Source organism: Corvus moneduloides, chromosome 3, assembly GCF_009650955.1.
Source record: "Corvus moneduloides isolate bCorMon1 chromosome 3, bCorMon1.pri, whole genome shotgun sequence".
NCBI classification, from domain to species: Eukaryota; Metazoa; Chordata; class Aves; order Passeriformes; family Corvidae; genus Corvus; species Corvus moneduloides.
The window spans coordinates 94,098,358-94,220,253 of NC_045478.1; the positions used below are offsets into that span (position 1 = coordinate 94,098,358).

General features: G+C 41.4%; 1 protein-coding gene and 1 long non-coding RNA gene across 2 annotated transcripts; both read right to left on the bottom strand.

Moving 5' to 3' along the window:
* Positions 1-8,435: 8,435 nt before the first annotated feature.
* Positions 8,436-86,982, bottom strand: EPAS1 (endothelial PAS domain protein 1). Its single transcript, XM_032102807.1, has 16 exons — positions 86,699-86,982; positions 44,715-44,905; positions 34,379-34,530; positions 33,709-33,793; positions 33,099-33,217; positions 32,801-33,003; positions 23,643-23,749; positions 18,165-18,312; positions 17,221-17,429; positions 16,709-16,896; positions 15,720-15,830; positions 13,572-14,056; positions 12,332-12,455; positions 12,125-12,242; positions 11,409-11,588; positions 8,436-10,690 (listed from the first exon to the last, which is right to left on the bottom strand). The coding sequence occupies exons 1-16, from the start codon at positions 86,722-86,724 to the stop codon at positions 10,539-10,541; spliced, it is 2,598 nt and encodes an 865-aa protein (XP_031958698.1). The 5' UTR covers positions 86,725-86,982; the 3' UTR covers positions 8,436-10,538.
* Positions 86,983-113,449: 26,467 nt separating this feature from the next.
* Positions 113,450-118,596, bottom strand: LOC116441182. The gene is made up of 3 exons (XR_004238934.1): positions 117,697-118,596; positions 116,820-116,908; positions 113,450-115,116 (listed from the first exon to the last, which is right to left on the bottom strand). It is a non-coding gene; the product is annotated as an uncharacterized LOC116441182 (long non-coding RNA).
* Positions 118,597-121,896: the final 3,300 nt, after the last annotated feature.

Sequence of the window (121,896 nt, forward strand, 5' to 3'; positions counted from 1 at the left end):
GTTTAGATGGGCCAAGGAGCCAGGAAGTTCCCAGTCCCCAGGCAGGTCCTAGACATGTTGTACACAGGCATGTGGGGTATTGATGACTCCATGTGGGAGTGTGCTCAGCACAGCACAAATTCCCTGCTGCCTGCAGACAGGCATTTGCTCACTGGACTGTCTTAAGCCCCCCGCTTTGGAATATATAGAACATATTCGTGACCCTCCCAAAGAAGTTAATAAGATTTTACTTTCATTTAAGCATGCTCACAAAGCAGAAGGCACTGTGACTCCCTTACAGGAACATACAGCCTGAGCTCCTGCAAATTACAGGGGATGTTGTACTACAATGGCTTTCTGCCTTTAGGGTTTAGCAGAAAAACACTGTAATGCCTTTTTTTTTTTTTTTTTTTTTTATTACTTGCACACAGGAAATGAATAAGCAAAGAAAGACCATTATAACTGTGGTTTCAGAGGCTGTTCAGCTTGAAACAAAGGGATTTCTTCACATTCAACCTCATTAGTCTGATTAGTGGGCTTGTAAAATGAAGCATGAAAATGAAACATGACATAGACATGAATTGATTGTACTAAAATCTACACAAACTGCTGCTTGGAAATGAAAGGATGACAGACATCTTCTCTGAGCTGTCTAAAAAGTTAAGCTTTTAAAGTAGCTCATTTTTTAGAGCATGTAAATTACATTTCTGTAGCTTTTAAGAGGAGACACAAGAAGCTGAAAAATCCAAATGAGCCTGTCACGTGATTTTTTTTGGTTGGTTGCTTGGTTGATTGGTTGGTTGGCTTTTTTTTAATAGAGCAGAGAAACATGAAGATGTAATAAGTTATCAGTAGAAAGATATGTTGGGCAGGAACATGTTATAACTGTGTAGAAATGGATGATGGGCTACTTGTTGTTTCTATTAAAAAATCTGAGAGAATACTTGGCATTGTTTTCAGAAAGGACTCTTTGTATCTTCCTGACTTCTGCTTTCAAATACACTCTGTCCTGTTTCCTTGGTTATTGCAAAAATACCTGTTTGGATCTTGATGGGAGATCCTGAAGAGAGGTGATTTTCCTCTTTCAGCATTAGTTCAGTTACTGGCACTGTGTGGTACAGGTGCAGCAATCTCCTGTTTTTAGTGTAGCTGTACAGCTACAACATAGTAGCTTTAAAATTTGGGTTTGAATGCCTGGTTTTCTTAGCAGAGATTAGTCACACAAGCCCATATCTCTTTAAGTATGAACTGATGATTTCTGCATGCATCTCGTACTGTCAAAACTAGGTCTGTCCAACTGCAGTGTGTGTGCTGCACGTCACTGTGTGACTTCATGTCCTTTTTCTTCTGTAGCTCACTTAAAAAAAAAAGAACAAGTAATTTGAATGTACGTTTTGGTGTATTTCGAAGAAGTATTTTGAAATACTTCTTTCAAAGATGAGTCACACTAGTACAGTTGGGATCCCAGAACTGCCTTCGTAATTGTGGCGTCTACATTTCCAGTAAGAGCATCTGGAAGAGGATTTCTAAATGCTGTTGGACATTGTGGAAAAGTGAGCTGGAGATGTTCATTCAGGAGGAGAGTTTGCCATCTTGGTAGTGAGGAAAGGAAGGGTATGGCTGGGGATTCCTGCAAATTGGAGAGGTGTATGATCACTGTGTGATCATTGTGAGTGAGGGGCTGAGCACAAGTGTGACTGTAGTGCTGCTTTCAGCCCTAGCAAGTTGCTGTCTTGGTTTGTCTCACTGGGAAGAACAGGGTAGGACATTGGTGTAGGAGGTGTGCTAAGCTGTTGCCCTTTGGGCAGTGAAGCTTGGAGGTTTAGTGTGACAGTAGAATGTATGGGGTTTGGAAAGCTCCCTGGGGCAATTTCCTGTTAGGCAGCTTTTGCTGTGAATGGCGTTGCTCTGTAATGCGCAGCCACAAAGTATTTCCATGAACCATGGAAGTAATGCATTTCCAGGTGTATTTACCCCCTTGCTCCATATATAAGTGGATTGTGCATTACCGACATCAAACCTAAGTAGGTGGGTGTTGTAGAGGTGACCTGTGTTGGGGACAGCACATGAAATGTGCAGCTTCTTCAGCCACCACCCTTCTGGCCCATGACTCGAGGAGCAGCAGTGTCTGCTGGGCACAGCCACTACTGGTCATGCAGCGTGCTGGGTGCTCCCATGCCAGGATCAGGAGGGCCTATGGAGAGCATAAGCTCCTGCCACAGGCTGCAGAAGACCCGTTTTTCAGGGTCTTGTGAATGGTCACCCCTTAGCAACCACTTTGTAACGTAGGTTTTGTAGGTACGTGGGATTTATTTCCCAGACATGAGTCAGGACATGATTTTGCCTATAAGGATCAAAATACTCTTCGAGATGTTTCCATGGAAAGGGGGGACTATATGGGAAAAAGGGAAGGGGGAGGAAGGAGGATCACTTCCTCGAGCAGGTTTTGGGACAAGTGTTTTGAGTATGGCCATCATGGCAGTCTGCCATCCAGAGGCACCTGTTGTGGCTCTTGAGTGCTGGGCATGGGCACTTTTCACTCTGTTTATTATTTTCAGCATAGGTTTGTGGAATTTGTGTAATTTAGCTAAGTGTGTGTGTTTCTAATACAAACCTCAGTGCAAACAAACCCTGCCCAGCAAGGACTGTTGCAGAAAGAAGAATGAGAGTACTGTTGACTTGAATATTCCCTGTTCCCTGTCTTTCCAAGGAGTTCCAGATATTTCATGGGCTTCTGGTTCCTCTGCTGGTTACCCAGACAAGTGTTTTAGTGACTTTAAGATGATTTCTTCTTTGTTTTGAATGAAGGGAGGGAGAATGTGTAAGGGGGGATGTTGAAGAAGTCCCTCTAAAAATGAAAGTACAAGTTAAAGTGTTTGTTCAGTATATTAAGATACAATTGATGGTTAAAATAGCCAGGTTTATATCCACTTTTCAGAGTGCTTGGGTGGCTGTTTGCTGTCGATCTGGGGAAGGCAAAAAGGGGTGCTGGATAAAAGCGAACCCACCACGCAGTTTTTCAAGGTTTTGCCTGTCATTAAACAATCTCTTCTGCAGGAGAGAGGTTTTGAGAGGGAAGAGGGAAGTTCACCAAGAATTATTCAGTGTTGGTGTCACTTTCATCTTTGAGATTTCTGTGGTGATCAAAATGGCCCTGAAATAGATCATACTGCACACTCCAAAAACTGACTAAAGATTAAAATTGAAGTTGTGAGCAACAACCTGTGTTAGAAGGTGTAAATATGTTTTAAAAATAGCACCTCTGTAGTTGAGCAAGGCACAGGAAAACTCTTCATGATGTTTGCAGCTGAAGTTAGAATAAAGAAGAGCAACCTGCTTTCCTGGTAAACTTCCATTGGTTTGATTTCTGTGAACTCCTGGTGTGTTCTGGGGGCTGCAGTTAAGGACAGCACTATCTGTGTTAGCAGTAAAGCATAGACACAATTAGTATTGCCTGCTCTTCCAGGAAAAAGCCAATGGATGTCATGTGATGCATCTAAAAATGGATGGTGACGACACCCATTTTATGCTTCGTTTGATCCAGTGTAGAACCGTTGTGGTGCTGCTGTGTGGAGGAGAGGCTGAACTAAAATAATATGTATTTGTATGGATCATAAGGCTCATTATATGAGGCAACTTTTGTGGTTTGCCACTTAGAATTTTGCTCAACTTCTGCTACAAAATAATGCCAGGGAGCTGTGTGCTTTGGTCTGGGGGTTTGACAGTTGTGGGATTTTTGTAATTGTGCTTTCCCCTTCTATCTCAAATTTGGTGTTTACCAACATCTTGAGAAAAAAAGAGCATAATTTTCAAGCTGCTGGGTTTGTTTGATTTTTTTTCCCCCCCCACTAGAGAATATAAAATATAATTCAGTTGCATAAACAGTTGTAACTGGGAAAATGCATTCCTGCCCATGTCTTTAAAAATAGCTTTGTTCTGGAAAATTCTGCTGAATTGGCATTGTAATCACTTTCCTGTCACTCTCTCCAGTGGACATATGAGTGGGTTTTAGTTTTCCTGCGTGAGTCTTAACTTTGATTTTTCTGACTTACGGGTTATAACTAGACAGAGAGAGATACCCACAGATCACTCTCCTCTGGGGCACCCCAGGGTTCTCCAAATTCTGCGCAGCCAAACTCTGGAGTGAGCATATAAGGATTGTCCAGGGCTGAAAATACTGATGGATAAGTTGGATTTGGAAATCACACCCTTTGTGAGCTTGTTGGTGTCCGTCAAGTGCATAGCAGCATTTGGCAGCAGTCTAACAAGTGTATGCACCTCTCTCTGTCTCAGGCTTAACTCTTGTCCTGAACAAGCAAGTATTTGTATGGGAAGAAGGTTTGGGAAGCCACAAATATGGATTCTCTTCCCACTAGTGTTAGTTCTGTGGTGCTGATAAGACTAAAAGAGCAAACCCATCCTGCTCCTGTTATGGCTGGGAAATTGTTCTGGCTTTACAGACCAGAGTTCAGCCATCTGGGAAACTTGCTCAACTCTGCTCCGATTTCCAAAACTGCAGGATAAATTATGTGCACATCTGAAATTTGCTGGGATTTTTCTTGAAGCACTGTGTCAAGGGGCTGATAAAAGAGACACTACATTTTCTGTGAGCCAGCAGAACCTTTTTCATTCATACCCCACCACTGCTTTCCTGAATAGCGAATGGAAGTAGGCATGTAACAGCTGAGGAAAATGTATGAAATGACTCAGGGGTGGTGTTGCAGCTCTTGGGAGAATGCACTGACTTCTTGTGAGCTGGAGCATTAAATCTGCTTTCATGTCAGGCAAAGGATTGTGATCTGTTATGCCCTGTGGTTAGAGTGGGAATGGGGTTTGGACATTTTTAACACGAGCTCAACTCAAGAACCAGAGAAGCTGAGATTTGGGTGAAAAGGGCTGGGAGTCTGGCTGATAGTCATATCAAACAGGAAGCCAAGGCAAGGACATGATGAGAAAGAACCCACACTGCAACTCCCCAAATCCTCACAGAAAACTGCTGCCTGCAATGAGGGCTGTGTAGAGATGGGACAGATTGGAGCAGGTTTGTCAGGGAAGGTGAGCTGGGCAAGGGGAAGGCAGCATGAGGCAGAAAACAGAATAATGAAACCACAGACCTATGTAAGGACCAGGGGCTAATGGAAGGAATGGCATCAGGGTTGGAGAAAAGGACAGGAGTCAAGACTAAGTGATTGTCTGCAGTTGCTTGCTGCAGCTAAGAAACGTGTTCAGCTGTTGAGAGACGAGAGGACTTTCCATGTTTGATGGATGAACAAGCCATCAAGATGGTGGTGCCGTGCTGCTGTGGTTTATTTAGGACCTTTAGTCCTGGAACTGTGCACTGGAGGGTGACACCAATGAGCCTGGAGGAGGCAATGCTTGAGGTAGTTTTCCTCTGGTTTGCCTTTGCCAGTGCTGTGGGGAGACAGCTTCAGTCCCTAGAGCCAGTGCCAGTCCTTCAAAGATCAACAGCCAGACCCCAAATATTAAAATACGCCTGGTGGGGCAAAGTCACTCTGGTTTCTGGTGCCGGTGCCTTTGAGGATCTATCTTGCCAGCTTTGTCTGTAATTCCAAGACCTAAACACAGGCTTTTCAAGTGAGGAGTTTGGGGGATGATTTGGGATTTTTTTTTTTTTTTAAATAAAGCTAAAAGGAGTTGGGATTTTTGAGATGCAACCCAGGTGCAGTTAAGATGCAGGAATTTCCACATCAGATAGTGCACAAGGTGCGACACAGCTGCTGCTGCTTCCAGCGTGTCAAGGACTGGTGTTGGTTGGCTTGCAGTGTTGTAGTCCTTGCAAGCCAAGCTCATGCATGTGCTGCTGTTCCCTAATGAGACTTGCTAGCCACATTACTAACTGGGAGGAATGACTGAAGGGAATTAAGTAGCTTCTTGATTACAGGAATTTAGGACTTCTTCAAGGAAAATGTTCCATGTGAGACCTGTGGCACATCACAAGCTTCCAAAACTTCAGGCTGGCTTTCAGACAAACAACAGCATAAAAACAGTAGCTAAGGTTTTTCTCACTTTTGAAAAATTTTTGTTTATTTGAATGCATTTTTAATGCAAACACCCAAAACTGGGGTATGTCCCAATTACTGGAGCCTTCTGCTGGTGCTTTTGTTGTATCAGTTAACTAAGGAAACATCAATGAACTGAGCCTGGAGCAGCAAGAATCCACGCCTGCTCCCCCCCCCCGCTGCGGGCAAGGGTGGGCTCAGATGCAGCCCCAGGAACCCAAAAGGCAGCCTTTGTGCTGTGTTTTTGCTAAGGTTTGTGCTAAGGGAGCAGGACAGGGATGTGGGACAGACAGTGTCCTAATAAAATATTGTTAAGGACTTGCTTTTTTTCTTAGAAATTATTTCTTCCTCCCTTAGGAAGCCTATAATTAGGGTATGAGGGGGAAGAAAAAATAAGCTGTTTATTTAGAAGTAGCGGAATATTTCCAGTTCTCCACTGTACTTAAAAAAAAAATTAAAAAATATATACACACACACATGCATGTGGCATGTCTGTGAATAGCTTTATAAAGCTCCTCAGGTAGAAGTAACAGATGAAACCTTTACCACCTAGAACTGGAGCATCTGTGTGTTAGTTTTCCTGTACTCTGCATGCTGCTCCAAGTGAGTGTGATGAATCACGTAGTGTCTGCCGATCTCAGTATGGCTTAGGAGCCTGTGTCTCCAATGAAAAGACAGTTGGACTTTGTTATCCAAGTTTTCTGGGCTTTCTTGGTTTTTTATTAGTAATCACATGTATTTTGTTACAAGCATTTCTTTGATAGACATTATGAATCTTACCTGAGTGAAATCTGTGTTCTAGGAAAAATGGCTGCTTGATCATTTTAAAAAGACGATAGACTTGATAATCAGCCAGAGACTGAGACCAGCCCAAGTCATGAGAGCTTGGCAAAACAGGCCAATTTTTCAGCAGAATGTAATGAGTGTTGAATAACATTGTTAGGATCAGTGCTGTGCTGTTAGAGATACAAAGTCTGATGCCAAGAAATGGTGCTTTTAGGCAGTGAAAGATGATGTACGCTGAATTTTAAGCACTTCTGGCCTACTGGGAAGAAAAAAAAAATTAAAAGCTGCAATAAATCCCTGTTCAGCAGAACAAAACTCAGCTCTTAATACATAGGTTGCATTGTGTTTCTGACCAGGGTTTGGGTCTTTGGGCTATGTAAATTGTACTGTCAGAGTTTTGCTGTCCACGATTCTCATATATGTAAGGAAAAACCACTAAAACTCACTAACATGAGAAGTGTTTAGCTGTAGAGGGGGAAAGAAAAAAAGCAGCTCAAGGCACTACTAATATGTTCCTTCAGCTATTTGAACATGGGAATGGTGAATGCAGGACCACCTTAAGTATGAGAGTGTGAACAATCAGCTGTTTGGATACCCCAAAAAAAATTTCCTGACAGCAATATTTATATTAACAGTTAGCTATTACAATCTTTAAAAGGTAGAAGTTGATCTGAACAGATTAACCTCCATTTTAGAGATTGGTTTTTTTCCAATACTCAGTTGGATTAAGATCTGCTATACTGAGTTAGTCTTTGTCCAAACGTCCCCAAGACTAAGGGGATACTTTAAAAGGGAGAGTTTTGTATCGTTAGTTACAACAGACATAGAGGCAAGGATTTGGTTTCTACTCCTACTGAGTGTCCAATCTAAGAAAGGAGGTAATGATAGCCCACTTTTGCAGGCTCTTCACAGGATTTGCTGCTGTTTGAGCAGCTCGCTGGTGCCTGTGTGGGCACTGAATGTTTCAAAGGCAGTTATCAGAAGGGTCAAGCATTAACAGCTTTCACACAGCCCTGCAGTTGAAGTGCATGTTTGGAAATGAATTTCTTAATGTGTCTGTCCTCCTACTATGCAATTGGTGTAATTACACAGGAAAAAACTGGCATTTTCTATATGGAAAAGGATTCACCTGTTTAACAGCATTGGGATTATCGACTGTGAGGGTGAAGCACAGGCTTGGAAGGATTTGATGGGGAAAGCCCATTAATCATGGGTTTGTCAGGACTGCTAGAATATGATGGCTTCTGTTTCTCTACCAAAACTCAGGTTGGGAACTGTGGCAATTCAGCCTCTAAACTGTGATTTGGTAGTCTTAATTTTCCCTTTTTTTTTTTTTTTTGTAAGTGTAAGGGTAGCATTACAAAAGGCACCCTCAGCATGGAAGCAGCAGTCTGAGACACAGGACAAGTTTCAGAAGGGCAGTGGCCTTCAGGGCATTAATTCTTCATTTGAAGAAAGATGGGTAAACTCTACAAAGCAGTATGGACCTTTGGCAGGCTCATTCCGAGCTCTCAAATATGGGTGACATTTGATTGTTCTTTCAGTCTTCAAAGATCAGTGCAAACCTTTAATTTCTATAAATAATTTAATAAATACTTTTGTTTTACAATGATACAACAAATAACAAATTCATAGCAAATGAGTCACAAAGAATTTAGGATCAGTATACTTTAATAAGGTATCAGTGTCAAAATACATTTCCTTATCAAGTTAAGGTTCCCATACAGTTATAATATTGTCAATAAGAATTCAGCAATATAGATTATGAAATAATTATGATAAAAATATGATTAATATTAAGACATGGAATATTTTTTCAGAGTGTTTTAGTAAACTGTTAGGGTATAACATTTTTAATGCTGAAACTACACAAATAAGAAACAGAAGAGCAGTATTCAAGTGTCTTTAATCCTTGAAGCCTTAAGTCTGTGCTACTGCAAATTTGACAAATCTGGATGGCCAATTTTCATCACATTTTGATCCTTACAATAAATTTTTTCCACACAGTAAAAACTTCACTTTAGGAGTAGATTATTTTTGGTAATAAACTCTTGAAAGGTTGCCTACAATAGGGAGTATATTTTTTTTATATCATGTACCCATAACAAAAGGCCTTCAGCTTTTCTAGGTATGTGTGGTTAAGACTCGCTTAACACAGCGAACTCTGAAGTGCTCTATGAACCCAAGGCTCTCTCTATGCAAGTGTCAGTGCATGATAAAAAGCAATTTTATATACCAGGCTTCAGCAGACTCAGAAGTCTCAAAAATATTTTTGTTCTAAGTTTCTGGGCCAGAGTTTTACCTTTAGTACTTTGCCACTGTTTCATTTTCTTCAGTGAATCTACAGTGATTTATACCAGTGGAGGAAACAAGATGATACATCCCAACATAGATCTAAGTCTGTATTTTAAAGTCAGAACTGCTCATCTGCCTTTTACTTATATTTCCTGCTGTTTAGAGATGTTGTAACTTGAACTTTCAAAACCCTTTGAAAGGATTCAAAGCCCTATTTTTCAAGTACGTGTATGACAATTAATGATAGTTGGAAAGGAGCTCTGAAAATGTCTGGCTGCCTTTTAATGACTTTTTAGCTACTGATTAATGCAAGGCAAGTAAAAATGAGAGACCTCCCTGCTGGCTATTCATCTCACTATGCAGTCCCTAATTCTTTTTATCTAATTATAACTGAGTTAGCCTAATACACTGGGAAATACTACTTTGAGATTTGTTGATTCAATATTGCAATTATATTGCTAGCTAGCGTACAAAATGAAAAAGGGTAACATTAATCAGAGGTGTTAGTACTGGCCACTGCTCCGATTCCTGAAATATCAGCAACATCATAACAAATACTGCAAGTTTCTAGCAGAAACAGCTCTTAAAGTAGTTGTGTCATAGATATAGCAAAAGTACCAAGAGATGATTAACAACTGACCCAGAGAGAAATAATAATTAAAAAAAAAATCTGTTTTATGTAAAAAATAAAAGGCAACAACAAAGAACAAAACAAGAAACCTCAACACAAACAAAAACACAGGTCTAAATCCTCCACTGGGGCAAATCTGTAGGACTCCCTTGGCTGTAGAGCTAAGCCAGGTTAAGGCAGCTGAGAAAAAAAGCTTAAAACGTGCAACTTTCACAGATACCCACAAACATTGCATTTCACCATTCACATTTCTTTCAACAAAGTGTATAAAAATGAAGGATAGGGATGGGAGGCAGAAGGCTGGGATTTTTCCTTAGTATGCTTTTCCAAAAGTTATTGAAGTTACAATAAAATAAATGCTGGAAAACAGAAAGACTCAAAGGATTTTAATTTGGCAGATCAACAAAAAACTGTGGTTGGAGATCAAATTTGTTTCATTCATCTTTGGCAATAAAAATATATCTTTGCAGTACTGCAGCCAACGTATCACATGATGAGGCATTTATACCACAGCTTTTTAATAGCATGAAATTTGAAAAAAAAAAATTCAGAATATAAATTACAGGTAATGAGATAAGGGGAGGGTAATCAAACTCTCTAAACACCACTTTAATTGCAATAGAGAAAATACAGTAGATGTATTTCTTTAATATGAATAATAAAGTGAGTAACTTCAAAAGGCCACTATTTGGTAATGTGGACAGGTTCAATATCTAAGTAAAATCCTGTAAAAGTGTACTGGTATTAGAAATTGTCTACTTGCAAAAATATATTTAAAAACGGAAGCTGTTTTGAACAGTATAGGCCACGGAATATTGCGGGATCGCTCAGGTCGCCTGGTCCAGTGCTCGGAGCAGTTCGCTGCCCTGCAGCAGCATCGAGCTGCCCAACACAGGCACGTTCACCTCACAGTCATATCTCGTCAGCTCAGGCAACAAGTAGGGTTCAAAGGAGGGCCCCAGCAGGCGACTCGTCATACCTGGAACACAGCAGTGAAGCAAGTTATGGTGCTGAGACCAGAAAGGGCACTTTTTTCCTCCCACCTCTTCTGTTTACACCAGTTTCATTCTGTTTTTATGTCAATAAAACCACCAGTAGTTCCAGGTGTCAGAGCAAACCCATGCTCTGCCTTAAACTGCTGCAAGGGTGTCACACAAACAAGTGCAATTTTTCACCTCCACCCCAAATTCTGATTGCTCTGAGAAAAACTGTATTGGTGCAGATGAGGAAAGCTGTAGTAAAAGACATGGTCTCTGAATTGACACCCACTCCCCTCGTGTATTAAAAAGAACAGATACACGTCCCCTTTAATTACTTATTTCAACATTTAAAAGGCACATGTTAAGACTAAGCTACAAACTTCCGTATCAGTGTTTCAGCAGAGTTGTTTAGTACAATGCAATAATCAATTCTGTCACAAGACAAGAGTATGGCTGGAGGATGACAGGACCTCCAAGGTGAAAAGGTGTTAAGTTTAATTGAAATGAAGCATAAAAATACTTTTCTCATATACTACAAATGTAAACATTACAGTTTCATACTAAACCACACAACTAATTTTTTGTGCTATATTTGGATCTTGCTTTATTATCCTCCTCCATATTTTTGTGTGGTTTTTTTTTCAATCAAAATTTCCTTTTATTAGTATTGGAACAAAATACCAACATTTTCCAATTTCTGTGTTTGACAGCTCTTACCTGATGCTTTATGAGCTGGCTGGACACTGTAGTCCTGACAATGGGAGCTGTAAAACAGAGGGGGAAATGCTCCTGCTTTCAAATTCTCACCCAGACTTTCACAGGTGGGTTGATGCTGCTGCTGTTGCTGCAGTTGATTCATTGGTTGGCTCAGACCTCTCGAGTTACAGAAAAATTCATCTGTTATTTACATAGTAGGGAAAAAAAAGAAAGTTAAATGAAGCCATTGTAATAATTATAGTAGATTATACTGATCCAAAGCAAAGTGAACCTTGGTGTGGTGGTGTCACAGCATAGGAAAATCTGCATCTTATCACAAAGGAAGTCTAGAAACAGCCCCAGCTCTAGCAGTAGTATTGCAGTCAAGATATGCTTGTGTAAGGAAGCACAGTGCTGCAGAGCAGCAGTATCTGTTCTAGCTCTGTGATATTCACACCTTGGATCAGCAGGAGGTAAACACAGCTCCATTAAGCTGATTTCTGTTCCCTCCAAAGCAAGTGTGTGAACGTACATGAAGCCAACTAACTGGTATTTATCAAATGTACCTTTAAATTGTTCAGCTCTTAGTGATACAACTTGATCTTTAATTTTAGCTTAGTGTAATATTTACACAGCTTATTTACCTTTCCTTTTGAAAGAGCTTTTTTCCCTATTCAACTTGTCTTAAAACGGTGTTTCAATATGTAACATTGCAAAACCACTTTCTTTTGTCTTACCAGTAAGAACACTTGTGCTGAGAGACTTCTTTTCTGTAACCAAGGAACAGTTTTCCCCCTTGAGAAATTTCATTCTCTTCCACATTAAGTGAGATGGGTTAATGACAGATGGATCTCCCTAGAATGAGAAGGGAAGCAAAACAAACAATTACACTGATGACCGTGATGAGTCCAAAGTTGTTAAGGGGATGCATTCCTTATGATTACCCCACTCAGTTGTTGCAAAGCTTGTTCTTCATAATCCAGCTGTCGCTTCAGTTTCAAACTGTTGGACAGAGCAAGTCTTGCTGGGTTTACATCTATGCCTCGTTGTCCAAAAGCATCCAGGGGCCTGTGGAGAAGAGATCCTTGTGAGTGCCCAGGGAGGCAGATCGAAATCATCTTGTTCATATATACAGATTCTTCTTTCATTTAAAGACATTTAAGGTGTCTGAGATTTGTCAGTGGACGGATCTAAAACATCAAATGTTTGTATTTCCTTTTATTAGTCATCCCACCATCTTTAGAAACTTTTGACGTTTGGGATCAAAGACTTAGGAAAGTGTAGCATAAACAGCCCCTAGGGATCTCCAGGCAGACAGAAAAATGCTGTGGAAAAGAAAGTCATATAATTCTTAAGAATTAGATTTGAGAGCCATGCATGTCCCCTTGCTTTATGCACTAAGTATGAACACAGTTCATACTTTACACATTAAGTATGAACAAGCTGCTGACTGGGGACAAACCCTTTCTTTCCAGATGCGCATTCAGACACTGGTATTTCTGCCAACAAGAAATCCCAGGAAGCAAACTGCACAGCTTCACATTTTAAAATGACCATCGCTATTTTATGTACTTCCTGAACATGTCAGTGTGACCAACGCTGAAAACACAAGAGCTAGAGAGAAACTTCTAGTATGGGGCAACTTCTAGGACTACACCCTCTGATCTACATCTCATCACATACCATTCACATGTGTACGAAAGCAAACAAAAAGGTTGTAGAAAAAGAGCCTGCAATTTAAGTCTTGGCTGTAGTATCTACATATGCCAGCAATAATGTACTTTCATTCCTCCCTCTTCCCCATTTTCTGTTGTGCAGAAAATAAATGCAAGGTAAGAAGGTATGTGTGTGTCCCTGCTACTGCTGGACCAGTAAGTCTTTTTGGTACTGTTCTTAAATTGCATAAAGCTTTGCAAAATTACTGGTGTAATTTTAACTGGACCAGCAGGAAATTCATTTGCGTATCATTACAGGCAATGCAAAATTAGCCGACTTCTGCTTCCTCCAGACTCACTGCCACTGGGAGAGCACCACAATAATTTCCCCAGAGCTGCAGTCTGATGCCTATCACAACTAATTGTTTCAGCTGAATTGAGAAAAGTTTATTTTCAAGATTACGACCCTTCTCATTTCCCAGAATATTTTCTGGATAAATATACATAGTTATACCACAGAAACACGCACCTTTTTTTATATATGGGCACCCTCTGGGAAGTTATTGGTGGCCCCGAGGGGGAACTTGATAGGGATCCTGAGTATTTATCCATGAGTCTCCATTTTGCAGGAACATATTCTAATGGGGGATCAGGTGGCCACTGGATGTTTGGTCTTCCTCCCATCGAAGACAGGGGAGTGCTGGCTTGGTCATGGTGTGGTGGCAGTGATGACCTACTCATATTGTTGAAGAACACTGATGATAGGGACCCATGACCAGAGTTCATTTTTTCATTTGCTAGCTGTGGGCAATATTTCTCTGGGAGGAACTGATTCTGTGAAGTAGGAGTGAGGGGTTGGAAGATGGTACTCATGCTACTTAGACTCTGCTGGGTATTTTGTGCACTTTCAGAGAGAGGATGTTCTTCTTGGCAGATGGGGCTGAGCTGGAAATCTTCTCCATCCATAGGAATGTAAGGAGCCAAGGTTTCAAGGTCCAGTTCACTAAAGTCAGTCTGTGCAAAGATAAAGGAAGTTCATAAAGAAACTGTAAGTTAGTAACAGTTGTGGCAGTTAGTGTGATATGGAATACTAACAGATGCAAAGATGAAAAATCACTGTATGCCAAATTTACCTAATGAAACTGGCCAACTCCTGTTTAAAGACGTCTTAGTTCTGTGCTAGCATACATGCTCATATCATCAGCAGCAAAATTAAGACAACAAACCAAAGGAAGAAACCTCCCAGAGGAGCAATATTTGGTAAAGCAGCTTGCATGCAGCCTCCAGCATCACTGTGATCTGAAGTAGATATTGTTTCACTAAGCTTTGAATAACTTGTCTGCCAAGACTCTGCAACATGTGGCACATAGTTCAACCTCAGGCTTTTTCATGTTAAAATAGAAAATACAGCTTTCTCATAAACCAGCTACATAAAAAAAAAGGTGTCTAAAAATGCAAAAGTTGAAAAAATTTAGCCAGAAGGGTACTATCACACTGTATTCTTTTTTCCCTTGGAGGACTAGTCATACCCACAGTCACTTCTCTTGGCATTTGACCAGAGCTGAACAGAGGGGATAATCAATGTTGGTCCCCCAGTCAGCTCATAACACCTCTGCAGCACTTTTCTAACACTCGTTTTTCCCACCAAAGCAGCTGATGTGGTGGGACACACCTGAACAAGCAGATGCTGAATCTGACAATACTGAAGTTTGCACATGCCAAGTCTTGCACCAAGTTTCATCCTGATCCACACTTTTCTCCTATCTGTCCACTCTTTCTCTTGCTTTCATTTCTGTTTCTATGTCCAGCCTTAGCCAAAATTTCTTCAGAACATGGATTACAACCTACCTAAGCCTGTACATTGTGTTGGCAAATTTGGACCCCAGCACCCCAAACTTTCTGTAGGATTAATAGATGAAGATGAGTGTGAGGTCTGCGCTACCAATCAGTGATGCCTGTTCCTTTCTCTTAACTATAAAGTATAAGCTCTTCACAAAGGCATTTCAATTAAGTATCTAAAGTTACATAAGCTGAATCAGGCCCACACCTTTTACTCACTAGCTCACTTGCTGTAATGTTGCAACAGTGGGTTTATTTATTTATAGGAGAAATTTCTACACTTACACCATGATTAGAATGCGGGAGATGGAGACTGTGTGTTACTGTTGTGCACATAATACTCAAGTCTCTCTGAAAACCTTCAAGCGACAAAACAGGAAGAATATATCTTAAATGAGTTTTCATTTTGTAGTTAAAGGAGATATATGCTATGGGGGGCATTCCTCTCTCATTTGGTTGCTTTGCAAGAATCATTTATATTTTGTTCTAGAAAGGATGTTTACTCATTAGTCATTCGGCTGGATTTAAAAACAAATTGCTGCTGCTTATATTCCTTATCCAATCTACAGAAGGCTCCAAATTTTGAAAGCTCTCTGGTGATCCTTTCTTAGCAATGCCACCACAGCAACACTCTAAACCTCGTGCTTCAGAGAGTAAGGGACAGAGATTGACATGGCAGCTTTTGGAAATGCACTGTTTTGTTAACGTGCATCCAAGATTTGGTGTACATGATTTGGTTTACATGCTGTATCCCAATATCTGCACACAAAACATGCAGCTGTACTGTCTACCAGCAGGGGACTGATTTTGGTGGCTTTTGGAAGACAAAGTTCATTACCTGGGAGGTGCACTGACTTTTTGATTCGGTGTCCATGGCAAAAAGTTTTTCAATCACCTCGATCTTAAGATCTTCATTCACAGAACTGTAATAATCTCCTGGGCTGCTGGGCTGCATGGAAATAACAATTTGTTATAGGCAGGAAGACAACCACAGTACTGCCTCAGCATCATGACGTTTATACCACACTGTTATTCAGTAACAGATCTTTCCTACAAAAAGTGAATGACCAGACTGTATATTTAGTGTCCTCAGAATCCCAAACTGTCCATTTCTATCATAAGCTTTTTTCTGACACAAGATTGTCAATACAAAACATAGGCACCCATTACAGGAACCTATTTGTGCTCTTATTTTAAATGTTTTTTGGCAACTTAGACCAGGAGCAAGAAATGTGCACCATTAAATACTACTGTCAAGAAAGAAGGTACTTAGCAATACTTCCATGCTTTTCTTAAGACTGGGTGCCCTCTGGTAAGAGTGGCTCTAGCTCTTGGGGGCAGTGCCACGTAAGCATGTTCATTCCTTCAGTGGGAAACTCCAAGGAGCTGCTCTCAAAAGTCTGACTTGGCTAAGCTTCCTAAAAGCTGCAGCTTCTATTTAACAGAAAGAGGATGGGTCTGGGGCAATGCTCCCAGCAGCCACTGGCTTTTTATAAAGCCACTGGCTTTACACTGGCTTTTTATATAAGGCTAACTACGTGAAAGGTGGTAGCATGTTCTCCTACTAGTTGTTTTATCTGTTACAGTAATTACTGAGGGACAGCTGGGCAACAATGAGAACTGCAGTGTGAAGCCAGGATATTGTTCCCATTTGATAGTTTTGCTATTGATTCTTAAGGCATGATGCAATATAGGAAGGATAGAGATATGCTGGGCCTTGCTAATAAGGAGTGAGACAGGACCGTTAACACAAAAATGTCTACATATATTGATGGGATTTGCATCCAAAACATAACAGGCTTTTAATGTTTTTCAAGCTCTTCTTACCGTGGAACAGCTACTGTTGCTGCTTGCACTTGGAGTACTGCTGCCAGGTGCAATCTGAGGCATTGTAAAGGATGGTATTGTCAGTGTTTCACCTTGAGCAGGGTGGCTTTTCATTTCCACTGGCCATGCTTTGTTTGGTGTCAAAACAGCATTGGTGAAGGCAGGGGCTTCCTCAAACTTCTGTGTTCCTGGATGGAGTTTTAACAATATTAATGAATACTTTTATCTGGTGCAGTGTTATGATATAACTGCAGCTATTCATTAAAAGTAAACACTGCTCCTAGTTGCCATGACAATAAGTTGGCATAGACTTAATGCATGTTATTTAGTCAGCAAGAAAGCCTGATTCTGCTCTCATTCACGGAAATTTTCCACTGGTGTGAGCATGTGGGCTCTTTTAGCCATTACTCCCAATTTGTACACACGGCAAACAGACCTTGTCTATTAAGTTTCTAAATGTAGGCTCTCACGTGGTTCTTTGTCGCACAAAAATAATTTATACAAATACTAACCAAAATCCAGGGAAATAATGGCATCACCAGGTGTTGGTGCCAGCTGAGCAAGTTCCTCTGGTTCTTCCTTTAGCTTAGTAAACAAGAAGTCACTCTTCTCTGTCGCAGGGATGCCGCTGTCATAGGCAGTCTTCATTGTCAGCAGGTGAGGCTTGAAGAGTGATTCTGTTTGGTCCATGGAGAACACAACATCGTTCTTCTCAATTTCACTAAGAAGAAAATAGGTTTTAGGCATTTTGTACTGTAAAGATGAAAGATGTGGATAAAGTAGGCAGTACAAACTTTCTGAGGCTGGGGCTATAGGAGCATTTTGGCCTCTCGGTTGCACGCCAGGCTCTCGACAGGCGAGGCACAGTTCCAGCGTTGCTGAGCCACCACCATCTCAGATGACGCAGAGAGTGTGGTCAGGACTTCTGTGGGAATACTCGGGGCTTTGTTGCTCTGCTTTTTAAAGGGATGTAGTTGAGGCTGTAATGACTATTACTTAAATAAGTATTTCCTATTTTGGCCCCAACTAGGACCAAAAAAACTTGAGTTTTGCCAAATGAAGGCAAAACTTCTGATTGGTCCTGATTTTTGAGGCTGTAAACAGCTTCTCCTAGCAACATGAGATACAATTACTACGTAGTTTTATCTCTTGGTCACAGCATTAGAAAAACAAAACACATTAGCAGTTGTGTTACACAATAAAGTACTCGGTGCAGACCTTACACTGCATGAGCACAGCAGCCGCTCTACAGAGGAGAGGCTGTGGTGTATTTCAACAGCGCATATGTGAACAGGCATGCCACATTTTTCATTGATGTCTAACATCAGTAAACAAGACTGAACAAACATGACTAAGCTGATTTCAGAACAACAACGCTGAATAAATAGACCCTTGAAAAGCTCCTCCAAATACTGCGTTTCTCCGGCACACGAATGCACACGTGTTCTGAACCCACCTCAGCACGTAGTTGACGCAGACGATGCACTGGGGCTGTAGGTTTCGGGTGTTGTAAATCACAGTTCCTTGGGTCTCCAGCCATACGTATCCCCCGTGCTTGGCAAGCATACGGTACTGGCCCGTCACTACTTGACCTTTTGTACACACTGAGAAAAGGGGGCAGAGATATATAAATAATGCAGCAGGACAGGAACACACAACATGTAACACTTGTTTTAAATACACCCATTTCTGAGTTTTCATTATGCAGAAGTGCACTAAGGCATTTCTTAACAAGGATGTGCTTAACTCTGGGGAAATTCAGCCATTTTAAACATGAAAGGGGCTGTTCATTTGAGGCTTCTACTCAAGACTGAAAATTTGAGTTCCGGCATTTGAGTTCTTGAGATGGTCTGAATCTTCAGATCAGAATGTGGAATTTTAAAAATTTAATATAATATTCCAACTGCTCCCAAAATAATGCCTGCTGACTGCATGTTTCTTGAGTCCCTGTTGTACTGTACACGTCTCAGTTTGGGCTTCCAAATTGATCTGTAGAAAAGTGAATTTATTGAGGAAACTATTTTGGTTTTTAGGAATTATTAGGAAATTAAAAAATTAGGAATAGTTTCCTTATTTAGGTGATTGATAATATAAGAATCAGATGATTTAAAAGCTATATTCACTAAGAATTTTTTTAAAATTAAGATCTTGTGGTAGTAATATCACTCTTAAAAAAGTATAAAAATTAACAATAGTAAACAGGACTGCTTTGTCTAGACAAAAAAAAGCTGAACTACTGTATTTCTCCCTCTGGTTGAACTGTGTTGTTCCTGTGCAAGCTTGGAATTAGCAGCCTAGAAGAAACCAAGATCCATGTGACCAAATCAAATAATGTTTATTTAACTCTGTTTTTTGAACTGTCCTGTGTTTTTCAAGCAATAAATTGACAATAGTACAACTTGGGTTTAAAGCTTCTAAATGTTTGAACGGTGAAATCTGTAGCCCTGCTATCCCCCAATATTTTGCAGTATTTGCAGAGAATGAGTTTTCAGTGGGGAGCTTTGGACTTCTGAGATGTAAAGTTTTATGATGTCCTGTCTGTTGTAATTCAAAGTTGTCAGTGAAGAAAAAATAATGTCCATCAATGGCAATAAAATTAGAGCTGGAGTAGACAAGCAATACTCACACTAATAAGAGCTTGTACTTGTAAGCAGATATAGTCACACTGAGTAGCAGCAGAAGTGGGAACTGGCTGAACTAAACCTGACCACACATTGGCAACCTTTCCTTTTAAACAGCTTTTACATCCAAAAGAAGTATGCCATCAAACTAATGCCTTAGAAATAATGCAATTTGACTCAGGAGGACTGGGAAATTGATTCTGTAGTCTTTCTACAGAAAAATTCCTTGTGAATGTGGCCATTAACAGAAGCTATTTATTGTCAGCCTCTCCTACATCGCCACCATACAAATGTACAAATCCAGGCCTGTAAAATACAACAACTGTTTTGCAGATAATTGTTGCTGTGTTTATCCTTCTATTTCTGAAGTTTGTTTGTTTTCTTCCTAGGAGTATTTAATCATCCTTCATTTAATTTATTTAGACAAAGTAGAACATTACTTTTATTGATTAAATACTTCTGGTGGAACAAAATCAAAAGGCTTTCATTTCAAAGTGTTTTAGTGACTGGACTGTTCTGCTCTGATTGTGAAACATAATTACACTGCTTCCTAATCATCAGTTCATCAATAAGAGTCACAGTGTAGGCGCCTGTTACATTACAAAGAAGCTTTTTACTGCTTTAATCTTTTTTATTATTATTATTCAAAGCATGTCATGTTCTGATATAATAAAGTACAGCAGAATCCCTCCATGGGGTAATCTCATAAATTACTAATACACTTGTAACTGCTGACTTTGTCATCAATGCTACATTTAAGGTCCTGCCTTCAAAGTGAACTTCTCACTTCTCTCTTTATTTTTTAAAACTTTTTATAAAGTATACATTACCTGTATCTGTGCAGAACTAGTTACATGTCAATGAAATAGGCTCCAATTATATTCCTTACCTTTGTGTGGAGAGGGGGAAGGCAAGGATGAATTTAATAGAACACAAAACCATGATTCCCTTGCAAGGCTTGCTGAACTTCTGCTATGTACTACCAAGTGGCAGGTCCCAGGTGGTGACAGTCAGCTCCCCACTGAAGTCAGGAGCTAAATTCCCACTGGCTTTAATGGCAACAAGACCAGCTCTTAGTGGAAAGATTCTTAATTATAGATTATAGATTCTTAAATATAGATTATAGATTCTTAATTGCTGAATCAGAAAATACAGTTTTACAGTCAATCTGTTTTGTAGATTTATGTAACAAGACAGAAATTTGCATCTTGCTTGTGTAACATAAAACCCGGGGTATGTGAAGCACTGCCAAGCACACGCTCATCTTCCACGCGATAGTGACTAATTAAGGCTTCCGTGCTCGCTCTGCAGTTGTACTTCCAGCCATGAACACAGGCACTATTGTGGCTTGCTTGAGCGTGAGGCTATTTCACCTCAAGAAAAAAACCCCAACCCTGCAGTACAGTAAAGCTGCAAGAAGCATGATTTATCACTAAATTAGAAGGAAGGAAAGGGAAGGAGTTCTGCTTTGTGCAAGAGATTAATCTGAGGTTTTTCCTTCCAACTTTGGTCTCCTTCCTCTATTTCCCATACATCTTTACAACACTAACTGGTGGGCACTCAGAATTGATGACTGCATTACTGCAAGGAGATATACTCTATACGTAGCGTATTTCTAATAAAAATTATTGTTTAATAAATGCTGAACATGAATTTTGAGCTGGATTGAGGACGTGGCCAGGGAAAATGAGTAAGTTCTGTATAGCCACATGCTTGGAGGAACAAGTAAGGTCTGTATAAGCTCTATACCTGCTTGGTTACCCTGTGCATTACACAGCACCTCAATGGCACACAATGGAATCCAGGCATTTCCTGTTTGAAGGGTTTATGTGTGTTTTGTCAAGTTGCAGCTGGCTGTCACTTTGTCTTTGTGGTTGTTCTCCGACTTGGTAAGAAGCCTGATGGTCCCAGAAGACACAGGTACTATTTATCTTAGAAAAACTAAAGGGGTCAAATTTGCTGGTGATTTAAACTGATGGTTCTGTTGTGGGCAACGACATTTATCACAGCAATAGACTTTGGTCCTGTGCTTTGAACAGTAAAAAGATAATCCGTGCTGATCCTGTGCTATCATAAATCCTATGGAACAGTTTGATCCTAAACATTTATAACCTCTACGGTGCCTTGAGGACTTTTGCTGGTGCAACACCACCCCTCTAAGACTTACTCTTGCATTCATTCTGCTTCTTGATCAGACCTTGTACCCTGCAGCAAGTTTGCAAGACATGGCCCTTTTCAGTGGGCACAAATGGCATCTAGACACACACCCTGCACTTTGTGAGGTTAATTGAATTGCTGGAGTGAGGAGAAACATCTGTTAGTGCCTGGTCATGGTGAGTACTAGAAACTCTCCAGAAATCTTTCCATGGACAAGTAACTCAGTGCTCCCGTTTCATTAACTAGATAGGGATAACCAACAAGGGCTTGCTCACTTTCCCTTTCCTGTTACCAAATGGATTGCCAGCTCCCATTTTATTCCCTCCCTGGTGGTGTCCCATTCTTAGAAATCCAACTCAATGATTCAAAAGTACCAGTGCAGCACACCCCCTGATTTCTCAGGATGACTTTTAATAGCCCAGCATAGGGTATGAACATCCTATCTATAAATACCACTTACTCATTTTTATTGGCAAAACCACTAAAATATTACCTAAGAAACAATTTTAAAAATTACGTTCCCAGATAACTCTCACTAAGTATTGGCTGATCTATTTTTTTCTTTTAAGCAGCTTTGGAAACAAGATGATTCATATCAACACTGTTTTACAGCATACAACTTTCAACACTGCCAAACATTTTTTTCAAGAAACATTTCAACTTAAAACTGTCCTGAATTTTTGCCATTGGAGCTAACCCCTTAAGGTCAGACAGCTATTCTTTGCTGCAACTTTTCTCTGGGAAGTACAGAAATATTTTCTGTAAGTCTGTTTGGCAGGCAATTCCCCACAGATGTGACCTAAGTAATGGGCTTTTTCCTGAGGACAGAGACCTTCATCACAGCAACTACAAGGCGTGTGGGGTTTTTCTTTATGATCTTCTAGGTTCCAGTCTAGCTGTTTTGCTTTGTTTCTATAAAAAGAGCATCTGCAGAGGTTTTAGTGATGTGTTGCTGAGAACTCTCCAATAAACTGGTTCGGGGGCCATAACAGCCAAGGGTGGGAAATGTCATTTGTACATTAGTGTACCACCTTGTCTCCAGCCAAAGCACCAACTCTTAAGGACAGAGACTAAAGATTTAAATCCAATTATTTTAAGACACCTGATGTGAGAGAGATGGAAATTGTAACTGTGTGGCCTGCTGAAGAGAGGGATCTTGGATCTGATCCCTGCTCCCAGAATAATTCAGGTACTTTACTTTAAGAACAGCTAGAACAGTTTTAGCTATGGGAGCAGTTCCCATAGGCATAACAATAACAAGAAGCAGCTGTTCCTGGCAATAGGTATTATTTGTATAACGAATATCCCTTTTGGAAAATCTCCTTGCACATCTACTTTGGATGGGGAAGATAGTTGTTATTTGATAGCAAAAGAAAGACATTTGAAAGAACACTGCAATAAGCTCTTCCTATTTCCCTTTAGCTCTGCCTGCTGAGCCCAACAGCACACGAGAAAGATAAACATAGAATGGTTTGGGATCTTTAAGGGACCTTACAGGTTGTCTAGTTGCAGCCCCTGCCATGGGCAGGGACACCTTCCACTGGACCAGGCTGCTCTGAGCCCCATCCAGGCTGGCCTTGAGCACTTCCAGGAATGAGGCAGCCACAGCCTCTCTCAGCAACCTGTTCCAGTGCTTCACCACCCTGATACTAAAGACTTTATTCCTAATATTTCATCTAAACCCACCCTCTGTCAATCTGAAGCCATTCCTACTTGTCCTGTCACTACATGCTCTTGTAAATAGTCCCTCTCTATTATTCCTGTAGGCTCCCTTCAGGTACTGGAAGATCAACCCAATTCCTTCTCTTTTCTGGGCTGAACAATCCCAATTCTCTTGGCCACCAGTAAATGCCCTTCTCACCAGGTTAGAACTGCCTACCTCAGCTTTTCAAATTTTCAGCTGAACCTTGCACTATACCTTAGAGGGGCAGTGATTCTCTCTAACATCCAAGTTTAGTTTTAATTATGGCAAAAAACAGACCCTCGGGAAAGACCAGCACCAGATTTCAGCTAGACAAGCAGAGTAACCTGGTGTAAATACTGCTCTTGGAGAGTATCTGCGCACAAAATGCACTTGTATTTTCAACTGCATATTGAGGTACCCACCATTTATGCTTTACATGCAAACTACAAACAAAAATAAGAACACGACTTACGGTTCTGATGACTCTTGGTCATACTCTCTGAATCCAAAGCATGGTAGAACTCATATGCTGAACGACCCAGCAGCTCCTCTGGATGGTATCCAATCAACTCTGTTATTCTTGTTTAACAAAAAAAAGCAAGTATTTAAAATTCAGGTCACTGTAGCCTTATGCTTACATGTGCAGGGCAGCTATCAGCTCGAGTCCTTAGACTAAGAGAATTAAAAAAGCAATACGAGAAATTCTGAGCTTCCAAACACATGAGAAGCTGTAGAGGACTTCTGATCACATTCTGAAATATGTCCGTGTTCAGAATAAACTGCCTTGTACTACTACTGGAATAAAAATTCCTAAGGATGTCAGTATGTGCATTGCCAATTTTCTTATACCTATTGCATGCTATCTGTAATAGAAAGTATCAAGTTTTGTTACTGACAAAGTTCTCAAGCTGTCCACTACATGCAGAAACTCCCAACGACCACCATTCAAAATCAAATATGTGTGAGGGGGTAGTGGTTGGCGCCACCAGGTTTAAAAGTATGCATACATTTTAAAAACATACACAAAAGGGTTAAATCACCACTTTGAGCACTGTTTTAAATAAAATAAAAATGCCAGGTGAGAAATTATGGGCAGTTAAAAGAAAAAAATGCTCGTCTACTTAGTCTTTCCTCAGTTACCTGAGAACTTTGGCATATGGATTAGGTTACTTGGGTGACTAATCCACAAACTAAGTAGGATTTTACACAAAGAAAGCTATGATCTCAAAAACTAGACTTTTTTTTCAGAGTATTTCTGACACAAGGCAGGATTTCTCACAAGTTCCTGAATCAATGAAAATAGGTCATCAAACTGTGCAGATGATTTTCTCTAATGAGGGGGTGGAAAAAAAATGTACTTCAATTGGAAATATCATCACACACAACTTTACAGGAAACACGGTGAGTTTAAAAAAGTACATAAAATTAATTCAAAAGCAAAGATTATCTTCTGGTTTACAAGACAGTGACTGACACTCTTGCATGCATCTTCCTAGCTCCTAAATTCTAACAATAACCTGTAATACAGAGAACAGCAGCAGAAAGGACCCAAACTGATTGTGAAGCTGTCAGAATCCTTTAAAAGCTGGGAGGTTTGCAAGGAATGGTCACATCTTGCAGCACCTCACAGCTGTCAGTGGCAGTGCCCAGGTTTTGTGCCTCATCACTAACTCACTCGGAATGGCTTTATCTGGCCACCACCAGAGTTTATTTGTGGTGTTGCTACTTTTAAGAGACATCCTCAGGTTTGGGTGCTCCCTGGAAGGACAGCTTTGGCCTAGCCCTCCAGACACAAGCATGTCTTTACAAGACAGACATGTAAATACTGTTAGACAAACAGAGCAAAAGCATGGTATTCATCTCCTGGATCCCCCTCCAGCAAGGAAGACACCTAAGATGGGACTATTTTGTGTATGGCTTGAACGCCAAGGTATTGAGTCAGCTTTTCCCTCACCTCCCCCTCCACAGAACTCTATAGCTCATAGCCCCAGGACACCTTGGTTTTGTCACTCTGAAAACTATTCTCTGTCCTGATTTCCATGGAACAAACATGGGTTTATAAAACTTTAGTTGAGCAAAAGCTGTAGCTTGTATTGGGTTCCCCTCAAAAACTTACTCTTCTGTTTATGTTTCTAGTTTTATTTACAGTCACAATTATTGTGTTTTATTTACACAACAAAGGGGAAATGTTTGAATCCAGGTTTCAAAGAGTTTTTTTTTACTCTCTTTGCTGACAAACTTCTGAGCTTTTAAATTGCATCCCACTCAAATCTACCTTTTTTCAGAAACCACTTCTTATTGAAAAGTAGTTCTCATCATGAGTTGGTCATCAAAGCTGAATCATCAGGAGAAAACAACAAACACTGAAGGAGTCCTAACAAAATTAAGGCTCACAAAATACAGTTGCTGCTAGCCTTTACACAGCCAGCTGGGACACAAGTAAGTGACCAGAGGCTTTGGCAGGACCAGTGTAAACATATGGTCTTTAAAAACAGAAACGATGGCCTTTTGTTATATAATGGCACAATATCATAAAGCCATTCCAGTTAGTTTGGAGCTCATCGCAAGGGGAAGGATTTTAAAGTTCAGGAAGTTGAGTATTTACTCTTAATCCAGTCATTGGGAGCTGAGAGCCAAGTGGGGGTTGAGCAGGGAGAAGGAAAAGGAAATGAAGATAATGGGGAAAAAACAGAAGCACCATGTACCCAGCAGCACCAGTGCAAATCCAAACCCACATTACAGCCTTCATGGATGTGAACAGTGGAACTGAGACAGCAAACGGAAACTACACGGTACAGCAGGCTCAGGGACTCTTCTTATATGGGAATTGTCATCTCTATACAAAATTTATGTATTCCAATCCTGTAATTCCCCTTCTCAAACTGCTCCTTGCTGTTCATAATGAGCACCCTCACTATAAAATTACTCTTCTTGTCATTCCATGGCACAAAATGACTTGTGGTGCAATCCTGCTGTGACAATGACAAATCTAATTAGATTTAATGTAATCTTGGACGGAAGTTAGCAAGTGGTCGGTTGGTAGTATCTTTTTACTACAACCAACTACATATTACACGAAAAGATAAAAATAAGATATCAAAAAATTACCCACAAACCCCACAACACTGGCTAAGTTCTAAACCGATGCCTGGTAACAGTGAAATACTGATAAAGAGTAATTGTTTTAAAATAGTTACTTTAAAAAATAATAATAAATGGCTAAACAGCCTCTATGCTCTCATTGACCTATCTGTTCATCTGTTAACACTATTCAGATTCATTATACTTCTCATTGAAGACTCCTAGCATTGACATGATTTTTTAAAAAAAATTGTAGAATGTTCCTTTTTCCCACACACAAAACGCCCCTAAAACGGGCTGACAGTGTTTCCTAAATACATTTTAAAATACCACTATTTTATAACAAACACTCTCTCTCCAATAATTGTTATCTCTATTAGTTTTGGGTGCATAAATTGGCAGCTCACACCCTCTAATAATAACTTTCTTTATTCCTCCAGTGGTGCTGCTGACCCTGAAAAACTTAAAAAAAAATCTTACAGGCTGCAGGCTGTGCAGGGCTGGAAATCAGATTAGCGTATTTCGTGCCACATTATACACCAGGCTCAAGGCGGGCAGCTATCCCGCTGTCCATCACATCCATCCTGTGGCTCTCCCAAGATGTTTGTGGAAGAAGACTGGGCACAGCCAAGAGCCTGAGCAGCCCCTGGGCCAGGAGGCAGTGAGTGTTTCAGCACAGGTCCTTGCCCTGACCTCACCTGAGCATCACTTTGAGGTTTGCCAGTGAGGTGCACCCTCCAAACTCCATGTGCTCTCCACAGGAGCCTCAGCAACACAAAATGCCAAGTGAACACACAGAGGACTAAATGCAAAGGAAAAGGCATCCCACGGAGCTATGAGAAGGAGGAGTACACAGCTAAGGAAGTCAGGGAAACGTCTGTGTCCCATGGCACCAAGGGATCATTTACAAAACTGAGTTCAGGCACAAGACTTCCACTTTTGCTTAGACACCAGACAGAAAATTGCTCTTTGTGCAAGCTGTGGAATGACAAAATTAGAAAACAAACTGTATGGTGGTTTTGGATGGCATTCCTGCCATGGTAGGCTTTGTGTTTCCTTTGCATCTGTAGAATGCTAATTAGTAAGATAATAATTTTTTTTGTTGAAGACGACAGGTGGGCTGCAAGGCTGTTTATTTTCCTGTTACCAGCTCATTTCTGAGAACACAAATTTCTCACAAACACACCTTTGGGGGAATCTTAATTTTTGCCAGAGTGGCACTTCAGTTTTCCGAGCTAAACCTGTCATCATGATGTACAGAGGTCAAAATCTCAGAAAACACAGTGAAGAGGTGGGCAATACCCATCTGCAGTAGCAGATCTGTCCCAGCTGCCACCACTCAAGTGCGTTTTGAGCACTATTTCAGTTTCCCTTATATATACTATATATATAAGTATCTTAATATTTTATTTTTGGGACACAGAAAAATGGCAAAGTTTTGTGCTTAGGGTACACAATCAAGAAACAAGTGATCTGAATCCTATTTCTAGGTTTGCACAACTTTGCCCTATTTTATCTCTTTGAGACATGGCAAAGCAAACAAAACTCACTGCTTTGAGGGTGCATTTCCTACAAGATGAGCTAGTTCAAGTATTTTTCTTTTTCTTAAAATTGTGCTTTTCTGTCCCTTTATAGGAACACAAAGCTTTTCATTGTATACCATTTCTTGAGTTAAAATAGTATGGTAAGAACCATCAGAACTGAGAAGTCAGGCTCTGTGAAAGACTGCTCTAATGTTTACTGCTCATAAAAAATAGCTGGGTGTATATTTGTCGGGCCCTGTGCGGACTCTGTGTGTGAGGGTGTGGATCTCTTAACAAAGTCCTTCTGTATTCAAACTGTTACCAAGGTATTGAAGTTAAAATGGTCTTGGAGGGAACAAACAAAACAAAGTTATACTTAAAGCAGAATGAGTTAAAAAAAAAAGAGAAAAAATAATAAAGCCTAACACAGACACCGTGCCTGGGGTAAAGCACTCTGTCAGCCTGCTAGAGCAGGCAGCAGGGCAGTCTTGCCAACTAACCACATCTCCTCTCAAAAATATTTATGGCTGCTTCTACTCTAACCCAAGCCAATGGAAAAAAAAAACCCAAAATGCAAAATCCTGGGATTCCTGGCCACTCCTGAGCAGTATGGATGGCCTGGTCAGGTGTATCTGCCCTGCGAGGCAAAAAAACTACACGTGTACATGAAAATCTCCACCAGGACTGTCACTCCTACTCGTTCTGTCTACCTAAATCAAGGTTTTGTTATTAACAAAAGAAGTAGGTCATGTTTTACTCTTAAATATGACACATACCAAAAGTCAGTCTTGTCAAATGTGGATCTTTGGCTTCAGATATCACCACTTCACTCATCTTCATACTGCATTTTCCCCCGAGCAGGAGTGAAAGGACAGGAGGTCCATTCAAATGTTTCCTTGCATTCTCATTAAACTTAAGAATATTCCCCAAGTATAGGTCAAATGGCAAATTGACTTAAATCCTCATCCAAAGTCCTATGCCTGCATATTTCTTATTTACTGGGACATGACTGGAAACACAAGAAAACTCAGTTTCCTCTCATTTGGGCACAGCCTGGATGCCACATGAATACTCATATGGGAAATCTAACTGGGACCAACACTATGGCATTGCATCTTCCTACACCGTCCTATTCTGAATCACCACATTATCCTCCACTGCTCCTTTTGTCTTCTTCAACTTTACCATTAAAATGTCCCAATCAAGAAAAAGCAGAAAAGGGTATATAATTAATTTGGTTTCTAGTATTCAGGGACATACGATTCCCCACAGCAAGCTATGCCTTCAAAGTAACGGAGACATACACCATTCAGTGTGCCAGTGCCAGGGCAACTGATGACGCAGCCTCTGGAGTTGGCACCTGTGCATCTCACCCCCTGCACAACAAATCTGTTTCCTTATCCATTCTTCCCTCCCCTCACACATGCTCCCCAGGGCAATTACAGGCAAAGGGAGAGTGCTTCCCTCTCCCCTCCCCAGCACTGCACAGGTCGCAGGGACGAAGGTTAAAGGCGCGTTGCCCTCACAGCTCTTGAAACCCTGGTTCCCTCCAATCCACAGCATATGGTCTTCCTTTGATGTACTTAAGGCATAATGGCTCAGACTAACCGTCTGTGCTTGGGCACCTGAAGCAGTTTTGGGGGTTTTTATCAAATTCAAATACAGTTTTCACTTTCGTTTTGTGGATTTTTCCACAACAGGAGCACACTGCCACTATTTCTACCTACTCCTTGGCCCCGTGGCCCTGCACATGAAGATACACCAAGCAGTAGCTATGCCACCAAGGTAACAAAATTGCCTTTGTACAAAGACATGCCTTTTCTTCTGACTAGAACACGCTCACTGGCAAACTTTCCTGACACAAAAGCATTGTGCAGCTGAACTAAGCTTTCACTTGGATTATTAAATTGTACCACTGATCAGCATTTCTGTATTACAGCTAAAATAATCCTTCCTGTAAACCACTTAGCCAAGATAAGTGGAGCAAGGGAACATTTTTAAATCACTCTCCAGGAATGGCTGAAGCAGGCATTTAACAGAACAACCCTTATTTACTATCCATATCTCATGAACCTTTCTCTACAGGCTCATCACCTTGCAAAAACTGTTTTAAGAATACAAACATATCCCACCTAACCACTGCCAAGTCATAGGCCCACATACATAATTTGTTTTTGGAAGGCAAATTATATGGGCTACTGTCTCACATGTTTTAAATGATGGCCAGTCTTGCCTGCTTCATATTGCATCTACCCTGTACCCTCCGAGGCAAAAGCCAACTAGTTTTTGTCACCAAATGCTGCAAGGTAGCCAGCCTGTATTTTGTATGTTGCTTTGTCAGACAGAGACTATGAGCCTCCCTAAGGAGATTATACTCAGAAATCTGAGAGCTTCTTTGACTGAGTGCTTTGAAAATAAAAACTTAATGCTCCCTGGAAGCAGACCTGTCCATGATGCCTGGAAGTGGCTACCTGAAAAGAGAGGCTAAAGATTAAGAGAATAAAAGGAGGTATTTATTTGAAGGGCCTTCAAAGGTACAGCCTGGGCAGTCAAAAGACCACACCCAAGATGGACCCTGGGTCACAGGTTCTTCACAGTTTTATAAGTTTGGTTCATTTGCATACCAGGGTTAATTCTCCAATTATAATTTCAGTTAATGATGTAATTGCCCCAAGTTTGCTCCTCCTCTTCAAAGGCTTATAGTTTACACATTTTGGGGCCTGGGACAATCAAAGTGCCCTTGAAGAGAAAACCTAGAGATGGATTGTCATGTCTAACTAGCATGAGAGAACAGCAGCTAACAGGCTGTATGAAGTTTCAGAGTTATAAACTAGCCAGTACAGGATTTGAAAAATAGAAAAGTTAAAACCTAAGGCATCATCCACACCAGATGAACTGCAAGGACAATACCAGGACCACTGCAGAAGCCTGGCAGAGGAGGCACACTGCCCTCAATGATACCAGCCCTGAACTGGAAAGACACCATCTGCATCACTGCAGAAAGGACAGAGTACATAGGAAAGACACTGGCACATGCTGCCTTCCCTCCTCTGCTCCCCAGCCTGGACTTACATTCTTGGCATAAGCTGCTCCTTCAATGCAATTTGTCTAGCAGCACTGAATTTGATAAGAACAGCTGAGTGTTTTGCATTTTTATGTGCCTTGTGAAGTGTCGCCTGCTGGAGAGAAATCAACATCCCTCTGGAAGGGAAGTGGGAGCCAGGTGGATCTGCTGTGAAGAACCTGAAAGGTTTGTGAGGTCTCCTCCTTCTCTGCCCTGGCTGGCTTTTTGCAGCTTTATCAAGATCTGAATAAAACAGGAATGAAACATCCAACCAAAACTATCTAGTAAAAGATGTACTACTTTGTAGTCTGGTTTTAAAGAAAAAATCTCTAAAATCCCTACAAGTTCAATCCTCCACAGGAAGCTGTTGTATTTCACTGCCATGTGAAACATTTTCCCTGTAAATCAAACACCCACTATTTAAGACAGGGCCTAATATATAATTTTTTAAAAAATAAGCATGTGTATCTTTAATGGGATAGCATCAGTCCCTCTAATTCTCATTTATAATGGCTTATGCATTAGGTCTTGCAGAGACATGTGAATGCTGCAATAAAGCAAAATCCTCTGCTACTCTCCTGTAGCCTGCCACTGAATGACCCCAGTAATTCAGAGTCACATTGCTTTTAATAATGAGTCACTACCATATTGTTGCTTCTCCCTCCAGCAGCAAAATCCTATTGATATCTCAATATTTTCATCCTGAAAATATTAACAAAGAAAGAAGTCTGACTGTGATTACATCAGAGACCATTTCTAGTTAAAGCACACTTGCTGCTCAGTTCTCAGAGAGTTCAGAAGGTCAGCCACAGGTTTCACACTTAAAATCTTGCTTTCATCCACAGCTGCTAACACTGCAAGTTTTATATGGCCGCTTCATCACATTGTTTAAAAAAATAATCTTACTTAGCGAAGTTTAAGAAAACCTTTGAAGGTTGAAGAAAACAGCAAAGCTGTTGGTCCTGTGAGTTTCTGTGTAAGTTGCAAGCATGTGTATAATCTCACTGATAAGCCTGCAGACCTCAGAGGTTGCTAGCATCTCTGAATTTCAGGAGATCAATTTCTTTAGGCAGTTCAAAAGTTCATCTTGAATTTAGGGATGATGTCATAAACTTAAAAAAACCCAAAACAAACCCCAAATCCACAGCAGTAAAGACAAGACTTTTCTCTGGGCAAATGGGGGACTGGAAGACACTTCGTGGGAAGGGATCTCTGGCTCGCTCGCATGCATGGAAGATTGTTAGTACATAGACAGGCAGAGGAGGCAGATGGCATGAAAGGCCATGGAGGTCCCAGCACTAGTCAGGCACATGGAGACTAGATGGATCTCCATTTTTTCCACTCAAGAGTGAAGCGTGGGGAGCAGAGGACAAGCCCCTTGCCTGATCCAAGATCCTCCCCCCCCACCATTTCGTCACTAAGAGGTGCATGTAGATAACCAATACAGGCTGTTTGCTTTTCGTTAAGCAAGAGGCTGCAACTCCATTTCAGAGCAGCCAGGTACTCTGGATGCCTTAGCAATTCCTGGTTAATTTAGAGCATGAAGTACTTGCCAGCTAAGTGATAACAGCATCCTGGGCCAAACCAACCGTAAAACAGTCCTTGACTAAGGTCCATATGGTGTCCCATGGGGCACGCTCTAAAACACGGGAACAGAAATCCTGTATACCCTTCAGTGTGTTAAACCCCGAGAAGCTGATGTTTGTGGCTCCAAGTTGCCTCACATTTCTCAGTAAAATTGAATTTCTCACTTGGCAGGAGGAGGAAATACATCAGGAGTATTGCTTTGCCCAAACTGAAATTTAAAGTGAATTAAGTAAGCCATAAATAGCCATTTTGGTAACAGGCTGTACTTTCTTCTAGTCCTTGCTTACCAGGACCACAGAGGACATTTGGAAGACCTGCTTGTTTTGTTCAGGAAGATAAAAACACCTATGGAAAGGAAAAACCAGTGGAGCTTACCTGTCATCACAGTAGGTGAATTTCATGTCCATGCTATGGCGACTCAGGAAGGTCTTGCTGTCCAGGGGGATATCGATGTTTGAAGGGTGCTGAATAGGCTCGCACATTATTATAAGGCAGGTGAGAAGAGGCTCCTTATACCCACACAGAGTGTGAGGAGGGCAAGTGTTATATACTTTAACTTGTCCAGTGCAGTGCAAAACCTGAAATAATGAGAACCAAACTTAGGATGTACTTTCTCTACACATCAAAATGTCAATAAAAATCAAAACCACTTAATTTGGCTCAAATATGGTACCTTCCATGTGGCAGACTTGAGGTTAACAGTTCTGCCTCTGTTGGTAACAGTGCATTTCATCCTCATGAAGAAGTCCCGCTCAGTTGACGTCTCTTTGCTTTTCTTTCCGAAGCCTGGACCTGAATCAGGAAAAGGCAAGTGAGTTTTCTCACTTTCCTTCTTGCTTTCTCCTACTTATAAGCATGAAGCATTCAACAGAAATAACAGACTAATTCTCAGATAATTTACCTGCAGAGACCATCAAAGATTCATCAACCATTGCAGAGCAGTTAGTAGAGCTCAGACCTAAAACTTTAAGTACAATGTAAATAGGACTTTGTGCGTTTTAAACTTATGTTTTAGCTTGCAGCACATAAAACTTTCCAAAGAATGACAGTTGAAAACATTATACCCATCTAAACTTGATGGAAGGAAAATACTAAACAGACAATTCCTTAGTAATATCATATTTTAAAAATATTTGGCAAAACAAAACAAATCTGCAAAGCATTGAATAACACTTAATGATTACTGAAAATTCCCTTTACCATGACTAACAGATCTCTACTAGCCATTTACTTCATTTGGTTATTTCAAAAGCAAGCCGGGACTTCTGTATTTTCATTATTACCATTTTTCAGACTCAGATTCTCTCGAATTTCTTCATGGTCACATGGATGAGTGAAGTCAAAAATGCTGTGTCCAGTGAGTTCCACCTGTGTAGAAGTAAGAGCTACACTTAGCCACATCAGAGCAATTGAAAGTATTTATCTGTTTTTAAATACAATTCAAATGAAACTGGTCACTAGAACTAAGTGCATCAACAGGATGCTCACGGGCACAAATCCCACGACCCTCCCTTTGTTTATCCTATGCATAACTCCTCATTTTCTCCCCAGAACAACTCTCTTATCTTTGAATTTGCACAGTGCAGTTAACAGTCAACACCACTTGCTATTTTCAACACAGGAGAAAACTCCCAATCCACAAAGCAGAAAAAGGGGGACCCAAAAGAGCTCTGTCCCATAGTCTAAGGCACAAGTGGAATAAATGCCTTCTCTTCTCCCCAGTAATATCTAGGAAGGCAACTTTGCAGTCACCAAAGACACTACAACTTGGTAGGAAGGGAGAGGGAACCTCCAACCCGTGTTGTCTGCTGTGCAGGGTACCTGCCTGAGAAAGAAGACATTTTATTTCCAGTCTTCTTTGCAGTGACACACAGATGGGTTTTCTGCATTTAGGCATAAGAATTGTTTCTATGAACTGTATCACAAAGAGGAAAGCACAAGGGAACAAGTTACCTGGGTAAGACCCATATATTTGTTGACATTCTCTGACAGAAAGATCATGTCTCCATCCTGTGTCACCACGGCAATAAATCCCTCCAAAGCTTTCAGGTACAAGTTGTCCATCTGCTGGTCTGCCTCTAGTTCATTCTCATTGTCAGCACATACTGAGAAAAAAAAGCAAAAAAAGCATTTAAAGCCTTCAGCACCCCAGCCAGCCTTCTGCAATGCAAGCACATCTGGTTACAGAATTTCTACTGTTAAAATTTCCTTTCAACAAACCCCTTCTGGTGGGGCCTTCTGAACAGTATATGAAAGGGATACCCTTATCACTAGAAAGGCAGGAGATAATTTTCAAAATGTTTTGGCAAATGCAAGATCCTCTCTTCACCTTTACCATGTTTCTGCAAGATGTGCTTTCAGTCACTAACACCTACAGACTCAGGCACTGAAGTGCATCTTCTTTGTGCACGTTCTCTTGGCCACATGCAACATTTGTACCTCCTAACAGGAGGCACAAGATAGAGGGCAAATCTCACAGAAGGTACATAAATCTGTGCATCCCTTACATCTAACGGGACTCTTCCATCAGGTCAGGCTTTCTAAGAAGTTCAAACATAGCTCCTACAAAGCATGTCTAAATAGACCTCTTCACTCAGTACAGACACATCTGTTAACACTACTTTGAGTAGAAAAAGTAGGAAACTGCTCCCTTGAAGTCATTTTGGGTGAATCTTTTTGTCATCCCATAAATCTCAGTATTCCTCAGAAAACCACAGATCCATCCCACTGATACCTGCTTTTTCATCTGCAGACATTAGAACCTCCTATGCTCCACTCCACCAAACTCTGACAAGCTTTGTCATCCACCCCCACTTCCTCTGTCCTGCAAGGAGAGCCTCAGACTCTGCTTATGTCCCAGATGTCTGCCTGTGCAGATTCATGAGCCCAGTGCATCTTACTCATTTTTGGGAAAGACATGCCACTGTCCAGCTGAAATCTAAGGCCGTGCTAGAATGTTTATTACAGCTTTTTTTTTTTTTTTTTTGGTTACACATTTTTCTGGTACCTTTGGGCTGCAGTGTAGCGACAGCTGATGGCACCACGATGCCCTCGTCATGTGTGCTCCACACAGCCCATCTTGTGCCATGGGAGGTGACACGTGGCAAAACTGCAGGCAGGGAGGGAGGGGAAAGGCACTGCTCCTTCTGCTGCCAGTCACATAAATGCCCATTTCCCTTCTATGCTTTTAAGCATGTCTCAGTTCCATGAGTAATAAGCTGTCAGGGAATGACGTGCAGACAACTAGCATTGAAAAACTTCTGTGTAGGAGCCAGCCCAATAATTACTTGATATGTTTTATGTGAAACTTCTGGAATAATTTTTTACAAAACCACTTAGAGATATTGTATCTGGTCTGTGTACCTCAGAGATGCTCTGATGAGCTTATCTTTACAGTTTTGTCAGTTAGCCTGCTCATTTGTGATCAGTCATTGCAAATGTCATAGTAAAGCTCTGATTTTGAAGGGAAAAAGCAGGTAAATGAAGAACAAAACCCCACCTAATTGTCTCAGAATAAGGAATAACCAACTTCAAGATATAAGGCCATGAGTAAGTCTCATCTAGATCAAAGCTGCCCTAGAGCCCATGGCAACAAGGATGATGGGAGAAGAGCTGAAACAATTCTGCTTTCTGTGCCCTTTCCTCGTGGCACAGGCTCGAGGCTGGGCCCACCACCAGTTTTGCTGTCCAGAGGCTCCAACCATAATTGCATCAGCCTTACTCGCAAGAACAGTGGGACACAAACAAGTTTCTTGGAGAAGATGCTCTTCCTTGTTGGTTTAATGTTGCAATTTCAGCTTACAGTTTGTTCTGTGGTACATACTCTTAGCACTTGACAAAACTAATTCATTTTTGTTCTTTTCCTCAATGAAACAGCACACTGATCACTTTCCTTCATGTTTCTTGTTGAAATACTCATTTTGCAAGAAGTCTAGAAGCAGGAATAGAGCAAAGCTTTGTAAAACATTATATGGTTTGGGTTTGTTACTTTTTTGAATAGGGAAGAGGTTGAGCCAAACTAATGCAGTTTGTACTTTGAAGTCCTAATGAGTGATGATTAAAGGATAAGTTTGATCTATGCAGCTCCTGGAACTGCATCTGCTAGTGCCTGAGGATGGACTGCAAGTGAACCAAGAGGGATGAGCTTCTGCAATGCAGAGCCCACCGAGCACTGTTTGGAACAGATGAAGGGTGACAAAAATGATGCTGGCTGCTGCATCCTCCTGCTTCTCAATATCCCTCCCCGCAGCAGCCCATCACGCATCGTGCAAACAAGGGAAGAAATGGACTCGGCCCCAGAGCCATGGGGAGCACTTGGTTTATCACCCTTTGCCTCTCAACAAGACTGTTTAGTAGCAGGGAAGAAAGGACACTCTCCAGGGATGGCCAGCACAGGCTGGGGATTTATCATTTCACGTCCCTGCACTGCAATTCTGGCTACACATGCAAGGGCCAGTTCCTCCTCAGTACAAAGCAAATGACTTCAGGAAATTACATCAGGACTAGCATTTAAAATACAGAAAATACACAATAATATATTTGAATAGTATGCACTTTGACCAAAATGACATTTAGGGAAGGAAAAAAAAAAAAAAAAAAAAAAAAAAGAGGTAAGTGACCATCTGCTCCCAAGCTTGTTTCTACTGCGTAAAGAATGTCAAGGGTCTTTTTTTACTTTTCCGGAAGCAAACAAATGGTTTATTCAGCAGGGATCATGGCTATAGCCCAAGACAATCAGCCAAGTGTGGGTTCAGAGAAAAAATGACTTTTCAGCTCTAACCCCAGACCCTCCTTTCCATTTTTTTTTCCCAGCTCATTAAGTTTGCATTAACAAAACATGACCATTCAAAGGCAGGAAGGCTATTCAAAGCATTTGTATTCTTAAATGCCTCCAACAGTGAAAGACAAACACTTTACTTGTATTATCAGATGATTGAGTTTGCTTTTCCATGTATATAAATTATATTACTTATACAAACACACACAGAGGACATGGATCACTCACATCAGGGCTGCAGGTTCAAACCCTTAAGGTCCGAGCTGAGCACAGCACTTAAAGATATAGTCAGCTTTAAAGCATGTAGTTACCGGGGTTTGTGGGATCAGAGTTCAACTGTTTCTATTAAAATTATCTTTGTCCAGCTGGAGGCATCTGTGATGTGGATGGGGAGGAGGGGAGAGATCATTGTTTGTGCTGCTGTGCACCCCATCTAACCTAACCCAAAAGCACAACCAAGGTGTTTTGCAGACACACTCCAGCCTCCCTGGTAACTCAATAAACCCCACTGCACCCCCTCCTTTCTCCTCAGCAGCTTGGCTGCAGCAGGAAAGGGGAGCTGGCAGATACGGGTTTCTTGTAGTACTTAATAGGGCGTGCTCACGTTTCAAAGCTGAGGAAACTGCAGGCGCTATGAGGCACATAAAGGTGGGTGCCAAGTACCTCCAGAGCCACTCTGCTGCCCATCTAATTCCTTGCCTGTCCCCTGTAAGCAGCCCCCAGCAGCCTACCCAGTGCAGCTGCAGCACTGGGGGACACACCAAAGGTGCTCGTGTCTCCGACTGTTTCCCGGTTCTTTGCGGTGGCTGCAAACACAGAGTCCCAGAAGGTGTCGTCTGTGCTAACCCGCTGAAGCAGATCAGCTACCTGAGGATCCTTGGTCTGCAGCAAAGAAATGTGCTGGGCTGCACTGTGGCGGCTCTGGTATGCCCTGTATCAGGTAACTCGGTATAATTATAGTAATATAAATAATAAATAGGAGTCCCTCCTATGGGTGCAGTGTCAGCACTAGAGCACGTTCCCTTTCTCCTGTGGAAAGCACTAGCTACTAATACTCAGAGGATATATACACTTTAGGAGAGTGATACCTCAGAAGCAATTCAGTCATTGCCACTAGCAAAAATCTGGTTTGCTTTAGAAGGAATCTATTTTGCAGATGCAAAACAAATAATGGCATGGCTACTGCAAGCTCCTCCCTGAAATCCCTATTGTGTTTCACTTTGCTTTAAATTGTCTTCATTTATTTACCTTGGGGCTGAACTGGAGCACAAACATAAGAAAATTCAGCTTCAGATGGAAAATATTTGAGAAAGCTGGGACCAAATGGAAGTGCGAAGTTAGCATGAGGAGGTGAGAGCAGAACTTCAACCTTTGGTTTCCAGTAGGTCTGAGGTCACTTTATTCAGAGAGCAGCACCTCATGCACACTTGCCAGGTTTTTGCACATCTTCAAGAAAGGTAACAGTGGGACTCAGTTTATACTGATTTTTAGGGTGGTTTTTTTTTTTTAATTTTTTAAAAATTTTTCTTTGTTAGCATTGCATTTCAAAATAGCTTCTAGCTAAATTTTGAAATAAAGATGTGTGTCTGGTTTTTTTCTACAACTTTTTCCACCTCCCCTCAACTAATAGGAGTCTCTCATGACAGTGTAGCAGGGAGACTGTACTGCAAATATGCCAGTTTAAATTAACAGCACATTCAGCAGAATGAAGCGCTGTAATATTGTTGTTCATACTATAGCTAGATTGATGGAGCCCAGCCAAGATTGTGTTCATTTAACACTGGGAAGCCTATACAGGAGGAGAATCCCTGTCTAGGTGAGATTGGGAGATGTTGAAACCTGTAAAAAAGCCTCATAAAACTGCCATGGCCTTCCTGGGGTGACTGTCAGAGCTACAGGAGAACCAGGAACAGAGCAACAGTGTCCCATGTCCTAACATTTGCTGGGTCATCCACTGTTCACTTTGCCCCAAGGCAGCATTTCTTACTGCATTGAATTTTGATACAGTATTTTTCAGTCCATGTCTCAGTCTGTATTAAATTTTGGTAAGTATTTATTTTGACAAATTTTCTAACCACCAAACAGAATTTATTCATTGACAAGAAACTTTGAACTGTAACAGCAAATGGTTATTGCAGTGTTTATGATAACCTTTTATGCTAAAAATAACTTTTGTAAACAAGCTTTGATTAATTCTCACTGTCAGGATGTGCACTGTTCCCAAGTTTAAGAACACTTTTTCCGTAGATGCTTGCTCATTTCCTTCAGTCTAACCTCTTGGAACAAGTCTGAAGGCTCAAAAATCAGGCTGCTCCTTACAAGAAATAACTGCGCAGGTATAAACAACCTCCTAGCAAACAGCCTATAACTCCTCTCAACACCTTTGATCTGACTCAAAAGGGTCTTTTTGGTCTGTTCAGAGGTAGACAATGATAAAATGTGTTTCTACTGGAGGTCACATCCTCACCTGCACAGAATTTTCCTGGCTTTGTCTCTTGTCCTGGTTCCTGTAAGTACCAGTAAGTTGCTTACATGTTGTGCATAACAGATACCAAGCTACAGCTGCCACTCCAGAGGAGGGTTGTAAAAACTGCCTGATGCCAGCAGGCAAAAGTTAGGGAAGATCTAACAGCAGCTTCATCCTGCATCAGAGAGAGCAGCTTTGAGACAGACTTGTCTCTTCCTGGTTTCTTGTTTTCCATCAAAGGAGAGTGACTGATTTTTTTCCCCCTTTTTTTCTGTCTTGACAGGGCAGTACATCCTGTTCAAGGGGATATTTTCAATGTGTTCAATAAAAGCTTTCAATTTAGATACATCAAGAAAAAGCTACTCTTAAACTTGAAGCTTCCTGAAGGGCTCTTATCTCCAAGTGCACAAGCAATCTTGGATAAAGAAAACACTTATGTTAGTGTTGTTTTGATTGCAGAGTTTGTATCTAGCCAAATCATTCAGATGCTGCTCCCAGGAACTTGCTGGAGTCCTGCAGCCATCAGTGTTGAATGGTGGGAATACAGCACCCCATCAGACCAGGCTTTGAGTCCCATAGGACCTTTGGGTGCACCTTCCCTGAAAAGGGACATCACTTCAAGCAGCTGAAGCATTCAGCACCCAGCTCACTCTCATTCCTAGCAGCATGGTTGGCATAAAACTATTTTTCCAATTTAATAAAAGCAACCAAGTAGACATGCTATTTTTAAAGCACTGTTTTATGCCACAATGGTCTGACATTAGATGCAGCTTGTCCAGACATTCAAAAACAATGCCCACATCATTTCTCCCTACAGTCTGTCCTCTCCCTTAAAAGCCCAGAGAAAAGCTATTTTTTCCCCTTCTGCTCCCTGCTGGCTTTCCGGCTCTGTTGTCTCCCTCCCTTGAAACAACTTCACACTGGCTTCCTTGTGGCCTCCCTTCTCCCAAACAACTTCCTGTCTGCATCCCTGTTCCCTCCCCATTTCTGCTGCTGTCTGCCTACACAAGAGCAACTCCCAGCCAGTTTCCTTTGCTGGATTTCTGCACAGAAAAGACACCCAGGTGACCACACAACAGGATGGGATTAAGGCAAGCCAATAAAATTGTGTTGGCCTGATTAGCCTGATTAAAAAGTCTGTAGTCCCGGCACAGAGAAACTCACCGTACTAAAGAGTTCTGGTTCCTGTAACACCTTTAGCATCAGCATGCTTCAAATAAACACTTAAAGTTATTGGCACTGCACATACAGGCTTCCTAAAATGGATTCTCCTCCTCATATTCAGACAAAAAGAGAATATTCTGAGGCAGCCACAGCAACTATCACAATGCTAGCTGTTAACCAAGGCAGCCATTCTTAAGCAAAAGGTATTATTTCTCTTTTGCCATCTATTAGCTCCCCCAAAAGCATTAGCCTTACTTACTAGCTATACTAGAAAATAACATGGAAAGAGTACTGCTAACAGTTTTTCTGAGTAAACTAAAGGACATAAGATCCCAACTCCAAAAGCTCTACTACTGATAAGCATCAGAATGCCTATTTTCAGCAGCAACTTTACGGGATCAAAACCTTTACTTGAAATGAACAAAGATCAGGTCTAAATTTATCCCAAACATTTGAATGTGACAATGGCAAAAATGTACTATGCCAACAGAATTAGGAGACATCTTGAAAAATATTTAAGATGATCATAATTAAATATTTCTACTTAGCATTCCAATTATACTGTGTACTGTTCTGTGCACAACATGGAAACAGTATTATAAAGCTATTGTTTCAGTTTGCTTCCTGTGATACTAATCTCAATCAGGCCGTCAGACGAACAGCCTGCATTTCTAAATGTTAAAGGCTTCCTCTCCAACATTCCCACACAGAATTGCCTACTGTGAAAATCAAAGGGAAACGTGTTACTAAGTAAAGCAGCAACTTTTATAAAGCAAAACCTGGTATTTTTTACCCTTTTGAACTCTGAGATATACAACCAGCTATTTCCTATTATGATAGGATACAAGGGCCAAGCTCGGGCCCTGCAACGCCTGCAGGAGACGTGCACTCTGCAATCCAGAAGTCGGGATTTTTCAAGGCACGTAGCGGGAGAGCTTTCAATGAGGGCTCAGATTCAGAGGCTCTGCCATTCACCTGCTGGAAGAATGTGGGCATAGATTTCCCTAGGTCTTGGCTTCCCAACAGATAAATGATCACTATGCAGACACAGCTAACAAAACAGCCCAAGTTACACAAGTGAAAAGCCCTATTCCAACTCAGGGAATAATAGGAAAGGGCATGAGACACTCAAAGCCAGTGGAGCGAGACTCACAAGTTGCCTACAGCCATCTCCAAAATCCCACCTGGAGCATCAGCTTGCAGAAAGATGAGGGTACAGTCCTGGGAAAGGCCTTGTTCTCTGTGCTTCAGGCAAAATTGCCTTGAAACAGAGAGATGTGTGATGTGTTTGAGAATCATGCCCACAAACAGTAATACAAAATAAAATATGGTGTGCTAGTAGGTTTTGATAGACGAAATTAGAAACAAGAAACATACTCTCACTTAACTCCAGTTTACAGTAGGTGTCCAGCCCAAATAATCAAAACCATTTCAATAAAGACAACATAAAGCAAAGAGGGAATTTGCAGGCTGAGGTGGGCATTTGCTTCTCATGCACTTTCACCTCCCCATTTCCCAGTTCATCCATCAAGAGATGACAGTGTCCCCCATGCTCCCTGTCAGTCAAATCAGACTTCTCAAATGCAACAGGAAATTTATGGTCAAATTCCAAGCTGCTGAACATGCACATGAAACCTTTGCTGCAGCTTTGCTTGGGGCTCAGAAAGGGTCCAAAGCAGAAGCAAGAACAGAACCAGCACAAACATCGCCCAAGCCCATTATCCATCTTGCTTCACACTTGTCAAAACAGGATGAGCAGCAAACCTCTTGATCCGTGAGCCTCCAGCTGCATCAAAACCTACCACTCTGAATTACATTGGATGGCCTTCTAGTGAAAGCCAGTGTCCTTATAAAGACTGACATTATTCAGAAGTCCACAAAGACAGGAAATTTAATTTATATGTTAGCTGTACTCAGAATAGTAGATGAGCAGCAGGCAAGGTTTTCTGACTTGATTCTTTAATTTTAACGTATTTTCATTATCAGAAAATAATACCCAAATCTTCCAGAAAATATGTCCTTTTACAGTTCCTTAAGTTCAGTTCCTCAGAATATAAGTATGTAAGATTTTGAAACCCTTACCTGCGCCTCTGGTGTCTAAAGATGCAGCCACGGACAAATCTGCATTTAACTAACAACACAAATTTTCATGAGAGGACTTACTCCAAATTAATATTTAGACTGAGGAAGTGAGGCCATCAGATTAAAGGCTAAGCAAATAACTAATACAAAGAAAGCATGAAATATTAGAGCACAGCCTGTCGCTTCTGTAAGATTTTATGTCCAGATTCTTTTCTGCTGCTGGGTACTGGTGGTACTTGAAGAAAATTTAAATTATCTACATGAATCACATTGTTTTTCAAACACTGTCACAGAAATACCACTCAGATATATCATATCTTTACGTGTATGTATGAATATTATACATGTGTACTGAATTGTTATCAAATCTCATCAAATAATGAGTCTAAGCCTTAGCACTATAGAACCATCAAAACAAATGTTTTAATCAGTAGATTCTTTCCTCACTGAGGAATGTAAATTCATTTGAAAAGTTCACTTTAGTCTTAGCAGGTAAGCAAAGGTATTTTTCTGATGATGACTGCATCCGACTATTTCATGTCAATTTTCACAGGCACGCACATTACTTATATTATCGGTTACAGCCTTTCAGAAGTTTACTTTTCCTATGCTGTGTCAGTCTCTAGTTCATGCCATATAAATATTTGAAGAGCTGAGGCTGTGTTTTTATGAGAAAGTTACTAACAAACTGGCTTTGTTTAAGAACATTTACCTATTTACGCAACTTCAAGTATTAGTTACATGACAAAATCAGAGATGATTTCCAAACACTGTTCAGCAAATAAACTTCTCTTTCACAGAAGTACACGATAAAATCACATTCTATAAGCTAAGATGAAAATACCTACATTTTATACAGCAGGCTTCAGCAAAAGCCAAAAGTGCTACAAGAAATTACAGAGCACACAGAAGCAGAATTAAATTTGCGATATCTTTCAGACTAACCAAATCCAACCACAAAATGGGACGCTTCCTAATAACATTTATTAAAGTAATTGCTCTCGTATGACTCAACTTTTCTGAGGAGAGGAAGTGCAGTTGTGACCTTATTGGGAGTCCTGCCATTAATGAAGGAAAAGACAAAATTTTGGGTTTACCATTCACAAACAACGCAGGCATTGTTGTGTTAATGTATTCTCAACACTTGTAGGTCACCGTGTGAAAGTTCTGGAAGCATCAGTTATTTTCATTGATCTTACAGGCTACTCAAGCCATATATTTCCATCAAAGTGCTTATTCAAATATAGGGGCAAAATAAGAATATTCCTAATTTTACCAGTTTTCACAGGCTATAAATATTATGCTTGTTTGCATTTCCTACTAGTCCAACGTGAGCAAGGCTCTGATTGTGTAGAATCCATTCACATCAAGTATTTAGAAGTTGTTTTAGCTATCTTAGTGTAGCTAGTTTTAAACAACCTACCATTTAAACAACCTACTCATTGCCAGTGGATAGCACGATTACTCCTTTCAAACAAAGTATTGGACCTTCAGAGCGTCCCAGCTGCTGTTTGAATGTGCAGGCACAAACACGCTTGCCACGCCAAATCAAAAGTTATTTGTTTCAGCATGGAAGCTTAAGGCATGCATTTGAATTCTGATAAAACTCTTAAAAGCTCAAAGTCTCATAACCGAGATTAATAAACCACATTCAAGAGTTCTCAGAGGGTTTTTAGAGATGCAAAAAAACCTGCACTAATTGTTATTGTGGTAACCCTCTAGTCAGAGAAGAGCATGCATAATCTTGCCAAGCTGCCATCAGCCAGCCTGACAACTGACTTCTTTTAGCCAGATCTTACCTGAAGACAAAAGCTTATGAGTCCGTAGGAAACTGATTGCCAGGCGCATTATGGAGGCCTTATCCAGGTGGGAACTGATGTTGTGGGGCAGGGGCAGCTCGTGTGCCAGTTCATAGAAAACCTCAGTCTCTTTGCTTCTTCTGCATCTTGCTGCATCTCTTGATTTCTCCTTCCTCCGTTCAGAACTGCTCCTGACAGGTAAAGAAAAGAAAGGAAAAAGCATTTCTTGAAATGCAGTTCACAACTTGAGAGGCATTTACAAGAGTGTATCTTCTCAGTAATGAGAAGATACCATTCTGTCAAGTGTTTGAAATCAATTGGCCAGACTTTAATACCCATTTGTGCCCTTTAAATGGGAATTAGGAGATGACTGCCACAGCTGGAAAGGGCTCTGATTGTACATGGGTCAGCCTTTGAACACCCTGAATCCCCATGCAATGTAACAGGATTGAGATCTGCCTTAGGCAGGAAATTCAAAATGAAATTGTAAAATATTATTTCTGGGATTCAGGATGCATTAAAAATAATTTTTTTGTTTGTTCAATCTAAATTTACTTACTCTGGGATGAGGTGGTAGTCCATTTTAAAGTTAGAATAATTACAGTGAATACGGCTGTGTCATAGATACAACAATGTTGTGAAGTTTCAATGGCTGCACTCCACATTAAAATAAAAGTAGTAGTAGAGTATCGAATTGTGTTAGTCTATAGAACTGTCTCAGCTCTTAATCCAAAACTCGTCCAGAAAGCCATCTTTCCTTGACCATGAAGGGTACAAAGAGGAAAATGCTGTTGCTTGCAAGATAGCCCTTCTTTGGAGAAGCTGTTCTAATAAATCACCATCTCTCCATTGTCTATGAAAATAGATCCTTTCGTGAGTAAAATAACATGACCAATAGAGCCAACCTCCTTCAAACTCCACAGAGAACAGAAGAGCAGGAAATAACAAAGGGGAAGACATTTTATGAAGCAAGTATGCAAAATTAAGCCACCAAGGGACATAAAGCTAAATTTAACATGTGAGAAACGCAAGGAATACATTTATAATGGTTCTGGGATAGAGCATTTTAAGAGCGAACTCTACTGACTCTAACGTTCTTTAATGAAGTACAATTCTTATTTCAGAACATGAAGCATCTGAATCCATTTAAAACCATGAGCCTTTTCAACCCCACGTAGCTCTGCTGATACTACAAGTTCCTACACTTGCATGAGTTGAGGTTTCGCAGTTGAGGATTGCAGTCACACCAACACAAAATACATTTCTTTTCAGGCTGACTCCTGCAACAGTCCACCAGTGCCACCTGAATGAGCACAGAACAGGGTGCTAAGTAGAATGTTTCCACTGTTTTTGCTGTTTTGGCTGCACATTCACTTCTAGAATCACCAGCAGCACCTCTCTCCATTCGCGAGGCTCCCAAAAATGAAGCAGCTTTTAACTTGTTTTTTCCAACATCAATATAAAATAATGAGCCTGTAAACTAAAAATGGATCCACCAAAAAACCCCACCCTATCAAAACAAAGTTTCAATAAATATATTCTGTTGCACGAAGATTATGAGGAAAACAAGTATTAATCCCATTACTTAATTCTAGAAACTGTTTCAATCATGATTGGTCTCATGCAAAACTGCCTAAAATAGAAAAAGAGTATTAATACATAGCAGAGTATTTTAAAGAAGATTACTGTTTCTGGAAGACCTAGACAGTCTGCAAAAGCTTCTTGCACTGAAACCACAGGAGGCTTCATAAATTAATAAGAAGGAAAAGTAGCCATGATGCACATTAAATGCCAAGAGTAAAGTCACAGCGAGGTGTTTGCTGGGGCTCAACAAGGCTGGACACTCAATATCATCACTCAGAGCAGGAGGGGGCTCACAACACATCAGTAGAGCCCTTGTCCTGCAAAACACATGAAGTTGGGCACATATGTGGGATCAGACAGGTGCTCACTAGTGGGTGTGCTAACAGGGCAAGGGGCTCAAATCCTTACAGTATCTTCTCAAGATCTATGATCAGCCCTCAGCAAACTTCTTTCACAATTATTTTGCCCAAGGTGAATGTTTTATAACATCGTCTGTGTTACAGGAAGCATGTGCTGGAGGAGACCTGCACACATTTCAGTATATAATGGCAGGATCCAACTTCAATAATTACTTCAAGGGGTCTCGCTGAAGCGAGCACCAACCCACCTAAGTTTGAATCTAAAGGATCAGATATTCACAAGGTTACACTAACATTACTTTTCTCCTGGCCAAGTAAGAGTCATACTACGTCCATGTGGAAAAAAAAGTCCCTTCTTACAACTATCTGAGAAGATACTACAGAAAATGCCCCATGTTCTCCTGGGGCAGGTGCTAGGTACAGGAGAGTCATGTAAAATACTTACACTGATGGTACTTTCAGAAACATGTCTTGCTCTCTAAAGAAAAATGTGCCTACCCTGTGCCTATACAGATGATGGACCAGGAACAAATCTTCTCAGTTTGTAATTATACCAAGAAAATAAATGAGTAGAAGCAAAACAAAACCAAACAGAACAAAAACTATGTAGCAGTATTTGTGAGCATTTCCAATTGTTGCTTGAAAAATATAACTTCAACCATAAATGTTTGAGCTCTGTTCTAAATCTAGAGGCCACAATTTTCACATTAGAACCAACTTGGGCAAAACAAGATCCAATCCTTCCTCATTTAAATATGAAACTTTGGGAACCAAGGCCAAAGCCAGGTCGCAATTTATACAGCAAAAACAGGTTGTATAAGACAGGGTCTCTCATGACACCACTCCAGCCACAAAGAAAAATATTTAGTTTTCTAACCTCTGTAAATATAATTTTGAAGTGTGGCTAATGGGACAAGCTGTTTTCAATAACCATGGGTTGCTCAAGGTTTCTAACAATTAACACTATGAGCAGAGAAAGATTTTCTCTCTCTGTGACAGATGCTTTCCCTCAACACTGCTTCTGCTTGTCCTGCTAAGGTCCTCTGCAGAGAGACATCTCCGTTCATTACATACCAGACAAGAGCTTTCTCACATGAAAAAACAAGAGGAGGAATCAGCCTGCCTGTTGCTTTCAAAAGACTTTTTTGCTCATTCACTATCATTTAAAATAAACAAACTACTTGCTTTTTAAGCATTTCTCCCCTTGTGGCTTCCTACGCCTCAATTTTCCTCCCCATCTCCCCTCACACAGCACACCCTTGAGTCATGTTGCTATTGTAGCCAGCCCAGCATAAGTCCACCAAGACCCAAAATGCCCCTGTGCCATTTCCCCACTCAAGACGTCCATCTATGCTTGCTTGCTGTGCCTCCCAGGGATGTCCATGTAAAAGATGGTCATTCCGTGCTTACTTGTCCTGGTTGCAAAAGACTCCCAAAAGTGCAGTTGAGTGACAGAATTCTGCAAAAAGCAGTATTTGTATGATTTTTGTTTGCAGACTGCAGGCCATTAGTAATTCTCTCTGCAGTTACCCCCATGTGATACAGGGGATTAGGATTTCACCCTGGGTGAGGCTGGACCACCCATAGCTGGAGAGTGGCAGTGTGACTGCTCAGCGACCTACCCGACTGAAGGCCAGGAGGAAAGAAAGGCTGACACTGAACCCTCTTCACACATCACCCAGGCAATAGAGAAAAGGCCTGGGCTCTAGCTAATTTATGAATCATTCCCTCCTAGCACATAAACCACCCACTTACGTGGCAGAAAAAGAGCACACACGTGCGTCACTGCTTGGAGACAGCAACGCAAGCAGAAACCTCGCTCACTCTGACAGATTTCTAAAAGCACAGAGGGAAGAGCAGAGAAAGCCACCACGAATGAAGCCACCTGTATGCTGATCCAAAGCCATGGGGTACTGCAGGGCAAGCCTCCTGGGAGCTCCCGGACACTCACTTCTTCAGGAGTCCCAGGATCCGGCAGGATAAGACTCCACTGAGCCGTACATGCACCCTCACACTGCAATCACAGCATAACTGGTCCCAGTAAACCCAGAAAGGAATGAAGAAGGTCAAATTTCTTTTGGAAATGGGGAAGCCAAGCTGAGGAATGGGTCTGGTGACTCCATTCAGGACTTGGCTACATAAAAGGTGGTCAGGAGACTTGAGGAGAAGGAACAGGGAAGTGCCACTTCCCAGTAAGGACTCTCCCAGGGATGCTGGATCTGATGCACTGGTGCTGCACTGCTTATGGGTGTGCAAGCCATTGGGAACAGAAGAGTTCCGGAGGCAGAGGCAGTTCTGTGACACAGAACACAAGTGTGGCACTGTACCCTCAGGACAGCTGTTTACATGATTTCCCACTCCCTCCTGGTGGGTTTAGTTTGCACTCTGAAAATAGAATTTATAGGCCAGTGCACGTGAGAAAAGATCACAAACAACTGGCAACTACTTACACTCCCAGGCAAAGCTTCCAAATTTTTATAAGCAGTTCTGCATGCTTCTTCCCAGAGTCCAAACACCAAACTAGTCCCAAGGGTACAACCATGCCCAGGAACAGAGCACTTCATCCCACTGAGTGAAAACATCCCAGGTGACATAGGAATGCCCTGCATGGATCCCAGGAGCCAGATTCCTATCCCTTTGCTCATGTCCAGCAGGCCCTTGCAACACAGCTTCACCGAAATCAGCAGGAATGCCTCCAGACAAAGGTCTTGCACACCCGGGGTGAAGATCATAATCTGACTTTTTGAAGCCTCTCTTACTGCAGGACTGGAAACTTGAAGGATGGCAACTTATTGGCAAAACATGAAGCTCCACATAACCCATCTGTTTTAAACAATCCTGCAAAACTACTGTGTCACCTTAGGAATTGCCTTCCCAGCGCCCACTGCTGTGACAGCTCTGGGCTCCAGCTGCCAGGAAAATAGCTGAGGCAGCCAGCCTCAGCCAGGAGCTGCAGTGCTGGCACTGCCCTCCTGCAGCATCCTCAGAAGGTAACTGTGACCCAGAGACAGGAAGGATCAGCCCTACAAACAATGGGGCACACAGATCATCCCTGCAAGGAGCTTAGGCACACGGCGTCACTGATCCGGAGTTTGGTTAGGCACCCACACAACCCTCCAGTTCAGCAGCCACGGACTGACCTGAGGTTTCGGTCCTGTTCCCACTGCCTGACTGTATTCGCTCTCTGCAGTTTCAATCCCACCAGCCCTTCATCCCCACCGGTGATCCCTGCCCACCACCTCCACCCATACATCTGCCTGCTCCTTCCCGCAGGCTGTTCCAACCCCTGCAAAGCCCTGGGTACGCACTCAGCTGATGAGGGTGCCAGGCAGTCAGCTTCAGGGGTCCTCCCTCCTGGCAAGGACATTGGTGGTCTCCTCTTAAGCTGATGGAGGGACTTGCCAGGGCAGCAATCTTCTGCTCGGGGTTTCACTGCTCTTCACAAGTCCACGTGGGTCGATACTCAGGTTGTGTACATACACACACACACACGCTTGTTTAAGATTCAGCAGTGCAACAACTGCACTGAATTACACTCCCACTGTGCAGGCTCCAGATCACAGAAGCTTTCAGAGAAACTGAAATGCACACCTTGCAGAAAAATATCTCCTAAGTAACCCGGTAGCCTTCTCTCATACCTACACTCTGTGTGACACATCCAGACAGCACTTTGAATTATGCAGTTCAGACAGACCCGCTTGAGTTTACTTCATGATTTTGGTGACCCTTGGACTTTGCTTCAAACTGCCATGTATGCAAGCTAGTAAAACAACAAGCATATTACTTTATATCCAATGGCTGGTTATTAAATGTTTCTAGCTTCAGCACTTTAAAGGTCAATAATCCACAGTTAATTAAGTTGTCACATGAAATTTCTGTAGCAAATGCTCATTTCGAGTGGTTTAGAGTTAAAGTGTCAAATGCTAACTTGCAGAACAAGAAAAATACATTCTGTGGATGCAAAGATAAGAAAATACTTTACAGTACAGATAAATGAAAGATCAGATGCTTAGCATTAAAGAAAATTCATATTAAAACCTGTAAAAACTCAATAAAAGTATTTTAATAGGCAGTAATACCTTAGATAAAAAAAATATTTATTTCAAACTAGCAAATCCATTTTTTGTTGAGTTTATATTTTGCATTACTTTCTGCTTGGCAAATCCCTAGTTGGTTTGAACCAGAATAATAAAAAAGGAGTTTTGCTGACTGTGAGGCACTCTATAGCTATCTCAGAACCACACCACTTGACTGCCCCAGAGATGAGCTTGCAGACACCAAGCAGCCAGCAGTCATGCTTACTTAGCCTTAAAATTCCTTTAAGAAGTATTTGTAACCATTCTACCTGACAAGCAGTTTATTCTGGATGGCATGCTGTGCTTTTGAAAGCTCCCTCCGTTAAAGTAATAAAAGTGACCATCAGTAAATAAAAAGTGCTAGAAACAGCAATTTACTCACTCCCCAGGAACTCAGGCCAAACTATGAAAGCTGTGAAGGAAACCCAAACACAGTGCCACGCAGATCCCTCCTTATACCTCTGTCCAGTGAAAAGAACTATTTCTAAAGCCTGAGAAGACACCGGATGCCCAGGTTCAGCGCACCAGCAAGAGCAAATGGAAAGGGAAGGACACAGAGTTATTTTCAGCAGGAGGAAAAAATCCAAAACCAGTTTGAAGTATGTGGAGTGCTCATGGAGTGCTGAAGTGCTAAAGCAGCATTACTGCCCACTGGGATACAGTACCCAGTACACAGACAAAACAAACTCAAAGGATGCCAAAATGGGGAATTCGTTAATAAAGGAAATGAGAATTCGAAGGTAACAAGCAAGAAAGGCTACTAACAGAAAGGGCTATTACAAAAATAAGGAAATGAAGTATCTTCCACCCTTCCTTTAAAGCTGCCCTAACTTAAGAGTAACTCACCACCAGCTCCTTGGCTTGTTTGAGGAATTTCTTGTGTTTCTGTACATACTCATTAAATAACAAATCCCTGTTAGTTCAGCAAAGCTCGGCACCTACTGCCATAGCAATATCGATGCAATTCCTTCACCTAAGTTTAAAACCAAAGGCAAGATGATAGGAAAATGAGAAATCTGAGTGTCTCAGGGACACAGGAGGGAGGAGACTACATTAAGAGTGAAGAACTCATTTCCATTCTCATTAGGATGCTTGGCACAACAATAGAGGATTTGGCAACTACAATTACAGTATCAAGAGATGAAGCCTAAATGAATACCAAACTTTTGGTGTCTTTGAGCATATTTATGATTCACTAAGTCCATATCACTCCAAGACCCTCACAGCTGACAGTAACATAGCCAGGAATAGGTTTTCTTTACAGGGGATAAATTTGTATATACTTTAAAGCCACACATAAGACTATAACTTCTTCAGTGTCTGAAGCTCTGATGGTACCTTTATGCATAATAATTAAACTGTACTGGATTTGTATTTTATTTATTTTCATGAACATTCTTGGCACTAATTTCTGAAAACGAACAAACAAACAAAGGTGGTGCTAAGACAAAAAGCATTATACCTATACAGTTTTGCAATGTTTATAGCACTGGCATCTTTTTTATACCACTAACTGTGCTTAATGCAGCTACTGAAAGAAAAACACTTTGCAAGTGCAATTTAAGGTATCGCAGTAAATACTGAAGTTATCACAGCAATTATGTAGCACTTTGGAAGTTCAATGTTGCAAGCCTCACTGAGGCTGCAGGAACACTGACATTTTTTTAAGCATTTAGGTTCACAATATGTCAACAGAGTTTGATAAATTTAATCACAGAAAGCAAAACAATGTCTACAGGATTTATGTTCTTCCATTTTTTCTCTAGTTTTATGAGTACCTTGAACAGAAAGATAAGTATTAGGATTTCGGCAGCCATTAATCTCTTCCTGGATTATTTTACGATGCTGTGAGTGCCAGCCTGTCCCGCAGCTGCCACACCAGCACAAGCCTGGTACCTCAGATGATGTGCCAAATGCTTTGTGTCCGGGGCAAGGCACAGCCCCATGCAACCACCTGAGGCCCACAGCGTGCAGAGAAGATACCAGGCTGCTAATCAGCTGTTAGAGCAGATAGTGGCACTGCCTTTTTTGCCTTTCCAACTCATTGCCAGGGCTAGATGACTTCACTGTGGCTTAGTTTTCAGGAAGTGCAGTGTCTTACTCCAAGTCACTGCATGCTCAGAAAGCACCACTGCTGGTCACAGAGAGGGTCAAAACAGCTCTGGGTCACCTTTTAAAGCTGCTGCAGCCCACATCGAGAACAGGTCAGTGAAACAAGACCTTTATCTCCTCAAATATTACAGACATTTGGAGAGAAACAAGGAAGACAGCATATAGCCAAATCTCAGTGGACTAGCCAATCATGGCAGCCCAGGTCTTCCCTCCCCAGACTGGTTTTGCATTGCTCTGCTCCATCAAGATCATGGATTCCTTCCCTGTGGCAATCAACTCGGACACCAGCCAAGGCAAGCTTCAGAGATAACCTCCAACACTGAAAGAGGCCCAGCACCAAACACTCTAAACAACACAACAGAAATTACTGTTTCAACATGGGCCAAAACTGAACTTGCTTTTAAATCAGCCAGGTTTTTTTTGCTGGTAATAAATGTACCACTCTGCTTTTCTCTCCTGGAATTGCACTGCAGTGTGGGGATAAGGTTGGTTATGACAATGCACAACCCCAGATGTCTATCAATGATTTGTGTTTGAGAGATTACAGATCCTTATCTTGGGGCATTACTTGTAGTAATCAGTCAATTTTGACAGCTAATCTAGAGGTCCATACACATTGTTGCTCAAAGGCTCAGCAGGTATTGCTAAGATCTGTTTTCAGATAACCCAACTATTTACCTACTCTAAAAAACACATACCAAAGGATGTGCTTTATCTCTTCACCAGCGGGTTAAAGCTAAAGGTGAATGAAGTGCAATTCGCAGGCTGGGGGGGGAGGTGGGGAGGTGGGCCCCCAAGTTAAATTCAAAACCAGCCTCATTTTTTGATAGGGCACTGACCACAGCCCCAGCCCATACCAAACCCCAACCACCATTATTTATGAAGATGGTGCAGCTGCAGGTAAACAGGGACAATTTTTCAGTTAAGCTTTATTTCACGCCTAAGGGACAAGCACTGCCACCGCATGACTTCGCTATCAGTGATATGCGTACCGACGCTTCAGCCCCAAACCCACTCAACCGTAAATGGTTCAGAGAGACGCGCAGAGCATTGTTGACAAATCCCAAGTTTTACGATCTAACCCTGTGTTGGGCCTTGGGCAATACCCACCAACATTTGTGGGGCCAAACCCTGGTGCTTCAGCAGGCTTGGATCAGTATCTCACGACATTTAATCTCGTCCTGCTGGCACATTTGCTGACAGGTTCACACAAGGGGCCTTTGTGGGTAGGAACAATGAGAGAGTCGTGCACAGCACAGGAAAATGGGTGGTGACCACCAAAGGCTGGAAAAAGGCCTCTTTCAAAGGAAGGTCTTTGAAAACATTCATTACACCCCACCCAGCTATTTTCACTACAATATTTCAGTACATAAAAACAACACAGGGAAAATAAACAGCCCACCCTTCAATATGTTGTAGGTTCTCCAACCCCTGAAGAGAAATCAGCAAGCCATAAAGACATAGGAATCTTCACCAAAAAGAGCCATGTTAAGAGGCCATCCACCAAAACCTCTCTGCACTTTCTTCTCTTGTGCATCTCTAGGCTCTCCATGTAAGCTGACTCAAACAGACATCCTAGTTTTCAGAGTAAAAAAATTGAAATTTTAAAGTGTATTGGCTAGTAAAAACGTGATAGTGAGCATTTATAGGGATTGAAAAGTAAATATATAATCACAATTTAAAAAATTGCTATACAGTCCACCACAATGCATTTTAGCTGTGATTTTTTTCCTACCAACTTCAGCTAGAACTAATAAAATATTTCAGATAAAACAGCAGCCAGACAGAAAAGAAGCAATAAATAATCCATAATTAAATGTGTCTCTGAAATCAGCAAGCAGTTGTAAACTGGAAGCCAGTCTTTGGAGGCCATGCTCTCACAGAGGCTTGTCTCCATCACAGTCAGCAAGGTTTCCAGCAGAGCAAAGATCGAGCAGGTGAAGCCTCTAGCCTTGGGAACACAAAAATAGCTCCTTCTCCTAAGGCTTTGGGCTGCTCTCTGATGATGCTCTCTACAGCATCCTTACTCATTAGCTCTGTACAGAAAGGCAGCAAAGCACTGACAACAGAAATTCAGCCACTTTGTCTCGCCTTGTTTCAAGCATGAGGTGTCTGTGCCGGACGCTCTAAAGACTGCAGTGGGAGCACAAGCCTAAATGAAAATGTTTTGTCTCCTTTAGAGAACATTCAAAATACTCATTCAAATTACTTTGCAACATTGTCTGTTAATAAGTCGTGCTTTGTCCTCCCAAAGTGTCAAATCTTTTAATAATAAAGAAAACAGATCTTGCAATAAAATCTGTATTAAATAATGCCGACGCTTCTTTACTTTTTGGACCTTCATCATTTTAGCCTGCACTTGGTAACGATGGAAATTAATGATTTCTCCTTCTCTATCTCTCGGCCCTCCATGGTAAGATGATGGATATCCAGAAAGACAGATTTAACAGCCATTTCTTTGGCAAGCAGGGAATAATAATTCCTGAAAATAACAATACAGATGCTCTAAATTTTAATCATTCCTTGTAACACAGCTTCCTCCACTTCCTGCAACAATGATCAAGTGCAGATTCTGAGGGCCAGGCTACATTTTTTGCCCTCTGAGGTGTGGGTTTTGTCTGTACAAACATCCCAGGACACAGCTCATTCTTAGCCCCTGCTTTCTTTTTAGAGGGCTGTTATTTTACACAGTAGCTCTTCAGTTGTCTGTCTCCTCCTAAGTCATCAGGTAAACTGGAACAGTGATAACTTTGCATGCTGTGATTTTGAGTTCTCATTAATATTCAAAATCTGCCACTAGTTTAAGTCAATAAAAATGGAAATTTAGTAGCTTGAGCTGGGGTAAATTTTGTTCTTCGCTTACTACAAAGTAAAAGGATTGAAACTGAAGGGTCAGACTACTTCAGCTACCTGGCCAGAAAAGCAGTAGCCACTTCAGCCAAGTTCGGCAATTCCTCTAAATTTACAGCTAAAATCAGAGCCTGGAGTGATGTAACCTGGAGCCAGCCAGTAACCCCAAAACACACACCTTCAGCTCCTGGCAAAGTCCTGAGGAGCCTTCTCACTGCAGACCTGCCTCCCCACACCCACGGCTGTGGCAGAAGCCAGAGGGACATCGAAACTCCAGTACTTGAGGAGGAAACAATTGTGGCCCCTCAACACTCAACTGCAGTATTTCAAATATTTTAAAAATTAAGGCTTGGTTCTCTGTCGGGAAAGGGCCGCTAGCTCCACTGACACATCACCCTGAATAATTACTTGCTGAACACTAACTTTCAAAGGGAACTGATATAAAGGCAGTCTGTGTTGTAACTAACTGGATGCAGTCCTCCGCTTTTGGTGTTTCTTGCTTTATTGCTGCCCTACTCCTACTATACTAACTCCTTAAACTGCTATGTAGCTACAATAAAAAATGGTTACTCTGGGAAAAGGAAAAAAATAATTATGAAAATGGGAAGCAGCAAAGCCAGGAAGAAATTCTGTACATATGCAAAGATAAATTCACATGGCCACTTTTTTTTTTTTAATATTTTCTGGGTTTTACTTCAGAACTATGAATTAACATATCTGTATTTTGGCATTATTCCTGCTGGAGGTTTTGTTCTCCTTAAGTTTAAGCAAACAAGGCACATATGCATATATTGGGCCTGATTCTCATCTCCACCATGGTCCCATCACCCCAAGAGGGCAGGAGGCAGGAGTCAGCTGTGATAAACTCTGTTTATGAAAGGCACAGATAGGAAGAACTCAATTCTTCCAGAAAAGAAACAAGACTTTTTTGTTTCATTTGATACCATCTACAATTGTCAGCTTACCTAACAACATCTTACAACCAGGCAGGTCTTGGAGATCTATCAGAACTGTGCATCTGTCAGGGTGTGGTACCTCAATATTCACTGTTTCGATTCTAACCATATATAACCAAATTTCTGATGAGAATATCCAACATACACACACTGAAATGCATGCAACTGGATCAGTACACACAGAAGTGGCCACAAGAGTTACACAAAACAGATGGCATCTCCCAAGGCAGGGGTGAGGGTGTTCTCATCCCAGTAACTACCAACACTACTTTGTAAACATACCTTGTGCCTCCTTACAGTGGCTCTTGGAAAATAGAATTTTTATTCTTCTCATCCTTTCCTTAAATTATGTAACTTAATTAACTGAACTGCACAATTTCCCAAAACCCAACTGCTTTCTCAGAAAAAGCAAAAAAATAAAAAGAAAAAAATGAAGGAAAAAAAGAAAAAAAGCTGTACTCACTGCCAAAAAATCATGGTTTTGTTATTAGAAAACACAACTGGGATGTTACAGAGGCCAAAGCTGAGGTAGGCTGAGAAACAACTGTACCACCACCACCAGAGGTGCAGGGGAGGGCTGAGGCAGGCGCAGAGAGAGCACCACGTACACGTGTTGATACAAGCTGAATCCAAAAGGGAACATGGCTTCTTGTGCTAATGTATTCTTTTGAACTGTGTGCATCTGCAGTTAGCTACATTTGTACAGAACAGGCTGCTGGGGCCAAGAGCAGTTATAAAAATATATTTACCCCTTCATAGACAGGACAAAAAAAAGTCCTTTCATACAGAATACAGAACATGAATAAATATTTAACTCTTTTACTGCAACAGCTTTATGCTACTGTGAAACACATTCAAGAGTAAGGCCCATGGAAAACAAGAGTCATAATTAAAGAGCAAGGCATAGTACATCTAACAGAGTCAATCTAAATTGTACAAATATGACTTAACCTGATTTAACATAGTTTTTAGTCAATGGTACATTTATAAAATAACAAGCCTTGGAGAAGTACACTTCATGTACATACTATTGACTTTATTACACATTTTTAAAAAAATTAAAGCCATTTTAGTCATGATTGTGTATAACAATTACCTATATAAACTTTTCTCCCTTGTTCTTATTATCATTTCCTCATACAGATAATGGACTTCTATCAATTTCTGGTTATTTTGAAGAAAACTTGAAAACATTGGGAAAAACCTTCAAGGACTGTAAGACAACAGCCATTACCAAAACAAACCGATGTGGATGAACATTTCAACCACAGTTTCTCCACTTAAGAGGAAACCAGTATCTCAGACCGTAAAGAATCAAACACGTGATTTTCATGACTGATAAAAGTTTAATTATCTACCAATAAATGTTTACCACAGCTGAGAACAGGTAGTTTAGCTTTAAACAACAAAAGCCTGACAAAACCTTTCTAACAACACAGTGAACAAAATCAATCCACCATGTAAAAAGAAAGAGGCTCTCCTCTATCTGTATATTTTCAATTAAGCTCCAAATCATAGTGAAGTAGGGCGTAGGTCTGTGCCTCTGCACACACAGGGATTTTGTTCATTGTGATTGTTACAGCATGTTTTATTAAAAACCTGAATGAAGATTTGTTTCCCTGAAGCTCTAGCTTGCTAACAGCTCTGGGAGAAGGATGAATGACAGCGTCAAGCCTCATCAGCCCAGAAATGAAGAATGCCAACAACTTGTCTAACCTGTAGATCAGAGGTTGCAGGATTCACTTGAATTAATACAATTTGAATCGGAGCATTTCTTTAAAACAACAATCTGACCAACTTAAGCAACTTTCAAGGATGGGGAACCAAAGCCAACCCACTGCAACATTTCGAAAGTTGCTCTACTGGTCAGTCACCTTCACTGTCAAAATATTTGTACAGATTTTCTTGTTCCTCCATTATAATTTATTTCTTACTGCCTATTTTTAAAGGTCTGAAGTTATTTTGGGCCCATAGGTGTACCAACCCAATACCACTTCACTTTCAGTCTCTGTTTCACACTCTGAAAAACCTCCTAACCAAGGAATCTTGCATCACTGCTATGTTTTGTGCAGAAACTAGGTGCAAATTCAAACCCAACATTTAACATGAGAAAACATCAGGCCAAGCAGGAAAGAGCAAAGAATTACAAAGTCGAGTTTGGCCGGAGGGGAAAGGAGAGACAGAGAAACAATCAAGATAAGCTGTGGGGTTTAGGGAGAAAAAAAAGCCACACACACAAACACTCCCCACCCCAGTTCCCAGAAAAAACAGTGTTTGCATCTGGTGAATGCTATTTCCCCTTCTGCCTTCCACAGGTAGCAGCCACAGCAAGTCACTGCTCAGGTGCTCCCAGAGTCTCTGTGCTCACTCGTACTCACCATCACACACTGTCAGCACTCGCTGTGCCGGGCACAAACACTGCCACAGACAGATTGCTCTGGACAGTAAAAACTAAAGAGTGGCTACAGGCTGCAGCTGCAAAGCCTGTTTCTGTGACCTCTCCCTCCCTAGTGTTTACATGGGAAGGATGGAATGCCATAGAGCATACCCTCTGATGCGGAGTTGACTGAAACGGCTTTGCAAAACCAGTCTCAAAACATGTCTTTCCCACGTTTTTTGGGAGCTGCAGCTATTTAAATTATCTTCTTGAAATATTAAACTCCTCACTTCCTCATTTTAGCATTAAAAACAAAACAGCAACAAAACGACTGGGAAAAACATCCTTGACATGCAATGTCCCATGTCTGACCCATCCGACTCCCGCTTGGAGCAGGGATCCAGTACTGACACTCATCCCCACACACAAACAGGGAACCCAAGAAGATGAGGGACAGCAAAAAACATCTGAAACTCTAGCCAAACAACGGTACTTGTGGTACAAAGGAAGAGGACACAGGGGGGAACCAACAGAGTTCAGGATGAAGGACTAGCCTGAGATAGTACAAGGGCAAGGTCTTCTTCCCCCCTCCCCCCCCCCCAGGTGTTTCTCTGGGGAATCACACCACACTTGTCCCTGGGATCAATTCTTACCTTATCACATTAACTTAAATAGAGTTATCCTGACTTGCACCAATGGGAGATTGGAATACAGCTCTTCAAAAAAAGTTCTATTTTATGTTTTCTTGTGTTGTGTTAATGCCAATAAAGAGGAAATACTTTGCTCTCAGAGTCTCCTGGGACATGTCACACTCCTTACACCAGATCAGATATTAAGAAGCAGTGACTGTTCAGCATGGGAAGGAACATCTAGATATCCACATCAGCTCTGTTACTTGGCTACCAAGAAAGAAAGATAAAGATTTAGAAGAGAAAGTGGTAGAAACAACAGTTTTGGGAAATGTTTAAACAAAACAAGGCTCTGCAAGGAAAAAAAAGTAACTCTTTCTATAAGGCTATTATAGAAAACAATGAAAGTTTCACATAATTCCAGAGGCCATGAACAATGAATCTCTAGCTAATCTGTGATACAATATTTCCAAATGCCTCAATACAAATCTATTTCAGTAGAGAAAAATAAATAACATATTGAGCAGCATTTGAAATTAATACCATATTAAAAAGCAAGAAAGACCACAAACAGAGGTTCATTAAATGATGTTCTCTTCCACAAAGAAGCCTGAAACATGGAGAGAACTGGAAACCAGATTTTTATCAAACCATCTCTGGAGGAAGTAGATAACACAATTCAGAAAATGGGATAAAGATTTGGGAGTGCCATCAGCAGATTTAGAGAGAAGAAAGGGAAAGCACACAACCAAAAAAGAATCCCATGAGTGTAGAAAGACTTCAAGAATATGGAAAACATTTCCAAGTGCAGAGCTAGAATTAGATGAAGAGAGGAGTCAAGAACTTTTCACCCTAAGTGTCTTGCTTCACAGAGGGGAAAAGGTGCAGGTGTGCCTGAAATACAGGAATATCTGGACTTTGTTAAGTTCTAGTTATGCAAGCACTGATCATCTTAATTAACCAGGCTTTAAGAACTGTCAGGAGGACAAAGATTAATTCTGTTTAACTCCATCAATAACACTTTTTAAGAACAAAAGGGTTCAGCACACACAGTAGCTTTGTCAGGAAAGATACACTTCTCATTCCCACAGGGGTATCATAAGGAAGAGGAAAAGATACTGCTAAAAACTTTTTAAAAAAGATAAAAATGCACCTTCTATTAAGCTGTACCTTCATAGAAGCATACATGACTGCAACTGTATACAGTTGTAGATACAACTCAGTCCTCAAAAAACCACCAAACCAACCCCACAACCCGAAAAACTAAAACTAGAAGAAACCTTGTATCAGGATCTATTTTCTGTATGCTCAAGTATTTTTTCCCATGCTTCTGCTCACCAGCTTGCTGTATCCTCACCCATGGCAAGCTCCCATGGCTATCTGCTCAGTGAGCCCCATGCTATCCCTTGCACATTCAAGACCACTGCCAGCCCTCCTCAGAAAGTTGTGTGCTCCCCTAGTGAGAACAGTTGTCCTGTGAAGCAGAGACCATTTCATTTACTGAAAAGCCTTTTCCAACTTGGCCTAAGTGAACTTTTCATGGCTGTATATGCTTTATCCCTGGTCCAACTGATCACCTAAACTGGCTCATTTTCTAGTGTGCTTCTAGCACTCACATCACAGGCCAGGAGGAGCTGAGCCCTTGAATCCTCCTCCCTGAAGGCAGATTGGAAGCTCAAACCAGAGCTTAGTCTAAAACTAGCTGTCCTGAGGATTTAATTCTATATCTCCATTTGTGTTTTACACTGAGTTTTCAGCAGAGATGTTGCTTTCCTAAAGCTCTCAATCCTTCATGCTGCTGTTTCTGTAGTTTTGGGAGCTACCTCTTTGTCATCAGGGAACTGAGGGCCATTTTCTGCAGTGAAATTGCTTTGTCCAACATCCATTCATACCTACAAGATCACAAGTAAGTAAGTAAATATGACAAGCAGCCAAGCTTCCCCTGTATCTACTTGTGCATTGGCATTCACACTCTGGCCCCTGTTTCTAAACACAGATCAGTTTTGCTACTCCATTTTGTACTCTGATGTTTCTGTTCACCAGGTGTAAACAGTGCCAACACATTGCACTGCTTTGTTATCCAGCTAGGTAACACAGCTTTGATGTTACTCAAAGTTTAACTTCATTGAGGTTGTGTTTAACACGCCATGAACAGAATCACCTCGTGCATCACATCCTGCCTCCCTGCTAAAAGCCTGAGTACACCTGGTACTCTACACTGCAAGCAGAGCTCTGCCACCATGCCTTCAGGTTATTGCCCTAAATCTGCATTTGTATCAGTCAACTAGAATTTAGAGTTTCTTCCAGTATGGCATTGTTATTACTCCACCGTATTGCTATCTAAATATTATGCCACTAAGTTCATCTTTGAAGACAATTTTCATGTATTTGATCAGTATTGACAAAGAAGAATTTAATTACTTGTTCTGCCATAAACACATTTTTAATAACACACTACTGTTTTTTCTAAACACTTTGAAGCTGCAGAGGGAATAAAGCATTACCCACAGAATAGGCATAACACAGAAGCAAAGCTCAAAGTATTATAACATTATACATTTATAAAAACAGTGTCAGCCACAATAAATGCTAAGGCACTACAGTACAATACAGACCCATATCACTTACAAGATTAACACAAAGGTTTTTGTCAGATAAAAGTACTTTAGAATGTTCATACATATGATATTTTCTCCTACACTACACATGAAAATATCAAGATATTAATGCATAATAAAACACAAACAATAGTAGTTTTGCACATTGTATCAGCCTGGGCCTGTAAGGAATTATCTGACCAAGACCAGCAAGACTATGTGCTCTAGCTAATAATCTGCACAGCTACACACATGAGAAGACTTTCCCCAGCTTCTCAGGCACCCTTGTCCTAGTATTTTGGGCAAGGAGAGGGAGTTCATGTACTTTACAGACTGCCTGGACCAACAAGACCCAGGCTTCCCAAGGATTACAGTCCTTGCAGTCACACAGCGAAACAGAAACTGGCAGCAGTAGCTGGAGAAGGAGCTGGAGAAAGGGCAGGTATTTTGAAGGATGGGCAGGAGCAAGTCATTTAGGAATGCAAGAGGGTAACTGCCCTTGACATTTGCAAACTGGCAGGCGCTGTACAGCAGTGCCCAGGCTGCAACTAAAAAATACTTTAAGTACTGCAGCTAGAGTTTAGCAGTGGTTCCCTATTTGGTCACTCAGAACTCAGTATCTTTAAAGAAATACTTTTACAAACTACAAATGTACCAATGAGCATGTCCACCTTTTGCCAGATGGCGAACATCCTTCACAAACCCTGTGGCTAATGTTTTACCCGGGACACTGGCTAGCCATCACCAAAGAAGTAAGAAGTCCAAGCATTTAAAAAATAATGAGAGGTAAGTCTGGTTTACAAGAAAATGATAAAATGTAAATGTTTGTGCATGTGTGTGCACATTCATATACGTATGTATTAGAATCACCACGAACACAGAAACACACGGGGCTCAGAAGTCTTTGCCTTCCCATTTCTGAATTTTTGTGAGCAACTGGGACACAACTTCAAACTTCTCTGTCTTAAAAATATTAAATTAAAAAAAAAAAAAAAAAAAAAAACACACAGACATACAGAAAGACAGAAAGGAAAGTATGTGTCTCACACCTAAACACCAAGAATGAAGACCTTCACAGTAACTCATGCTAGGAGCTACCAGCGCTGCAATGACAGAAGCCATTTTCTCAGTTTTCATCCTTAGCAGACACATTCCTCAAGGTGGGATGGATAAAGTTATAACTGCACTTCAAACTGAGTACAAGCTTTGACTTGGCAATACTGTAGTAGAGAAAAAGAAGGGGAAAAAGTAGTAGTTATCCCTCAGAAACTTACCAATGCCAGGATTTAGTGTACCCATAATTTTACTGCCTGAAGCCTCTACTGAAAAGGCCCTTCCTCGCATGGGAAGGGGGAGAAGACAATAAAAACCAGAGGACAGAAGTAGGTTACAAGAAAACATTATCCATTTAAACTGCTAATGGCAAGCTCTGTTGTTATATTTTTATCCATGCTTTTCTGCAAATTACTTTTATCAGTGATAATTTAGCTTTTATTTCATTAACTGGCAGAGCAGACAAAAGGAAAACAGATTTGTTTTACAACAGCTCCAGCACTTGCTCTGTCCATTAACATTGACAGACAAAGGTAAATTAAAGCTCTTAGACCACATTTTCAGCATATGTGGCACTGAGGTCTCCGTTTCTAACCAATATGTGTTTCTAAAGGAGAACAGATTTCATGCTAATGCTTTTAATCTCTCCACACAGTTAATGCAAGTTTTTGTATTTTCATATTTCATATTTTTTCTCCGTTCACTTCTATGTGCTTCCAAAAACATCTCAGGACAATCAGGGAGGATCAATATTTTAAACAAGGAAAATACCACATTTTAGTCAGCTGAAGAGTGAAATAGCACTTTCCCTCCTTCCAGTTTTCTCAAGACCACAAAACCACAGAGAAGTTGTGCTTGATTAAAATAATAAATATGCATAAAGAACCCTTGGAGGACTTTATTTTGTTGCAGTGCTCCTCTCCATTCTTTTTTTAGCAACGTTTTCAGCTATTCTACTTACTTCAGTAGAGGTAAACAGATTGCTTTATAACTTTCATCTAAAATAATAAACTTATTTATAGAAGCTAATGTAGTGAGCCAGCTGTTCTGGGCAAACAGTGGGCTCTCCATTTAAATGACAGTTTAATGGCTTTGATTACAAACAGTTTTGCAAGAAAAACAACAAAATATTATTGACTGCTCTAGAAGTGCAACTAATTAGTCATTAGTAATAACCATTCTAACCAAATAATACAGTCACTTCTCTTCTTTCATGAAATAGCCTTTCACTTGGACTTAACAAAAAAGCCGTATTAGAAAACCAGAGTTTCAAAGTCTGAACTGACAGCCAGATATTCTGGCTTGCTCTGAAGACTACTTGTGTTACCATTTAAAAATATATTTCTTTAATTTTAGATATTTGGGATAGTTCTAATTTGTGATATACAACCCACATAAAAGGGCTCTTTCTCAAAGGCAGTAAATAAGGTCATTACCAGTTGTTCAGTCTGAAATTGCTGCCACAACCCAAGCATAAACATTTATTAACATATAATGCAAAATTAAAAGCTCGTAACAAAGTATTTCAAAGAAAGAATATTCTCCTTTGTAGAAGCAAAATGAAAGAGTTCTGCTACCGTAATTTCTTTATTGACTATTCAGGTTTGTGACAAATTACCCCAATACTGTCAAATGTCTTTTTATTTTCTAATAAGCCCCTCATTTCTCTCAGAATAAGATTTTTTAAAGCCGGACATATATTTAATTTAGTTTTTATGTCTCTTCAGCAAACATTACATGACCAATTACAAACAAATGTTACTGCTGGGGCAGGTCACATTGATAAACATAGATTAATATTAAAGCACGTGGAAATTTGGAAGAGCAAGAAAATACTTCTTGGACTACCACCAAGGCAATTTTAAAGCACAAACATGAATATAATTTAATCATTTCCTTACAAGCAGCCTTCACTACAGGGCTCCCAAAGAAATGACAAAAATGAAGTATCAGAGCATGTATTTTAAGAGGACCTTTACTGAGATGGGGGAGGAGGAAGAACATAGTAGTTGAATATTTTTAACCAGCTTTCCAGAGATGAGTCTAAATCAAGCTCTTACGAATCTTCCCTGTCATAACCCACTACAGAGGTCAAAGGTTGAAGCTTTCCCAGAGGTTCACTGTGCATAACACACACTAAAAGTTCCTTAAATTTAGTTTATATATAACAGCAAAAGTGCTGTGGCCAGTGACATCCCATAGCCATACAGTCCCATTAATACTGAACAGGGCATAAGCAGGGCAGGTAAAAGCACAAAATGGCCATGTTTTCTTTCAGCTGGTACTAGTACTCCTGTCTGCACAAGTTAGTGCTCTTACACTCTTTAAAACATGCTGTGAAAGGATGACAGAACCAATCCTTTACTCCAGATATTAGACATATTTTGCTATAAAGTGTATTTTTTTCCTAATGTATTACAATTATTTGTGAACTATTATTAAGCTTTACAAAGAGACTTGGGGGTGGCTCACTCTTTTTTTGCTTGTTTTGAGCAGAGATCCAGTGAATAATTTTGAGTGATTTGAGATTGTGAGCTCTGCAGGCTGGACTGGGGCAGCAAGTTCAATACCCTGCGGCTAACGCGGGGGACACCTGGTGGGAGCTTGGCCACTCGGCCAGAGCTGAAGCCCTTGGCTCTTGTGCTAGGCACCTCACCTGTATGCTGTTTCATGTCTATAATTTATCTTCAAACAACATCAGGGAAATCGGTAGGAGAGGCAAGGCTGCTAGATGTGTGTGCTGAACCTGACATTCCAACTGCACTTAGGACTCATGCTTCTAATACCATCTCCAATCAACCAATAAAATTAAAATAAAAAAACTTAAACAAAAACCCAACGAAACACTCCTCCTTGAACTTCTTGAAACACTTAAAAAAAAAAAAAAAAAAAAAAAAAAGAGTCAGCATAATGGAGGTGGTTCCAGAAGAAGCTATCAGCGCGATCAAAAAGGCAAAGAGAAACTACCGAGTTTCACAAGACATTGTCATCATCAGCAAGCTCAACATAAGGAGACTTCTTCTGCCCCAAGCTGTTCATACAGCACTGGGGAAGAACAAAGGGACATTAATGATGCTGTTGCACGTACTGCACAACCTGACCAGCATCAGAGAAGTGTTGAAGGGCCCGAGGCCACCAGTCTCTTGCCCCACCAGGCGCCCTGCCTACAGCCACCCAGCCACCACCCGCAACATCTGCTGTAGGTTCTGCAGAAGCCAGCGTCAAATACTTGAAGAAAGCTGAGTTTTCACAACATGATGCAAATGAGAATTTAGCTTCAGCTGGTTTGTGAATACAGCTGCTACCCATAAACCTATCTTTTTCACGCTCAGGTGATCTTTGACATTACCATTCCCTACAAATATCTACAACTTGTTTGGCACACGATGTTTCACAAACAAGAACAGCTTTGTAATTATGGTTTTGCTTTGTATATAAGTAGTGGCAACCACAAAATGTATTTAAGGCAATTTGCTGTACATGCAATTCTATCAAGCACATAAACATCCCTCCCCTAAACAGGGCCTATTTGCGTCCATTAACCATCCTGGTGCCCCCCCCCGCCCCAGCTTTTTGGAGGACACATAACCATCTCCTCTCTTCATCACTCCCTGCCTACACCAGAACCCTCCTGTCTGTCAGTGCCTCACTCCTTCTCCTTTGACATCTCAAAAGTCTCCACCACAGACTTTATACTTTTTAAATAGTAACAGATATACAGAAGAGTTTCAGCATCTGCATATGCTAAGTGCCTTCAGTTCCTCAGTAAAGTCACCCTACAGGAAGCAAATGCAAATTACTGCCTTCCAGACATAAGGCACAGTCCTGGGGACCTTGTTATTAAACCATTAACCTTCGCCTTTCATTTTACCTATGTTTCCAGTATTCAAATATTGCTTGAAATAGACAACCTTAGTATTTCCCCATGCTGCAATTTGTTACCAAGTGCTTCACTCCAATGATTGAACAGTGACAAACAAATGAGAGTTACCAGTTCTCAAGCAACAAGAAAGCAGTTCAATAATTACTGCAAAAGTTAACAATGGTGTCCCCATAAAACCTTGCAAAAATGTTTATCATTCCTATGCACTCCCTAAACCAAGATTTTCAAAGAGCCCTAAATACCATTTTCTCTGCCTTTAAGGCTATAGCTCTGCATCCTACTGATGCGCCAGTTTATCAGAAGATGATGCTAACCATGGTTGGTATCTTATCTCTGTAATCCCCCAGAGTTAGGCCAAGGCTAGTGTTGTGCTATGGGTATGTAAAAATGTGTTTTGCTGTGGAAAAAAACACATGTAATTTGGTGAAAATGCTGAATAATGGGTATGGAATAATTATGGTTGCTAGTACCAAATGTTTGTTTTCCTGAAAAAAAAAAAAAAGGCAAAACAGAATTTCGTAAGAGCCCTTATGTATTAAACATCAGACTAAAAGTTGGTTCATACACATATTAACATATTAGATATACAACGATGAGATGTCTGGTCAAAAAGCATGTATGGCTACTGAAATCAGTGGGAGGGGGTTTTGCTGTTCATTTGGATGGAGCAAAAGGGAAGCTGGTTTGCCCCTTCTTCAACCCTTTCTGTCCTCTTGGTGTACCCTTGCCTACAGAGGTATACAAGGAAATATCACTGGCAGGCAAGGTGAGAGCCCAGCATCTTCCCATCAGCCCATTTCAATCAGCAGACACTTCAAGAAGGACACAGAAAGCAGAGATGCTTCCCCAAAATGTTCTCCCAGCTTCCTGGCCTCTCAGCCTTCCCCTGAGCACCAACCCTGAGAAAGTCTGTTCAGTCAAACCTCCAGCAGTGGTTACGGGTGCTTTTGACGACTGAAGCCCAGCACACACCCAGCCTCGGCAGAACCCTTTGAAACTTCCTAGTGCGTGGCACTCTAGCTGAACTGCTCATCAGCCTCCACAGCTCATGGTCCTGTCCTGCCAGCCCTCCCTTTGGGCCAGGAACCTGTGGCAGGCTCCTCAGGAGAAAGCCACGCTGCTGAACAGAGCTCCCTCTGCAGGGAGGGCAGAGCTCCTTGGTTCCTTCCCAGCCCCAGGCAGCATCAGTGCTGCAAACACCACCTCCACCCAAAAGACAACCTCGCCAAGCCTGCAAGGGCTCCAGTAACAGCAAAAGAAAAATGTGCCTCTTGTCCTCTCTTAAAGCTCCCTTTGCATTAAGCTTTTCTTTCAAAAAATGTTCCCATATTTACTTATTAAAGAAAACAAAAAAATTTGGGTTTTTTTTTCCTATTTAGAGAAACTGAAGTGCGAACACTGTGTAAGATGTCATCGTTCTTTCTGGGACTTTTGTGTTAACATTTTGAAAAGGTGCATTTTCATAATTTTTATTGCACAGCCCCACATCCCCATCATACCCCTAATGCTTTGAAAAATTCAAACAGAAAAACAATACACCATAAGCAACAGTTAACATTTACTATTCACTTCTGCTTGTTCTGACAGATCTGTCAACCAGGGACCTTTTCAGATCTCTAATTTTTGTAGTATGGCTAAGACTATACTTCCTCACCATAGCATATGCTGGCTTTTAATGTTAATTTTACTGTTCTTTCATTTCACTTTTTCAAACCACATTTATTTAAGCTTTTTAAGCATACTTATACATACAAATGTACTAATTGTTGTTATTAGACCTATCCTCTAAGAGGCTAAGTATACTGAATTACTACATCAGGCAGTAGGAGAAGCTCTTCCAAAACTCCTGAGGTCCTCAGTACTTAATGAGACTGAATTTTATAGTATACATTAAAATTGTTGTTACACACCTACAGTATTTCCTCATGTGCACAGGTCCCTAATGACAGCGTACAAGTTACATTGCATGAGACACGGCGTGTTCTGCTGTAATGTCACAAGGTTGGCTTTCCCTGCTGACAGGGAAAGTCTCTGGGCACGTGCCATTAAAAAACTTTAAATTATAAGAATAAAGTAAAATAAATATTGGCAACTCTCTCTCAACAGCAATACCTGTATGAGAAGTCTCTCATTCCCCCCTGCACACTACCTGTGGAAGAGGTTTACAGATGTTGCCACTTTGCCAGCTGCAGCATACAGTTCATGAAAAGCACTCTAATGCTCTTGGGCACTGTGAGCCCAGCCCTATTTCCGCTGTTTCAAGTCAGCCTTTACACACACTCTTCCCTAGATAAGAAGTTTATTCCTGCTCCTGTAAAAGTTCAGCCTGAGAAACACCAAGCAAGCTCTTCAGCTTCAGGAAGGGGCAGGCATGCAGGCTGAAAACACTCGGTGTTAGGCAAGCTGCTCCCATCTGCCTTTATCTGTGAGCACAGGCATTTTGGAAGTGTGTATCTGCCCTAACACATCCTTCAAAGGAGAGCAGTATCTCTGCGCACCAAGAGCCGAGTGACGGAGGCTGCTGTACCCCCAGAGATACCTATCACTGCTCTCCTGCAGCAGGACACACGTTGGATGGGCCATTGGTGTCCTTAACACAAGCCTGCATGAAGCTCCAGACGTGGCCATGTCCCCAGCGACGCAAGGGACACAGGGTGTTCCCAGCTCTGCAAGCAGATTAACGCGTACAGCTACACGCGTGTTTACTTGACTGAGATCCATATTTAGACATGTACACAAGAGAACAATCCCGAGCTGTTTACTGGGACAGAACTCCCACTGAATGCAGCGGGTATCTGCCTGCCTGTACAGCTGAGGATTAAACCCTCAAACCTTCTGCACTGCCCACTTACACACTTCTAAATCATCAAAGAAAAAGGAAAAGCCAACATGCCCATGTGACCGTGGATCTCTCCAACACTTGGCTACATTTGGATTCAGAGAGCACGTGTGCCTTTTGAGCACTGCTGAAAGAAGGACTAAGGCTCAGCCCATCTTTTTTGAACAAGAGTTTCTAAATCTTGTTATTCTATATGCTGAATAAATTTCTAACTCTGACTTTATAAGCCAGAACAATTTTTCCTGAAATAATTTAAAATTATTTACACAGGAGGGACATATGCTTATTAAAACAAGTGGACTGTCAGGTCCTAAAATATCTCTCTAACGGCTTCCATTTGGAGAGAAAAGCCATCTTTACTGACAGTGAACTGTGTTCTCCAGCTGGCTAAGCAGTGCTCAGCCCACCACCTTTTGCAATTCTTATGCTTCTTCCTAATCTTAGGGCCAACCCCAGTCTACTACCGTCAGTCTACTTCTACCATATTTGTATGGCTTATCCATTACTCCAAATCCATCACTGAGGAGCAAGCTTGTTGCTTTTCTCCATCATTGGTCAAACCATGTTGAGGTCAACCTGGTTTATTTGGCAACCATGCTGCTAGAGCTGTTTGGTCAAGACATACTAGGATTTCTGGCTTTGCATCCATCTGTCAAAAGTGCAGCATATGTAATGCATGCTCCCCAGAAGTGCTGGTATTCTCAATACTACAAAATGGTTTGCTAGATGTCAGTAATATCACCACTCTATTGCTTTGACAATTCTCCAAGCATCGTATTAGCTGGACCGTAGCCATTAAAATGTTGATCCTAAGAATACAAGGTATTAGTGGTTTATCCATTTTTGAGTGACCAGGAAAGCTGCCTCGTAACACACATTAACCAGTAAAAGTTTATTGTCCACTAAATTAATCAAATTAAAAGACAGTGTTGCAAGAAGTCATGTGTAGGCAGCATGACTTTTTCTATGTCAAAGTTACTATGACAACTGGATAACCCGGATTCATGGAAAAGATGATGGTATGAGACAATTTAAACAAAATCTCACGTAACTGTGATGACTAAGTCAATTCTAATGTTTTCCCTTAAAATGATTCTTCTGTTTCTTCAAAGCAGATAGTATGGAAGATCCTACATAACCTGGGAACTGTAACAGAAAAAATCAGTACAGTCTACTGAGTAAGTTTATAAACATGCTGAAGTGACTATTTTGTCATCTCTACTCTTCAGCTTTTCAAAGCCATGCCAGGAACAGGTTTGCCAAAGAACATGAGTAACAGTTTGAAAACTGTGTTTAAACTGCGCAGAAAGTGTCAAGTTAGACAAACCTGTTTCTGAAAAAGAGTTACTGACAAAGTTCTAAGTACGCACAGTGCTCTACGGACGACTACACGTGCAAACACAAATATTCAGAAAATAATCAGCATAAAAGCAGTGACATGGCACGAGCTGCTATGAAATACACTTTCAAAACACATACAAATAATCTAGGCTGGTAAATGGTAAACATTATTAGATACATTTGCTTCAACAGTAATGCAAAATTAATGCGTATTTTAACCACAGACAAGTGCAGAAACAACTTGTGTGGAAGCATTAAAAATCATCATAATGAAAATACTGTTTTCTGAAACTCCTTTCTGAAATTCCTATCACTGTCTTTAACACTCTGGATACCTGGAACATGTTTTCAAGGCAAATGTAAGGACTTCTAACTGTTATTAGCAATAACAAGGATTTCAGAGTACTCTGAAAATGTGCTTTCAGTGGGTGCTGCCTCCCCCATCCTTAAATAGCACCTATATTTGTTACAGAACTCAGAGCAACAGCAGCACATATTTCAAAGGTGCAGTCAATCTGAAGTCGTGCCTCACTCTTATCTCGTCACAAGGCTGCAGCAGCCAACTTTATTGCCTTCAGCCATGTCGGCACTGACATACGCCCCCGCTGCTGGCGGTTTCCCCACGGAAGGGGGCTTCCACTGGCGTCACCAGCGGGACGCCTCCTGCCACTGACATGGCTCAGCTGCACGTTTGCAGGACTGGCCTTTTAAAAAGTCGACCGTATAAACTGGGCAGTGACCAGAACGAGCTGCAGTTATACAAGAAGCAAGGAAATATTATGCAAGACCACAGGAAGTCAGAGGAGACAGCATTCTGGGCAGGCCTGGCAAAGAGTCTGTGTGAACTTCAGCTAACAAGCAAAGCTCGGTCATTGGCGCCAAATTCAGCAGAGAACATTCCCAGTGCTGCAAAGGATAACACTCCCCATGCTTTTGCCAGTGGGCTGCGTTCCAGGACGCCATGTACCTGATGAAAGGCAGATAAACCCGGGTCTTACTTTTCGCCAAGTTTTCACTTATTTTTAAAATTTGAGGCATATTTTGGTCCAACATTTGTTAGAAGTGGCAAATGGTTTGTTTTCATGGCTTTGCTAATAGATCACTTGCTCTTACACTTCCTGTAATTTTAACAACAATAAGTGACCTACAAAGAAAACGTTCAGCAGAAGCCTCATTTTTTCCACACATCTTGCCCATCTCTACCTCAAGGCTCTCTGCTAATAGGATATGTGAGGATTATGGATTCCTTTTCCCTTGGCATTTTGGAATGACCTCTGAAAATACACTTGGTGCAAAAGGATGACACCCACCTTGCACATAACTGCACTATTTTAGTCTGCTTTAATGTCAAAAGTAATTGTTTTGGGGGTTGAGTTTGTCTTTTTTTTTTTTTTTTTCCATTTTTGAAAGCTACCTCACACAGGTCCTAATTGGAGAAGACATCCATTAAAATGCAGCAAACTTGATTTCCAAAATGACTGAAAAAATTTGCCTTAATTTGGAAAACATTCATTGTCTAGCAATACATGAGTTCCGAGAGGTTTTATGCTTTGTTCCAGGATTCACCTTTAAAACATCGGTGATAAAATGCTGGAGGTGGAAATCCAGGTTTAGGTTCACACACACACACTGCCAAATAAGAAGCACAGCATGCAAAGTCTTACACAACACAGAACAATTACCAATTGTGATGAGAGTAGACAAAGCGTTCTCAAAAGAATCTATTTTATGTTTGTAATCACCCTCAAAAAACACACAATAGCACTCTCCTTCCAGCAAATACATAATACAAACAAAAGCCAAACAGTAGTACTGCCTCAGCTGGGGGAAGTGATTCTGAGAAGTATAAGAGATCTTCAGTAGATACGAATTGCCAAAGCCAATGAACCGATTTTAAAGGTTTTCATCATTACCTTCGCTTACGGGAACAACAAACAGATGCAACTCTTAGCAGGAGATTCCCACCTTCAACATATTTGCACATGAAAAGGTTCCCATAACCTGCTGCTTTTGCAAAAATAATTAAACAAGCACTGCAACAACATAGGAAAGTGAAAATGTTAGTGGTGACAATGCCTTCCTTTTTACTGCCAACATAACAATGCCCAAAATTAATCACAACCCTGACAATCAACACCAATGCACACACAGTTGGACCTCTCCAACCAAAACAGATCTTTCTTCAGCCAGACCCAGAGTTATAGCTGTTGAGAAGTGCAGTTGTTTCGCCAGCTGAAGTCAGAGATTCCTGTCTGGCAGAAACAAGTCTAGCTGCACTTCTCAAGGCCCGAGTGAAGGATACACTGGTGGTTTTAATGTGGCCACTCTACAATACCCCACAGTATTGAGTTAGTGTTAATCATAATTGCACAGCAGTTTCTTCATCCAGAAGGTCTAAGCACACTGAAACACTCTGAAAACACCCAGAGTAAGGAACAGCATTTTATCTGTATCTCTTTCTGCTAAATAGTGAAACAAGTATCTCACAGTAGGTTTTGAAAATGCCACAAGGGTTAATTAACTAGAGAACCACGTTACAAAAACAGCAAGCTGTTTTGCCAACAGGGGCGCTAGCAAAAACGCTTCTCCAGATTCTGCAGACTCCTGGTGGATCCTGGAACCTTGCAAGCTGCAAGCATGTAGCCGGCTGGCAGCTGGACTTCTTCAGCCGTAGGGAGTCTCTTTTCCCTACAGGGAAATCCACTTGTGGCTGCAACTTTTCCCTGTAGCCATTACAACACCTACTCCCAGGTATTTCATATCCTTGAGATCTTTACAGCTCTATCAGAAATGGAGATAGACACACTCTAACCATGTAAACCTTGATTTCTTAAGGAAACAAGCTAGAAGGGGATAATTCATCTAATCACTGTCTTATCATCTTTTAAAATTTCTTTTGATTTCCAAGTAGTTCACTGAGCCACAATCCTTCTCCAAACTTCCTATATGCAATTCATATTCAGCTACAGCAAGCTACAATATACCTACAACCACAAGCACAATAAAGTATTTACTTCCTCCAAGGTGGAGGGGGAGATGTTTTGACTCTCAATAGCAAGTATATCTCTATGTTGAGGCCTTCTCTTTATTTTCCTTCAGTACAGTGATTTCATATTCCACAGCTTCACTAAAACATCTCCTGGTATGTGGGAAAACTAAATACTTTTGAAACAGAGGGCACTGAAATATATTTGCCCACGCAATATTCCTTCTCATATGTGTAAATCAGAACTGACTTCCTGTACAAGTAACAGTGTAAGAATAGATGCTTGTTTTACTTTCCTCATACCTGAAAAAGGTATTTCGTTTGCTTAATCCACCAGCTAAGACCCAATGTGGAATGATCATGAAACCCTCTTGTAAGAGGAATGAAGGTTTATATCACACACAGTTGAGATTGTACTTTTCTCAAAGACATTTTCACAAAACAGTACCCAGAGGTCTGAGGCAGGAACTGAATCCCATTTTGATAAAAGTTCTAGACATTATGGACATGGAGGTTTTTTTGGTACAAAAGCCAGACCACTCCAACTGTTACTTAAGGTACAAAGAGAAACTTAGGAAACCAAATCAACAGGAGTGCACAGCTCAACAAATGGCTCAGTAGGCTCTTTCCATGGCTGTAACCTACTCAAAATGCAACACAACATGAAATCATTTTATATTTGCACTGTATTCATCACATGACTCCCTCTGAAGGAATGCTCTGTAATGACTTCACAGTGGCACTGTTTCTTATTAAAAGGTTTTAACAGGTCAGGTGGCAGGCACCCTTCCTCTTTCAGCTCTGCCTTCAGGTGGACTTCTGCTCCACATTAGCTATCACTGCACCCAAAATCCTTGCTGTGACCAGCAATGCAGACTTTGCTCCCTGAACATTTTATTCCCCAGGTTAGAAGAGCTCTGAAATGTCCCTATTTGAATAAGCACCATTTGCTGTCATCTACTTCCTTTAAAATACTTCTTTTTAAAACTGTCAGAATGCAATAGTGCTGGTCACTCTGGTTCATTGCTTCATATTTGCCTTTAGAGAAGCTGGAATTTAGTTACACCATGTTTACAGTGACATTAAGGTTTGAAGGGCGGGGGATGTTGTCCTAAGATTTGGCATGCAAAGGGACAGAAGCACCGTTATGCAGATAACACGGCTTCTTGCACTATCTTCTTCAGGGCCTGCGCACACAGCGTGCAAAGCTGCCGAGTCTGTCTCAAATGGTAGGCTTTTCTCACTATTTCTTCTTTACACTAAAGACTGTGTGGGCTCTGTCTTCAGGCCCACCGTGGCACCTGTATGCAAGAGAAGCCTTAATTGAATGAAGATCCACAGGCTTCAGTCTCCAAATGAGATTGCATATGCCAGCCTCTAAATCCATGTCACCTTAGCCCTGTACATCAGCACTGTTCCACTTTCTTACAGCTCTCAGTTCAAAGAGACTGAGAGCAAATGATTGCCAGCTGAAACCTTGCTGAACTCCCCATCTGCAGAAAAGACTGGTTTTGTTGTGACGGTCAAACCCTCCTTTTCACTCCTATTGCCCTGTGGGTTGCTCACCTGCCTGCTCTGTGATGAAATCTGAAAGAATAAGGGGTTTTATCATCTCTGAGATGCTTTCAGGGTGTTGCAATCCCCTGCTGCTGCCACCAACACCCCACCTTCTCAATTGCTTGGGGTGTGTAAATTGCACATGGATCTTATATGACAGAAGGGATAAATACAAAGGTGAAGCAAATGAAGGCGTAGGTCACCCGTCAGCACGTGGGTGTAACCTACATATAGCGGGATAATATGGAGTGGTGCAGTAAAGAAAGCAATTAACCAGGCAATATAAGAGTCAGAGATAACCAAACTCCTTCCACTTGACAACCCCCTATTAAAGTATTTCCAAGTTAGGTTTATCCTACAAGCTTCTTGCCAACATATCTACAGCATTGTGTTAGGTGTTGAAATAAAAAGTCCCTATTTTAAAAAGTTTACAGTTTAAATAAATAAGACACACAAAGGGGGGAAGGAAGGATGTACTACCATCCCAGTTTTCCAGACTGGGGAGCTAGCATAACTATAGTGATCAGTCACACCACACTGTCCAGACTACATTATGAACGCAATGCTCTGAGTACCCAGCAGAACAAAGACCTGGGCCAAGCAAGGGGCTTTCGGAGAGGGTGTGGAGGGGAAAGGAGACAGGAGAAGCAACTGCAGAGGCCAGACCCACTTGCTGAAGCTGCTGCTCAGCAACCAGACGTAACTTTCACAGCCATCTCTACTGAGAGTGGCAAACAAGCTGAAGAGACAGAATCCAAAACATGATTTTATTCAGCTTCACTGTGCTTTGTCCCAGGTCCCCATGCCAGAGAGGCTTTGTTTGGGCCAGTCATGCAGCTGACAAACAAAAGTAGGGTTGGGGGGTTGGTTTTTCTTAAATGGGAAATAATGGCTGTTTCGAAACACCAGCATTAAGTTTCCCTCAAGATATCTGCACTTGCTTCTATTTCATTTTCAAGCCAGCACACGCCTAAGCGAACGGGATAGTCCCCTTTTGTGAATCACTAGGAACATAAATACAGCTTTGCTGTTACGTAAAAGCCAGGAGAAGCGGTAAGATAACTTGAGCACATAAAGGATGTTCCCATAAAAACGTCCCTCTGATTAGTAATGGCAATAAACACGTTCTTCAAATCATTCACAGGGAAAAAAACCCCCAAGAACCAGATTTATTAATACAAACTGATAATCTTACAGCTGCAGCACAAAAACAGCCCACCTGCTGAACCAAGCTGCATTCCCTCAGTGAAATGAGACATCTTCCACTTAACCACTCACATAAAAGTGCTGCATGAAGCAATAAAGGGGGTCAAGATCCCCAAATGTCTACCCTCCCTTAAAAGTGTAAGCAACACTTTTTTGTTAAGACCAAGCATCATCATCTGTCTTGGTTAGATGAGGCATTGGTTTCCTCCTCTGCAAGCAAAAGTCAGCCATCCCATGTGCAAGAACTGGCAAATTCCAACTCTCTGCATTCTTTGATGTGCAAGACAACCTTACAGGACAATGGGAAATGTGTCTCCCAGGTCAATATGGGGATAACTAACTGGAAGAAGTAAACCAAGAGCCATGTTAGTCATGGTTTTCCTTTGCAACAGAAGAGGAATGGGAAAAGCCGGCAGTAGTAGAAGAAAGCCTCACTGTTCTTCCAAAGACCTTACAGTGAAGGCAACAGGCAGAGGCTATTCCAAAATGCTCACCCTTTCCCAAAGGCTCTCCACCTTCACTGAATTAGACAAATGCAGCTTTTCCAGAAGAATCATCTGGCAAAAACAATAGGAATATACCAAAAGCACTTTCACCAATTTGCAATCTTCTCTCACAGGTTATGAAACAGTGGAGGCAACTGAGACCATTTAAAAAAATCCTGGAGTGGAGTACAGCTATAATTGGTCACTGGATTTGTATTCCAGAGAAATACTGACTAAGAAGTCGTGGCATGATAAAGCCACTTAATGTTGAATTTCTTCTCACACATCCATGTATGACGCTGACGTTCTGTAGATCATTCAAAAGCCATTTTTGTTCTAAGCAAACTTCCTATCAGCTTTAAGTCAATACTCGCCACAAATACCTAAGAGTCTGGAGATACTGTCACTGCCATCAGCTAACGAGATTGTTATTTCATCATAATGCCATAAAAAAATCTAACCAGAAACAACAATGCTTATCATCTCAGAAGATACTTTGCTATTTGCAACGATTTTTGGATACAAATTGCACGGACAGCTAAAAGTTGGGCACATTCCAAGCAACGTTCCCCATTTACAAGTGTAGAAATATGGAGTGGGGTGGTTTTCTTAATGTCTCAAAGATCTTTGAAGTATTTTGATAATAAGTACCCAATAACACCTAGAATTTACTGGCGAAGAGGGTGATACAATTATGAATGAACAGACAGGGCTTGAAGACCAACAGCAGCCAGAGAATATCCCAAACACAATGGCTGAACAGGATTGCTTTGTAGTTTATCATACAAATGCAAGTGCAAATGACTACAGCTGTGATACCAACAGTTTAAGCACCTTTTTATGGCAGTAAGTACCTTAGATATGCTAATGGTGAAACAAAATACAAGGAATGTTCTTTAAAGCATACTTCCACCACCTTTATAAAAGCTGCCTAATAACCATCCCACTTCATACTTGCTTCAGCTTATTACCTAAGCAAATATTTATCTTAAAAGAGCATGAATATATCTTAAAGGAAAAATATTACACAGTAAATTTTGAACACCATCAGATGACTAATACCAAAATTATGAGCCCTTAATGGATTTTTTCCATGTAGATTTTAAAAAGTTCATAAGGTCTCTGACACAATACATTAGCACTAGCTTTCCCTTTTAAGAAGGGAAGAATAGGGCACATTTTTAAGATTTCATGCAACTTATTCAGGCCATTGAACTGTGTTCTTAAACTGAAGCCATTCAGCAAACCACCTTCTGTGCATTAAATTAGATATATATATGTAAGGGATTCAGAAGCTGACTACGTAAAGAAAACACATGTACTAGGCCAAAGGTGAATATCACCTGGGATGACTATATTTCAAGATATAATAATATCTGCTACTTAAAGCAATAGCTTTCCTGGGAAAGGCAAACATTTCTATCTCTCAGCATATGCAGGCAGGTTTTCGAGAACAGGGCTCTGAAATTATCAGTCCTTTGAGAACAAGTTCATCTCTCCCTTATTTTGACTTTCTTGTTTGTCATGTGGAGCCAGTGAGGGGTTATGGAGGGCCTTCATTGCTATGTTTTCAATTATACTACAGTCTTTAAAAAGCTGTTCACATAACCAAAGCTAGAGAAGACCTTTGTCATTGCCAAGTCACACTTCCTGCCTAACCCAGGGCAAAGACGACTAAGTATTTTCATCAGACCTGGTAACTTGTCTAAGCAACTGCAGTTTTTGAAAGACCGGGACTGTTTTGAATTCAAGGCCTCAGCTAATGAGGGCCTTTTGACTAGTGTAAAAGGAATACCTAATATTTTGGTTTAGCAGATAAATTTTAAGATTTCTCCTGAAAGGAAGACGGGAATTTGACTGAGGTCAAGCCACCAAACCAGACACATTTATGTGTGTTGTAGACTTCAGTACAGCAAAGACCTGGAAAAAAACCCAATTGAGTCTAACACCAGAAAAGAAAGACAAAGAAAAAATAAAAAAAAATCCTTAAATTAACATGAGACTAATAATTACTTAAGTCTCATTCCAATGAATTTAAAACATCTGTTTTTCAATTAACAACATAGTGCAACACAGGAAACCTTGTAAAAATGAAGCCAAATCTGAAATGTTTCAGCAGTCTCCAAATGTCTTGACAATTTCTCAACCCAACCCGTTCATTTTAGTCTAGCTAAAACTAGAACACTTAGCTCTTGTTTCCCCCTTGTGCTCTGGAAAATCATTTTCCAAGAAAATATTTGTTTTTACAGAAAACATTCACCACCTGCATCTGCAGCTTTTCCAGTGCTTGGTAGCCCATTGTCGAAAACTTGCACTTTATATCTTACCTTCATTTGCCTAACTCTAACTAAATATATTTTGATGTATTAGATAATGAGTAACAAATATTTACAATAGATTAAGTTCACATTTTAGTAGTTCCAAATAGTTTCTTATTACACATATACCTTCAGACAGACTGCTTGCTATCAAGTGCCGTAAGTTACACCCACATGATTCATCCATTAGGAGAGCTGCTCTGTTCAAAAAAAACCAAACAAACTCAAAATCCCTCCACACCAACATCCCCCCCAACAAAAAGCCACCATGCACAACGTTCCCCATATCACTTCTAATTTTAGCTTTTCCTTAGATAACACAATTTCCTGAAACAAAAAGGGACTTTTCATACTCTTCTAGCACCAAAATGTTATTGTAAAAGTATTGCTATTGGTAGAAGTAGTTCAATGCACACAATATTTCATATCCAAATATAAAGGGATGTTTCAGTGCTTCAGCCTTCTGTTCTGCCATGGCTGTGGAGAAGGAGGTGAAAAACAACCAGGAGTTACTAATTTTTTGGGGGTGAGGGGTTGGAAGGATTTAAAGAATGAGGCAGGCAACGGAGAGCAGTGTAGGACTCTGCACTCATCACTGTTCACTCACATACATGAAAAAAAACAAGCAGCCAAATCCCGGCCAAATCCCATAAAAGTCTGGTTGTTCTCTCCATCAAATTCCTGTTTTACACTCTGTCCAAATGCTGGCCTGGAGGTTTCACTCGTGTGGGTCACAGCTGGGATTCAGGGACATGCCTCAAGAAGTAGGGACTGGAGGAATGGTCAGGCACAGGCAAGATGCAGTTTGAGAGATGCCTCTTGCTGGAAACACCAATATGTTGCTGAAATCTCTTTGGAAAAGAGACAGTTTGGTTCTACAGATTCTCCACAAATACTGGAGATTAAAACACATGCTACTTTAGGTTTGTTTGAAAGCACATCAGCGCATAAATATGTACACAGCAGAACGAAGCAGCATTTGTAACTTGGGGGGTACATATTCAGAATCAAAACTGCTGAGAAGCTCTGTTATCCTATTTTGCCCTACTTGAGAACACAAAAAATTAAAAAGTGTTTTTTCCTCCTGCCCAGATGCACAGAATACGTTCATAAAGCTGCAATAAGCCAGTATTAATCGTCCACCCACAGGCTAACATAAAGCATGTGTAAAGTTCCTGAATTTTTCAGACAATCTTCTTGGAGGCAACATCCTAAACATTCCCCTAAATCAAAGAAAACTGCTGATTCTACATATTAGCACACAGAGGAAGGGTCAAGACCAAGGCACCTCTTTGACTGAAAATCAGACATAAAAATTCAACTAAAGCAACTTTGCTTCTTGTCTGGCAAAACATTTGATGAGTTTCTATAGAATAAATATTGAATACTTGCTGTGTCATGTAAAGCAACAGACAAAGAAGCATAATGGAGATGCTATCCAACTCCAAACCTTGTAATAACAGTCAAGTTACAATTATAACTATTAAATTACAAGTCTAACTGTTTTCAGGCCTAAATATGCCCATTTAATCAAAATCTATTATGGTAGATTTTATTTCAGCTAAATTTTCTAGACACAAATAAAGTCAGAGAGGAAAAAACCAAAACCATAATTAGATTTGAGCTCAAGAAGTAAGGAGCATAATTAAGTGAGTTACTTTGGAACACTAGTTATTTATCAGCCAGTTGGCCTACTGTACTTTATTAAGCTACTTTCCAAATTCACAGTAAAATAGTTTCCCATTTTACAGACTTCAGAAAGAGTCTCCATGAAAAGTAGCCCTGTAAATGTAAGAAAGAAGTTATTTTTTCTTATATAAGCAGTCAAGGTTTTATCCTCACCAGATAACTACTTTATTATATTGCCTTTTAAGCCAATTGAGCACAAGAATGATAAATGAGAAAAAACCTGCCAGATGCATAATATTCATACTTGCACTTTCTCTTAATTTAAGAGAAGCACTCTGTCAACCTTGTGCCAGCTACTAGAAGTATTAATAACTATTAAGATATACATGTCACTATGAACATTGGAGTAATTAACACAATAGCATTTCACAAATAGCTTTAGAGGAATAAAACCATTCCATGTATTTAAATTATCTTTAAATACAATCTGCCTTTGTATTGCTCATTTCCTTACTCTAATGTTTATCCTAATAATAGCAAAAAGTTCAATGCTTGAAGAGTTCTGCCCCCACCACACCTAACAGCAGCTCCTGCTTGGAACCTGAAAACAAAAATACTTAATGTCTATTAATTCATCATAGTAAAAAATATTATAGAAAGATATAGAGAGATCCCTTTCTGATACTCATGATGGATGTCCTGAATTCACAGCATAAACCCAAAACTGGTATTAGCAGAGTGCCTCAAATATGCAAGACATTCCCAATGACCCACACAAGATAAATGTGACAGAAATGCTTGACATCAGAATATGAAGAGAAAAGGACATGACACAAAGATCGTGTTTACAAAGGGCTGACAGATTTTTAACTTGCTCTAGGGCTAAGTGCTAAACACAAGCAGAGCAAGCCCTTGGAGCATCCCCGCAAAACACAAATCCTCAGATGCCCAAATCACTTTGTGAGGATGGTACACACTGGGAGGCACTGACATTGCACACCATTCCCACAGCAAAAGCATTCAGTCTTCATCAAGCTGAAATACTTTGGGTCTATTGAGATGAAACCACAAGAGCCAGCCAGCAGAAGTCAAGCGTTCCCAAGCAGGCCAGGTGGCCAAGCCAGAGCTCAGCCCAACCTCTGCTGCATGCCACTGCAGCAAAGGCAGACCCAGCAGCAAGCATGCAGCCTGCCCTTCCTCATTCCTGTACCCTTGGGCCACCCTCTGGTAGAAAAGCCAGACATCTGCAGAAATGCAGAAGGAGCAGTGAACACAGAAACAGAAGGGGCAAAACCAAAGAAGGATGGGTATGAGTGGCCAGGATCATTCAACATGACCTGCAAGCTATGGAGCGCCAGAGTTTGTGGTGCTGAAACATAAATACCAGTTGCTTAATGTTAACATGCCATAAGCATGTGCTAAACAGCCAATTTCAACAGATTGTTCAACAGGAATTCAGGAGATCACATTTCCTTTTGATAATTCCAAATAAAAAAAATTGCAAGGGCAGATGTGAACACAGAGGCAAACAGAAATAAATCAAATATGTGGGCTATGCATGGGGAGGTGTTGAGCAATAACAAAACTTGAACAATTTTTATGAAGCCGAGTAATCTATGAAATAGTCTGCAAAGGAAAGTGTTCAAAGCTCCATCAGCTAAAGTACATAAAGTGAGGTTTACAAGAGTATAAGGACCAACCTATGCTGGCAAGAGAATGGGCAAGATCATCTCTGTCACCACCATCACAGAATAACAGGCAATAGAAAGTATACCTGGCAATACTGACACACAGAAAATGTACTGGGTAGAACAAAACTGAGACTGCGTGTTTCCTGAAATCTGCTGTTTAACACTTTGGCACATACAAATGCTCACATTTCCTGACATCCAAATTATATCCATTATGAGTGAGCAACTACCTGAGCTCTGGAGAGCTGTGCCATCAGGACAGTTTCCTCATCCCGAGGAGGAGCAGCCAAGAGTGAACTCAGCTTGGCAAAACTACTCTCCTGAAGGAAAAGGTCAGTGAAAATTGAGGCACAAAGCATCTCATTAGAAGGGCTCAACATCAAATAAAGCCCAAAGTAAAAGGGTAAATGAAAGCAGTCTATTACCTAGACAGCAACTGGGGGCAATCCCGTTACTTTACTATCCGGACCAGAAGAAGTTAAACAGATTTATGTAACATTACATGGTTATGGTCACAAAATATATTGTGTAATTACATGGGGACCACTAGCACAGAAACACCCTGAGCTGCAAAATCGGTTTATTTTTCATACAACTGGGAAACAAACAGAAATCCCCAAGTAACAACAAAACGGAAAAGGTGAAACCAAATGTTGCATCCTTCTCAGTGATCAGCCATCCTTCTCAGTCTTCTATTTGACTCGTCCTGAGCCTGGTTTCAAACTTTTCTCAGACACTGTTGCCCATCCAGAACAGTTCATTTAACACAGCATCCATTCCTAACAAAATAACTGTGTCTCTCAAATCATTAAAAAACACATCAAGATGTTCTGTAAGACTGCTCTAATTACATTGGGACCTATCTACTACTTGTCATTGTACTGCACAGCAATCACAGATACTTTTTCCTTATTTTTTTCTATTTTGCTAAAATCTGTTATGCCCTTTTTTTTCCTCCTCCTCCCAGTTTCTAATTACCGGCATTATAAGAGAGTATCAAAAACTGTGCAGATAATGATTTTTTAAAATTAAGTTAAAAGAATAATCATATTAATCTCAGCTCTGTATCTTGGACTAACTTTAAACGTGGGAAATCAGCCTACTGGAAGTGCTCTAACATTTGCTCCAAATAAAGCAACTGCTCTTTTCTGCTGGCAAACAGAGCTTCAAATGAGGACCTGAGGATGTTCTTCAACTTAAATGGACCATTAAGAGACTCAAAGATTATCTTCCATAGAAGATTTGTTTAACAGTGAGAGAACTGCTCCTCTTAACATATGTTTCAGAGCTGCCTGGAAATCTAGTAACACCGCCCCACCTTTTTCCCCGTGAGAGTGATTTATAAATGCTATTAGCAAGTTAGGTTGGAGATCCTAGCTGCATATCTGGATAGAGATCAAGCAAACAATACAGTAACTGTTGAACTCAAGGCAATAAACCTATTCTGTAATAGTATTGGAAAATTAAGAAAGCAAAACGACCTTGTTTCAACAGGCTACATAAGGTATATCCCCAGTAGGGATATCCACAGCGCACTGACAGGGAGGCACAAGCCGGCTATCTGAAATCCCTCATAGGACACTCTCCCAGTTGTTCCACAAACATTAATTTACGCAACAATCCCATGAACCTGATAACAATTAGCCTACTTCTGAGAGAAAGAGAAAAATTGTCACTGAATGTCACAATATTTAAAACCAGTGACAGAGTCGGGATCAGGGTTCACACTTCAGTCCTGTGAAGTCTGTGTTGGATCTGAAGAGTATTTCCACAAACCACTTCAGCATGCTGTCCCTGCAAGATTAAAAAGCACTCAATCCCTCACTGTGCTTGAAAATAAGAGGTTAAAAATGAAGAGATTAAGAGTGCCCCATTAAAAAGAGGTGATACAATAAATGCAGTGTATTTCCAATATATACACTATTTCATCCTCTTGCTGTATAAACTATTATAACACATTTTTATAACTACATTGTGCTGAACTATATTTTTTTCTTTTTCAACATAAGATGCAAAATGTATGTACATTTTGTACTCTGCACAGAAGCTTGCTACCTAGAACAAAACTCACTTGAGGCAATTGTTTAACCTTAATACGTTAGTGTCCAATAAACTGAGAAAAACAGAACTACATGGAAAAGGTATGATTTATACTACTATACCTCCCATATTACATCGTCATAGGGTGACTCAATAAAAAAGAAGCTATTATACAAACAAAAACCCAGGGTTTAAAGTTTACTGCATCATCAACTGGACAGTACGTACGACAAATAACAACATAAAATTCTTAAGTCTGTAAACCACATGACTTATAAAGAGACTCTATAGCCAGAACAGTAACCTGTGCTGATAATAGACTAGTCCTTGTTACTGCCTGCTGTACAAAACAGACTGAAGACATATCCTTTTACAAGGCTTCATAGACCTTTATTCACGGGCTTAGCTTTCCCCGTGTCAGTGCCCTCGCTCATCCACAGGAATTGTTTATAGCTCTGGAGCAACAAGTAGATAATTCTTCTCTTAATCTCCACCTGTAACTTCTGTGTTATGGACCGCTGAGTTTTATTTTGACGTTTGTTCTCAAGAACCAACAAGAAAACGCACTCTTTGGTGAACTACAAAACCACCAGTGTGTTACTTTGATTCCCTCCGGAAGGGAAGGGTCGCTCTGGCAGTGTGGGAATGTCTAGCTTTACATCTCTCTCGAAGGGCAGCGACAAACGAGGAGCTGGGCACTCCTGAAGCTCTCGGCCCTCCGGGAAAACCCGCTGACAGCTGAGGAGCTCCGTGAACCGCGGAAGATGCACCGCGGCCAGCGTCTCGGACTGGAGCGAGGAGGTGTCGAAATGTTTACACAGCCAGGCAATTTCATCCACGCGACCTTAATTATGAAACATGTTCTGCTAAGGGGGCTGCTACCTTTCAAACCCCCGTCCTCAACTGAAGAAGAGTTTCCTACTACCTCTGTCCCTCTGTCCTCGCTGATACCAAGCCCTGCCATGGCGTACATGACAGCGGCCGCGCACGGGCTGGCTGGCCCTGCCTGCCAGGTGCACCTGCCCGCCGTCCGCAGCCGGGGGCCGCCTTCGCCGCGGGTGGCGGCGGCCGCTCGGGCCGGGGCCGGGTGCGCTGCCGGCCGGCGGGGGCCGCTCCCCAGGCAGGCGCTCCCCAGCTTGGCGGCGGCCCGGACGGAGCGCGGGTTATCTCGAAGGGACGCGGCGCTGCTCCCCTGTCCTTCTCCCCGCCCGGGCGAACTAATTCACTCCTGCCGCAGCCGGTCCCCGCAAAGGCTCCGGGTCGAGCCCTCGCACGGGAGCCGTGGCGGGGGGAGGCGAGGCCGCACCGTTCTGCCGGCAGAGCCCCCTTGGCTCCTGCCCCGCGGCCGAAGAGGGCAGCTGCAAAAGGAGGACGCAGCAGCCCGAGCAGCCCGGCGCCTCGCCCGCGGCCCCTCACCTTTTCTTCTCCTTGTCAGCTGTCATCGCGGCGGCTGCTGCCGGCTCCTGCGCCGCCTCTCGGGCCGGGGCGCGCTCAGCACCTGCCCGCGGGACGCGGGGCTCCGCGGGCGGCGGAGGGCGGGGAGCGGGGTCGGGTTCGGCCGGGTCGCCCCCGAGGCGGGCGTACAGTCTCAGGACACTGCCGAGGATTGTACGGCCCGCTCGGGGGAGGTGGCGATGGTGGCGACAGCTGCTGCGGCGGGACAGGGGCCACGCGGCGACGGAGCTGTGTAGCTCGACGCCGCCCGCAGAAAGTTCTCACTTTAAACCTTGGGCCGCCGCCGGCCGCAGGGGTAGGGCCGGCCCCCTCCGCCCGGGACCCGGCCCGGCACGGCCCGGCCCCGCCGCCGCCGCCGCGCCCGCCAATGGGGGCCGGCGGGGCGCCCCGGGCTCCCCGCCCCCGGCACCGGCCCGGCCGCGGGTCAGCGGGGCCGCTCCGCCCCGCCGGCACCGCGCCGGCTGCGACGGGGCAGCGCACACGGGCACCGGCCACTCCGCCGCCACCGCTCTCTTATGTTTTAGTTATTTTTTTAGTTATTGAACTTTTTAGTAATTTTATTTTATTTTTTTTTTTCAGAAGCAGTATCTCCCCGCCGGTGCGGTCCGAGAGCCACCGCGGCACCTGCCCGGCGGCCGCGGAGCAGCTGCGGTGCTGCCCCGGCACCGGGCGCTGCTCCCGCAAGCGCGGAGCCGCCCCGCTCTCGTCCCCTGGAGCGCCCCCCGTTCAGCCCGAGGCAGGGGGTGTTGAAAAAATAAATTTAAAATTACGAAAATAAAAGCCGCCAGGACAGTGCGGGCTTGGGGCGAGGCCCCGAAGCCATCGCAGGCGTGCGGGACCGCTCTGCTTCGGCCCGGCTGAGCTCGGCCCGGGTCACGCACGGAGGAGAGGGAGTGTGGCTGCGGCTGGAGACAGAGGGATGTGCAAGGAGCAAGGGCTGCACTTTTGCCTCACTGATGGGACTTCCTTCCTATCCCTGTTTTTTCGATTTTATTTTCTGTGTCATAATGCATATTTCAATGCAAGGCACTTCTAAAACTCCTGGTTGATGACACACGGTGAAGCAAGTCTGTGGCAAGAAGCGCCAAAGCTCATCTCATGCTGGCACCTGCTATGGCTTGCTGCAGTTAAGATAAATGTAAATAGTAAAAGAACCCTCTCACTTTGATTTCTGTTTATTTTACACCAAAGCAACTAACCTTCCTAGACAATGGATTATGAGAATTTTCTGATATTGTCTTTCAGCATGGTAGAAACTTCAGCCTTATCTTTATGTTCTCTAAGTCTTACTTTACATTTTTACATCTTGAAACAAATGCACAGCTTTGCGTTAGGCTGCATCAGGTTTCCTTTACTTCTGGAAAATGGAAGTACTGTAGGTAACATGAGCCAAACAAGACTTATTTATTGGTAATTCAAATTTCAGCCATTTCCCTATGCCATTTCAGAGGCTGGTTGGTATACAATGGGTCAGAGGGTGTTTTCCTTTTCTTTTATACAGTAAGAAAGTTTGAAGAAATTCATTTGGGTTTGAATTTGCATATTCTGCTCTCAAGTCTGAAAAGAGCTACACATGCTTACACAGCAACAGCCTAATTACGTGGTAACAGTTGGGGTTTTTTTCTTGTTATACAAGAGAACCTAAACAAAAGAAACCCACAAATACTTAAAACCTAAGTAAACTTAGTCAAACAGAATTTGTGTATGCAGGACTAAATTTAACCTTCTGAGAATGTGAGAATGCAATAGGATGAAAGACCCAAGTCACTCATTTCCTAGATTAAATAGACTTCTTCGCCCTTCATTGATCTCTGCTCATGTCAATGCTCCTTGCTGTATCTTAAAGCACTTCACTTGGATAAACAACTTGCCTTCAAAAATCAGACAAGAAAAGCATTCAAACTGACTAAATCTAAACCACTCAGTAAATTTTAATTATTTCACATCTAGCTCATTGGCCAGACTCCTGTTGGCTCTGCCTACATGGATATGGTGTAGTTGATTAAAGTGTAAATCTCTCGCTCTCTTGGCCAGCAGGGCCTCAAGGTGCTTTGACAATTGGAGAATTCAGATCTGAGCACCGCTCAAGAACCAGCACCTGTCGTGTCTTCCTCTGCACAGACAGGTTGGTGGCCTTCAGCACAGGCCAGTGCCCAGAAAAACAGGAATCTTGCTGCTGCATCAGGAAGTTGAAGCCAGCAAGACTGAGTGATTCTTACAGCTCCCTCACAGCTTCCGTCCTTGAAGTTGTCTATACTATTAATTCTGGAAAATGAGCTCCCCATCTTGAAGATGAAGAAAAAAAAATGGCCTGTCCTCTAGAGGTTACTTTAGTATGAATGCACTCTTTCCCAGAACTGTTCAGGGAGGGAGAGATCAAAAGTACCTTTAATACCACTGTCATTTTACTAAATGCATTCTGTGGTGATAAGGGACCCCACAGCACCCACAGGGAGGTAGAAAGTAATTAATTTTTAAATGCATCTCATTACTACTTTAATTTCCTTTATGACGAGTCAGTATTTATTAACAGCAGTACCCACCCTAACATGGACTTTTTCTAACCTTATGCTACTCAGAAGCTTCGATAGGAGCTCCACCATTAATATGAGCACATTTACTCTACAAGTGTGCACTATTTAACCCACAGAAGATACAGCTGCCAGAAAAGCCAAACAAAGCCTTAAACTGATAGTAAGCACACTTGGTCCTCTTGATTACTATCACCGTTGTAAAGGCTCTTTCCATTTCATATTCCCATGTTACTCCTTCTATTTTACCTTGCATTTGCTACATTTTACGTTTTACGTTTACTTAGTAGATGTAACTCAGAGAAAACTCATGGAAGTGGAGAAGGTGTTCAGGAAACCTCATGAGCTGAACTTAGCAGGGGTTAACTCCCCTTTTTCCTCCCCCCACCAAAGATTTCAGCAGGATCAACATACCAGATGAGACTTCTTTACTCTTACTGATCAGAGAAAATACAAGATTCATTCTGTTCTGGAAAATATTGGGAAAGATGACCCACGTTGTTCCTATGTGAATTATTCTAGAGATGCTATAGGAACACGAAGTATTTAATTTCTAAAAGCAGCCTTCAGGTGATGTATTTGAAAATTCATGGACATCTGCCTTGGTATCAGATGGGTTCTTGAAGGGTCCTTCAAGTGTACAGGGGACCAGTTTATGTCAGCTGCCTCTGGACTAAACTCTGGGGAAAAGACAGACTTACAAAAAAACCCCGATGGTGTGAGAGCAACTTTCACAACCTACTCTGAAGTTTAAACTACACTGACAAACTAGGAAATCTGCAGAGTGGTGACAGGGCCCCTGGTGCTCGTGGGGAATACACCATCACCCAAACAAGATGCTGGCAAGCTCCTGATTACTGCCACTTATTCTGAGACACACCAGTGATTTAGGACCAGTTATGCTGCATTGTTTTTTTCCAAGGATATGCATATGTATGTAATCAACCATCCAAATCAGCACTTGCACCAGTTTGAATGTGCATAGCCATCATCAGCCAAGTGAAAGCACTTCTAGTACTCTGGTTTATGTATGCATGCTACCGGCACCTGTACTGACTGAAGAGTATTGGTAAAACATACAAGAGTTTGACAGTGCTCAGCGATTAATGCTCCAGAGCAGTCAGAAGAAAACATGGATACTCCATCTCTTGTAGGGGAGGCATTATTTTTAAAATTAGAAGCAGCTCTTAAAAACAGATTATTGAGAGGATAAAGTGTTTTAGCTTCATTAATAATCCCTGTCTGATTTCTTTCTTTTTCTGGCTCCTCAGTACTGCAAAAGCAAAGAGTTGATGCTTGTAATAATAAATAATGGCATGATGGGAAAGGGAAGGGGAGAAAAGAGAGCCCAGTTATTCAACACAGCTGATCCTTTGAAGGAAGGAGACAGGATTCTTCACTTACTCATATCAGAATAAGTTAAAGCCACAGAACATTTATTAAACACGATAGCTAATGAGACAGTAAAATGTCAAACTTCGGGTTAATTTGTTAGCAGGGGGAAAGGGATGCTTATAAGCATAGGTAGAACACAGAAGGTCCACGAGAGAAAGTAGGGATTGCTCAGGTGGAAATAAAAAAATAAAGGCCTGAACCGCAGGGAAAAAAATATTTATATTTTATATTTCTGTCAATTCTAATATTTTTATATATATATATATATCTATATATATCAGGACATATATTGCCCTTACACAAGAGCAGATGTTAAGAACACCCTACAGCAGCACTGTCTTCTACCCTAGGCAGAAAGCAATACACAGTCTATACAACATCCTGGACCAGCCAGGCTAAAATGTGGTTTTGAGGGAATAAGACCTTAAGATGTTTTTGAGAGCTTCCAAATGCTGAGTGCACACCTCTGAGCAAGGCTTACAGATAAGCCCCAGCGTTCTGAGGCATTGATTACTTACAGACACATTCCAGACTTTTCAGCCATCACACTCCCATGAAAAAAGAAGACACGATGGCCAAAATGTTGGGAATGTACCTGTAAATATTAAAAGGCTTAAAATTACTCAGCTTATCTCTTTGCCTTTTTCAAAATGACACACTGGGGATGTCTTAGGCCTATCCCAGGAAAAGGTGTTCAAACAAAGTCTAATTAACACAGCAGTTTGTTGCAATAGAATCAGATTAGAAAGAAAACCCATGATGATGTACACAGAAGTACTCCTGTCATGATATTGGAAAATATAATTTTGAAATTTTGAGAAAGTTCAGTGAAGAAACCAGGGAGAAAACAGATGCAATCCAGCTTGTTAAATTGAGAAGGCTTTTGTTGTGTGTTTTCCTCTTGACCTTCAATATCTTAGTATTTAGAAATACTATGGTTCCAAGGTTGCAGGTTTCTTTAATTGGTCCGTACACAGTAAAGGCTGAACACGCATGCTGAGCAGGACTCTGTTGCATCATGTAGAATGCAAACAAGATTCCAGCGTATTAAAAAAAATCCTGAAGAGGAGTGAGGTTAATTTAGGGATATAGTGTATTAATGGGTGCTTTTTGGTATAAAATTCAGTAAAAGCCCAATTTAATGACAATGAAGTATGAAGTGGGAAGGGTAAACATTCCTCTAGGTGGATTTTAAAAGTCAAATTTTGTAGCAATGTTTTTAGTACTCATTATCACCTATCCCCAAGAAAGTTATCACCACAGAGGACAAAGAGGAACAACATAAACAAGAGCAAAAGCACTGCGTGCTGGATGAATGTCCAGAGAAGGGAAGCTGTGACTGAAGATTTTTGCAATACTGAAGCCAATACCAATGCCTAGTAGTTAACATTCAGTCACTCATCAAATATTTATTTAGAGACAGTGTAACATGCCCATTGCAGAACTTTGAGTTTTAAAAAGAGCCATGAGATTGTGTTTTGGTTTTTTTAGTGGGTTTTTTTTTTTGGTTTTTGGTGTTTTTTTGGGTTTTTTTTTGGGGGGGGGGGTGTGGGGTTGGGTTTTTTTGTTGTTGTTGGTTTGTTGTTGTTTTTTGGTTTTTTTGTTTTTTTTAAAATTCTTATTTTATTTCACAAACCTTAATACTACAGCACAGCTGTTAAATCTTTTAATCTCTGGCCGTTACCTCTAGAGGGTTTGTATGGCACATGAGTGATGATCAAGCCTATGCTGGCATTCTGTAGAGCACTGAATTTCCCTCATAATCCCAATGAAAACTCAGTTTAGGGTGAAACTAAAGCAATGAGGTCTCCTCTTAATCCCTGCACTAAATTCTAATTTAACCCTAATTCAGGCAAATAGATTTCGGCTTTGTTTTCATTCTTACACAAAGACTAATTTACTTTAACAAAGGTCTTGAAAAGTGTTTGTTTTAAACAGTCCTTAAATTACCGATTTTCAACAAAGCCAGTGAACCCATTAACCCTGTGGACACTTGTTACCTAAAGAAGGTGACAAATTATTGTAAAAATGCAAAGCAATCCAAAATTCTTCAGGCATTGCAATATTAAATGCCAAATCCCTGCCAAGGATATGACCTTTTCTGGGAGCAGAAAACTGTCATAAAAAGATAACTTCCTTATCACTACATCCTTTGAAATAATCACACATTACTGCTGAAGCTCTCTGACTTCTAGGTGCTTAACTTTTTGTGCTAAAGGAAGGTTAGTTTTTTAATAGGTGAGGTTCTTGGTGATTGAAATCCCAGCCCAAAGGTACTGCTGTACCACCCCCAAATGTATCCTTGGTGCTCGGAAGCCTTAACTGACCCAAGGCAGTCACAGATACTCACAGTGGATAACTGTAACCACATCTTCCTTAGCTCCCTCCAAGTCAGTGATGAAAACAAAACTTCCCTGAGGGTGTGACCTGTAGCAAGAGTCTAACCCAGACCTTGGAGACATCTGGGACAGCCTCCACCCACCCAGCACACTCCTGCTGCTCACAAGGTGCCTCCTCGAAGGCCCAGAGGTTACAGAAACCTGACTACCTACAGTGCTAGTAAAGTTCATCTTTTTCCTCCTTTGCCCTGAAACTTGTTCTGCTTCAGAGAACCAGTCCAAAATTTGTTTGGCACAAGGTCTAACACTGGTTTCTCAGGTAGATGTGCTCCTGGAAGTATTTATAGGCTCTGAAGTAGAGAAAAGATGAAATATTGGTAACAGTACAAATGACTGACATACAGACAAGGAGTTGGATAGTTGACCCCCTTTTTCCCTCAAAGCCATTGCTGTGTTTTGTGTTTTACTTCTGTGTCTATGGGCTAGATGATTTGCATGAGGCACCTGTTATCCATAATGGCCCTGGCTCTGCATACTAAGGGATACCTCTTGTCATTATACTGTAATATACAATTTATGACATGTCCTTTCACCAAGGAAACTGCAACTATTATATCCCAAGTCATTTATTTATGTGGAGAAATAGATTTAATTTCATTGCTAGTTGCTTTGACAAGGGAATGCTTTAATATTCTCCAAACCCTTGCCCTTTGGGTTTCAGTAGTCATAAGAATGAAAACAAGAAGGACCATTACAGCTTACTCCAAATTAGCATTGATGATGAACCCAAGACAATTTAATCTAGTAGTGAGTTTGCTCACAACACATACATTCAAATAAGAGTGCATCATCCCACTTTTGCATATTCAAAACCAATATTAAGCAGCAGCACATGAACAAGGGTAGGTAAATTTTCACAAACTCAGAGCTGGGGACTACATAAATACCCTTGCACAGTCACTGATTCCAAATTACTCCTTACATTACTACAGACAGCTACAGTCAGATTACAAATATCTGAAAATCCCATTTAGCAGCATGAAATCTGAGACACTGTTATACACAGTTGGGGTTTTCTTCGTCTCTCATTACCAGTGAGAAAGGACCTGGTCCAATGTTTCACAGTGCCTTTCAAAAGTCTTTAAATTAATTTCAAAAAGTGCCAAAACATCTGAATCTCTATCTCTAGCAAGTTTATTAGAGCTCTGCATCTACTTCAGAACAGTTGTAAAATAGTGTTTGCTCAAGCTGTGTGAGTTGTTGACTTACTGATTTTATGTGATATGTCCTATGGACAAGGTAAGGGCAGCAGCCAGAGGAGAGAGCAATGTTTAGAACTCTTTCCCTCCTCAGACAGCAAGGCTTCGGGAACACAGCTAAAACCTCCAATTACATTTTTCAAATAGCGGAGCATGTTAGACCAGTAAGGCCCAAAATCTCTGCCAGCCTGACAGGCTCAGCAGGTTTTCATGCTGGACTGTGTCACCAACTCAGAGACAAGTACAGCAGAGTCCCAGACAAGCCTTGCATCAGAAGGGAATGACACGTGAACACCCCGTTCAAGTGTTCAGAGATGCAGGTGGAAGTTTTGCTGCAAGAGTAGTTCAGAACACCCATGCAAATGATGAAACTGAAAAGAGAACCTCCTTCCCCCCTTCCCCCCCCCACAATTAACACTAAAAGCATCTACAGCAGTCAATTTGAGGTATTTCTCACCATCAGCACAAGTTGTTTTCATTATGCTTAATGATTACTGGTGCGAATTTCCACCAGTGATTGTTGAGCATAATGTCCACACTGACACCAGTTTTCAATAAAATCATCATGGCACAAATTGCTGTTACCACAACAATTGAGCTCAAAACCATCTTGGATAGTAAAGTTTTAACGCATCTGATCCTCAGCAAAACATTGGAAAATCTGCACATATATCATGTTGTCAGAAAAATAAAAGGTCATCAATAACTTGTAGCAGTGTCCAAAGGCAAGGTAACAGCTCGGAATCAGTGTCCTGCTTAAATAAATCATGTTTTGTCCTGAACGCAGTAAAGAACTTAAGTTTCTAAGTCCTTCATTGACTGGATACTCATGATTTGGCTTAACACAGGATGCTGGCATATTTCCATAGTTACAGGCACACAAATGACTTCAGCAGAGTTCTCCAACAAGCTAAATTAACTCAGTGTCCACATTATTAATACCACATTTCCTTGTACATAAATACTTTTGTTTACATGTTTTATTTCCTTTTCATTTCTCTGTGTATGTTCTATAGTTTTATCTCCTAAAAATGTTCTGGAAGCAAAGATGCTCGTGAATGGATGCTTTTTGATGGAAATAGCAATTTTTGCAGTCACAATGTATGCAAATTCAACAGGAATTTATATTGAAATTAAAAGCTAGTTCACAATAAAAAATACTGAATACTTTTAGAAGTGATTCTTACAAGAAAATACCCAACATCCCTACCATGCAACTTAAATGAATGAAAACAAAGACAAGCCTGAACTATCAGTTCTGTAAGGCAGCTTTGAATTCCAGTAAAACCTGGCAAACAAAAGAGAGAATTAATCTCCCGAGAGATAAATAAGTAATTTATGTCAATACTCATACATTTCTTTAATAAATAACAGAGACAGATTATGAAGCACTGAAACAAAAGTGCTGAGGTTGGACGCTATGCTGCTCAGCTCCTGTCATGAAGCATGTAGTGTTACAAGAAAGTGTCAAAATCAAAGCAGGACTCGCAAATACTGAGCTCAAAGATTAGTCTGTGTTTTCCTCCTGTGCTTATTTAGAGTAACTTTCACTTTCTAGCTGAGATTTTTGGTCTGTGAACAACAACAGGAACAGTTAGTTCCTATTAGATTCAAAAAGAAAGTGAGCTGTGAAATACTCATTTTGTGATACGTAAAGTTCAGTCACAAAGAGGAAGAAGACAGGGCAAAAGAAAAGAGAAACACAAAGTACTGTTCAGGCTGACCAAAAGATTCCATGCCTTATAAATGGGTTTTGGATTATTTTTCTCTTGGATTTTCTCTTTTTTGCCCTGTGAAGTCTGAGTTAATTTTAATCTTCATGCTTTAGATGTCCATGAAAGAGATTCAGTCCTGTGTTCTAATTCAAAAGATTTAGTTCTGTGATTCTGGGAAGTATCTAACATGTCTCTTTTGGAGTAAGAGAGAAGCAAGTGGGATTTTCAGCAGTTTGAGGCTGTACCCAAGCTGGGAGGAAGCACAGTGCTCTTTAGGAATTGCCACAGCACTTCCCCCTTTCAGTGAAACTGAAAGGCTCCCATGTTTTTGTCTGCTATCTGACACTGTCAGCGTTGTTTCCTAACTACTTGTTGTTCTGCAGGAGTCTGCTGATGAAATTCCAGCTCCTTACTGACTTCAAATCCTCACTGTCTCTCCTCCCCCCCTCCATCTTCTCCCACAGATCCATACCAGACTCCCCATTCACAGCTTTTTCCCCATGTCACTCTTCATCCATTTCTGAAACTGACAGTTCACTTTCACTCAAAACGCTCCATTTAAAGAGACTCATTACATCTAGTTGTCATAAATCCATAGATATAAGCCAATAAACCAACATATCACAGAGAAGTTTTATAGTATCTTTTAGATATTTCTTGGCGAGAATCCATCACAACTCATTAAACGCTCTCACATCTTATCCTCCCAGTTGCAAGCCCACACTAAACGCAAAATGTCCCGACTTCTGGTTCCTATGGCATGTTACTTATTTTTCAAAATCAATAGGAATTTTTTTCAATTTCATTTCCTTTTGCCTGTGAGAGACTCATGATCTGCAGTCTAGTCAGCTTCTATCCTTCTGCTTGATTCTTCAGGCAGGTATTTTCTCCCTGTGGCACACTACAAGCAGTTTTTGGCTCTTTTAATTATTCCCAGATGGATCTCCTGGACCAACTGGAAAGTGCCATAAAAGCATCTCCTGTGTAAAACACAGGGCAAGATAGATTTTATTGATATTGCCTGAAACTCTTCACTTCATAAATTTAAGGACCACATTAGTCTTTACAGTTACAAGCATACATAATACTGAGGTTTGGCAAGGTATCCAGTCAAAGACCATTAAACTGCTGTCAGAGCCACAGTGCTCCAAGCTGGCAGCTTGCAAACACAGCCTCCCTTTTATCTTTGCTGTGTAACTGCATACTGAGCATGAGCTGGGCAGTGCCCAGCTTACCAAGCATCTCCACCACTTCCCTTCAGGTGCTGCAAGTCTCAACTACCTGTTAGTTCCGTCAGCCTCTGCACAGGCTGCAAACATTTGTTAGCTAGGTTGTCACAGAATCAGTTAGGTTGAAAAGACCTCTGAGATCATCGAGTCCCACCCGTGACTGATCACCTCCATGTAACTAGACCATGGCACTGAGTGCCACATCCAGGCTTTCCTTAAGCACCTCCAGGGATGGTGACTCCACCACCTCCCTGGGCAGCCCATTCCAATGTGTAATCTTCCTTTCCAGGACGAAATTCTTCAGAATGTCCAACCCAAACCTTGCCTGGCACAGCTTAAGGCTGTGTCCCCTCATCCTGTCACTGGTTGCCTGGGAGAAGGGGCCAACACAGCTCCCTTTTGATTAGTTGCAGAGAGGGATCAGGTCTCCCCTCAGCCTCCTTTTCTCAGGCTAAACTGTGGGGATCTGTTAATCCCTTGCTTTTCCTACCTCACATGTTCCTCCTGTTCCCTGCCCTAGCCTTGGCCACTCCCTCGGACTCTCCCTATTGGCTCCTGTTCCTCAACCCTGCCCAGGGACCACCCCTGGGCCCCTGACAAAACTACCCCACACCCAGAGCACGAGGCCTCTCTCTCTGCCTCTGGGGTTGCTGGGAGAAGATGTGAATAAAGCCATCTCAAACCCTCATGGGAGACCCTTCTCTACCTCCTTTACCACCACTGCGTTGTAACGCTGCTGGCTGCTAGAGCCAGATCGCGGGGCTGTCCCAAATGGACTCCAGGATGTGACTGGTCACACAGCCCTAGGAAACCCCCGCTGTGCTCACAGGGAGCTGCAGCCTGCTAGGCAGAGTCCAGCGCTTACAACACTAAACAACCATGCTCCTTCAGCTGTTCCTCATCAGACTTGTGCTCTGTCTCTTCACCAGCTCTGCTGCCCTTCTGTGGACATGATCCAGCACCTCAATGTCTTTCCTGAATTCACGGGCCCAGAACTGGACCCAGGACTCAGGGGTTGCCTCACCAGTGCTGAGTACAAGGTTTTGTTTTCTCCAGGAGCTGTACCAAGCCTTTCCAGAAACAGTGTTCCTATCACAGTTACATTTTGAGACCTGCCAGTCATGTGGTTTTAATACACTCAGTAGTGTTTTTCATTAAATCAGGTTATTCTAGGTTCTAACAGTGTATGACATCAATTGAAATGTTCTACAGGAACCAGAACATTCCTGATTTCTGGAAGAACACTTCCAGAAACGTTTTGGCTAGCAAACACTACTGTGTGGTACCAAGTTCACTTGTTCATTCTTTACCAGTTTTTATATTAGTTATTCCATTCTCTTCCGCAGAATTAGACTATAACTTATCTTCCCAAAAATGCTGCTGCAATGTTAAGTTTAGGTAAAATCTCTTAATCTCATGTCATGATTTCAAATACCTGTTTTTGGAGGAAATCACTATCTGAGAGATCTATTCAACCAGCCATTCTGAAACTCTTAGAAGCAAGTCATATCAGCCTGTCAATATGCAAGTCAAGAAACCCCTTTTTAGTATCCTCCTTTCTTGTGAGTGATACTGAAACACAATTTCTACATCACTGGGTTTCTCTCAAATGCAAAGAACAAATATAAATGTTCAGCCCTTTATCATTACTGCTTATTCTTCTCTTTTTACATTCAAGTGAACTAGTAACATTTTCTTCATTCATATTTTTCAATCCCTTGCAGCATAGGCTCTACCATTCGCAGCTCCACCAATGGCCCTACCATGAAGAAAATTTCCTTTTCTTGCCTGCTCTCTATCATTGACAGCCTCATCTGCATGTCATTAATTCTGCCTGCAAGGGCAGCTTCCTTACTGCAGCTACCTGCAGTAGATTTTGAGCTAACCAAAAACACTTCTTTCAAGAAAGTCAAAGAAAAAAACAGCTGATGACTTCAGATCATGAATCAACTGATCCAGTGCCAAGGAGGTCAAAATGCCTAAACATCAGAAAGCTTCTGCAAAAACGAAAGTAATCATCTGGTAATCATCATCTGCTGAGCAAAGGACAAAACTGAGACTAAGATTTCTAGAACACAAGTCCTCAGAAGAGTGGCTAAGGGAGCTGAGGTTGTTTAGTCTGGTGAAAATGAGGCTCAGGAGAGGCCTTATCACTCTCTACAACTGTCTGAAAGGTGGGGGTTGGTGTCTTCTCCCAAGCAAGAAGCAATAGGGCAAGAGCAAATGGCCTTGAGCTGCAGCAGAGAAGGTTTAGATTGGATATTAGGAAAAATCTCTTTGTCAAAAGTGTTGCTAAGCAGTGGAACAGACTGCCCAGGGTAGTGGTAGAGTCCTCATCCCTGGAGATATTCAAAAATTGTTTAGATGTGGCACTTGGGGATGTGGTTTAGTGGTGGATTTGGCAGTGTTAGATTTATGGCTGAACTCAGTCATAATGGTCTTTTCCAGCCTGAGATTCTATAATTCTGTGACAAATTATGTAGACTTAGATTTTAGTAAAAATAACTTCACTAATAGGAGGAGTGAGCTGTGGATCCTTTCTTGAGGTGCTGCCTTTGGTAGTGTTTTTTCCCCTGCAGTTGGCATGGGAAGGCAGAGATTCAGCAGTATGAAACTGGCAAAAGGTGTATAGGGCACTGCTCACAAACTGTGCAAATGGAGTGTTAAAACATAATCAACAAACTTTTTTCCCTCCGTTAATCTTATAATCAAAGAGGAATTACACAGACAATATTTTTAAAGGTGCATCATCTCTCCTCCCTAGTGGTACGTACCCACTTGGAAGAATGTGCTCAGTCCCTGAAGGAGTAACAAACTAAATAGGTGTGTAACAAAAGGATTTGGCAAGAAACATCAAAACAGTTTACATATATCACTTGGTATGTTTTCAAAACGATTTTATGACATTCATGTGCAGTAACAGAGAGTAGTTCAGGTGAGTCAGGAGGTCTCTTTCTGTCTGTGCCCCTATGAAGTCTAGAACATTGAAATGGTTATTTCTACTGTTAATATCATTACTGATGATAATTTTTGCTTTAAAAGTGATTTAAAATCTCAGCTTTCATTAAAACAGATTTCTAAACCTCACAGTTTCAGAGGAAAACTTGCAAAGATGACACAAGCAAAATTTCATGAATCAGAAAAAAAACAGCAGAGAAGAGACAAGGGAAAAAAGCCCAATGAACAGCAAAATAAGAAACAAGAAGGGAGCCCTAATACACTTCAGGGCAATTGAATCAATTATCATGAAGCCGGACACACACTGGCAAAAACAGTCCACCTGTGTTTTTCTGAAAGTAAGCAAGTATGTTGAAGGACGACTTTTCCCCCTATTGCTTTCCAAGCAGAGTTATATAGAGACAATTTATTGCACTACACACCTATGGAATCCACAAATAATGTAAATATAATCCAGCTTGTTTTTCCTACATGAAAGGCACAATTATATGTAGACTGTTAAAAGAAGAGGTTTCTGAGGCACTCAGCTGGTGGTGGAACAGCAGAAGAGGTAGGCACTTTTATTCTTTTTTATGCATGTTGAAATGGGTGCTTGACAACTTCTAGCTTCTCTTCAAGTGAGCTGTGTGGTGGAGAACTGTACACACAGACAGGAGGATCTGTCAGTGTTCTTTGCAGCCTTACCAAGTAATCTGGTTATGTGTGTGTTGGAGAGATCAAGCAGGCAAATTTCAAAGGGTGAATAATGCTAGAAATAACTGTGTGAGATAACCTAACCTTGAAATTATAACAACCCATGAATAACCAAGTTGAAATTGCCTGGTTTGCTTTGCTAGGGGTGTCAGTCAGGTGCCTGACTACTTTATTGCTTACTCTTCCTTAGAATGCAATACCGAAAAACCAGTTTCCAAGGAAAGCAGCATGTGCCAGTGCATTTCTTTACGTAGGTGTAATGTCAATATCACTGAGGGGACCTTGCTTCCTGGGGATAGAACAACAGCCTTTGAGACTTCACAACTGGCTTCAGAGTGCCTTTGCCACAAAAGTCCCAATGATGAGGTCCTAGCTATGTGTAATCCCATTACCAGCCACCGCAGCAGGGAACACATCTCTCTGTACTACTGTAATGTGGCATGTTCTGGTTTCCATTCAGGCTATTATTTATTTATTTACTTATTTATTTATTTATTTTAATTCACTGTATTTTGGGTCTTTATATTATTACTGTCTCCTAATAAACACTTCTATTCTCAAATGTAAAAGACTTGAAATCTGGGAAGCAGAAATTCCGTAACATTTTGCCGGAAGAACAGCCTTAAAGCTTTGATGTAAATAACCGCAGCCCCAGACTCCACCTGGTCCTGGATGCACAAGGAGCAGAGCCAGTGGAGAGAGGAAGCCACTACAGCTGGGCTGAGAGGAGAATCCAAGGGAAGAAAAGGCAGCAGTTGTGCTCAATTGAAATGCAGACTGCCTGCCAAGTTCTCCAACTGCACCAGGAAGTATTTTTTAATCAGTAAAAAAAAAAAAAAAAGGAGGGGGGGAAAGGAGAACTGTTATTAGAAACAGGGTGACTTTTTATTATTTAGCATTTTCCTAGAAGGACTGATTGTCACTTAGAATATTATTTTTAATAGTTTCAGTAGTAAGAAAAATTCTCAGGAGGAGTGTAACACAGGTGTCTCACACAAGGTTATCTCTTGTTTACAGTACATTTTGATACTGTCTTTTAGGCGCTGAAACAAACAGGCATCTGAATACATGGTACCACAGTTTGCAAAAGTCGTGAATTATTAACTATTTCCTGTCAACTGTTACATTATGTTAATATGCTTCATGTTGCACATCTGTCACACACATCCTCCCAGTCAACATAAGGGAAAAATAGATTTATACTGAGTTGCCCACGTGTAAGCTATGTCATCAACATAGCTAATGTTAAGGTACAGCAGGTGAAATCTTTAGAGACATTACACCAGTTATTCTGCCTGAAGAACTGGCCCTCCGTCTATGGAACTTGTCTTGTAATCCTCACCTTCTAAAATGATCTTCATCACCCTAACACCTTTTATTTTTAAAACTTAATTTAGGTTAAAAAAGCCCAACTAGATGGAAAAAAAAATGTTTAAATTCAGGCTTCATCACAATAATCCTTTGTTCTTTTGACTTGTCTAATTTAGGATTGTCTTTGAGTTTGTTTCCTTACACAATCACCCAGTTATCATGGTAAGAATAAGGGAATGCAGCTTTAACCACTTATCAAATGAAAATAATAGGTCAGAAGATTTTTGTTGACTGCAGTGGAAATTAGATCAAACCTAAGTGCTACACTGCAGGAACACAAATTCCACAAGCAGGCAGCAGTGAAATGCTGCCTGCTTGATGGAGCATACAGGCAGTGCTGGTCTGTATGCTCCATTAGCAGATACGGTCTTACACAAGATTTTTATTATCATGAGAAATTCTGACAGAGATATGGATTAATTCCATCATAAGACTTTATTTCCAGCTTTATCAATACTATAAATGCAGAGGCTCCATCTAAAAGCAACAGCTTCCAATAGCAATAGAGACTATACCATTGTTCATGTAAAGCCTTAACACAAAGGTAGAAGTTAAGTTAGCTGTCCAGTGCATATGGGCACAGTATAAGAAGGCATTTTCTTCTTTATTTGCATAAGTCTCATTTGCCACTACCTGGCAGAGGAAGGCTGAATGCATGCAGCTACTCAATTGCTGTAGATCAAGTGCCTCCTTTAAAGCCAGCAACCTCATGATAAGTGAACTCAATTCATTTACAATGGGTCAGAATTTCCTGCCCTGGAAGAATTCAGTATAAATACTTGTAGCTCAGTAAGAAAGACTGCAGTACAAATAGGCATCTTCTTCCTCCACAGCTGTTTGAATAAATACCATGGTTTTCACCTGTTTGTGGTGTCATAGGATGGTTTGGGTTGGAAGGGACCTTAAGGATCATCTTGTTCCAACATCCCTGACGTAGGCAGGGACACCTTCCACTAGACCAGATTGCTCAAAGCCCCATCCAACCTGACCTCAAACACTCCCAGGGATGGGGCATCCACAACTTCTCCAAGCAACCCATTCCTGTGCCTCACCACCATCATAGTGAAGAATTTCTTCCTGTTATCTAATCTAAACCTACACTCTTCCAGTTTGATATGTAACCCAAGAAATCAATGGAAGTCCCACAAGTATGCCTCAAACCAATAATTTTATTTTTGCCCTGTGTTTTATTTCATGCTTCATTTGTGTTCATTAGGCTTATTAACCCTGGCTTACTCATAGCAATGCCAAAAAAAGCATTGCAATGTACTGGAGAGGTACATTGAACCAGAGAGCCTGCCTGCCACCAAAATACCAAACTTTCTGCTTTTCAAAATGCACAAGTCTAAAGCACTGTTAGCACAGAGTCGTATGAAGATACTTCAGGCAGAGAATCCCATGTTCGGTAACTTTTATAGTTTACCCCAAGGCTGGGGGTATTTCGGCTGAGGGCCATGGAAAAGAGACAGTGACACTGAGTACTTGTCTGGACTGAGGCCTATGGATGGAAAGGAGTCCCTCAGCTGCTCACATATTTGCATTCTGTGTACACTGTCTGTGCCCCAGATCCTTAGAGACAGAGGCCTCTCTTGTCTGAGAAATATTCAAAGTCTTATTCCTATCAATAATGATTTATATCAACTAACACCAAGAGAACCAAAATATGAGAGTTCTTACAACTCCACTAATAGCATAAAAAGTTGATTGTGGTTTTCTTGTTTGGTTTTCTTTCTTGTTGTTGTTGATTTGATTAAATTGTGTGAATACGTGGCAAAGAATAAAAAGACAGCACCCTTCCAAAAATAGGAAGTGCACACACATCCTCCAACAAAAATCCACCTCCTAGAATTGTTGTCTTCTGTGTCACGAATGCTTTCTTCAGGGACAACCAAGGTTTGATTCACTTTATCCTCAAACTTTCATGCATGGAAAAAATTGTCAGTTAAACTTTTTATAGAATCTTTAATACAACCATTTGGTCAAAGGAATGTCTTTTCAGGGCATGTGCCCATGGCAGATTAAAGACTCAAGAAATCTATGAGCTCTTTAAATTATTACTTTAAAAAATGTTAGTTAAGGGTTTATGACATGTAGCTATTCATCAACAGTTAAAGAGATGGACTATCGGGCAGCAAAGCAAGAGCTCTGATGTGAGGCTGTCAGAAGAAGAGGTTTGATAGTTCTGATGTGGAATAACCAATATGTTTGTGGCTAGATAAGAGTACTGGCTGCTGTTAACCATTTGTACTCCACCACACGGGGTTTCCTTTTATGTTGGGGGGTCTCTCACTCCTCCATAAGAAAAGAAGCCCTTTTGCCTCTTTGGAAGTACCTATCATTGTACAGAGCAGAAACAAGAGAACGAGGAATACATATGGATAAAAGTGCAAGGAATGAAAAAAGCCAGAATTCTCTCATCCCAACACCACCCACATTTCTCAGCAAAGAGAGAGGTCCTTTCATAGGCCCCTTAACACTGGCAGCAAGGCAAACCAGCACATTTCATGGTGCTTTTGAGATGGAAGAGCTGCCATCAGGTTCCCTGCTTTCCAGGAGGCCCCAAATCTCAACCCAGCTGCTTTTGCTGTTTTCCAGGGAGCACACATGAACCCCATCACTACAGCCCTACAGACTGGCAAGACTTTTGGTGGGGCAGCCACAGACGAGGGTTGTTCCTGACCAGATGCCAGCAGCAGCTCAGCCCTTTGCATTCCTGTGACATGGTCTGTATTTGCTTTTGGCCAGATCACTAGCCAGACATGAAGAGGTAATACCTTCATTATCCCTTCATGAACAGAGCAAGTAAGGGGCAATATATGGAGCATTTGGGGTAAAGATAACATTTTGGGTAGACCTAGTCCTCATTTTCACAAGAATATTCAGGGTCATCTGCACACAGGAGCTTGTGTATGTGTCTGCATCAGCACATATAGCTGTGCTAGTTAAGTCAAGTTCATAGGCAACTATTTCACGTTACCAGAAGAGAAGAAAACACCACAAGAAAAGAAAAAAGAAAATAAATATAGTCTTGAATTTAGAAAGGCCAGCTCACTTAGATCTGCAGCATAAAGCACATGCTCCATCTTAAGTACATGAGCAATTCCCATAATGACTCCTGCTTGAACACAAGTGTGTACTTCAGTGCTTGCACTTGGCTGGATCCTTAATTTTCAACTAATTTCTCTAAAGACATTTCTTAAACAAAGAGAAGTTGTAAGAAATTACCTGCTTTTTCATTATTGGGAAAAGTAAACAAGTGTAATTTCCCATTCTCTTATAGCTCTGGTTTTAAGAAAATCTCACACTGATTCATGATATTTATTTAAAAAGAAATGCTTTCAGGCAAACAAAAAACAGTCTTTGTTTTAAAGAGGGAACAATACAAAATAGCATATTCATCTCTCTTTTAATAATAATAATTATTTCTTTCAATAATATTATTTATTATAAGAGTAGTTAACCATATAAGCAGTAGCACTGGAATTCTAGGATCTTGGATTCTTTGTCAAGTAGTGCATGCAGCTGAAACTACCAGTGCCCTGAATGTTTCACGACCACATGACATCCTTTCACAGGCCAACAGCTTCCCTTTCTGCCAGAAAATCACACTAAAGATTCATTTGGAGTGAGGAGCTTAATTCAAAGCTTTCCTTGCATGCTGCTGTATGAGAGAGTGTACTTGCTGGGAGGTGACTTAAGATATCTACATTTAACAAGGGCATTCCAAATTTTAAAAAGTGTATACCCTGAGCACTTCTAAGATGAACATAGAAGCTAGTTGATAGGATGGACCCCTGGAAAGGATGAGGAGATGAATTTTAAAAGAAATTCTAAGGTAAGAAATGCAATAGCTGAGGTTCCAACAGCAATTATCATCATGCTGTTACTTTCACAGATCTTTTCCTGAGAAATATATCACACTGACTGCCTACTGTGGAAGTGCTGAAGCCTCTGGATCTTTGTGGGCAGCGGGTGGGTGGATTGCTGCAAGTTGCAGGATTGAGAATAAATCAGCAAATTGTGAGTGTGCCCAGGCTGTGTTTTCAGACCATCATTTCATGGTGACCCTTTATCCTTTCCTGTATCTTTCCTTCTCCACCCTTTATTAGTATGTCACTGATGTCAGGGTATGGACTCTTCAAGGATGGAACACACCTTACTTATTTTTTTCCTGCAAGATGCCCAAAAGCACTTCCCAGAGAGATGAAGACAACTCCCAGGGACCTCAGCTAGGTGGGATGCAGTCATCATGCAGCAGACTCACATGCTTCAGCATTTGTTAAATATGTGCCATAACATTGATTGGATATGCTGCTGTACTAACATAGGTTTCCAGCTGTATATTTTACATGGGTTGATTCTGCAATTTCCAGAGGTATAGCTTCAGCTTTGCACTACTCTAGATTGGATCTTGTCTATAACCCATTTGCAATATTACTTTAATATTTCAAAGCACATAGTTAGGACTGAAAGTCTTATTTTTAGTTCCTAGAGTGCACAGCATTTAACCGTAATTATTCTGTAATAATTCTATTTAGAATTATGCCAGCAGTTCCTTACAAGTTGCCTCTTTTTTTTAAATGCCTTTTTATAAAAATGATGTGGTAAACAGATTCTCTCAGGACAGTCATAGGTAATTTTGGAAAAAGAACTGCATTCTAGGAACTTTGAAACAATATTAACTCAAATGTCAAATGCTTAAAAAAAAAGTCTCCACCCCTCCATATCTCCCCAAGCATAATTTTTGCAACACTCTCTAGCACTTCAGGAGAACTGCAGGGCCAGCACAGGAGAGCTTCAGCAGGTAACTGGAGGTCCAAAGGGGCTGAGGCTGGTGTGGACCAGCCTTTTCCTCCTGGCCTCCCTCACCAGTTACAAGAGTTGTCCCAAGCAGTAAGGCCTTGCTGCAGGAAAAATACTGTAGCTGCAGGGGACCAAATGTGCTGATCTAACTGTTCATCACAGGTGAAAATTATTGTCACTATCCAGCTTCCCACATTGTCTCACATTAAACTATTCTTATCAGCCACTTTAGCTTTCCTATGCAGACAGGCTGAGAGAGTTTGGGACTGTTCAGCCTGGAGAAGAGAAGGTTTTGGGGAAACCTTATGCCACCTTCCAGTACCTAAAGAGGGCTATAAGAGAGCTGGAGAGGGACTTTTTACAAGGACACGTGGTGATAGGACAAGCGGGATGGCTTCAAAAGAGAATAAATTCAGTTTAGATATTACGAAAGAATTCTTTACTGTGAGGGTGGTGGGGCACTGGAGCAGCTTGCCCAGAGAAGTTGTGGATGCTCCATGCCTGGAAGTATTCAAGGCCAGGTAGGATGGGGCTTTAAGCAACCAAGTCTAGTGGAAGGTGTCCCTGCCCATGGCAGGTGGTTTGGAATTAGATGACCTTTAAGGTCCCTTCCAACACAATATATTCTATGATTAAACCAGGAGGAAACAAACTGAGAAAAACCCATGTAAAGTACATAAACCTGTGCCGGTATTAAGGCTGACTCCTCTCAAAGAGTCCAAGCAGTGTGCAGCTGGTGCAGAGGAGTGGGACAGACCTCTTCTCTTTTGTGGTTAAAGAGGGATGCATCTTCTTATTCCACACAGCTTCTCACCTACCTGAGTGAAGGCACTCAAGGACCATAGTTTGACTACTCCTAGGGCAGAATGTTATTGTGGGATCAAGACTAAACCCAAACAATTGGCTAGCAATTCCAAGTGTTGCAACAAGAGCAATACCAGCAGTTCCTGACGCTTGAGAGCATGCGTCTGTAGCTGCCTCCTCCACAGAAAGAGAAACAAACAGCCTTCTCTACAGCTGAGTGCTGGAAAAAAAATCACCACTTCTGTTAATTTTCTTAAGATCTTGGCTTTTGAGCTCCCTGGGATACCTCAGGAAATGTGGGTTTCCTCATCCAAACCAGTCAGTCTTGTAAATTGGTACTGTAGAAACCAGCAGCGGGTGTGGTTAGCTCATAAAACCACTGGAGAAATAAACTGCAGAGGCTCTCTAGCAATGGGATCATTTAGGGCATGGGAGTAGCCACAGGCACCACAACGAATTCCCTTGTCTCCAAGGGGAAAACGATACCATTCCTGATCTCAATCTAAACTACCATACATCAACTACAAGCTGATCCCATACCAGCTAGCTGCTTTTCCAGCATTTGTCTGGAATTGCTGGCACATGGGACCACCAGCTCCACGCTCTGCCCAATGGCTCTCCCAAAAAGGGCAGAGGACCAGAATACAGATGCCATTTGCCTTGACAGGCAGCTCTGGGATGCAACATCTAGTCAAGCACACTTTAGGCCAGAGGAACAGTGCCAGAGCAGCAGCCTTGATAAAGGGCACAGCACTGTTCCAACAGACACACTGGAATAGAAAAGGTGTTTTCTTGTACATAAATCCTGAGACTGAAAAGTAGGAAGGTTGTTGATAAGCTTTTGAAATTCAAAGTAGGAGAAATAAAAGTGATCTTACCACAGAAAATCTGCATTGTTATGTAGTAGAATAAACATTTTGGGAGTTTCCTAATGGGAACTTCTGCTAATGTGTGCTAGAGATGGGCTGCCTCCAAGACTACAAAAAGGCTTGAGAAAGCTTGCTGCACCCTTGCTAGTACCTCAGTACACTCTGCCTGCTGACAAGCAGTAATGCAGCACAGGGCCTCTTCCACCATCACCTGCAAGTTTACTTCCTACCTTCATTGCTTTGTACTGCATTCATTCCTGGTCCTAAAGCATTTTCCACCTTGGACACTCTCTTTATAAAACAGATTCTCACAAAACCCAAAAAGCTGCATGTGTTTCTACAGAGAAGTGGCTGAATGAGGGAACTGAGAGTAGGGGAAGAAAACTTAAGGTACTCTATCTCAGCAAGCCAAGTGTAAGAATTAACTGAAACCACAGTAAGAAAGTTCACATTTAGCCATTTACTGTATGCTATTCAACAGCTAAATTCACTTTAGCACCCCTTTAATACTGCAGCGATCAAGTCTCTTTAAACACTGGTGTCACATACCTGAGATTAGGGAGGTATTCAACTAGATTGCTGAAAATTAAGATCACAGAGCAGTTTGTCAATCAATAGTTGTATAATGATTCCATCCTAACAATAAGACTTCATGGAGTTCAGCTTGAGCAGAAGGAAAACAAAATAACAGGACTCTGAAATGTCTGTACATGTTCTTATAGAACTCTGAACCAGTGTAAATCAATGAAGATCAAGATCTTTAATGGACACTTAGGCTGAGCAATACTGTAAGGATCTCTCTAGAACAAAGCTAATGGCTTTAGATAAGATATACAGTTTATGAACAAGAAGTGATGCTTCAGCTCTTCAGGTTTTTTTTGTTTAATGCTCTCTTTGGAATCAATGGCAATATCATAATGTGTTTCCAAGAAAGGGATGAAGTTATGAAAGACCTAATTTCTGTCAGTATTTTTTTGAATTATATTGAAAGCAGTTTTGAATGGCATCTTAATCATCATTCACAGATTACATGTTGAACAGAAGAGAGCCAGAAAAGGGTTAGGAATAAGGACAATGTTAAATGAAATCAAACCTGGGAAAACATCAGCTATACACAGTGTTTGGAAGGAAAATAATTCAATAAATATTAGTTAAAACACAGTAGCTGGTCCTGTTTCATCCCTGCTGCAAAGCTGCTGTGTCATTGAAATTAAATTCCAGCAAGAGCCAATTTGTCCCATGCAGTGAGATGAGGCGCCACAACATGAGAACAATGCAACCAGCAAGTTAAGTCTTGAGAAGTCTGGATTCAGAAAGGGCAAAAAGTTTTTTTCTGCAAAGCCAGTGACAACCCAGCAATATTTTCATCTTTTCATCATTTCAACTTCAGAAAGATGTAAACAAACACAAGGGACTTTGGAGAAGAGTTTCAAAACAATTATGTGGTTGCAGGAACTGACTGAGACTTCTTCACAAGAGCTAAACATATGTAGTCCAATTGAGCAGTCTCCAGCAGCAGTGGGAGACAGACCTGGGAATTTTTGAGAGTCTTCATCTAAAGTCCAAAACATGAAGGTATTTACAGAAACACAAATCAAACCATGTGATAAAATTAATCACTAGAAAGTAAGCTGGCAGGGAAAAGTATACCCATAAAAAAGTGATTCTGCTGTGAAATAAGTAGCCAGGAAAGCAGCTGCATATCAGTCCAGATTAGCAGGTACTAACAACCAAATCTCATGGGGGTTATTTACTGGAATCACACAGAGCCCCAGGGAGCAGCACAATTAGCAAACAGAAAGACACAGAAGACACACAATCTAGGTGTTCTGCAAACTAAATGTCTAAAGCATCTCCCTTCCTAAGTTTTTGAAATAATAGCACCTTGATTGTTTCAATCATCTAAACGCCTCACTAAAATTTTGATCCACTAGTTTATGCAGAAGGCTCCTCCTCCTAGGAAAAACAAAAAGGTTTGCTATGACTGATAACAGAAACACCTTTTGCCTGTATTAGTTCAGTTGCACATCTATTTCATTTAAGAATATAGAAGTTATTGGAATACAGCTGTCAGAGCCTATCGATCACACTGTCAGCATCTGAGGCTTTTTGGGTTCACAGAAAGAGCAGACAAATGCAGGGGGGAGGAGAACCTGTAATTTTGCTTTTTGCTATTCCTGACTGAAGCAAACATCCATTTCTAGTTGGTTTTGCATTTTACTACATTAGCACACATGGGCACATTGCTGGATTGGTGTCTCATAGGGGAGTCACATATTGGCAGGAGCAATAGACAACAACGACGTTTTATTTTCCAATTCTTAGACCTATGTCTTACTGAAAACTGGCAGTCCAGTTCCTGCATCTTATTCCAGGTTAAAGCAAGCCCCAATTGTGGTCTAAATCTTGTTGTCTGTTAACTTTATGGCACACAAATACAGCAATGTGTATTTTCTACATCCTTCCACTCATATTAGTGAGAACCATTTTACATCAAATCTTCCTCCAGTTTCTCTGTCCACCCCTTAACTTCATGTTCTTGTCTATTTTCACTTTTGCTCAATTTTTTCCTCCTTTGGGAACAATAACAGAGGCACAGAAACTTTCCAGTTACAGTTGTTTTTCCCTTGGAAATTAAAATGATAGGCATTGGTAAGGGAAAAGGACCGCACAGTAGCAATTACGCTCATGTTGAGTACATCATTTGGCCTGTGTATTTTGGTTGCCTTCTGAAGGTCCTTTTATTTTAGCCCCAGGCCTACTTGGCTGCAGTAGGTCATTTGTTTCCGACAGCAATAAAAATAAAAAGAAAAAAGAGACAGCCCCAAAAGCAGCATTCTTTTTTTTTTCCCCTGAGGATGTTGTTTTCTAGCCCGTCTCAGTTTCCGGTTCCCATGAACCAGCCTGTCGCTGTTGTGTTTGGATTCACTGCACCATAGGAAAATGTTAAAAAGCTTGCTTTCTTTGAAGGCAAAAGCAAGACAGATGTTAATAGAAAGCCACCTTGATTTCCATGCTTTTAAAAAAACAAATCTAATTTTCCAACATTTTTCTCCACAGTCCTACTTGTATTTGTTCCAGAAAAATCCCTGTCATCTTTCCTAAGATTCGAGAGGTATAGAAGGGCCTGCTTTCTGCAGCAACTCACTTTCCCTGTGGATGGGGCTGCTCTGCCAGGAGATCCTGACTAGGATTTTGCCCATTGCAACGAGTATTTTGGGAAGTATGATCCTGCCATGGCTCCACAGTCTAGCTAAGAGTGAGAGCTGGGCCAGACCATTTGCACCTTCAGATCCAGCCCATGCCTCTCTGCTCCAAAGAGAGAGGTCAGGGGATAGGAGTACAACTGGTAACAAGAGCCCAGAGAACTGTCACTCTGTGGCAACTGTGGCTTGTGGAAAACACATGCACACACACACACATATATAGTTAATCTCTAGTTTTCAGTCATTACTGCAGGACTTGGAGTAAAAAGGGGTTTTTTGCTTTGGTTTTGGTTTTATACAGCCTCATTTGATAAGCTGGAATACTTAGCCCTGCTTCCATTAGTAGGTTGGAGTGGATGATCCAGTGAAGCTCCTTCCAACCTGAATTATCATCCTATGACCCTAAAAAGCAATTAAACTCTCAGTCCAACCCCCCACCTCAAATAGCTTTGGGACTTGACTGATTTCTATCCAGCTTGGCAAAGCAGTATTAAAAGACAGTTAAAGTCCTGGGAGTTATTTTCATTTGGGGGGTGGTTTATTTGGTTTGGATTTTTTGTTAGCTTGTTTATGGGGGGAGGGGGTTTTTGTTTGGTTGGTTTGTTTTTTTTTTAAATTATGGCAGGACAGAGAAGAAAGATGAAAAGCAGATTCCTCCCCCCTCCCCTTTCCTGGGAAAAGCAGACAGATTTCTCATTTTGAATGCTCTTTAGCAACAGCACATACATCAACCAGCCTATTTCCTTCAGCTGTTTATGTCTGTGACTAAGATAAGTCAAACACACCAACTCTCACGCAACAGCCCCATTTTCCCCTCCTCAAGATGCCAGCCTTTCTCCAGAGGGGCTCACACCCCGATCTAGCAGATGCCATGGGGAAGTAATGGTGCTCCATAGCCGCAGATCCAAACTCTGGGGCTCTCTGGCACAATCGGAGATGCACCCCATACTCCTAAGGAGCCACAAAATCCACCCCCCTCTCCCAGACGAAACCTGGGAGAGCTAGCACATACTTCTGTGTCACTGGCACAGATAAGTTGCATTTTTTGCTGTAGTTTCATGCCAGAGACAGCTGTTACATTCTCTGGCAATCTTCCTCTCGAAAACAGCCACACGTACTTCAGACTTCACAGGAACTCCAAGGTGCTCTCATGCCCCAGAAGGATTTCAACCCTGAGGACAGGTACAAGATTTGAAAGCAAGATTGGGCCCTCAGTCAGCAAAACATCCAGGTTTCTAAGGGCACTATCTCACCCCGGGCTGGCTTCTGTGGACGATTGGAGACACCCAGCGTGAGCCGCCCTCGGGGTGACAGGTGAGGAGCCCCAACTGCTGCTGCTGGCTCAGGATGCATCCCCAGGGCTGTGCTTAGTGTCAGCATCAGCCAGGCACCCGGCTGCCCCCAGGTAAGCGGATCATAAACTGACGTGCATTTCCACACAGGAGCCACAGGTCCTGGTTTGTACCTCTGTGCTTCCCCCTCCTTCCCCTGATGTGGGATAAAACACAGCAGAGACTGAAAGGTTTAAGATAGTTCCGCATATTTATTTATGTATATATTTATGATTCAGGCAAAGCCAAAACACTAAAAAAAGCCCTTTCCTCTGACGGACTGCACGTGAGCACGGCACACTCATGTGTGCCATGCACTTGACTCACAGCAGCTGGGAGACTTTGGCTGTCCTCTTAAATAACAGGCACTGTGATGGCCCTGTATGTCTGGGGCACTGTCCCCCTCCCATCTCACAAGGCAATATCACAGCTTATTTCACAGCTCCTCAGTCTCATGAGCCAGTCCTGAGTGACCTGCATGCTGCACCATCATGTTTGGGGCAGTGGGGAATGCTGGGGGTGCAGGGGAGCAGGGCTGCAGTGCAGCGTGCCAGCTCAGAGCACACGGAGTTCAGTGCCATCACACCGGTTAGGGGTGGGCAGGAAAAAAATGCAGGAGATGTTCTTCATGTCCCCTCATTGACAGAAGGACTGTGAATGCCTGTTCTAAGGAAAATCCTATTTGTGCCCATTCTGGGATCTTGATTCCCTCAGTCCTGCCTGTCTTCTCCTAAAAAATAAAAAAGGAGGGGGTGAGGGGGGAGGTCGGCAGACTAGTGGTGGTACTGAGAAATTGTAAAAGGGCAAACTGGCACGTGTTTCATCGATCCCACACCAACCACATGTTGCACAAGGGCACATTTCTGCGTGCAACGGAGGGAGGGCAGCACCACCAGGCTCACGCAGGCTGGCACTGTTCCGGAGAATTCCCGTAACCTCTTGGAAGGGTTCAGAGCTGGTCCAGCACCCAAGCAGGAGGTGCTTGCTTTGCCATGGAGCTAGCCTCCTGTGACAGGACTGCAAAAACACAGCACACCCTGCCCTGCATCCTCGGCACATGCAATTTTTTGAGGTGCTCTGCCTCTGGTCTATGAGAGGAGCTCTGCCCTGGGATGCTGCATTGCACGGGATGAGGATCCCGCACAGAATCTGGTACTCCTGAGTTTGGGATGGCACCCACCTCAAAAGATCTTGCTCCCAGCTGTGGCAGCAGCACCCTGCCAGCACTTATGGCACCTTCCAGTTCCAGCCTGCTGCATCGTGTACATGATAGTATCCAACCCCGATAGCCCTACCCTCAGATCTCTCAGAAAGGGAAAGGCATCATCCTTTGGGTTGCAGGAAGCACAGGCTGGCCACGCACCCTCCTTGTGAATTTCAGTTTGTTGCCAAATCAGTGCTAATTACAATTTCTTTGTACAAGCACTCTCACACAGGCAGCATTTTGCTTGTGAAAAATCAACAGAGCCCAAGTAACTGCAAAAATAGAATCAGATGCAGTAACACCTTACATAAGCTTTGGTTAATAATAAACCCAACTTTACTCAAATCCTAGTGACTCTAGTCCTTGTAGTGACAAGATAGGAGGCAACTATGAGAACATATTGAACCATTTCCCGTGAAGTGATGAGATTATCCTTCCTGCATTTTGTGAATTGTTAATGAAGGAAAGGACATATTTGGGGTTCCCCTGTCCCATTAATTGGAATTGTTCTGGTAGCTTGAATCAAATATCTGATTTATCAGACTGATTGTGAGTATTACAGCACAGATTGATAAACTGTGTTTTACTGGGACCCAAAAGCTATAAATACATACCAAGTAGAATTCCCAGCTATCTTTTGGTTTACCTGCCTCTAAAATCAATGATAAGACCCTAAAAAAAAAAAAAAGTAATGTTACGACTATTGTTTGGCTAAATTGGGTCTGTTCTGGCTATCCTCAGGCTTCTTGATTAGACAAACTGGTCTTTATAAACTGTGTTTACTTCTGCCAAAGCACAACCTGCTTGATCAGAGAATAATCCAAATTTCTGATAAACTGGATTATCCATTTTGGACCCCTTTGAACTAAGAAAATAGCAGTCTTCCCTCCTGCCTCTTAGTGATTGTAAGGGCCTGAAATACTGTCATAGAAGTTTACAAAGCGACCCAAGAGCAGGCTCTAGCCTGCCTGTTTCTCCTACTCAGGAGACATTATTTGAGGAAAGCATTAAACAGATACTATTATCAGCCATACCTATCCTCTTCTGCCATGGAGACAGTAATGTTCCAGGACAGGTTAGAGACAAAAAGGCACCCAAGTCTTCAGTAGCTAAATGACTAAGAACACACATTCCAGGCGCAAACAAAGGAAAGGTATTTAGATGCATTGAAATGCAATAGTCTCAGCTTCAGTGATACTAACAAAGAACAAGCCCTATAAAGGAATTTGCAAGGTCATAACCTGGTAAGAAAATTCATATTCCTTCTAGACACTGCCAACTAGATTTTCAAGCTTCTCTAAAGCCTGTTCTGAGTTAGACATTGCTTCAAGTTTTTGGTGTCTCAATAATAATGTATGTGTTGGTGCATCAATTATACCTGTATCTAATGTGAGTTATTTAGATATGTTTGTTATAAGCAAAAAACCCCATCCATTTGCATATCAGATCATCTGTTTTTCCTCAGTTTGATGACAGGAGTCCAACCCAGATGTTAATTACAGAGAGTATTTCAAAAGCAAAGGCACTTCTTAGGGTAAGTTTGAAGGGAGAAAGTAACACTCACTTTTCAAAAACTTCTATTTGTAGAAAGATAAAATTAAAGCATATGCTCTGACATAATGAGATAATCCCCTAATGTATGAAAATGTTGAAATTTATAACCTGTCTTAATAGTGATTTTTTTTCTTTGATGTGTGAGATTTCTTAGCTTTAACAACATTCTAACAATTTTTTAGTGCTTTTTTAAACGAAGGAATGCACATGCATACATGTCATGGGAAGAGCTACCATCTCAAAGTCATGGTGGAAGAAGTGTCCAGGTTCAGAAGTGAGCAGTAGAACTCCCATGGACAGCCAGCAGAGAGTGGGAGCAGGTATCACTGCATCACAGCGTGACCCTGAATAAGATATCTGACCGCCCAGGTCCAGTTTCTCAGTTTGTGAAACAGGAATATTAATGTTTAACTACCTCAATAAACCAACACCTACATATTAATACTGAAAAGGACATGGTATTTCCATGATTTAGTACATGGGAGTTCCTTTTACCGAAAATTTGACCATTTGACATTCCCATCCAAAAAAAAAAAGTTGTCTGTTAGAATGACACAAAATTGACACAAGGCCTCACAGCGAAGAGATTTGGGGATTTAACGTATCAAAGAGAAGGTCAAAAGTTAACTTGCTTACAATCTACAGATATTTATACAAAGAGAGGAACTGTAACCAGAGGGCTCCATCTCCTAGACAAAGGCAAAACAACTACTAGAAATTCTAAATACCCAAGGCTGCAAGGAAGGGGCTGGCAGTAACAATCTTCAGATCAAGGCTGGAGAGCATAAAGTTCTGAGACACACACTAGGTCACTGGCTTACCTTCAGGCATCACTGGCCAAGATCCCACATGCTTTCTTTGCAGAGGGGTCAGATCAGACTCAATCTGAATGCATTCTTCCAGCCTCCATCTAGAAAATGATTTTTTAAATGGCACAAATTGAATTAAAGATCCAAGAGGGCATCCTTATCCAAGGGCTGGTAATAACTCAAGAAAAACTAACACTGAAGCACTAACATATAATGTTATTGAAGCTTCTGTTGATAGCTTTAAAACATCAGTTCGACCTTTAAAAAAGGTTTTCTTGGAGGTGTGTGGGGGAAATAGAATGGCAATTTTTGCCAGAAAGGGTGGCGAGGAACACAAACAGTCAAGGGCAGCCCCACAGCTCTCCAGTTGCTATGAGGGAGAGAGGGATAGCTAGGAAAAAAGTTATTGTGAGTCAAAAAGCCTCAGGAATGGGAGGAAAGATTTCATGTCATCTATCTCACTGTGGATCTCTCTGCTTCTTTCACCTGTAAGCAGCCTGTCTTTCCTGATTTGAGCTCTTTTTGTGGGAATGCACAACAGCCTATTTGTTGTCCCCTTGTCCTCTCATTTTGGATAAAGATGAGTGATCAGTACTCCCCAAATTTGAACAGATCAGTCTTTTGAATGATTAATTCAGCTGGAAATAACGGCATGAGGTAAATAGTAACAGGAAAAGACAGTTGTTTTGGACCCATAATTGTTTCAAACAAAGTTTACCAAGCCTAGGAAATCGAAGCTCTGTACTGTCAGGTTGCACTTAATCTTCCCCATCTCTATTATCAAGACTCCAGCGTCTACAGGCAACACCACTCCATAATAGGCAACTCTGAAAGGGGCTAGAAAAGTTAAACCACGGCTGTAAGCAGGGATGAATTTGGATATTCACACCTTGCCTGTTATTTCTTCACATATTCCAGAACTGCAGCTAAGAACCCTCTTCTAGATGTATGTCCCCTTCCTCATACAGACAATAATTGTCATGAGACGGTCGGCGATGGAAGAGACAGGGCAGATTGCTCGGATCCAAGAAGCCGATTTTATTGGTACAGAGCTGAGTATTTATACCTTTTCAGCAGTTACTAAAAATAAATTCTTATATAAGCAGCAATCACTATAACAAACATATCTATGTTTCTTAATAACATGGCAAAACTAGAAGCTAGCACTAACTAACACAGGTACATACCACGCATGCCGCTCCCTTATGCTATTTCATTATAGGCCGCACTGCCTGCCATGGTTTGTGGCCTAGCAGCGCTAGTGTGTCCACTTCTGACATGAGTTTAGCAGTGCTCTCACTTCTGCTTGCTAGCTGTATCGCCAATTATTTAGTAATAATTTAAAAACAACCAAACCAAAATATCCTGTGCCTAAATCCCTGAAACTCTCTCCTTTGGACTTATATGTCTAAACAGATTGCTTTTCCATGAAAAATTGAAACATTCAGGCTTCAAATTAACCAGGGTTAAAGGAGTGCTCTGTTGGGATACAGGAAACTTGGGTTTAACCCCTCCTCTTCTGTGTGATTTAGAACTTAAAACATGAACACGTACCTTCTACCTTCTGGAGGCCCAGAAGGTAGCCAGAACAGGCTACTGCATCCTAAAGGTAGTCCGGAGCAAACACTGCTAAGGATTATGTTGAAATGATGCACTGCCTGCGGTATCATGTTCCCAAATGTCACATTATTTACTGTAAGCACCCATGAACTACATGTACTCTTATCTCCTGATTCAAAGGTAGTTGGCTGCAGACACCAACAAACCCACAAACACAACATTATGTGGTTTGCTGTTTACTTTCCATCGTTTACCAACACAGATCCATACCCAACTGGCAAAGGATCTCGTACGGGTTGTGTCTTTTCTTTTTTTAATTACTAAAAAAATGTAAGTTTGCAAAGTCGCCTAACTTTATGTTGCTAAGTCAGCAATAAATAACATATTTAAGCATTTAAATAAGACCCATTTAAAAGTCCAGTTGACTCTATAGCTATAAAAGCAATTAAATCAACCTTTTTACATATTGCAATTACAACACCGCTCAGTGAAGAGTTTGGATGGAATCCTGGTGAGGGACGTGAGTGTCCCCGCAGCATGTTTAGTCCCATTAAAAAGTTCTAGGAACTACTTCAGATGACATTTATGATCCCAGGCCTCTTGTCAAAAATATCTCTTTCTAAATATTTCACAGAAATCAGTAGAACACCATTTCCAAGAGGTGTTTCAAATCAGCTTCAGTGGAAGCTGAACACCTACCAGTCTTTAGAAGACAAATTATTACCCACTTGTGAATCTCCCAGGTACAGGCTATTTGTATTTCTACCACCAAAGGAAAATGTCTTTCCTCATTTTGGGGAGCACATTCATGTGTCATACCAGTTTAGCAAAGTACAGACCAAGTCCTGTATTTTTTACTTTCCCTGTGCAACACTTCCAAGATTGTCAGGACTCCAGGAGGAAAATAAATTTGGGTCCTTAAAAGTGAAGTTTAATTTACCTGAAAAAGATGTTCTTGGTCTGTTAGTGATTATCAAGTGTAAAAGGAGAAGAAGACAGATTGCAAGTTTTCCCCCACCCCTCTCCTTAGGCATCCAAGAGATACTGTTCTTTCAGCAGCCTCAGGTCAGAAGAAGCCAGGCATCTATCTCATCTGGCCCCAACCTCCTTGGTTCTGCTTTTCATCCACTCAGATGCCCAGTCCGACTATCTTGCTCTATTACCCTAATGCAAAATCCCCAAAGAAATTCGGGCTTGTTGAGACATCCAGGGCTTTCTCCTTGGTAGCATGAGATGCCTGTTTGATCCCTGCAACACAGAGATGCAAAGAAACCAGTTTTCGTCACTTTATCCAAGAGTATTCCTAACTCTTAACTACTAAAAATGGATCAGAATCACTTCCACCACTTCTTCCATCACAGACCATATCGTAAGAGGAATTTCATCTTATGAGTCCTCAGTGAATGGCCAAATTTCTTTGCAGCTCTAGCTTTAGTTGACCATACCTTGTGATTGGTAGGATTATGGATATATCCCAACACGCAGCATTTCTTATCAACTGGATTTGCTAGGGAGATCACATTTAACAAGGGTTTATCTGTTCAGAGATGAACACCCTCTGTGCTCCTTTGTGGCTACCAAAATACCCGGCACAGATATTTGGATTGCACATGAAAATTACTGAAGGTAGACGTTAGAACACACAGTGGCCAAGTACTATTTTTACTGAGTTGTTTTCCTTATCTTCCTCGTACCTTGACTAGTCCTAAAACTAGCAGTTATTAGGAGAAATCACTCTCTTACCAAGTAGGGCTACATTTCTGAGAGGGCAATGACATTTTGCAACTGTAAAAACCACTTTTCCCTTCATCTAGTCAGATGAAGATAACAAAATTCTCATGTTCTTGACAAAGCATGCTAACAAGCCTTGACAAGGGAGGATAGATGCCTTTCCAGACATTCAAGAGACACACTTGGTGAGTTTCTGGCATGACACACACTGCTCTGCTTCTGTGATTACACTTCTGCATTGATATTTGACAGGCACGTCTCTCAGCAGCGACACCAGCTTCAGCAGCCTCTTTTCCTCACTTTTTCATTTGCTCTTCGGTGCTCTCATTCACGTTATGGTGGTACATTTGCCCGTGCAGTTGTGCATTCAGCCAGGTGAGAACTGACTCAGGTTAAAAAGAGCCTATCAGAAAGGTTTGGCTTTAATGTGGGAGTATTTATAGATTGGCCCAGCCACCATAATTCAACTCTGTACCAGTAAAATGGGAACAGAAAGTAAATGGGAGGATAAACAAGCTATCTCTGGGACAGGTATGCCCAGCCTCCTTCCACAGCTTGCACATTGCCCTCTGACTCTTGCTGCCATCCAGCCCTAAATGGCCAAAAAGCCAAACAAGAAGAGAAAGAGGAGATGTGGATGGTAAGGTCTGGGTTATAAAGCTCTGTTATTCCCATCAAGAGCCCTCCTGCCTCCCAATACAGAAGACAGGCCAAGACTGTGAACAGAGAACCTCTCTGCCACCCCTCAGAGCCCCACTGCCCCACCCCCTGCCCTCTGATGCCACTCCGCTCCTTCTATTCTGCAGAACCACACAAAGGGCCAATAAAGACAAACATTATTAAAACTTCCTGCCTCTGAATTCGCTCTTTACTTTGCCTCCCAATATTTTTTAATTCATCAAGCAATGGACAAAGGTGGGGAGAGAGGGATGAAGGGGCCTCTGTTCAGAAAAGCATTCACATACCAAAATGAAGACTGCAAGTGACAAACCAAAGGTTCAAATATATAATTAAAGAATGTTCTCCTTATAGCTCCAATCACCACATATGAGCTTCCTAGTTTCAGGAGTGTTTCACACTACAAACAAGCTGCCCTTGCTCTTAGTCACAGAGATACAGCCATGTGACTTGAGACTAAGACAGAAAAAAAAAAGAAGTCCATCACCAAGTGGCCTAAGAATCACTGAGAAAGCAGTTTGGAGTTTTAACTTACTTTTTACACTTTTGATGTTTGGAAAGTGGGGGGAAAAAAGCTAGAGAAAAACTAGGCTCCCTAAAAGATAAAGGAAATGAAAAGAGGTAGGATATTAAGCAAAGGATTGAATAAAAGATGAAATGAAGAAAAGAAAAAGACAACTCACAAGCCTCTCAGTAAAGCAACCAAAACCCACAAAGAGCAAATACAAGCAATATTCAAAATGCAGTCTAGCATTTAGTTTGCATTTGAAATAAGGTTGTCTGCAGAGATTTCTTCCCAAATAAGTTTTAGAAGCCTTACCTTAGGGGGCTGGAATTTTTAAAATCTTAAAATAATAAAGAATTTGAGGTGAAACAAACAAAAGACCAACAACCCAAACCACCAAATGACTAATGAAAAAACAAAATAACCCAACTAACAGCAAAAAGGGTCCTTAAAGGAGTAAGAGGTTATTATATCATTCTTTCAAAAGATAATCTCAAAGACTGTCACAATGACAAAGACACACAGCTGACATGTTTCCTGACATTTAGTAAATACTACTGCTCAGCTATATCTTCCTTTCTTTGAGTTAATTCTGTTCCATGAGCACGAGAATAC

What these genes read in the sequence shown, in the direction of transcription:
- EPAS1 (XM_032102807.1), bottom strand. Translation starts at nt 86,724, where the DNA reads ATGACAGCTGACAAGGAGAAGAAAAG. An exon ending in TCAAGTCTGCCACATGGAAG is followed by an intron (nt 33,004 to 33,098) that starts GTACCATATTTG and finishes TCATTATTTCAG; the next exon opens with GTTTTGCACTGCACTGGACA. An exon ending in GTGCCCATATATAAAAAAAG is followed by an intron (nt 12,456 to 13,571) that starts GTGCGTGTTTCT and finishes TCTTCTCCACAG; the next exon opens with GCCCCTGGATGCTTTTGGAC.